The 144,179-nt window shown below is 35.4% G+C and overlaps 1 protein-coding gene and 1 long non-coding RNA gene across 2 annotated transcripts; both read right to left on the bottom strand.

The window, feature by feature from the left end:
* Positions 1-50,071: 50,071 nt before the first annotated feature.
* LOC122523279 (telomerase-binding protein EST1A) lies at positions 50,072-143,975 on the bottom strand. The gene is given in 29 exon segments (XM_043644944.1): positions 50,072-53,414; positions 53,814-53,898; positions 54,926-55,146; positions 59,111-59,273; positions 77,082-77,285; positions 77,691-77,864; positions 78,140-78,243; positions 82,821-82,933; positions 86,713-86,786; positions 88,291-88,472; positions 123,809-123,895; positions 123,898-123,953; positions 137,587-137,648; positions 137,791-138,015; positions 138,666-138,677; positions 138,762-138,872; positions 138,949-139,027; positions 139,104-139,628; positions 139,718-139,885; positions 139,956-140,297; positions 140,406-140,627; positions 140,718-140,887; positions 140,965-141,088; positions 141,168-141,353; positions 141,457-141,707; positions 141,799-142,050; positions 142,151-142,394; positions 142,652-143,090; positions 143,871-143,975. Coding segments are annotated over 29 exon segments (5,064 nt in total). The 5' UTR covers positions 143,920-143,975; the 3' UTR covers positions 50,072-53,274.
* On the bottom strand, positions 59,740-60,846 carry LOC122523286. The gene is made up of 2 exons (XR_006305271.1): positions 60,630-60,846; positions 59,740-60,512 (listed from the first exon to the last, which is right to left on the bottom strand). It is a non-coding gene; the product is annotated as an uncharacterized LOC122523286 (long non-coding RNA).
* Positions 143,976-144,179: the final 204 nt, after the last annotated feature.

The following is a 144,179-nucleotide window of genomic DNA, read 5'->3' as shown; positions in this document are numbered from 1 at the left end:
TTGAAGAAAATCGTGCCACGTTCGTAATCGACTCGCAAATTCACTGTTAAAGAGCTCGAAGATTTCTAAGAGACGATACTTTCGCGGAAGCTGTTAGTTGAAGCTGTTCATGGAAGTTAAGCTGGAGGAGTCCCGTCGAACAGCTTTTTATCGTTCGTTATTAAGCACCACGTACGAAGACGTCCGCTTATTAGAACAAAATTTGTTGCTCTTCATCCAAGGAAGCAGAGCAAACTCGTTCGTTCCTCTTCTTCGATAAGAGCTCATTATTAGTCGAAAGTATTTTTCAGCACGTGGCAGTCGTATCGACCTAGACACCTATTTGCAAAGTGATACTTTTCATCTGTATACTCATCGACACTCTCTGACTATTCATGCATAAAGATTAACATCTACATTTACATTTGATCGATGAAGAATCTATCGCATTCTTCGTAACTAATCATAAGCATTCTATTGTAATAGAAAATAAAAAATATTAAAGAAAAAGAAATTGAAAAATAAAACGAGAAGAATGTTTGTTCCCTTGCATATCTCGAAAGTTATCGTATCCGTTTGTTTATTACACTTCTTATTTTTTATTTAATTATACCCCAAAATAAACAAAATTGACCTTTTGATTTCATACAAATTTAACGGCACTAGCTTTCCTATTGTAAATTCCGATCATAGACGTTGAGTTCGATCGCTCTATATTTAGATGAGATAGGTGATGCATAAAGTGTCTAGCAGCCTCGTAGAATGCAATTGGCGTTTATCGAAGCATGACCGGCATCAGCTTATCCATCCTTACTTCTTCGTGTTTCTTTATTATCTTCCTCTTTCACTTTGGGTGGAGAATTTACAAAAGAGCTTTCAATGATAGGATCCACGCTACGCATCTAGAAGCGAGAACGTATCTTTGCTACCAGATATTTTCTTAAGAAAAAAAAAAAAGAAACAGGAAGATGTATCGTCCGATCGAGGTAAATCACGAAATCGATGGGAATCATCGTTATTACGCGAAAATAAAGTGTACCTGGAACATCAAAGTGATTTAAACTGGAGGTAGTAATATATTATATGTATGTATTATAAATTTACAAACGCCAAAGGAAGATTTCATCGATGACAAAACAATCATCTTAGTTATATACAATAACAATCGAAATATGTTTTTACGATTGAGTTATGATAATGAATCTTTAATCTTTCCAAGAATTACACAGTAACGATTAATTAATGTGTAAAAAGTTACAAAAATTGTTTTTCCTTAAATATTTATTTCCAAAGTTTTACTGATAAAGTTATAATGTTTTTTAAACAATCAGCGATCTAGTCACGTTGGATTTTCGGCCGATCATTAAAATTAAGCAATGTGGACTCGATTGGTAATATGGGTATCCAAAGAAATAAAAGACAAAAATTGTATGCTGTTAACTTCAAAAAGGCGGTAACAAGATACAACCTATTTGGTAGTATTGAATAGTATAAGAAGTTGTTAGTAGAGAAGTGACTCGAATCCGTAAAAACGAGAATAAAAAGATAAAGTTTTTCTTTTAAAGTAATTACAAAATAACTTTCAACGTTACTCCTTTCAATAGTTTTATCAGTCCTAATGATTTCGCTTACTTTCATACTATTAATAGTTTTCAAATTTAACAATCTTGAAATCGGTAGAACTAACTTAATTACGCTTCATTACGAAGATCTCTTACTTTAATTGAGATAAGAAGGACTCTCGGATTAGAACAGTTTCAAAGTACTTCGGAGAAAAAGTTCCGAAATCGTCGAAGAAATCGTGAACAGTTGTTCATGACAAAATGAAACTGTACGAAAACAAAATGATGATATAATTTGAATCGAATCACTAAACTTTTGAAAAGAAAAAAACAAAGTGCTATAATGCAAGATGATTGCAATAAAAGTCAATTAAAACGTCACTTGAGTGATTTTTTTTATGAAGAATGGAATAGATAAATATATTATAATATCTTTATAGAATTTAGAAACATTGGGGTAATATTGCCACAAAACAAATTGATCTGTTAAAGTAATCTTCGTTGTAATGCAGAAACGTATATACGCGTTAATATTATATTTCGAAATAGTCTATAACAAAGATTATTAGACACGGCTAAACAGGAAACTAGTAATAAGATAATAAAAGTTTACAGTCATCTTGATACACACATTTGGAAAATTTTTTATTAATTTATTAATCTATCTTATCAATATACTACAAAATTCTACTGGTATTTAATTATTTATCTAATCACCAGCAACTAATCCGTATAATATTTGAAATAAATGATCGGTGACACGTTCTATTGACAAAGGATCGAAGAGGAAGAACCGATCGGTGGATATTGTACGGTGGAAGAAGCTGCCAGAGAAGCAGGACCGTTTGGAATCTCACGATGGGTGTAACGAAGCTGGATGAGATCTCTCTCTCTCTCTCTTTCTCTCTAACTCACTCTCTCTTTCTCTTCCTCTTTCTCTATATCGTGTGAGCATGAGATCAGCGTATCTTCCGTTAAAACGGCTCTCCGCGGGCTCCTTATCGAAGCCGGTTTACGAGCGACGTCCGAATCGAATTTTTGTGAATGCTGTTGCGATTGTAGGATCGTTGGATCACACGCGCCGGTTTAACCAGTTTCGATAAGATCTTTCCCATGCTAAATATACCATCGATCTGGCTAAATTCGTATCGCGATTCGATGAATTAATTGCGTGGACAAGTAAACGCATTGCCGCTGGTCTTTCGTTGTAAGAAGGATTAGAATAAAAAGAAGAGAGAAAGAGAGAGAAAGGGAGAGAGAGAGAGAGAGAGAGAAAGAAATGGTTAGAATGAGAAAAAGAGAGAGAAAGGGAGAAAGAGAAAGAAGAAGAGCCGTTAGTGATAGTCTCGAACTCATAGGAGATGTACGAGAATGCAGCGTGCGCGTGAGTCTTCGTTGGTATAAGAAAACTACTCTTTTCTTTTTGCGCGACGTGTGCCGTTAGACGTCCCTGATTTGCTTGTTTTTCGTGTAGTGGTACACGCACACGCATATACACACACAGATATAAAGGAACTCTTTTCTTTCTGGTAATGATACGCGCCTCTCGATCGTTTATCCTTACCCTCCCTTCGCGTGTTTCTTTCTTAATGGGATTTTCTTATCACAACTTATCGGCCGGGTCATCGTTGTGCCTCGTTTCACTTGATTTCCGAGCAGGTGGTAGAACAACTCATTCCAATTGCATTAAATAGTTCGAGAGAGCAGGAATATTGATCGTGTTCCTTTCGACACATTCACTTGTTGATCACTTTTATTTCACTCGATCATAAATTAAATATATTTTTGATCTTGCGATAAGAAAATGATCTATCTTAATGATTAAAGATTAATTCATTTTTAAGGATAATATTTTTTTTATTTTCTATTCTTTCATATTTTTTTTTATCTCTTTAATGATGTAACTAATAATAGTTGCTTCTGATTAATAGAATCATAATGTACCTATGTGCGTTAAAACTAGCGAATTGATCAAAAAGATCAGATCGCCAGATTTTCTGCGTAAATACTTCATTGTTCTGACTTATCGAAGTTTAGTCAGTTAAAAACGTTGTTACGAGAATCGTGTTATGATTTACAAGATTATCTACATCAATGAAACCATAGATCGATGCGGTTGTATATAATTTGTCGTAGATTTTGTCAAAATTAAACGTTTTACGACTAAGTACTATATATTTCACTTGAGAGGGTAAGAAAATAATATTATACAATGGAAATCAAGAAATAATCATGGGGAAATTTTCATTATCATATAATAGTCTGTTGAAATAATTTGTATACAAGTTCATATGTCTATCTCAAAGTTTGCGAGATATTTAGGTAAGTAATAGTTATTAGCTCACCTGTTATATATATATATTTATTAAAAAAATATGCGTGTTTGGGTAAATCGATGATCACACGATTAGTTTGTAAGAGCCCGTTAGACGAGTTTAAGACTACTTTGGATACGGAAAAGAAGAAAATAGAAAATGTTACGACGAACCCGTTATATATGTCCTCTTCAGACCATTACAGAAAAAGCATACTGTAAATGCTAAACTGCTAACATTAGGTAAACTTTTCGAGGTTGCATTTATTTCTCGCAATCATCTCGACATTCTGGCCATTGAACGGTGCATTCGATCGATCGACTCGATTCGTTACGATCTGGTTTGAAAGGAGAATGTAGACATATACCAAGTATGAACATATACGTAGGACAGTAACTTCGTTGGTAATCGTTGTGAGGCTAAACTTTAAAGAAGATGAGAATAATTGGCAACGGATGAACATGGATTTTAACGACAGGATCGTCGGAAGAAACGAGCGGCTTTTTCGGTTCGTTAACCGGATGGCGTAAGAAAGCCGCAGTAGAGATCTATGGTGATAAGCGAGCTCTTAGATCAGGGGTTAGAGGTGTACGATGGAGATGTAGAAGAAGAAAAAGAAAAAGAGTAAACAAAGGCGAGTACTCTCACACGCGTGACAATGAACCTGGAAGCCCTTAGGTTAGCCTAACAGATTTCCTCAAGACACCGGCAGACATGAGCAAGACGTTTCACGCGAACGTGATCTTTTAATTATGCGGATCCCGTAGACGAACTGTCTCTCTATCACGCATCACGCTTTGCTTCTTCTCGCTTCGATTCCTTACTCTCGTGAAGTCATTATAGTAGCAGTCTATGCTTTTGCGGTAGAAAGGACGTAAACAAGGAGTCATGTTCGTACAGGCGACAAACGTCGTAATGCCGTCGGGACGCGTCGTCTATACAAGACAACGTGATTGCCAATTTATATTCGACTTTCAGAGAGCACCGAACTTCCTTGCCGACGCGTACTTACTACGTGCCTTGATTTCCTTCAATATACTCGATTAGTCTTGAAGGATGCTGCACCTCTATACTCATCTGTTATTTTATAAAGAAAAGTTGTAGTATATACTCATGGATACATCTCACCTACCTATTATATCATATATAATATTATATACTTTGTCCTATTTTCCTATACACAATATAGCACGAATTAAACATTTCCTTGAGATTTTAATGATTTTATTCATATGATGCGCTACAATATACTAATTTAAATCATATATCAATTTACGAATTAAATATTATCAATACCTATTGCACAATAATTTTAATTACTTTTTAAATGACCAATTAATCGTTCTCGGACAGATTAATCGGAAATCTACTACCTGGGAATGTTCTCCAAAAGAGAATACGTATCTAATCCGGCATTCTATTTCAGAGTCTCGGTTCAGACCGATTTCCTGACCCATACATTCAGCGTTTACTCTCCATTGTATCGACGGGGCGCATATAGCAATATGGTTATCATTTATCGACGATATAACAGTACTCCTGAGAAGGCTGCTGGAATAGTCGCCGTAGTCGTACTAGGTACACCTATATATGTAACTATGTATATATCTGCCTCCTTTCTCGATTCTATCGTCGCCATAGTGAGTAGTACCTGCTGATATTTTACTGTCAACCTATGCTTCCGAAGCGTTGTCCCAAGATCAGATTGCTTACCGACATCGACTACTGAGAATCAACGATAATATGAGGGTACCTCTCTCTTTCTTTTTCTCTCTCTTTCCTATCATCTCTTCTCATCATCTGCTCCTTCCTATTTCTCGTTGAATCTTTCATCAAGAGTCATTCTATGGTATATCATTTCCTATAAAGCTGACTGATCTTACTAAAAAATGTTTTTTACGTAGCTCACGAAGAAAAACACGTTTTGCATTGATCACATGCGACAACAATGTCGTACAGAAAGTGGCGGATTTCTCCACAGGTAGTAGAGGCGGAGATTATTTACTAAGGTATATAAAATTATGTAAAGCATAGTAAAATGGTATGCAGAGATTAAAGTTAAAGTTATTTAATGTAGTAAATAATATAGTAAATAATCTTGTATGATATTAAAATATTTTCAAATATTTTTCATTAATACAATATATTTTGAAATATTTTAAAAACACACATACACTCTAATATTTGTATATTTATAATATATAGTGGTATATAGTATCTCCGTTTCACACAATTAAAAGGAAGTTGTAGAGGGGTTGAGCAAAGGGCCTTGGATAATGAACGTTTAATGGGTTAAAGTATCCGCTTGAAAAACGGGAGCTCCAGGTTCAAATCCTCGCCAAAACTAAAGCAAGAACTAACTTTTTAAATAAATTTTACAATAGTATTTAATATCCTAAAAATGGAAAAATATAACAATATCAAATATTGCAAAGTATCGTTTTCATAGAGCTTGAATTTAACCAAGTTTTGTAAATGGCAGTAAATAAAGATTACCTGATCGATGAAGAAAATGGAAAAAAGCTTTTGTGGTTTTCTGACTCGAGACGTAGACGAATGATCCCTTTACCTTAAAAAATCCCTCCGGCGAACAGCCGTTATAACGTCTTAATGAGCACAGCTTATGAGTTAGGGTCATTATCGGTATACGCATATGATGCGATCTTACTTCTTGACTCCAGCCGTGTGCCGATCATTACCACAAGACTCGACTTGATTTAGTATCCATTTTTAATAGAAAATATTCGCTTTCTGTTTTAATATGTTATTTAAAACCAGGCTTGCATATAAAGTGTCTATTAATACTGAGAATATCTTGTTTAATGTTAAGAGTATGTTCGGCCTTGAATACTTAAATACGGTCATAGTAAATCTTTCTTGGAAAATATCGATCCAATGATTTGTTTTATTCGAAAACGATTATCGCTATTATACAAAATGGATTAATAAACTCAAGACTTGCGTAAGAATTAAATCGATTTGAAATATTTTCAAGTAATATCGAAGATATTGTGTGTGCGTGTTATGACGAGATAACGAGATTATAGACAATTTAAATTTTTCTCATTGTCAGTTTTCTTTTGCTTATTGTTGGAAATACTGTATAGACGACCTTCGTTTATAAAGTCAATTAATTTCATCTCATCGCAAAAAGATTACAAATGGAGAAAAGAAGCTGCTCATTAAGATTATCGGACTTTCTGTCTTTTTCATTCATTCATTTATTCCTGTTTGTCTTATTTTAGCGAGAACGCTAGAAGTAAGATGGTCTTCTCTCTGGTTGCTTAATGACTGCTCCCAATTGCGGCTTGTATATTAAGAAGAAACTAAATGTACAAACAGCCCAGTCTGTTACTTAACAACAATGTTATTCTTTTTTATTTCTCCCTCTGGTTTTCTCCCTTTCTCATTCAATCTCTTTTCCTTTGTCTTTGTCTCTAATTTCTTCTAAAGTGTGAAAGAAGGGAGAGAGTGAGAGAGAAGAGAGACGGCAAGAGCAGGTGGCAATGTGCGAGTTTCTTCTGCGAGACAAATGCGAGGGTCCACAGGAAATGACGTATTTCCTGTCCGCCTTATTCGATTCATTCTGCTACTACACGTTCAACGCGTTCGGCTACATTTAATTCATGTAGTAGAGGGTATTATAATACATACATGTACATTTATTTCTCACTTCATAATTTATCGACTTTATCATTTTTATGATTTTTCTTCAAGTAGTTATATGCGTGTATACGTGTATGCGTGTATGTATGTACGTGATTGAAAACCTAGAAACGACAGAACATTTAAGAAAGCATGTGGGCCATGGTCCTCTCGACCAATGTTTGCCTCAAACATTAGAGATCCTCTTTATTATCTTATTTAATCACCACTTCTTTTTCTCTTCTCCTTTTGTCGTTTCTCTATCTTTTTTATATTCCCAGCGTGAAATGAAAACGAGAGGAGGAGGAAGAAGAAGAATAAGTAAGAGGCCTGAAATACATTTTGCGAAGATAAAAATTGGATGATGAATGGTCTAATTGGATGATAAACTCGATACCTTTTGTAAATACAGAAGTTGAATCAATAAGTTGTGTTGATTTTTTGATTAGTATCGAGAATGGTATACAAATAAAGAGAAGTACTTTTTATATTGTGTAGATTTTGAGCAATATGGGAAGTTTTATTAAACGATATGCAGTCAGCCTTTTATCGTTAGTGGGAAAAAGAAAAAGATAGAAAGAGAAAAATTAGAGTTTACTCTATGACGTTAATTATTTGCGTGCTATATACGAATAAAACTGTGCAGCCGAGTTCAATCTTTGGCTTATGGGTTCACAATTGTAGACAATATCGATCTAGATCGAGTGCAATGCTTAGAATGTGCGTGTATAACACGTTGCGTACTCTAGCAAAACGTAAACTGCTCTTTACGACCTGCCAAGACCTTGCTTCACCTCAATCATCCGGTTACCGGTAATTACGTTCGCCGATCGTCCGGAACCAATTACTTCGGCATTTCTTACCGATAATTCGATCGCCACGAGGAGGATCCGTGCACAGTGCGTGACCAATAACCGTAGGTACAAAGTTACATTACAACTTTTGCGTTGTTGCTTTTCCTCGTCCATTCTCTCTTTCCACACCCACCCACCCCCCTTTTTCTTAATCTCTTTTATTCTCAACAGTCATATTTTTCGTCAATAAAACGAAAAGTCAGGGACGAAGACAAGAGAGCATGAATTTGCAATTTACCAAAGAACTTTCTTATCGCGTTTGAAAGGTTAAACGCGAATAGCGTCGAATGATGCTACAATGTTGAAGACCAGTTTAAACTTCTTTTCATCTCTTGGAGTACCACAATACTATCCTTTTACAGTTAAGGACGAAGGAGTTATTGTTCTCTTACTTGGAAGCTTTGACGAAGGCACGTCCTACGCGTGGATCTACTTTGTTCCATTCCGACGCTTCAACTTTTCCTTCTCTTTCTTTCTTTCTCATCTTCCTAGAGCCTCTTCAATACCATGAGAGTCAGCAATACCAAAGAGCATTAGGTATGATAAAACGATTCTTTGCCTGCATACGAGACCGGATGCAACCATTGGAATCTTTATTCATTTAATAGAAAAGAAAAAGAATTGTGTAGATCCGTTACTGGGAAGTGCTAACTATTAATTCTCTGCTTTGAATTTCACTTTCCTCTTGATATTTACCTGTTCAACGTTTCGTAGGAAAATGAAATCAACGAAGCGAGGAGTTGGTGGATTCGTTGAAAGGTCGAAATGAAGTGTAAGTATATACCTATTGGCAAGAGAAGGATGGATAAGATAAAGCAATGAAGAAAATAAGAGGAAAATGTGGCGCACGTGTAGGTAAGTAGGTATTTTGAAGGATAATGGGCCAACAGCGTGAGAATGGCCGGAGGACACGTGATCCTTTCGAAAGCTGCACGTTGCACCAATCTTTTCTCGATGATCCTGCTTAGAATCTCATAACTACTTTAAAGAGGGTCAATGACATTCGCACGAAATGCGGTGGCTATTTCAAGATTCGCTGACCTGCGCTGATTTGCGGGAGTCGTAGTGTAGTAACGATCGAGGTGACCTTTGGTAATCACATTAAAGACTTCTTCGTCTTCTTTCAGGGTGAAAAGTCAAGACTCTAGTACTGGCCGACGACAGATAGTACACCGTTAAACCGTTCTCGGATAATAAGTGATTATTACAGAGGGATCCTTCGATCTTCAAAGACCATTCACCTCTTCTTTGACTTTTTCTCTTTCGTTTCTACTCTATTCAGCCTCTGAAAATGTAATCCTACTGATTGATACAAGCGATCATAACTTATATGATTCTGCTTCAAATTATTAAAGAGAAAAATTCCGCTTTTGCTTTGTTAACAAAAAGGTACAGAATGTACGTAATATACATATGCCTATAAATGCAATAAATACACAATAATGCCTGGATGAACTAAATTAGTTTTATAAAATTATTTAAAATTAATACAAAAAAGCTGCATTTCCGTTTACAATTGCCAGAAAATTTTAAGAGAATATGTATGAAATATTTTAAAAACAATGTGTATAAATTTATTAAATTATCTCTATTTTCTATTTATGTGTGTGTGTGTGTATGAAATAAGTTACTTTGACAAATATACGATTCACATATCGAATCTTAATTAAAATCGCGTATTCATGATAAAAATGGTAGTGTTGGAAGATAGAAAATTTCTAAATAAACGGGATTTAGTCCATGCTTCTAGGAAATTTTCGCAATACGGCACAAATGTAGGTGCGCGCGCGCGCCCGCGCGCATAGTGCATACTCGTGAGCTTCGAAAAGAAGAAGACGCATAAACGAGCGCAAGAAACACTCCAATGACTCGTAATCGTTATGGGAAGACAACGGGGACGTCCGTTATCTTTACGACTCGATCTTCGCGTGGTGGCGGCAGTGGATAGAGGTAGAGAAAAGGTGAAGAAGGTGGAAGAGGAGGGAGGGTGCTTTGGATCGGTGAACGATAAGAGATAACGGAGTTAGGATTCGAAGCGAGCTCGAGCTTATCGAAAAGACGCTGCTCTGCAACGTGGCATCCCGGAAGAAAAGGACTTTACTTGGATTTAAAATTTCCATTTATTGCTCTTTCTTTTTCTTTTTCCCCCTTTACCATTTTTTCTTGACAAATCTGCGTTTTCGAAGAAAAAATTATAAGGAAAGAGAGCCTTTGCTGATTCACGGTCACGTTTTATCCGTTAAAAAGGAACGTTCCTTCCTTTCGATTTTCTTTTCCGCAATATTGAAATTACCATATCTTATATCCTTATATATAAGGGGATGGAATCACCCTTACTTTATCAATAATCATTTTTTCCTTTACTGATATCATTTCAACGAAAATATTTTCATTAACATTTATAATTTGTTCTATTGACAATATTCATATCCATTAATAATTGATTTTTTTTTATTATACATTATATTTCCAGACCCGTTGCATCAGGATTACGTCAGAATTTCGTCGGAATTGATGAGTAAATATTATCGGTGAAATGATTGTCGATAAAGTAAGATAAGTAACCCAAGGGGATATTTAATGGTTCATGAGGATATATAGAGAGAATGAATGTAATATTAGATCGGAGGGTAGAAAAATTGAAGAAATATAATAACAACCTAAATAAATAATAATCTGATACGAAGATTGCATTAATTTTATTTAAAATAAATAAAATAAAACATTTCTTTGTTATACATTAGTTAAAATTAATGTAAAATAACTAATAGCATAAGAAAATAATTTATTATGAGTTTAATAAAATTAATTTGTATTTCATAATTGATTATGTTATTTATTTATTCATTTATTTGATTATATAATATCATATTAGAATATTCTATTTGTTATTATAAATTATAAAATAAAATAAAAATTGAAATTTGTAATATACTTTTTAAAATCAATCATTTGCAGATGCAGTCGTTCTATATCTATTATTATCGATCGAAAGCTCACGTTCCTCTCGACTCACTCTCGACGTCCGTTCGAGAGCCAAAGCTTCAGCAGATAAATTCCTTTCATTTAACGCGTGCATTCGAGGCACGTACATATACGGCGTGTATCGATTTTTCCATGTGTACGTAAGTTTCCTGTATTGCATTCGAGAGAGAAAGAGAGAGAGAGAGAGATCAGGACTGGATTCGTGGAAAATCAAGGCGTTCTCCAAGCGTCGATGGAAGGAGAGAAGAGGCAACGTCGACATCTCGCTCTCGAGAAATATGAGATTTATGCCGCATCCATCCAAGAGTGAAAGAAGGAAAAAAGAAAGGAACTCGAACCATCCGTTTCCCTTTTCACCGAACAATCAACATTCCTAATCGTGAGTATAATTAGCAAGGAATTCCGAGATCATAGAAAAATTAAAGAGGGTAAAATACGAGCTTTTGAATTCTTTATATTTTCTCTTTGTTTTTTTTTCTTATGTTATTTGAGTCCTATTAAAAAAGCCATTTGGATCTTGAAGTGAAGGTTGACATAAATAACGAGCGTAGAAATGACGTAGTAAGCCTTGAACGATTTTACAGCTTTCATGAAAAAAAAAAAAATAACTAGGATGAGGTATAATAAATTGCAGGTACTAATGACATTAAGAGGTTTGATATTTTTTTTTTTTTTATTACCTTTTCTTCCTTTCTTCTTTTACTCGTAATAATAACCGTCGGAGAAATATATTTCAACGCAAGACAAGTTTGAGAGCAAAGTGAAATGAATAAATAGAAGGAAAAAAGGAAAAAAAAAATAACAATGAAATTTCATAAGTCTATAAAACGATCTCGTTTAAAAATCACAAATATTAAAAAGCAAATCTTGCGAGATAAGAGATTATCAAAGATATCGCGTCTCCTCGATAAAACTTGGCCTTTTTATCGATAACCCTTGGCGTGTTTTACTCATAGAAGTTTATTTATATGTTCCTATACGTCATTCGATTTTACATTGCTTTGGTGAACCTCTATCGACCTTTTCCTCTTCCTTTTCGATATCTTCTTTCTTGTTAGTCATCACTCATCGGTATGCGGGCTCGACATCGTGCAGCTTTAGAATCGATTGAAGCTCGGAGTAGAAAAGTAAGGAAACTGAGAGGGTAGGAAGGGATAGCTTTTGGATATGCACTTGTGACTGTATCCGTGTGTTTGAGAGAAAAAGAGAGAATGATTCGCAGTCTAGCAGAGTGTTTACTGTTCGGTTGGGTTGTAGATCGCCCCTATCTTCGATCTAGTCTCTCTTCTTCTGCGCGAGCCGAGAGGCTGAATGCAAAGAGAAATGAGCAAACGGTGAAGATCCTCGTGTCAACGTAGAGTAGCCGCCGCTACTCACTCGACAATTTACAAGCAATAGCTGTTCATCCTTTATTGGTGTCATTCGCCTTACATAGATCGAAAATTTCAAGTGGACGAGGAAATCGACGTCCGTCCATTACGGGAGACACGCGAGCTGTGACTCGGAGTATATGATACGAACGAAGAAAAGAAGATTTTTTACCGTTTTATATGAGTTTGTTCAAGCCGTATTTGCTCTAGATTGAAATCAAGAGTTCGATGTAAGTTATGTCAATTGGTAATCATTTTCTTTGCGGATTTTCATCGTTATACATATATCAAACGTCTCGAAAGAAGAATTATTAAAGGGTCGGTGAATAAAATTTTATTTTGTAATTTATTGGAAATTAGAAGATCTAACTGTAATGATATTGTAGTAGTTATTAAATTTATTCACGAGAAAGACAGATAGATAATTAATCGATCAATCAATTGATCGATTATTATATAATAGATTTTTTTCTCGGAGAAGGAAACGGTAATGAACGGAATGTAAAAGATCAATTCGCGAATTTTATAAGATCGATTTTCTCCGACACCTTCGGCATTCTCTCTTATCCGAATATCTACGTACGTAATAACGAGCGCTCTCGTCGAACACGCGGCATTATTCAACACACGGAACACCCACGGACGCGTGGGCGATCCGGACACCGCGCGAGATCCTCTCCTTTCTAAAAAGTCCTCTCTTTATCGGTCTTTGCTATTCAACTTGTCCGTCGTGTATCCTCAATGTTCTCGTCTTCCTTCTCTTCTTTCTCCTCTTCTCTTCTTCTTCTTCTTCTTCTTCTTCTTCTTCCTTTGACTTCGACAGACAGAGAAAAAGAATATCAGGACGAAACTGCTAGGTAGTCGGAACTCCGTTATGCACACTTCGCAAAGTGTACTTCGATCTTTATTCTTTCAAGGGGTGCCAAAGCTCATGACTTCGGGTCAACAAACCTTTTTAACCATTTCCCAGAAGCTGCTCCGTTAGTATATACCTTTGAGTTTCATACTCGTAAGTCTATCGATCGACCTAAGATGAAGACGAATTATGCAAAGACGAAATTAAATAATTTATCTTTGATAATTCACTATCTAAAAGATACGTTCCACCGAAATCGCTAAAAATTCAATGGTTCATCGCTCGCTGCGCGATCGGGGCTAACGGTACGCGTTATCGTGTAAAAATAAACCTTGTCAGCTCACACATTTTTCCTCCTAAAAACATGTGATCTAATAGATTATTTTCTTAAGAATCTAAATCTGTCTATCTTGTACGAAATTCTCTTCTTTTGACCTATAAAGAAATTTCTTAATTAATTAATTATTATTATTACGTGTTAATGACATTATTATTAAAGTGTTAATTTTCAATATTAAATCACCTGCTCATATCATAACTTTTAAAATGTAGTATTTATAATCGAACGATTAACAAATAAATAGACAGAAATTCGAAAAAGATGACAATATGATCTTTGATCTTACATTAATATTTCTCATAATTGTAAATTCATAAAATATAATAAGATGCCACCGATACTCGTTCTATGCATGTACGCATATAATACGCAGGTATATCGAAAATTTATAAAACACGGGTGGTCATTATGAGTCAAAGCGTTGCACGCTGGCGAAAAAATATTTAAAAAGCATAATCTTCGGGCAAGGGCGTAGTTTACTCGTCGAGAATATATACGAGGCGCGGCGGGCGTCGTCAAAACGGGCGATACAAGCGTTATTAATCTCTCGCCGTGATGGGACGAATTTAAAAGAAGGAGAGACGCTTCTTCGATTGGAAAGTATCGCGTGAAGAAGAATAAGAAGATAGCGAACTGGCCCAGCTGGTGGTGGTGATGCTGATGCTAAAGATGATACTGATGATAAAGCTGATGCTGATGCTGATGTTGATGCTGATGCTGATGCTGATGCTGATGTTGATGCTGGTGCTGATGCTGATGGTGATGGTGATGCTGATGGTTACGATGCTGGTGTACTAGTGTGATGTGAGTACGAGAGACTCACTCTCGAATTCTTTATTCTTCGTCCGATGTAAATGTACTCGCTGTCCTCTCGCAATGCTCTTGCTAGAACTACGAAAGAAGAAGGATCACCGGTGATCGGCTGGTTAAACGCACGCATATATGTTTGTCTTTCGTGGAAGCGAATGGAGAAAGAGAAGCGGACATGTTATGGCGCATCGGTATGTAAGGCTAAGATCGCGTGCAGGACCATTCGAGCCTGGAGGTCCTGTCTGCTCTCAGTTGGACTTGCGCTGCATGCTCTGCTTCTTAACAGCGAGCGCGAACTCATCGCGCTAAGAAGAAGAAGAACAAGAAGAAGAACAAGGACAAAAAGAAGGTGGAGAAATTCTTTGGCAAATTGAATCTCCATGCCCCTCTGGTTTTTTCCTCCTTGAGCACCCAGGGCTCAACTCGATAACTACAAGAGACTCTCAGCACAGGAAGAAAGACAGAGAAAGAAAGGGCTACTCTTGACTTAGAAACTTAAGACGTTCAATGTTTTACACGATTAGATCGTTACAAAGATCGTGCTGAGTTTTCATCTCGTATAAACGATCTTCTCTGTTTTCATCAACATTATTTTCATTATATTTACTCTCTAGTAACAAAATCGTGCACATTATTTATATCTTTAGAATCAATTTTTACAGTACGATTAGAGAATGTTCCTTTACTATTATTGTTTTTTTAGAAAATCAACTTCTTCTATGTAATGATATACATGATACATAAATTACAAAGGCTACATATTAAAAAATTCTCAATGCAAACAAGCTTCCAGCTAATTCCAGGTTTGTTTATTTTTTAAGTATTTAAAAGGAATTTTCCCTAGGTTTTGGTTACGCTATATAATTTATTGATTTTTTGAATTCTTCAAAGATGAAACAAAACGTCAGGATAAACGTCAATTGTTATACACCTCCAATTAAGTGAAAAAAAAAGATAATAAAAAGAGAGGTATTTAATGGATCGATTTTACCTACGAAATCAAATGATCATTAATGGTAACCTTTCATAGAGACGCTGTAATCCACTGGTGGTTTGTCATAACTTATTGCGTCGATGGAGTAACGATAAAAGCACAAATATTTTATCGATTGTGAGGTATGATCTATAGAAAAAACGAGGAAAAGAAAATAAAAAGAATAAGAAGAAGAAGAAGAAGCAGGGTAAGCGTTGCTACATCGAATTGACCTTAACCCTTTCTTCGAATCTTATACACGTGTAGGTACATATGATCAGCAATAAATCATTAGTCATGAGTCTGCCTCCTTTGCCGATTAACTACGGATTCGTAAGAAATAATAAGGTAAATAACTGTACGTGTAAGCTTCATTGACATTAAACGTTCTATTTATAATTTTAAACGCATCGAAGAACTATGATCCATGGGTACACATAGTTACGTATAGATAGAAAGAAGAAAATAGATAATCGCTTATATGTCTCCGTTTGATGGTTTCAATAAAGAATATCAATTATTTCGAAAAGATGATATAAACAAATTTTCGAAGAACAAGTGACTACGTCAATTTTATTAATGACTTTTGACTATAATCAAGATAAAAATTTGATTTTTCTCTTTAAACTATACTTACTTAGATTTCTATGAACACGATAAGGTGAATTTAAAAAAGATGAGAATAAAAAGAGAAGAAGAAAGAGAGGAACGGAAGAAAAAAGGGGGTACTTATAAGGAGAAAGAGAAAAAGAAAACATAAGAAATCGTATGCGCGAGCTGTAATGCTCGTCTAAATAAGTTAAATAACTTCCCCGCGCGTATTAGCGCACGAATAAACACACGTTACGTATATAACATACTTAGGCTATCATCGATACGTCATTCGTATGTGTATAGTAGATACTTAACGGATTACACGACGATTAATCGATTGGCAATCGCTACGAAGAAGACCGATGCCCTCGAGTTAGCAGAAACGTTAGCAGAAATTTCGAATTGCTTATTTTAAAATTGAAAAATCGCCTTGAAAATAATTTGGTGTTCCGTGATTTTTTAAAATTATTTAAAAACAACGTCCTTGGTTGCCTTTGGCGGTACAATCATTCGATTTTACCATTGTTGATTTGCCTTTTTTTTTATTATACGAATTTATTATTTATACGAATTGGTCTTTAATTCGCTGATATACGAGCTTACTTTTATATTTTCATGGACATCAAACGTAAACTTTACAATATGAGTCATGCAATCGATATAATCGAGCATCACCGATTTATGAAAAATCTTCGTCTTCCGACATTATTGCGTAGCCGTTGGTAAGGTACAAAAAGAAGGCAAGTACCGTAACAATGAGCCTTGATGAGAAAAATTCGTTGTCTGACGTCATCACTCGAGACTCCAAGCACCTCCGAGCGGTTATCCTGACACGGTTTTAGCTTGATTCATCGTCAACTGGGAACGTTATTTACCATCAGTAAACGATCGGATCTCTTCCGTCGTATTTCTACGCCATGCGATGTTTTATGAACTCACGAAAAGTCTTTATCTTCGGGCGAGAATGAAGAAAGATTCTTCGTCGTACTGAAAAAGATTATCTCAAGTGGATGCTACTTGTACGTTATAAAAAGAAAGAAATCAAGTTTATTTCTACGAAAAGTCGTTTTACGCAGGTTAGTTTTTTAGTGTAGTTGACTAAATCGTCCGAAACGTTGAGCTTCCAAATTATTCTAATTCTTTCACGTCCGTGTTTTTTTTCTTTTTCTAATATAAGAAAGTTCCAGTTATCTGATATATAATTTCAACAGAAAGAACGATGCGAATTAACGAGAAGTAGGTTCGTCTGAGATGCTAAAGAGCACTGTTTCTCGCAACTACTACTAAAAACAAGACAAAAAGAAGAGGAAAAAGAGCTAAAGTAGTTCTTTTTTAATTCTTCGATCAGAAGGTTCGAAAGGGATCGTAGACATAGTTCCGGGTAGATCGAAGGGACGGCCCTGACATTTTGGCGAGTAGTGCTGCTAATGAGATTCCTTTATGCTAATCGCTCGCGTGCTCGCTCGAGTCCGCTCGTCTCATGAATTTTATCGCGAGCCTTCATCATTCTCTTCTTCGGCTTGGAACTGCGATTGAGTCGTCAGCACGAGCGAGTAAACGAGAAATATATATATATATATACATAAATGAGAAAAAGATAGAGAGAGAGAGAGAGAAAGAGAGAGAGACGGAAAACGTGGAAAAAGGAAAAATGAGAAGGAAAGGTTTCTTCCTTAACGTAAGGAAGACGGAAAAGTAATAAGAATCAAGGTGGAAAAGGTATCGCAAAACTAAAAGTCAACATCTTTTGCTTACAACCCACGAACACGAAGATCCAGATTGTAAGAGTCGTGGAATATTAAGAGCGTGTACTACGTTTGATGTTACGATGATTTGCTACCACTAATTTTTCTGCAAGCTGTATCGCTTGTAAATAGAAGATCGCGCCTGAGAAAGAAAAAGATGTGCGAGTTCGGGCTGTCACAGAATTACATATCTGGCTGAGCATCATGCCATTATTAATTGCGTACGATAGTATGTTTAACGAGGCGTGTTGTTGATACTTGAAGTACTGTTAAACGGAAATTATCATGGTTAACAAGTTCTCTTAACGTTGTCTCGAAAAAAGAAAGTCGAGACACCAATTTGATCCTATTTTACGTTAATATTTTAATTATACATTTATGCGTTGATAACAAATTTGTATTATTTTCAAAAAAGATCTATTGAAAAACTCGTTTCATTTAAATTAAAACATCGAGCAGATTTCTGAAAGCTAAACGAATGAGTACAGATTATTTCAAGTAATTTTATTTAGCTTTATTATTATTCTGCAAATTTTTTATCGATATGATGATCACGATCATTTGGTAGCTGAACAAATGACTTATTTATTTTTTCACGACTACCGAAAATTGAGATGATTAAGACGGTGTTTTGCTTTCGAAGAACTTGACCTTGAAGTAACGAGCTGCAGCAAGAAGTCAAGAGTCACGACCCGCCATGAGAAAATTAATTGATATACGATTTTGCTCGTTTTTGCTCGGTGCTTGCATACGAAATAACATGAGAGAGAGAGAGAGAGAGAGAGAGAGAGAGAGAGAGAAAGAGAGATGCTATGTTATAGTGGCCGCCAAAAGAACGATATGGTATTATCAGTGTATATATTATAACGAAGGAGAGTAACGTTCGCTTCGACGAAAGAAACGATAAGAAGATGAGAAAAATTAAATGGTTAAAAGGTAAGAGATATATATATATATAGAGATAGAGAGTAGTGTAAGAAAACTGCGGGAGGTCCTATCACCGCGAAACTCGGTATAATGTCCGTAACGAATAGCGAAGCCTTATAACTGTTGTTGTAATAATAAAGTGATAGATGCTGCAATCGTCTTTACGCTCGATTAATATCGATTATGCGCGATTAAGCAGCAGCAATTATCCTTTGGTAACAGTTCGTTTTTATTTGTATGGGAATTCGTCCTTGCAAGGAGAAAAGACTTTGACGCAATGAGGTACGTTTTACACACTTACACGCTGCCACTTGTACAATAACGTCGATATAAACCTTTACACGAGACATAGAAAATCTCGAAGAATCATACAATAATTCGAAAATATCAAGACTAATTGATTGATTACTGATGGTAATTCTAATTGTAGAATTAATTTTATCCATATTAAATCAGAATTTTATTATGAATACTGGATTATCTTTCTCAATTTTCAATTTTATTTAATACCGTCGAAATAATTATAAGATCCTTCTTTATTATTTGCTAGTATGTTATAATAGGCAAAATTTGCGTTAATGATTTGAATTTAAGCAAAAATTCAAGGATTTATAGAAAAAAGAGGTAAACTTTTAGGCTACTAAGAATAAAATTTGCATAATAAAAAAGGACGAAATACAAGAGCCGCTTTTGTACGATAGAATCATCGAAGTGATGACACAAGTTTATTTTTCGTTTTCATCGAATTCTCGTGAAGGAAAGAAAAAAAAAATTCTAAAAAGAAATCCCGGAAGTTAAGGAATCAACGATCGTTCGGTAATAGCAATTTTTCTTTACGCTCAAACCGTTCTTCATCGGTCTCGATCAGCAAGTAAACGCATTACCTTGTAGGAAGCGTATTTCACATTGAAATTTGTACCCACGTGATCGATCGTTAAAAGCCAGTATAGTGCGTGTGTGTGCCTGAATAATGAGTCGTGTTGGAACACCTGTAACTGCGACACGAGTGAGTTATATATGTACATGCATATATGCCCGCGCATATGTATGTTTGGATATTTATATACGATCGTTTGATTTGCGTTCTCTGTTTGTCTGTCTGTCTGTCTCTCTCTCTTTTTTCTCTCTCTTTCTTTCTCCTAACCACGATCATCTATTTCCTCTGTCCGTTCGATTAAATCCAATGACACATCTCGCGAATAGATCGAAGACTCGCGCGTTCATCGATCACAAGCAATACAGTGATCTATCGATTTGTCCGTGGAGAACGAGCCATCGATAGAAAAGGCATCGCATGCTACGTTCTACGGAATGAAAATGTATCGTATGACTTTGTAAAATTATGGACGTAAGAAAAAATATACTTTTTGGCGTATTAGGTATAGAGAAAAGAAAACGAGGCTATAGATAAAAAAAATGTTCGTAGTGTATAATAACGCGCAGGTGTGCTCCAGATCGATCGATTGACTCTAATTATTTTTTTACTCACTAAACCAATCATGTAGAAAAAGAAATATCTTATTTAGCTCGAATTTTGTTTCCCCTTTTTTGCCGTTTATAGAATACAGTGACACTTTGATTAATCGTTTATCAATGAATGACTTTAACGAGTAAACTATTTAGCTCGTGGTAATATTAATACGACATTCACGTACAAGGAAGCTATATTTGACAACGTTTTCTGAAAACTTATCTTTTAATGACATTTTCAACATCCGTCAGATTGATTCTATTAAATGGAAAATTCTGCGGAATCGCAAAACGTTTACAATATCATTATCTGTATTACTATTTTATTCGACCACTGTATCCCTAACTATTAATAAAATGTTTATTTCTCTATCAATGGATATCTCCAAGCTTTGTAAATTTCTATCGTTCTTTCATCTTTCTCTTCTTAAATCATTATCAGTTTTTCGTTAACGAAAGTGGAAAATTAGCGCTAAACGTATACTGCGGTGATGCGATCATTAATTGCATCATTAGTAAAGGAGAGTCATTAGTGCTAGCTATAATCATATGAAATGTATATATCAAAATTTAATTAGGATAACTAATACAAGATTTTGGCTATACGTTTCCATGGAAACAAAATTAAAATATGTCCAATCATTATCAAAATGTGTTTCAACCTGTAAGTCTGACAGGCCAGGAATTACAATCGTATAACAAAATAATATCGTAGATAAGTATAATATCTACACGACATACCATGATTTGAAAATTCCGAAAGTATTAATACTCTCATCGAGGTTAAAGTTTGCAATCGAAAAACATCGGCGATCAATATGATTTCTCAACGCATATAGATACGTGATATTTTATGCACACATGTAAAAGCAATTAAATTTGCATATGAGTGAGCTTCTCTCAACGATGTTATGATATTGGAATTTTTTAGGAAAAATTCATTATAACTTTAGCAAAGATAAAAGTACGTCTTTGTCCTGTCGTACGTATACGTCGCTCCTTCTGTAGGAGCTCTTTTCATAAATTTATGACGTTGACTATGCAAGTAGTATATAAAGTTTTAATGAAATTCTCGCGACTATACGTGCGGATAGTCGGTATTCATTAACGAAGTCGCATCAATTTAATAAGTCTTTATGATCTTGTCCCTGGGAGATTATAATTATTTTTCACCGTTGAGACGATACGAAGACGATAGATCGAAGGTCTTTGGGGAAAATCAGTTAATACGAGTAGTATAACTCGTAAGCTTAAGGATTTGAAAGAAGTAAAATAAAATATTATTCAATGTATAGCGTAGGTATGTCATATTAAAATCATTTAAATATCATTGGTTACATTCAAAAAATCAAGGTAGTTTCTACATTTTGTTTCAAACCAATAATCGTTTGAAGAACCTATGTAAGTAAATACAGTTGATAATGAAAAACTTAATTGTTATTTCGAAAAACCAACATTTAACACGTTACATTATTCACTCTTTATGTTTCATTATGTTAATTATTGCAAAAGATGCCGAGCATTCCAATCTAAACATCCACAAATCTTTTTCCTCGATTGAGGAGTCTCATAAAAAGAAAAAGGTCAATGTTTGTACGAATAACCAGAGGGTGAATAAAATATGGATGAATTCATTTGATGGATGCACCATATTGTTCTTTTACCTTTCCTTGACTTTCTATCTATCTACCGATCTATCCATCTCCCTTTTTTCCCCGAAGGCCAACATTTACTCGAAATCTAAAGATCGGTAACGGCGGTTCTCGTCTGAGAATCTTCTGAGCAGATGTAAGGGGAATACAAGCTTAGCTACTGTCTACTGCAAAATCTCTGGCGTGTTGTAGGTTTTAAGGGTGAGCGGGTCAACGTTGCTGGAGAATTTTTTCCTCTTTCTCTGCCCCCTCATTCTCTTTATCTTTGAAAGAAAGAGGACAGGAAAAGGAAGAAGATCAGCGAGCGGCATCGGTTAGTTCAAATTGAGCTTAGAAGGAGGAAGAGGAAGAATAGAATAAGGAGAATGAAAAGGGTAAGAGATAAAGAGAGAGAGAGAGAGAGAGAGAAGACGAGAAGAAGAGTGTAATGTGTTCGAGGACGAAGAAAAGCAAAGGCAAGTTTATACCAGCTGCTGCAACATGGCGTGGGCGACCTGTCCTCCCTTATACGTCCCACCATACCAACTAATTCATTACGTATAAACTTGGCCTCTAACTAACTAGCTGACACCGTACTCGACCTAACCACCGTCTTATATTTTTCTTTTCTCTTTTCCATTTATGTTTCCTCTTTTTTTATTCTTTTCGAGTTTACTGAGTTTTACGCGAATCATTTTTTAATTTCTAATCGTCGAAAACATCTCATTATTGTCATTTCCTATTTTAAACATCTCTGTTTTTGACATTAGTACGTTTACATTCTTTTCCGATAAAAGAAAAATGAAAACAGGAAAAAACTTGTCAGTTGAGTTCTAACGTCCAATACAATCATATTGCTTCTTCATTTATACTTTTTCCTTATTACCATTAATTTTTGTGTATTTCTTTTGCTTTTTTTCTCTCTCGAGAAATAAGTATCTCAGGATAGAGTTCGTTTTGGTAACGTACCATGAAATCGAAGCTTGATAATACTTGCCAGTCGTTCCTGAGAGTGCCTCGGGCTTTGCAGGATAGGACTTGTGCAAATCGAAGGCAGGCGTGGAGAAAAAAAGGAAAAAAAAGGTTTTTTCGATTTCGTTAGATGAAACGAACGGGTCGAGTTAAATCGCGCGTTCGGAGATGAGTTATCGATCGGTCTATTACCGAGGACAGGTTATTGTTCTATGGCGTGGACGAGAGAGGAGGAGCGGGGGAAGGGGGAGAGGAGGAGGAAGAGAGAGAAAGTCAGTCACTTCGACCTCTGCTGTGCAAGTGCAAACGTGCGACGATGTTCTAAACGTCACGTGCCACGAGATCGTGCTCATCGAATTCGTCCTCGATGGACAAACAACGACTCGTTTGCCATTCTCCTATTTCTCATCCCTATATTCTCTAGAAGACTCGTTTAACTGCCACATTCTACAAATTTAAAATCGAAAAATATTTTTGCAAATGAATTCAGTGAAAGTAAATTAGACAACAATTTTTTAATTTTTTTGATGACAAAGTAAAGGGAATAATGAATATTCATAATTAAAGAAAAGAAATCAAATAGGTTATATCGTGATTGTTTTAATATAAATAAGAAACGTGTATCTTATTCGAGTTACGGTAAACTATGTGCGTACCGTTTTGCGCGAGCAAAGAAAGAGAGAGAGAATATTTCAGAGTTGTCTCTCCATGCTTAAGCGATGTGCCGGCAGTGTCTCTAAGGATACAGAGAAACATTTCAGATTTTCGAGGTGGCTGCAGTTGTCGCCTGCAGTGTCGCGTCTCTGCTGCATCTTGGAATCCTTTAACGGTATATATCGTGAAGGGCAAAGGTGAGCGGACACTGTGGAAGATGGAGGCCAAGGGAGGAAAATAAGCTGGATCAACGGGCTCCGGTCGTTCATGCCATAACAAAAAATTATTATCTAGTTGATCAATGAAAAACTAATTATTAATAATAATAAAATAAGATACCGGTGGAACGGGTTTTGTTTTATTTCTGCGCATTTATGACGATTAAAATGTTTGATTAACGCATTTCAACGATTCACATATTTACCAAAAATCTTTTACCTTCAAATTACATTATTTTCTTTTATTTTTAATCCTTAAATTTGCATTTAATATTATTATATAAAAAGGTTTATTTAAGATTTATATAGTATATATGTATCTCATCGTATATTTTCTTTCTTTTCTATTTTCGATGAGATCAGAAATGAAAAGATCAGCTCATCTTAGGCACTGAAAACGACCACCGACGTTGACTTGAAAGATATCTTCCTTGCTACACTTTTTTATCCTATTCTACCGTATTCTCTTCTTATCCCTTTTCTTACTTCATGTTCTTCCCTCGGCCGGTAAACGATCGAAGTATTCTTATCGAGAGCGAGTGCCATAGAAAAAGATAGAGATAGATAAAAAGAGAGAGAGAGAGAGAGCGAAAAAAGTCTGGCCGGTCAACAGCCGTGAAATCCATTAATTGTGAATTCTCGCCACGAAGTTGCTGAGAGTCTGTTGAACCCTTCGACACATAGTCGTCTTCGTTCGCAGAAAACGTTGATGCGCTCATACAAGAATTTGCAGAATTTCTAAACACGCTTAGCTAGGTATGCTTGACACGAACGCGCTGATTTACGTAGACACGCGCGTCGTTCTAATTTCGGGTTGCGTCCATTACCGGATACAAGATGGGGAATTCATCGTTTATTGAAGTAAATCGACATTCCACAAGCGAGCCCTCGTGTCCACGAAAACGTTTAACTGTGAGAAAATACTATCGTCTATTCGTTCTAATCTTTCTTAGAATGTTAATCGCCATAAAAATAATTAGCATTCGGTTTGGTCAATTTTATTTACAAAATATATATGCGTATCTGTTTTTTTATATAAACTTTTATATATATAAATGCAATCATGATTTTCAATTAAGGCTCAAGATGAACAAATCTGTTTGATGGTAAAAATTATTAAATATTTTCTCATTATAATAAATTTAACCATTTATTGTAAGTTTGTAATTTACTGGATATCGTGAAAAATTGTTGATATAATCAGAATTATTAAAATCTAAAAAAAAGGTATAGATTATAGAAGTTGAATCATAATCGGAGGGAAGACGATTAAAGGCGGCGCTTATAGAACATAAAATACAAGCACGTAAGCGTACATACTAGGTACTTGGAAAACGCCTAAAGCGATACCGGTTGCACGCAAATGTCTTGTACCTAGTAACCGGGTCATGTAACCGTCCCGATCCTCTACCTCTTGCTTTACTGCAAATTAATGGATCACGAAAATGAAATTACCGTAACAGCACGTTCGTCTTAACGTAACGCTCGAACGATAGGGGCCGTTTCACGACCCTGCAAGGATACCTTTCATCCGTGAGATCGTTCTACGTTGTAAACAGTTCGGACGAGGTTTGAAGTTTGCATATAAATATTTGAATCCCTATCGCTTCAATTGTTTATTACGCAACGACAAAGTATATCTTGTGGAGAAGGTAGGGAAATACAAATAGCGACAAATGAAGACAAATAGCGAGACGCGAACAAATTCTATTGCGTTGCTTGTTCTTTTTCAGCAAGATTTTTTTTAACAAGGACAAGATCTTTGTTTACAAGACGCTTAAATTTTTTTCATACTTTGCACACTTGTAGGAATCTATGAGAATATACATTGTACTTCTTAAAGAACCCAGATTTTCAAGCGTTTGCAAAAAAACAGGGGTAGAAATTTTACAAGAATTCTTATATTTATTTATTCTTTTCTTCTTCGATAGTGTAATATGTAGCGGTGCAATTTCGTGTCCCTGATGTCTCCAGATCGAATCCCCAACAGGGAAAATTTTCTTTTCTTTGATTTTTTGTATTTTTCTATTTTTCTAAAATATGTTATATTAATTTTATAGGAAATATAATTTAAAATAAGGGTGCATTTGTATTATAGAACGTATTAAGTTACAAACGTTTTTATACGACACATGTTTTAGGGTAATATTCTACGTACAACTATTGAACAAAATGAGATGAATATTTTCTTACTTGCAAATCAAATAAGTTTGAAACAAATTTGAGCATCTCGTAAATGGCTCTGCCCTTTTAAGATCCCTGGCACTCAAACGGTTAAGTAAAGATATTTTTAAACATTTTTTGTATATATCAAAATTGTATTTAAGAAAATTATGAAGTTGTAAAAACAATAGGTTATTGAAGTTAGCATTATTGCTAACTGCTAGCGAACTAGCACGATTCTGTTGGAAATTTTTTTAAGAGCCATTGATCTTTATAGAAAGAGTACGTGACAAATCGTCGGGAAACATCTGCGAAAGAAGTATTTTTTCCATTTTTTAAGAACACTCAGAAACACTCTTTATATTACTTTCTCTGTACTTACATATACATATACATTTAACACTTAGGCCGATTAACTTCGTCAGAGACGTCTAATGATTCAAGATATTTATTTCTGCGTCGTACAACTGCAATTACGCGAACTACGACATGTCATTCTTAAAATAGTTTCGTACTTTTCAATGTATTTCATTTTATACCTTGGCACATTTACTGGCGACTTTCTCGATATATTAGAAGAAAACGATAAGTAATCAGCGAAGATGGTAGAAATATTCTCGGTGTAAACAAAATGCCATTGGCGATAGATCATTAGACGATAATATACGTAAACGTCTCTTTCGTCGGTTAATAATTAAATTCTTTTTAGAGAAACGACCATACATGAAATACGCGTTGTAACGAGGAGAAAAATGAACATTCCACTGTTGAAGAAAAAGCGATTCAATCGCGCCCATCTATTAACTTCCTGAATAACCGAGGAAGATTTTAGTTGGCTCAACGACCGATAATCGATCGTAATTCGATCGCAGGAAGATAAGCACTGCGAGCTTCGTAAAATGGCACGTTCCGCGCGAACCACCGTAATTAAGTCTTAAAGGAAAAGCATTAATTATACGCGACAAAATAATTAATCTCCTCATGGTTTAGATCATCTTCAGGAATTCACGAAGAATGGGAGAGAGATGGAACGCGATACTTGCTACCACTTACGCGGATTTCTTAACATTAGTCTCGCGGTTAGCGTGGAAACGAAGAGGAGATTGATTTATCGAATTTATTACTGCTTTTACCCATCGATGTCCGTCATCGATGAACAGTGTAATATCTATATAAAGAAATACACGGAAATATCTGCATTTTCTGCGCTTCTTTTTATCCACATCGAGAGTTTGTTTGCTTCATTAAAAAAAAAAAATATATATATATATATAATATATTTTATTTCCAGGAAGTAATAACAATTTCATTTTATTAGGATCGAAATAATAACAAGTAAAGATCGTTTAACATTTGCAAAGCATCGAACGCTAATTAATTGTAGAAAAATGCAATAATCAATCGTGGATATGGAATGATCGTAAAATCAATCAATTAAACTAAATGTGTGAAATGAAATACCAAAGAAAAAATACGATCGAGTAGATTATAAAACTCTTTTAATTGTTTAAGGTTCACTAACCTGATCATATATTACGCTTGATTTGATGTTGCTCAACGATTATTTACAGTTACATCTTTATTCTAGCAGTTAACCTACTTGCAAAACGAGTATGTCGTGTTTGATCGCGAATAAAAAGACATTCCTGGTTTATTACTAGATTAATAGAAATCTCGTCTTCTTTTCAACGTAATGGATGGCTATCATGTCGATAAATCAGGGTTTCGAATGTGTAACATCTTTATTATTACAATACTAACGATCGAGGTGTACATTTTTCGAATTAGCAAAGACGACACCGTTATCGCATATTATCGGAGCAAAAAAAATTATAAACTATCATTATTAATATAATCTTTGTAAGTTTAACAAGGATTTAACAAATATGGTATTCTTTTAATTTATTACTCTTAGAATCTATCGTAGTTCGAAATTAAAAGTAAGAAAATGTACGCGCGATCGATTTACGTCGTTTTACGAATGGAAAGTATCTCATTCATTTACATGCTGAAAGTTTGCGAACACCTCATTGAAAGCAGATGTAACAATTAATTAATGTTTGCCAAGAATTCGAATCGAAAGTTTCACGACTTATGGCATGGAAAACTGAATGAACCGCCACTATGCAAATGCGGATTGGGTAAAGTGCTATAAGCTGATAAATACAGCCAATGAGCTGACTCATCTTGATGACTGGACGATTAATAGCGCGAAGTTGAGGTTCTGATGTAAATGTATCTCTCGCTTTCTTACACGACGGTGTGTGTGTGAGAGAGACAGACAGAGAGAAAAAGAGAGAGAGAAGGGGAGAGAGAGAGAAGGGGAGAGAGAGAGAAGGGGAGAGAGAAGAAGAAGAAAAAGAAAAAGAAAAAGAAGAAACAAAGATAATTAAAAAGTCGTTACGAAAAAAAATATTTAACGTAGTCATTACGATAAAGAAGAAAAAGCGTTTGGATTGGTGCAGATCGCTCCTCATTAAAATAAACGAGTTGCTACCTAAATATTCTCTTTTGCCGTTCTCTCCATTGAAGACACGTGCGAAAGTAGCAATTGCAATGATTACTCGTAATCGACGTTACGTTTTACGACACGCGCAACAAGAATATCCGAGTTGACTTTCTTTCTTATTTGTAGCTCTCTCTCTCTCTCTCTCTTACTCTCTCCCTCTTTTTCTCGTACACCCGACATTGATCTTGAAACATGTCGAGGACTTTTATGGCTTTATTCGAAAAGATGCAGGTTATATCGTGTGAAAGATTCGATAAGATTCGGTTTACGAGAAGAGAAAGGCCTATGAAAGAAGGGAGATAAAGTAAGAGGAGAGAGAGAGAGAGAGAGAGTGAGAAAAAAGAGAGAAAGAAAGTATACTCCCACGGTGAAACTCGTGTGCTTCAGTAACATACAAGCAAAGATATATGTATGTATATGTATGTAGAAAGAAAGAGAAAGAGAGAAAAAAGGTAAGGGAAGAAAAGAAGAATATCTCGTAAAGCCTGAGGGCTTTGCGAGAAAGGAAAGGGCAGCTAAGGTCAAATACCCAAACGGTGGAGTCCGAAGTGCAATTTTGGTAATTTCGGAGCGAGTTCATGGTTATCGAACTTTCGCAAAAGGTGGTCCATGGATATGAGTACTTGATGTTTAGGAGATACATGTTTTGCCCTACCCTCTTTCATTTTTTTTCTCTCTTTTCTCCTCTCTTTCTCTCTCTCTTTCTCTTTTTTCTTTCTCCGAGCTGTTCGAGGCTTCCTTCTCGACGTTTAAAATCGATGGGCTGCGCGCCAGCTCGAAGATCGTTCTTGATGCCAAAGCATTTTTGCTTTTCTCTCTTTCTCTTTATTCACTCACCTATAAGGAAGAAAAAGAGAGTGAGAGAGAGAGAGAGAGAGAGAGAGAGAAAAGAGGGGTTCGTCAAAAAATTCTGTGGGCTCCGCACGATAAGAAAAACGACAACCGAAGGTGAATCGTATAATTTCCGAAGGAAGAGTCGAACAGTCGAGAATGGATAAGAAAGAGAGAGAGAGGAAAGGGCTATCCGCTTCGCGAGACTAGAGCCGTTTAATACGCCGCGACGTGACTCATCGAAATATTGCAGCTATTAATTTCAGCGATTGTATTGACTTCACTTTCCTGTCGCGCGAATTCATGACCCGATGAATCGATTGAATTCGAGCTCCTCCCTTTAAAAGCACGAATCGTATATAGAATCTTCGTAGATTCTATCGAACTGTGACTGTTTTAAGTTTCCATGACTTTATCTAAACTTTGTCGAGATTTGTTCGACCGGTTTAGCATTCGTCGAATTTAAAGGAATGTCACATAGTGTTACGATTTAATGAGAACCAGCACGCGCTTGATATCCTCCGTGGCATACAAGTTGAAACGTTCTCTACAGAGCGAAGGTAACATTTTCGAAGGTTCGTCACGTAGTCTCGAAGTCGAAATTATCATGAACAAAACAACTCTGTGAGCCAGGTAGATGTAGCTTCGAAAGAGAGAGAGAGAGAGAGAGAGAGAGAGAGAGAGGAGAGAGAGAGAGAGAGAGAGTGAGAAAGAGCTTGCGAAGCACGAAGAAGGAAACGTTAAGATTGAAGTCAATTTCACCAAATATATTACCGTTATCATTTAGTAGTCTATGGACATACCTTTGATGTACGATTCAGAAATTTTTCCCCAGATACCTCGAAGCTTTTAACATCATCTTGATTTTATTTTAGAACTTTTAATAACGAGTGCTTTTATTCACGAACCATTTGTTCTTTTCATCGTCAATTGCGAGTGTAACGTCATGATCGATCACTATAAAAATAAAAAGCTTCAGCTTTTAGTACGTATGTTATTTCTCTTCAAATTTTCGTTATCGTTTTTCGGAGTAAGTCGACGATTTTGTCAAAATTTCTTCTCTTCTTTTTAAAAAATATTTCTATATAAATATTTACATTTGAAAACATATTATTCACATTGATTTTTTTATAATAACATTTACTTCCATGAAATGTTAATATCAATTATTCATCTTCCGTCGAATAATTTGACACTAAAGAGCTGGCAACGTTAAATTTATTTCACACAAAGGTAACAGAAAGTACGTATCATTATTAATACACGAACGCAGGTACGTACGTGATTTATATCGGTTGGAAAATGGTTAATGGATAGTTGTTAAGTATTATATAATGAGTTAGATTGTCCCGTTGGTTCGGCTGACTCGGTGGTAGTAATGAAGACGAGCGTAAAACACTTTGGGCATATAGTCTCTCTATTGAAAATACGAGAATTTTGTGCGACGATGTGTATCGGCTTGGACAATAATTGAATTTCAGTGAGTGGGAGATGCTGAGAGCATACCTCTCTCTCGTCCTCTTCCTCCTCCTCCACATTATTGTTTGTAAGTTGAAACACGGTTACTCGCGTGATGTGTTCTCCTCAGTGCACTTCAAATGCAATAACGAAGCGTTTTTCTCTTTCGGTAGGTGAAGTTTTTTTTTTTTCACAGAGCAAGTTCGTCCGTTGCTAGTAAAAAGTTACGAGGCGAGTAAGAGCACCTTGTTTGTTCTTTTTGTTAAAAATAATACGCTGCGTATAATTTATTTTAGCAAATTGTATTATACGAAAATCAAAGATGAAAACAAACGAAATGATTTTTTAGATGAAAAAGGAGATGAAAAAAGAGAGCGAGAGAGAGAGAGAGAGAGAGAAAGAATATGGTCGAAGATGAAGACAAAAAAAAACCGTTTGAACGTTTCATTAACGAGTGCCCATCAAATTTGTAATAGCCGGTCCTGTCCTGCTGTGAGAAAAAAAAGAAAACGAACGTAAACTCCATGAGCTTCTTTCTTTCTCCTTCTTTTCGTGAATAGATTTTGAACGGAGAGAATTTTTTCGGAGGTCAAAGAGCACTTTTTTCATTATCGAAGTAGAGATTTATCGTGCCGAACAATGTACGAGCACGTTTCTTTACCCTCTTATTCTTTTCTCTTTCTTTTATTACCTTTTCCTTCTTCTTCTTTCTTCTTGGATGATTGCACCAGGCAAAAGATATGAACCAGTTTTCATGCAAAAATGAGATACAAAAATATGATCGTTTTCTTCGTGCGACTAATGAGTGATCTGGAAATCCTATAGTTAAATTCCACATAAATATTAAATTAAATGTTAAATTAAATGTTAAACGCCTCCTTTTCTCTACTTTTCAATAAGATTACGTATCATTTTTTTCGCGTTCACTTTATTAATATAATTATAGTTATTATCGTCAGTTCGCAGAACTCGTATTTGTCCAAAAATGAGCAAATCGTTTATTTAAAAAAGAATTATCTTAACGAGAATATCGATGTAGTTAGTAGCACGAATCGGTAACGACGGCATTACGCAGCAATAAGCAATCATTTGCATGGAAATCGTGAATTCGTGAAAAATTTCTATCGTCATGACTCAACCAACGTATGATGTATGTATTTACCTTCTTTTACTGTTTTCGATTTAATACAAATTATTACTAACGCCTGATCATTATTTTTTTTTAGATAATTATATATCATCATCGATAATTAGTTAGCTATTTACTTACAATTAGATTGCAACGAAAAGTACATTCCTTTCCTATATTTAACAAATATATAATCTTAAAGAAAAAGAAATTATTTCTTGTGTAACTTATTATTAACAATTATAACAGAAAAGTATAATGATATGTTAGCTATAAAATAATATGAGAAATTAAATTATCTATTAATAATTAATACACTGTTCGTCTTTCTCGATGTTTATTGGCTTTTCGTTCCGCACATCATTTTATTTGATTGAAAACAGTTACGTGAACGTTCTTATTTCGATCGAAAGATAATCAAGCGGTTACTCATCATAGAATTTTAATCAAAATCGTTCGCTTCGTTGACCGCAAGAAAAATATTGACCTATACTAACATTTCAATTAGTTTCTAATCATTAATAAATAATGATAATTACACGTATAACATTTAACGAGGATGATAGCTCTACTTCTTATATTGAATCCGTATATCCAAATATTGTCTTATTTTTTCGAGAAATCTAGTCGCCGATGGCTTACAAGTAACGCGAATGAACAATTTCTAAAAATATCTATAGTATTATATAAATAAAAAAAAATGTGAATACGTAATTTCTATTCGATTAAAAATTAGAATGTGTCGATACAATTATACAATTACATCGACTGTATTTATGAGTAGATTGGTTTATTTTCATTCAACAATATTTTTCGAGACGTTATTCCTAACTCTAAGTTTAATAATCAATTCTTTTCTAAAAATGAGAGAGATGAACATTTTTAATATTCATAGATCGGAAATCGAATATTGGTTGAGTAATATTGGAGATAGTAATTAGAATGATTCGTTTGTATATATAGATACTTATCGATCAAACCTTTCGAATATTTTTGTTTTGACGATCGCTTCTCCTTCACAAAATGGATACGTTGCTTGTCCGAATGTTGATCGAGTTTCCACCTTCCCACCCTTCCTTCCTTCTCTTCATCTCTTTCTCAATCTGACACGTGTGTGCCAGAGATAAATCGCGATTCGTTTGGAGATCGATGCACGACGGGTCATCGAACCGGTGCTTGAAAAAGATGATGGGGAAGTAATTAAATTTTTGACGACGACGTGCTGACGAGAAATCGAGAAACGTTTCAATTCAAGTATGTATATTGAAGGGGCGAAGATGTAGAAGGAGAAGAAAAAATAAAAAGAAGAGGAGGAGGAGGAGGAAGAGAGGAGGAAGAAGAAGAAGAAGAGAAAGAGGAAGAAGAGGAAGAAGAGGAAGAAAATAAGAAAAAAGTATACATAATAAGCGAGTCCGTGGGAGAATCGAGATACCATAGTTGAGGTAACGAAGCTCTTTCACCGAAATTACAGTTATCCCGTTTAAAGGTTAACGACTTTTTCGTACGATCACGATAAATGCTACGCCGTATTTTTTTTGTTTCCGAACGAATTATTTATATCTAATTTCTTTTCGCACTTTCGACATCTTTCCTATCGTATTTCTAACGCATACTTGTAGATTTGTATCTTCGAAAATATTTGAGATGTAATGACGAAATCATAAATAATTTTTTATTATACGAAAGTGTTTTGATCCTTAGCATAAATCTCCGGAGACATCAAATATTTTAATCCTCTTATTTATTAAAAGGAGTATCGAACTATATATAAATATGTATGATAACTGTTGTTTTGTCATCGCTCATCTGGTCACTTCTTTTAAATAACAGATCGTCGAATACATATCTCATTCGTGAGAAAATGAATATATGATATCAACGTAAATGTCAACGCTGGAAGACTAATAAACAAAAGCAGATTTTCGAATGCAGACATACATTTTAAGAGCATCATTATAAAGTGAAGAATAAAAATATGCATCATGAAAAAGAAACTGTCGATGAACGTCGATGAGAAAAAAGAACAAAGAAAAAAGAAAGAAAACAAAAAACAAAGTGTCAAGGACATTTACGATTATTATGAAATCACAAACGCCCACATATTTATTCATGGCCTTGGCGGTCATCTCTTCGCGATATTTCCGTCGAGGTATTCTCTTCGCACAAGGTTAACGTCCAGTTAAATATCATGCGTGTTTGCCACTTCGCTTCTTGTCAATTTCACATTATCGAATTCAAAAAGAAAAAAAAGAGATAAAAATAAATTAGATAAGTATCTATATTTATTCACCAAAATAAGATTATATAATATTGATATTAGAAATAAAAGGTAGAGAATAAAAAAGAAATCGATATTTTTCATTGAAAGAAAATTTATAGAAAGAAAAGTTGGAAAAAAATTTGATTCGGAAAAAAGTCAACGCAAAGTAAAACTTAAACGTTAGGGGAAAATATTGAAGAAGCAAATACTCGTTAAATAAAATCGAAAGTCAATAGGTGGTTCTTAGAAAATAGGTACCAGCAGTCAAGACTGTTTGTTTCACAGAAAATAATGCGAAACGTGACCGAATCCATTTACCGAATTTACTGATAATAATACTTTCGACGTTTTACGATTTACAAAACGTAACGCGATCGTTGTGAGAGATGTAATGTAATATCGAGAGTATTTACTTTCTTCCTTTCACATCATCTAAAATATATCTCTCATTTATGTTTCATTCTAATGGAATGAGTTTTATTTATTTTCATTAGGAGAGGACGATATTTCTATCTTTCTTTCCTTCATCTTTTTCTTTTTCTTCGAGCGGTTTCAACCCCCCTGTAAGGTTTGTTAATGGTGCACGAAGTCTTGACGATCGTCTCTTTCGAGCCGAGTTCTCTTCACCCTCGAACGCCATGGCAACCGTGTATATGGTTCCCCATATTGTATTCCAGACGAGCTTCCGTCTAGACGCACCATCACTAACGCGAGAGTCCAGTTTTATCGAAAGAGATTGAGCCACAAGTACGAGCGACTTTAACACTGTCTCCACGTACGTAAATCTGTGGATCGCGAGCGCGAGCGTGCGCGCGCGCACGTGACTGGAATTTAACAAGGGGAGGAGGGAAAATGATCAGAACGCTTAACGGACTAAGATCGACGAATTTGTTCATTTATATTTTATTTTTTCGCTGTCTACCTTCTTATCCTTCGATATTTTATTATAACCCCCCTGAATGTCATTAATTTTGTTTTGTCTTATTACTTTTTCCTTTCAACAAAAAAAAAAAAGAAAGAGTTCCAAATTTCTGTAATTAAACTGTAGGTACTCTTTTAATTAACTTAAAGAGAGAAATAGGGGTTTATGCATAGGAAGAAATGGAAGGAAGAAGAGAATGAGGAAGAAGGAAGAAATAAAACAAAGAATATAAAAGAAAAGCCAAGAATGGCTGTACCCTCGCATTATAATGGCATAATATAACGCATGCGAGTGTGATGTATGGCGCAATTGGTTGCTCGATGAGGGAGCCAGTAAAGGGAGGAGAAAAACTGGCCCTCTTCGATCCCCCAAATAATTAATCGATGCATGTTCGAGCCTCTGCTGGGTTCGACAAGTAATGATAGGGCTCTAGACTCATTCATACATGTATATGCACCACTCTCTTTCCCTCTCTCTCTCTCTCTCTATCGCTTTCAATATATGTTGGATAAGAAAAACGACTTATACGCGAAAAATAAATACTCTAATAAAAAATGGTAGAACAGATACGGGTATGTTTAGTGAATTTTCTCCTACCCTCTAAATTAACATTTTTATTTATGTTCTTTACATCGTAAAGAAATTAGTTAAGATCCTGTCATTGCGTATTTTTTGGGTTTCTTCGCATCCCTAAAATCCGTTTTAATCATGGAATGTTGGGATGAAGCATCCTCATTGAAACGTCCTTTGCTAAGGAATAAGTAAAAATTCATAAAATAACCTAAAAATAGCAGGATTGAAGCAGCATCTTCGAATGGTTATGTATCGGAGTCGATCGCTCCGATGTATTTAATATTCTCTTGGCAATCCGCGTGAGGTATTTCGATAATTCGACGAAGACGTGTCGCCGATCGTGATCAGTGAGCGAATTCGCGAAACGAGGCAAGCAGTATCAAACCTATCTCTCATGAACCATTGATGTCGTCAAATCCTTCAGCATTTGCACAAGTACGTTATTCGCCTGTAGAAGATTTCAAAGACGTTGAATATTTTCAATTTTCACTCGACGAAGTCGGTTATATAAAATCACCGTCAAAGTAATAAATAAATTAACGATGTTGCAATATTTAACCTCCTTTTTTATTCTCGTTCCCGATGACGTAACGGAACGTCGATTGATTATTTTTTAGTCTTAAAAAATAAAAAAGAAATAAATAAAAAAAATGATCTAGTAAGGAAACTAAAAAAATGAAAAGTTAGAGAGAGAAAAATGTCGTAGAGAGAATTTCTTCTCGGCATTCGACGTATTCTCCGATCCCGGAGCGCGTGTTCGAGTTCGGAAGAGTAATTAGCAACGAAAACGAAGAAACGAAAATACTCTCGGATGCTTTTCCTTCCTTAAAAGATCATCGACCCTGGCTAGCAGCAGCCTCGCGGGGGTCGAAACGTATGCGTACAGGTTTTGCTATCGGTAACCGAGAACCTCAAATGGAATTGCGTCAAGATAGAAACAGACAGAGATGAAGAAAAAAAGATATCCTTTTCTCTCATGAATCTCCAGGTAGTAGGGAATATGTGTTTACCGTTTTGTGTTCGAACGTTCTCTTTCTCTTTCCTTCTACCTCTTTCCATTTATTCGTTTCTCTCTAACTATGCTTCTCTCTCTCTCTTTCTCTCTCTCTCTCTGTTTCTCTCTCGATCTATCACGTGAATGGAATGGTTGTAACCTCACGGAGAGGTTACAAACGCACTGACCCATGCGTGTCACCGTTATTTCCATTGATTTTTCTTTCCTCGAAAATCCCTTCTTCGGACAAGCAAATGAAAGAGATAAAGAAAAAGAGAGAGAGAGAGGGAGAGAGAGAAAGCCGATAACTCCCATAAGAACACAGCACGTACACGCTCACAACGACCGTGAGCCGGCTGAAAATGGATTCGAACGATGTGTACGATGGTTATTGGTTTACGATGCCACGGATACGTCATTATCTTATGTGTTACATGGGAAGCATCGGTCAGAGACTTTCCATAGAATGGAATCCTACCATTCGCGGATCAGCATGATGGATGCTACTCTCTCTCTCTCTCTCTTTCTCTCTCTTTTCTACCCAGCTCTATCAATCGAGTCAGCCAATAAGTTATTCTTTTTCCTCCTCTTGCAAATTCAAAATTAATTTTGCCTGTCAAGCAAGCCCGTTAGATACGTACAATGGAACGTTACTCTCTGCTCTTTAACACTATTTCTACCAAAGATGTCAAAATACCCCTTATAAATTTTTAATTTAAAATTATTTTCTAAGTTTAATCTTTTTCCGAAGAATTGATTTTTTGGCTTTTCTTGTTTTATAGCATTGTTAAAATTATTTAGCGATATCTTCTTTCCTCGCCTGCTGGATATAAAATACGCATTATTTGGTCGAAATAAATATGCATAAAACTGCGATAGAAAAAGTATTAAACTCACTAATTGTGGATATAATATACGTGGATATTACACTTATCGAGAATCAATTAAATTTATAACCGATCATTAAGCTCAGAACTTTTGTAACAATAATGAAAGATATTTCCAGATTTACCAAAGTTCTTTGCTAGTTTATAAATTACCCTTCTCCGATGAGAGTTTTCGTCAAATTATCAGACATAAGAAAAAAGAAACATGGAGGAAAGCGTATGAATAACGAGCTAGGAACGAGTATTGAACTTTCCGAAACGTTTTTCCAACGATATTATCAAAATATACTCGGTAGACTCTCCCGATGACATTTTATCGTATATCAAGGGGTTGTGTCTGATTTAGGGAGCTTCAAATCGATTTGACATTCTAACGTCTGCTACCCTTTTTCCGAACGACCATATAAACATCCATTTCGTTTCAGAAATAAGGTTGGATACTGGGTTTATCGTTGTATCATATTCCAATTTTCACCTTCCATCATCTCAACCTAAATTGGATCTTTATACGCTCTACTAGCTACCACTTCCTAATCTGTGATAGGAACGAGGTAAATACCTACGTTACTCGATAGATAGGAGTAAAATCATTTTCGATCAGACGTCTGATGTAACATTTATTCATTATTTTTTATTATTTACATTGCAATTGAGAGACATTGGAAAATTCTTCGTTGTTAGTTCTATTTTTTTTGTAGAAAAATTAAGCGATTGCATCGAGAATAAAATTAACATTGATCGAGATAGCTTAGGGGAATTTTCTTTTTGCAACAGATTATGTCTCTTTCTAGATCACGTATCTCGTGTATCTTTCTAGATTTTTTCAAGACTGTCGTTCCTTTACCACGACTTAAGTTACCGTTAAATTCAGCACGTTTTGCTCATCGGGTACGAAAGGTCTAGTAATTTTAATAATACGAAACGAGCCGTAGGTAGTTCTACTCTCAACGAGTTATTTACAGATTAGTTCATGAAGGAAAGGAATACTTTATACCAAAGTGTCGTCGGCGTCTAAGTATCCTATTTATCATGTTATAGCGGTTCACTAGATGTTGAGAAAGTGATCTCGTCTTGGAAGATTTACTCTGTTAATTACATGCACTTGGATATATTTTACTGCGCATTTTAATGATAAGAATATGTTTCTGACGTAAATTTCTTGAAGATTAATGTTCTTTTCATTCTCCCTCTTCTTAGAATGGCTCCCCATTACTGAAGGTCAGCAACGAGCTTACTAAATTTTCTCTTGTTCTGTGTAAGTTTGAATAATTTTTCAACTTTTCTAATGCTAAAACAAGAACATTTTTCTTTATCCAATTCCTCTTTTTTTTGCGAATTTCACCCATCTTTATAGTAGGTAACAGTTAATAACGTTCATATCTTAAGTTATATAAAATAAAAAAAGTTAACACAATTGAAATATGAGGAAAATTTATAAAAAAAATCAATTTTCATGTAAAACAGGACAATTAGATTTGAAACGCAGTTCCATATAGCAAAAATAAAGTTTCTTTTCTTTTTTCTGATTTTGTAATACAGTAAAAAAGTATTAGCTCTAGTCGGCCAAGGTATTCCCATCGTCCGTGGGCTTCTCTCTTGACCGACTCTTTCCTAATTCAACTAGCGAGCTGCAAAGAGGCACGAAACTCGACTCGTCGCCGAGATCGGCACGGTCGGGCAATCTAAATGAGTGCAGACACCGTGCGAGTTGTCATGCGGACTCCGTGGGTCCGTGCCTTCACGCGTGACTGCCCCGACTGACTCCACTTCTCTCCTCTTCTTCACTAGCACGCTCGCGAAACGATTCTTCTTCCACGGACAGACGCGCTCGCGCTCGCGCGCACTTCTCATGAGAACGGCGTTTGTACGCTCTCTCAATTCTGCAGACGCCAGCCACGCCGCGGACTTACTGATCGAGGAGTGTGAGAGGAAAAGGAAGGAGGTCGAAGACATCGCAAAAAAATTTTACTTATTCTCTTTACCCTCAGGGTTATCCAAGAATACCTGCTGACTGGGATAACAAGTCCCGTGCGATATAAGTACTTATATACTTGGATATGTATTTATTGTATAATACTTATTTATTACAGGATGTATCCGGACAAGGTATACAACCGGGCTAAGGATGATCCTACGTCTAAGTAAATAACATTTGTTCGTTTAATTCACACAAAAAATAATGGAATCATCAGTTTTTATAACACTTAACATTAAACTCAACGAAATTAACCTGCTATTCGCCAATTTCAACGTCAACGACAATTCAGCGTTAATGTATGACCAGGTATACTTGGTAAAATTGTAATCGTTTAATCTCGTTTTTCTTGATGAGAGGTTAAAAGGTCGATTTTACGTAGATTTCTCCAGAAACCAGTTGCTTGTACCAGAATATGGTACGAATAAAGCCGTTCCTGTCGCAGAACTCGTGTGCCCGGCATTCTTTACTGCTGCTAATCTTCATCTTCAAGTGGCTTTAACTCGGAAACAAAGTTAAATGAGATATACGTTTATATGATTTTTTGCACATTTTCCGCTATAATTTACGTATGCATCTATGAACATAATATAATTATACGTGTTAATCTATCAGTCTTGATAAATTATATAGTTAATAGAACATATTAGTTATAAACAAATTATTCATGTTAATGGTTACACGTTATTCGAAGAATTTGATGATTATCGATTTTCTTTAACTTCGAGGACGTCATTGTTTTTTTTTATTTGATTTCAAACAAAAGAAAAATACGTGGGAAAAGTTTTTGCTGAAAGCAGTTTACATGCAAGCGCACGAAGGGATCCTTTCTTGGAACGTCTACCTTCCGATATTGTGCAGCAGACGACGATGTCTAGTAGGTGTGAACATTTACGATAAGGAATGTCGTGTAAACCGTAGCAGAAATGGCAATTCGAATTGGCAGGATTCATCGAACAATTCAATTAAAGGAGTTCGATGAGACGTAAATATCTGAAGAGAATGGCCATCGACACGGATGAAGCCGATTTAAAGCAACGATAAGTATAGTTTTGCTATTCATGGTTAATGTACGATGACAGGATTGCAGGATTCGAATCGATAGTATGGTGCATTTGATGCGGTAGCGATCGAAGGCGTGGCAGATCGCGTTGTAGGTTAGCGATTTCCGGGCGATGCATTACGACGAAGTGTGCGTCTTGGAAATTGAGATACGAGGTGTTTGTGATGCCGCTGCCCGTGTCCAAGGCTACGCATATGTGTGTGTGAGTATGTCTCGTGAGAATTGCAAAGCAAATGGCGACGAATGTCATGGTGTATGCATTTGTGTTTACGTATATGCATGAGATATTGGAAGGACAAAAAGCAAGCGTGAAATGAAGGACCAAGAAGTTCAATTACACCCAATTCTGTTTTTACACGAACTTCTTTTCTACGCGATTTTGATTTAACACGGTCGACCAAAATTCTAAGAAGAACATTTTCAAAACTCATGGTTTATTGTATTACTTTTGCTGATTTATTAACACTGGAACTAATCTTCTATTTTTCGATAGATGCAATTTTTTTTATGCGTATTCTTCAGAAATGCACATATCCTGTAAAAACAGAATTAGGTGTACTATTTAGAATCGTAATGTCAAAATAATAAGAGCTGTTGTCTAGTCTGATATTGTTCTGAGTTTTTGCGTTGTTTCGTACTCTATTAACAAATATATGCAGCGAGTAACTCTAATATTTCTATTTTGCAGTATTATAATTTGATATATAATGAAAGAAAAAAAAAACATACATGATTTTTTTTGTGTGAATTTAAGATGACGCGATCCGAACATTATCGGACAGAGTTTACGTCAGAGTTTTTTATTGAATTGACAGAATCCGGATACGCATCGGTGACGTCTGTCAAAGCGCCAGTAAAAAACGGCGATTAATGATGCTCATATAATCACTGTGGCCTCTCTCGATCTTGCACAGAGGGTTACAAGCATGACTCACAACAATCGACTCATCGTATAGATTCGTGGATCTAATTGTAAGTGGGATTACGAAACGCCCGTTAAGAAATATTTCCTCTGCATTCAAGAGATGTAGCTCGTTTTTATAATTTGACGTTGTCTCGTCAATTCCGTTTTTACTATAATCTAACGATAATTCCAATAGGGAGAAACAAAAAAAAGAAAAAGAAAAGGAATTTATCCACAATTTCTGCGGGAGATTACAAAATAAGAATAAAAAGATAAGTATCTAGCGCCAAGAAAAAAAAAAGAAAATTATATCGTAATCTTTGAAACACGCGATATCTATAGTCAGCTTGAAAGTAGATTATCGATATCGATATTCTTACATTTTCTTACCTCTCATCTTTCGTCTCGGAGACAATTATTTTCTAAACCGAATGTTGAGGTCAGTATAGAATAGAACGAAAGAGGATAGGGATTCCCTGGCCTTTGACGCTTGATTCACTGGGGCATTGTCTCCGGACAATACGCATACAATGACTCAAAGCGATCTGAATCTAACATATGACTTATGATCGTTTCTCTTGAATCTTGAAGAAACAATGTACCGTTCCGAATTTTTGTTTCTCGCGATTAATTCGATCAAAATATATTTAAATATACTCAACTAGCATCGTTGTTACTACAAATATTCTTTAAACTATCGTTTTCTTTTATAACAATAGAATCTTCTGCTGCGGATTGATATTAAGCATTATTCGATGCAAAGCAAATAGACTGAGACCTATGTTAGATTAAAGAAACATGTTCTTAATCTCTTTCGAACACATGTTCGTTCATTATCGTTCAAATCCTAAAACAGTAACTGAATAATACTGTTTACATCCGATTCACTATCACGCTTACACAGAGTCAATCGTTTATTCCAGTTTAAAACAAGCACTTTTTTCTGTAACATTTTAGATAGGGAAAAGAAAGGAAATTAATCGATAGAAAATCGAATATTTCGATAAAACAAGGATCATGTAGTTCTTTCTGTGATCTTTAAGAGAAAAAAAAAACACAGAAAGTATTACGTAGTATCCAACAAAAGATTCGATCTCTTTACACAGAGATGATGAGATGGACTCTGCTGGATAACTTCCTACATAGATAAGAATCTGCACGGATCCGTAGCCTCTTTAAACGACGAGGTCGTTGGTTCTATTCACGCTATTATACGATTCCTTGAATTCAAGCAGGACGTTTATCGATGCTCTGCTCATCTTTCCAACAATCCATTGCTAACACGGAGAACGAGCTACCCCTACTGAGTCGAATGTGTGTTCAAATACAAAGCCAATGTATTAATCTAAGTAAGAAATTCATGAAGCATCATTTTTTAATTGCAATGAGAAAAAAGCAATACGGGGTAACAAAATAAGAAATATAATTGGTCTGAGCTACGAGCACATAATCCTGCTTCAACTTGCATGGTCATATCAATCCAAGTACTTATATCGTACATAGACAAGCACACTGATTGTAAGAGCAAATTTGTGATAGTACGTGTTTAGTAGATGGTAATCTCTGGCCTTTTGTGAGATTCGAAGCTCGACAACGAGTTAAATCGTCCTTGTTGGATGGCTCGACATTAACGCCACTTCGATTTACACTTATTGCGGCTTGGTTGCATCTGCTACACGATGTCAAGAGTTAAGTTTATATGAAAGGTTTATATAAAACGCTATTTTTATTCTCTAGCTCGCGTAGGTGCTTGAGTCGTTTTTAATGCGGATACCTACTCTGACCGATCGGATGAAGCTCCGCTTAAACTTCCATCGACCTTTGGCCCTTTACCATAGTCGCACGCTTTTTTTAGATTTATCGTGCGAATTCTACGGACACGTTTCCGAAAACAATTCATCCGCGTAAATATACAATACATCGCCTTGTGATCGTTTTTAATTTTGTTTCTTGTTCCTTTGAGATATTGTTGGAATTATTTTATAGACGAGTAATAATGCCTTCAATTATCTATTTGGATTGCTTTTGTCTTAACTTTTGAATGAAATTAAAGGAACATTTTATAGCAAGAGGAATAAAGAGAAGACAAAAGATTTTAAAGAAATGATGATAATTAGTATGAAATTAATTTTTTCTTTAGACATGGATGCCGTACTTATTGGAATTATTTTTGGATAACCATAATCTAAGTCAAACATTACCTAAATAACGTTTAACTTTTATTTAAGTAGGTTTATTTAAGCTACGTGTATATTCTTTACTATTTTGTTATTTTATATTTCAGGTTAGTTTCACCGAATATTTTCTTTAGTACGATATATTTTAAAACACAACCTCCGACATATAAATTTGGTTATCTTGAGAATGTTTTGTAGAAGTCTCCTCTTTTGATCATTTTTCTCATCGAAACATATTAAACAACTTCTACTTTAACTATTTCGAAAATGTTCGTATTTACTAGTCTTTCGCTTTCTTTTAACCATTTCGGTATAAAATTTCTAGAAACTTACAAAAATATAAATGCTAATTCTAAAAAAAATAGTAAATATCTATTGCCTGTTTAGAAAGTACCATTTGAACTGTCTGTCCCCCGATATCCTTGATGTTTTCCGGCAACGCGACCGCAACGATGAAAAATCTTATTGTTAGCAGAAATATCTCAGACTTCTATCAAAAAGAATGAATTTAACAATAAATCATTTTTAGATTTAATCGAAACAAATTTTATAACTTTCAAATAATCAATTATTTTTTGATTCGAACTTTCATTAAATCCGCGTGTCGACGCGATAAGCAATAAAAACAAATCAGATAATTAATGTAGTTTTATTTAAAAATATAGAAAAATAATAGGTACGTTTTAGCGATTTATCGCTTTTTTTCCTCGTATTCCTTGATTTATTTGATGTTTCGAACGTACCGTTCGAATTCGTTCCCCGAAGAGGAACGTAGTTCGCAAGTCGGTGTGTAAGTCGATGAAGGGAGAACGCGATTACCGCATTCGCGTTGCACGTCTCTTGCATTTCGTAACCCCGTGACGAGACAAGAAGGCTCTTAAGAATACGAAAAGACCGTCTGAGTGACCGCTGTTCTCTCCGTTCGAGATATACCTACCTTCGGGTTACTAACCTGCCCGATCGATCGTCGTAAAATCCATTCAGAGGAATTGTCTCCAAAAATATCTCTTCGTACTTTCGACGAATTTAATTCAAAGTGCTCGGTCATCCAATAAATTTTACGTGAATTGGTGTATTCGTTCTTTTTTTGGATACGTCGAACTTACGTAAATGCATCAAGAATAAGAATAAGGTTACGATAGCTGTGAATCGTTGATATAATCTCTATGTACTTTTATCTATATGTTATCTTATATAGTTTCGCTTTGATATAGAACTATTATTTGAAGCACGATGGTTATTTAATAAAAAAGTAAATTTCATTAAAATATACAATGAAAACGAGAAATATATATATATATATATATTTTGTAATTTATTAGTTTGTTTAACACCATAGAAATATTAAAGGTATTTGAAATGAAACGATAAAGAACACTAAAAATGTTTCCAATGAAAAATCTAATATTTCCGAGCAATAAAACGCTCGGTCTCGGAGAGGAAAAAAAAAGATTGTCGTGGAAGCGATGGAAGTTACGTAATTCGAGGAGAATGATAAAAAGAGATAAAAGAGGGCTGAAAGGAGGATAAAACGATAGAAAATTTCAGAGTCCCGACGGAAACAGCAAGATACTACTTCATCCCTCTTCCGACGAGATATCTGGCCCTTGGCCAAGCTGAAACGCTTACTCGGCTTGTCGGGTAGGATACATCTTCTGCCCGAGTCTACAATGCGGTACGAAGCGCTGTACGTGCAACGACCTCATGATCTTGAACTTGTAGGTATTTTGACATAGCCGTTGCAGACGTCATCATAGTCGTAGTTATCGTACTTGGTCTTCAAAATAATAAACGACATAAGACTAAATAAGAGGATTCTGCGATGATCCCTGAGGGAAACTAACTATTGAGAAAAGAGAAAGAAGGAAAAGATCAATATTAATGATAGACTTCATTTTAATCGCTGTTCGGAAATCGTACATAAGTTATTCAATACGATACCAAAATCATATAATTGTGTAAATTTATTTTGTAACATAAATAATTTTAATATAAAAAAAATCTAAAATTCATTCTTTTTTTTTAATTTCTTAACCTAGTTGTGAAAATTAATTTTGTGTTTTTTTTATCTGTATCAGAGAATCTAGTTGAAAAGAAATTCATTTAAATTGTACTTACGTAGCTCGAGCGACTAACTCGAAAGCAAGCTGGACGAAGATGAAAAGACGAGGAAAGGACGCTCTTCTAATCTCAAAACTAACCGCGGTGAGTTAAATTTTAGATTCATCGGGCAACGTAATCCTTTATGGCCGCCACATAAGCCGACTGTTTTCTCTTTTCTCTCGTTTCCATGCGTTGTCTTTATACTCTCTCAGCAGCTTCTCGCAAATGCGATTACGTGCCTCTTAGGATGTCTCTTCTAGAAACGTTATGCCGCGCCGGAGCAACTCGTTCCGTGTGCCTTCTCTCAACTTTTTTCTAATCTCATCAACGACGACCTTGAATGGAGATGTCTGATGAATGAACTTATTCCGCGTATTCTGTAAGTAGCATTTTCTGTGAAATCATATATTTGCGGTCATATGGTCAGATGGATATCAACATTGTTATTTTTATTATCCGAGATGGATAATAAAATAATTATTATCCAAAGCGTATCCATTTATCGATTAGATTCGCACCACCGATCTTCCACTTTTAAATCTAATAACAATTTCAAAAGAATGGACGAGATCTTCTTAGAAAGTAATTCTCGTAGTCGGATTTCGGAATGCAGGTCATTCCTTCCACAAATCTCGAGACATCCTGAACAACACAGAATCAGATAATATGCGAGTTTGCGTTATCTCTTGTCGGCTACCGTATATAGTCTTCCTGCTAGAGTTATCACGAAGATCCGAAGAGAGTGGAAGAAGAAAAAGAAAGGAAAGGAAGAGGAGATCGGTAGAGCCACGCCGCAGTTGTCGTCCTCCTCCTACTTTTTTTCTCGCGTGTCTGTTTATACGTCCATGTACATTTCTGGCACTTGCTCGCGAAAAGCAACAGACTTGCGTATGAACGGTATGCAAAGTTTTCTTCTCTATTTCCTTCAAATAACCTCTCTTTCTACATGTACGCGCGCGCGCACGAGTATGCACACGCTAACTCACACGCACACACATATACAGAGTATACATACACAATCAGTGGTTACGGTGCTCACTATGCTACGGCATAGACCTCATTTACGGTCTCGGACGCGACGCAACTCGATGGATTCTGTATTGCATCGTTGACGAGCGCTTCTCGAGTTTGAATGCATTGTGATTGCATTGTGCCGTAGAATAGACCTTCTTGCTCCGATACATCCGTTCCTTCCTGACAGGACACATATTGTGCGAATGAAAATCTTTTTTCCGTTTGCCCGCATATAGAGAACGGGAAAGAGATAAATAGACAAAGAAGTAGAAATTCTCGTGATCTATCCTCAGCACATACACTCCAAACTTCCTACGAATTACTTTAAACGGTTGAAATTTTAATGCCTCTCATAGCTTAGACCGTCTTCCGATAGGAATTACGATCCTAATCGCTACGGCGCTATCCTCAGGAGACTCTTCGAGCTTTTAGTACCACCAACTATTTACGGCACGTGGTAGAAGAGACTCTTTCTCTCGTTAGTCGTTAGTCGTTAGAAAATATAGCAGAATCCTTTACCTCAGTGACCGTCTTCGGTTTATCGACGGTAAAATATTTTTTATCTCAACCAGAGGTTATTGTATCTTTCATCGAAATCGAGTTAATTCGTGCTGACGACTCGCATAGATAGAGGTAGTGATAGTTAAGGGGTTCCTTTTAACCGTCTACCATCTCGTGTCTCGAGGACGACGACTACTACTACTACTACAACGACGGTGCAAGGTACCGATGTTGATTAGGTCGAAACATACGATTCGAAGTACGGCCTCGAGTACTTACCTTTAGTCGCGAGACTCGATTGCCTTTCTCAGAATTAGATAAGTCCCTTTATTGGTGATCGGATCACTGCGGGAGCGGCAGTGCCAGCAGCAAGTTCAAGGTTACCTCGTTAAAAATAGCCAAGCTTGGCGAAGTCAAGAGGAAGCCAGGATATAAAAATGTTGGTGGAGAGGCAGAATCAGAAATGTAGAAAGAGAATGACTGTGGTTGCTTACTGCTTCTATTACAACTAGAACTTATCCGGAAATGTACTGAAAAGTATAAATCTACCAACCGATCGGTCGATTCATGATGCTCAATCGAGATCGATCGATCGATTTCCGATGAATTTTGATTGGTATCGATAGATCTTGAAGGAAATCTTTGACAGAGCCGTACTTTAATAAATTTCAGTAGAGGAAATATTTCCATATAAATATAATAATAATCATTTGATGAATTAAAAATTATTAAATTAATAAAAATAAAACATGTTTATACAAAACTTCTACAAAAAAATGAAAAAAATATCGGTTTTCATAATTGACGAAAAACATAAGTGATTTCTGCAAGATATGATTGTTCGAATAAGCGAACACGAACTTGTTTCCATGAACGAACACGCTCGCGCGTGCACGCTTTTGATGTTCTTACCTGATGCTAGGTAGGTATAAGCAAATCGAGTGTGTCAACGTTTCTGCCAAGCGATCTACGCTTAGCGTCGTTCCTCGGTCGTGCTTTATGACTCCAAATATTGTAAAGTGGGTAAAGATCACGTCAGACGTGCACGAATTTCTTTACGTGACTCTGTATTCGTAGAGACAAATAATAATCGCGATAGCTCGACTTCATCATGACACGTGTACGATCGATAGATTGAATATTTATTACTACAAAAAATAGTGGATACAATAATATATTTAAAAACCTTACAAAATAAAAAGTTCGTCAGTTGATGTGTTTATGATCGTAGATTCTGGAGACAGGGCTTACAAATTTGTTAAATTTTTACTGTCATAATTCATTAAAATACTTAATTAATAATAATCTGTATTCGTTCATGTAATTCATAAAAACAGCTTGCCGCGTAACCCTTCCAATCCAGAATTCTACAAGGACAAACTGAAACGAACAAAAGGTATTTACCTACCGGCAGTTCGACGCTTTCAAAAGGATTAGTTTATATGATTTAATAACGGTGTGGTCAACGTCACTTTTTATTAGATAATCAAAGTAGTAACACTATAATTGCAACACTTCTCATGAATGATTATTTTATCGTAATAAATGATTAGTTTAAAATTTCAGTTACATGTTTCTGTCGTCGTCGTTGTCTTGTCGTCGTCATCGTTGTCGTCATCGTCATCGTTATCATCGTCATAACTGTCAACATCTTCGCCAATAAAAATTATTCATTACCAAGCAACATTTTTCGTCGATTTCACATAATGTTTATTCTCATTGCATTGGTGAAACTTTATTCCTGAGAAGCAATACAAATGAATTACTTTCTGACCTCCAACCCAACAGGAGTGTCTTTTTGTCACTTAACATACCATGATATACCGTGAACATCTTCGATAAAACCGGTGACGAGTAAAATGCATACATTTTTTATAATACGCATATTTATATTTATGTATAGGTACACTTACGGTACAAGGGTGAAAATTGGATATAAGGATTACATATAATGCAATCCGATCATCCTCGTTCCTCCCTCGGTTCTACCCACTTCTAAAAATTATAACTTCGACGAGATCGTCGTTGATATCCTAATCATATATTTATTTTTGTCTACCTACTTCGCAGGAAATGTATACCCTTCTCATTTCTGAACGTAGAATCAATCACGCAAGATACGACGTCAGAATTATTATTTTCTTCTTAAGAATAGAAAAAAACACACAGAGTGCAAAAAAAAAAAGAGATAGTAATTATGCATTATATAAGAAATTCAGTTGAAGTGATTGGGTTTCTGACGTTGTTTGACATAATAGAAAATTAATTAAAAACTAATGAATTATTATTTTCGTCGATGAAAGAAGGACGAGGATTTGTTCTCAAGGCTCAATTGATAGCGAGCAAACTTGTTCTATTGCAACTGTTAAGAGAAAGGGGAAAAAAATGTAGACTAATAATATATACATACATACATATATATATATATATATATATATTATTATTATAATTATATAATATGTATATATATTATTATAATTATATAATATATATATATAATAATAATTTTTTTATTTTATTTTTTTTTCCTCTTTCTCTTAATTGTATATATATACACAATATATATGTATATATATATATATATATACAAGAATAAAATTTGGTATTCGGATTAAACTATAAAAACCGATTATAATTATTGTGAATTCACTCTTTCTCGATATCACGTATTTCTTTCCTCTTCTCTTCCTTCTTCGCGTATCTTTCTCTTGCTATCTTACGTGGTTGATTCTTCTCGGAGTTATTTTTTCTACGATTATTTTTAATTTCAGAACATGATCATACTTATCGCGCTCTATCGTATCCTTTCTTTCCTTCACTTTTATTATAATTTTTTTTTTATTTAGTTTAAAAACTACTATAATAGATGTACTAACAATAAGAAATAAGTGAAAACAATTGTCTGCTGATGCTTCTAACACGTGCACAACAGTGAAATACATTTTCTTCTATACTCTTCGCCTTCTTTGTTGGAAGTGAAGATATATTCGCAGGGCATAGTTAAAGAGAAAATGAATAAGAAGAAGAAGAAGAAGAAGTAGAAAAAACATAAGAAGACTAGTAAAATGTGGAAAGACTGAAAGAAAAGAGAAATCACTTTCGATGAACTTTGAAGATAATTAAAATCGATTCGAATGCCACTTATATCATATACTTTTCGATCTTTTTACGTAATGCCAGAAAGTGTTTAATTAGGTAAAAATGTCTGTGCATATCTTATAATAAACATTCATTCGTATTTATTATTTTGAAATACAAAACTGATGGTAATACGAACACGTTTCTCGCGATTTCGTTTAACTACACACAAAATTATTGGTATAATTTTAATAAATCATATATTCTTCAATAATAATTAAGAAATTTTTGCTTTTTCCGTTCACTTTCTTCCTTGATAATTGATTTCTTTCATTCTAATTTTGTCTCATTATTTTTTTAAACTAATTTTCTCTCCTTCTTCTTTTTCTCTTTCTCTCTATCGTCTATTTTTTTATATTATCGCGTGCATATTTCTCTCTCTCTCTCTCTCTCTCCCCCTCTCTCATACGATTACTAAAGATCTTTAAGTAATTACAATTTCGTCAAAAAATAGGACGTTATTCTCTTTCGCTCTTTTAATCTTTCATGCTCAATCCTCTCTACAATAATCTTTTGATTCATATGATTTTTCTTGTTGTTCTCTTTTTCTATTTCCTTATCTCTTTTTTTCTCTCTCCCTCTCACTCGATCTCTTTCATTTAAAATCGTTTAAAAGCCACGAATAGAAAGAACGCTCGGTAGAAAAAGTTTATAACGACGCCGCAACCGATGAGTGTAACTTGATTTGTATATTCTATAATAATTCGTACACTTTTTTTATACCAAACATGAAAATGTTTTTCTTTTACTTATTTTTTCAAATGAATAGAAGATAATCACAACAAATTAGTATAGTCTTTGCCAATCAATTCTTACCGTTCGGAATGTTCGCAACTCTGATCGCTTCTAATAATATTCTTTCTTTCATTCTTTCTTTGCACGTAACAAATTTTGTCATTAAAGCTCACAAATAAGAAAGGTTACGATACTGATTGTAAATAATCACGATTATTGGTCCTGCTTAAATCAATGCATACTTTTCTATTATAATGACTTGTCTTATTACTAATTGCTAAATTTTACAAGAACAATTGTGGTAAATTACAAATAAAGGAAAAGCATACGGTGCGAGCAACATGTACGTTCTATTTTTTTTTGCTACGATCGATTCTCCGTCTTACAGAATTATTACCATCTAATCAGCCTTTACATCGTACAATTCGGTGCTGTTATTATTATTCATTTAAACGATTCAATAATATATCACTGATAAAATACATATAATGCATATATGTATATACATATAAGTACGAAAGTAGATAATTTTTTGCAGATACTGTGAAACATAATGAAGGCTTTCATTATTTTGTCCTAATTAATATCTAAATAATATTTAATTGAACAGGGTAAAGTTAAAAGTAAAATAGTATCTCGTATAGAATATTTCAATATCTGAAAGCTAGATTACATTCTTAATCTATTAATAAAAATACTTTTATTATTTTCTTTTATTTAAAAAGAAGAAAAAAATCGGGACTAAAAGAGAACATTGATAAATGTACCATCGCAGCAATATCAATTACTCTACGAAAACGGTAAGTGTAAACGCGACTAAAAGAATGAATAACAAGAATATTTTAATTGCGTTTAAAGTGATTTAAAAACTGGAATAAAAAAGATATTATCCAGATTATTATGAATTTTTTTATAATTGAACTACTCTATATGAGGATATATCAAACAAGAAGAGATTAAAAAAAAAAATAACGAAGATACAAAGAAAAGAAGAGACATGACTGGCGCCAATCGCACAATCCACAACGAGTGCAATATATATCTAGTGCAGACATTGTAGAATATACGCAAAGTATTCAAAACTCGTACAAATATGTATTCATACAAATACGATTTAAAAGGATGATATACAACAAATTCAGTCACAATAGATGACCCCCTTTGATAAAACGAGCCTAAGAAGAATAAAATGTGTAAAAACTGTCAAGATTCAATATACTTGCTAAACTCTTTCCATTGTGTTTTTCTTTTCTTTCCTTGTATTTTTGTTGCTACTTTTTTTTTTGCTTCTTTAACATTCCTATCTTTCGATTAACCGCTTCCATTTATTCGTATTTTTGAGCAACCATTTTTCTTGCACATGGTACTACCAAATCTTATTTTCCCTTAAAAGCCAGCCTTCATATCTCATGATCGATTCTTCCCTTATATTCGTTTCATCTAGATTTTACTTCAAATATGTTGAATCAAGGAGAATACGGAGAGGTTGAGATTCAGGAATGCAATGAAAAGTATTGCGGTCTCAGAATCTGTAAAAGGATATCATTATACTGACGATTTGAGTATATCATTTAGGTTAAATTCTCAACGCTCTGTATTCTCGGCAGCTTTTCTACTATTTTTTTTTGTTTTTTCAATTTACTGTTTAAAGCGAACGTGCAGAATCTTGTAAAAACATTGTGACGAATGTTTGAACATTTTTGCAAAGAGGAACAAAAATAATAGGAAGAGTAACGACCAAGATACGTGGGTTCGAGTTTCTTTCTTTCGTTTTGCTTTTTTTTTTCTTTCTTTTTTTCCTTTTTTAAAGGGACGAACTTACGTAAAAATAAAAAAAAAATCACGTTTTTCGTTAACGCGTTTTTCCTTTCCAAAGGATTTATTGGTTCAGCAACGTGAAGAGAAACGCTCTTCTTTTTCTATTTTCCTCTCTTCTTCGCTGTACTTTTGGTCTAAGTTTATGGTCTTAGTTTGCGCGGCGGGGAACGGGATATTTGTTTCATCAGTGGGAATATTTGGTTACGAAGTTATAGTCGTCTCAACCGAGGCCAGCCCATTCCATGAAGTCGGGTACCTCTCTCACCGGCACGTCCCTAGCGAGGGCTTTAACTCTCAGGTTTCTGTCTTCCGTCAACAGCACGACTTCTCTCTTCAGACGTCGGGGCTGGTGGTTCTCCTCTGTCGAGGCAAGATAAATTAGATTTTGTAAGCTTACGAAAAAATGGGCTCTGGCTGAACCAGGATTTGAATTCGATTTCCCGTATTTTACACTCGCAACTAAGCTACCCCCCTCCCTCCCTCCAAATACCTAGTTACCATTCTTTCGTAGCTTCTATAAAACTAATATGACTGGTGTCTTACATATATATATATATATTTTTTTTTCCCATCTTCTTTTGCAGAATTAAGTTATCTACATTTATCGACTTTTGGAGAGGTTATTGATATCGGTTAATTATTAATCTTCAGAAATTATAATCATTTGCTTATTCTAGTTTAATAAGTAATTTAAACCAAATTTTCGAAGATTAATTTAACTGATTATCAACGAATGTACAAATTTGATATTTAACATACCTGGATTATTAAGTTCTTTGATGCCTGTTCTACACAAGCTCAAGCACGTAGCCAGAATTCTGTCATCGTTTCTAGTCAATTTATCCTGTAACGAACATCAAAGAAAAAGTTTAAAATATTACATCCCGTTCTATCATTTCTTTAAACGTTCAACTATTTCTGATTCCAAACTTCAACAAATGTTCAGAAAACCGGGGTGAGAAAGAAAAGAAAACCAGACAGACAAGAGACACGACAAAAAGAAATAATAACGAAGGGATTCTCGTTATCATGTCTCTCGACAAGTCGAGTTTCGTGTTTGCAAACGTATCAAAATCGTGTATCCGATATATTACTATGAAGAAATGCTGTAGAAATCACGAATGCGTGTTTCGCACTACAATTTATTTCACATCGAGTAGAATTCATCTTTTCTGTACGGTATAGGAAAATTTCTAGGGTACTCGATCCCTTATCATAAAATTCGTGCTTCGATGAACACCGATCTGTAATCCCTTTTCCTCTCTCCTTCGGCACCCTCTTTACTTCTTTGCATGCGTGAAAGATAGAATGGCTCCCTTTTTCTTTCTATTGATTTTTCGTTCCAGACCTATCAGAATGATAGGATTCAATTCTGATCTCTCTTATGACTTTTCTTACATCCAGGAAGCCGCAATCAAAGATAATAAATAAATAAAAAAGTTAAACAAAAGGTATTTGTTCTACCGCAGGACAATGTTGCTGATATACTTTATTAGTATGTATCTGTATGTTTACGCACGCACATAAGCAAATATTCTAGTTTCCGATAACGGCAGGAAGTAATATACGATATCTACTTGGTCTTAATCATATTTAGACAGATCAAGTCTTGTTAAAAAATAGAAAGCGCATATCCGCATTGAAGTAGTGCTATTTCTATCAAGAATAAAAAGAAGTGATAATAGATGCTTGTATGTTAGTTTAAAATGCTTTTTTATTCTGTTTGAGCTAACTGTACTCATGAAAATTTATAATTGATCCAGTACAGACTGAGATATAAGTTTTAAGTCTTCGTGTTTTTTAACGAATATTCGATGATTTTTATTGATAATAAATTAGCTAATGATGAAAATAAGGGATCAATAATTTACCTTATCGACGTCTTCTTCAACGGTAAAAGTACTGGAAGTTAAGACGGTTCCTCTCGTGGTCAAACATCGAATCGCTGGGTTTCGGCTTCTAGCAAATGCCAATGCAGCCTTTGCACTTTCTGCCACTCTAGCAACATGTTCAGGATTCAAAGTCGCTCTCGATGCCGGTGGGCAATCCCTGGCATCGGCGCCTCTGGTCAAACCTTCCAATTCGTTTAAAACTGTAACAAAGTTCCATTTGTGAAAAGAATTAATTCACTTTTGATCTTCGAACACAAGTCTCTTGTTCGATGATGATCCCAAGATTTCCGCCGTATCGCATCTAATAAATTCATAAGATTGTCGATAATGTTTTTTTTACAACATCCTTTCGACGTTACGGAAAAAGAAAGAGAGAGAGAGAGAGGGATCGAGTAACGGCAAGTTTTAAACGGAAGTTAAATGAAGGAGTTCGCGTTAATACTGTTTACTGAAAACTTTCGTCGTCCACCCTTTTTGTGAAGTTCTATTTCGGATATTTACTATTATCGTAAGAACAGGTTTCTCAGACTTTCCAGAAAAAAACTCATTTTCTTTAGTACCATCAAGAAGGCTTAAAGAAGATGGAGAGAACTTCTGACAAACTTAGCAGGGGAATTTCTTTGCTTTCATATTCGTGGATATTCTCTTGATCATTTTTTAAAAGAGAAAACTTTAACAAATTTTCATAAAAAGTAAGAGGATTTGCTACCGTCTATACAAATACAAACGACTTTTTAACTTAGAATATTATCTAAACTCTTCATAATATTTTGATATAATAAAACACAATGTATAGATCATCAATCTATTATTACGAAATAAGTGCCTAAATAACAATCAATAATAGAAGAGATTGAAAAAGATGGAATGTAACTGGTGTGAAAATGTTTCAGTAGATTTTCTTTTGAAATCAAAGGTCGAGTAAATACGGTAGTCTTCGAGGAAAAGAGAGACTAGCATCGATGGTGGTGAAGTTCAAAGGAACACGACGGGCCATGGGCTTGAAACATGGGTGCTCACGCAGTCGAATGGCAGCAAGTAGAGCGTCGCGTACCGGAATGGCACCAGTACGGCCAGTCTCTTCGTCGTCGGCCAATCGTCCCTCGTTTCAGACCGCACATACATGCATTCATGTATGAGCCGTGAGAACCTAACTGTGAACGCTCAGCGTGGTCCGTTGTCGGAGCCAGACAGACCGTGGCCGGCCGGTGAGGTCAAAGGGCAGCGCGGCAGTTGATTTTGCATGAAGACGTACTTTCGTTTTTCGGTCTCCCTCTCCCTTCGCATATATACACGACAAAATATACGCATGTATGTGTGTATTAGTCTATGTATGTACGCCCAACGAACTAACGACTCGTTTCTCTTTTCTTCTTCCCACTTGGCAACGCACGTATCATATAAACCGTAGATGACAGAAAGGATGGCTGTTCGGTAGAAGGATACATTCAACGAGGCATCCCGAAGAAAAATCGAGTATTACTTTTTCGAATGTATTTTTCGGTTACCTTCTAGTGGTGGATGCGTTTAAATTTTGCCTACATGAATTACTGTATATTAGTGGAACGAATGACCGAATATAACGATCGATTAAGATCCTTATTATTAAGGGTGGAACTCTTCGGAGAAGGATCCAAAGGTTAAAAATGATTCTTAAATTTTCTTGATAGACTCGTATACACGTTGACCCATCTAAAGTTAGCCATCTAAATATTTCCTTTAGTTGTAATGTTAAATCAAATAATTTGGTACCAAACGACGATAATTTGGTACCAAAGTCATTTTTCTTTTTTACAATTTTCAAGATTTATTATCACTTACACAGACGATCTTATACAAGATACGTGCCGCAGAAGTATTGATCGAATACGCCGGTCGTAGGAATTTTGCACATTACTCGATTGATATAAACAATAGATAATCACTTTAGTTGCTTCAGAGAGAGAACGAGAAGGAAAGAAAGAAAAAGAAAGACATATCGCTTATGCTTGCTAGGCGATCGGATCGCGATACGAGATGGTACCCCACGAAAGATGCAAATGGAGTTTGGGTAAACTTTCTTCGCCCCAATAAATTAAATGTCTACCAGCCGTATCCTCTTCCCAGACAGTTCACGGCAAATCGAGGGAGGAAAAGAGAAGATGTATTCCAGGAGGATTCGATCGAAGTTACAAAGAAAGGAAGATGGAGATAGAAAGAGACATAGAAAGAGAGAGAAGACGAGGGGAAAGAAAATGTATAAACCCTTCTTGTTTTCTCGAATAAATCGTTGGCTACTAATGTTAGGGTTACTATCATCGAAAAACTTCTCGAACAAACATGTTTTTCTGTTTCGCATGTTTATTTTGTTCCTCCTCTATCTCCTCTTTTTTTATTTTTATTTTATTTTATCTCATTTATTCTTGAAATTCGATAATCGGAAATGTAATTATAATTACGGCGGCAAAATAAATTATAGAAGAAAGAAGAAAAGCAGAACGAAAATGAATATCAATGCTACTTTTTTATGTTTGTCTATAAACAACGGTTATAATACAGATAATAAATTCATGGAAATCTATGAAATTATTTTTAGAATATATTCCTGTACGGAATAAAGTTAAAAAGTATATTACGTAGATCTCGGTCAACTCTACATTAAAGTACTTATCAGATTCCTCTATCAATATCAAGACTATGCAAATCGTCACAGCAAACATACAATACGAATCGAGAAAATTGATCATTGGTATTTGGAGAATTCTGCAAACACTGTTCGATTCTATAGTATTATTTTCTTCGGTCCCTATCTCGTTCATTGTGCTGAGAATTATGCAAACACCTACAAGAGAATCCTTTCATTCTTCCCGATTAACATTAAACAGACAATGGAAAAAAATAAAATAAATAATAATTTAAAACGATAGAGAAGAAGACAAATTTCAAAAAAAAAAAAAAGAAAAATTGTGTTTCGGTTTGATTGTTTAAAAAGAAAAAGAAAAGAAAAAATTATAAAACTTCTGAAATAATGATTCTTCTTATTTCCGAATAAAAAATGATTGGACATTTATAAGGAGAAATAAAAAAATCTTTGGCAAAAACGCTGCGATTGATCCGCATTGAAACTCTTCTATTTTTATTCAACAAAAGTGTAGAGGTGGCAAGTAGCCAATGGAAAGGATCAAAGACCCTTCTTCTCTCACTTCTTCCCTTTTTTTATAGTCGATTATTTTATACGCTCCCCAGGCTCGCAGGGGATATTATTTTGGGTAGGGTTACAGCATGATTCTCCTCTCTCTCTTTTTACCATCTTCTTTTCGATCGGATAATCGATAAACTTCGGTAAAAAAAAAAATAACCGCTGAGGTCACGGGTCAATCGACCCCTACGGTTGCTCGTGGCTATCTATCTCTCTATTCTTTTATTTTTTTCAGTTCATTCGTATACCTTGTATACGAGTAGATTTCAAATTAAGCAAAGCAAAACTCGATATCCCACTGGACCTTTCATATTCAAAAAATTAACGCAATTGTCATCATAAAATTGACTACGATGAAGTATAAACTCATTTTTAATTAAAAATCAACATCAATTCTTTATCTCTCTCTCTCTCACTCTTTGTATTTTTTCTATGTTTTTTATAATGGAAAATGGAAATTTTGAATCGAGTCAAGATTGATAAAAATAGTAGGATGGTATCATTTTCAGAGAAAAGTATTATCGGATAATTTTTTTTTTTTTCATTCCTTACGTTTCATTGTGAAAGATTCTAAAATTGTGTCTTCTGTCATGCCGTTAAAAATGCTCATGTCAGACGAATTCTGAGAATTATAAAAAATTCAAATACTTTGTTTTAATATATTTATATTCCCCAAGAAGTATTTCACACGTTCTTCGTATTTCACCTTTGGTGCATTCCTATTTCAGTAATTAAAATTCTAAAAATGTTAATCTTTTAAGATAAGTCCAAACTGCTTTTTTAAAAGTGTAGTAATGCATTATTTTTTGAAATATTTAACGTAACTAATTTTAACTTATCGTTTAAACATGCAAAGATCAACGGAAATTGTTGATGAATTTTCGTAGTGGATGATATGCCGTATTGATCCATGGCGCGGAGACCGGTACGTAATTAGACACTTATAGAAGTTAATTTTAGTAAAGTTTCTCATCGATCGTACTTACCCACTAACGGTACCATCAACGTATACATGGGCTGTGCTCCTGAGGTAGCTTTCGTAATACTCTGCAATTGTGGCAAATAGTCGATGAAACAATTGGTGTCTGGTACCAATTGTTTTGGTTTCACTTCTATTTCCACTGACACCGAGGATTTCTTTAAGATTGCCTGCAAAATATATTATTATAAAAATTATAATAAGAAATTTTTCAATCAATTGTTTACAAACCGAATTGAAAGGAATTAACACAAAAATATAACTTCTTCTGTTAGAATAAATCTCGTTCGTTGGAGTATCGTGGGGAAAAAGATGGGCAGAGTTCATAGGATGCACCAGAAGACACATTACCTTCCAATTGAATCCCACGTATGCGCACGATGGATCGCGAAACAGTCGCGCACACCACGGAGAACAATGTCGGCTTGGGACGGCACAACGCGAATGCCAAGTAACCATTGTTACGACAAAGGATAAGGAAAGTAATGAGTCCCCTAATGTCGCTTTAAGTCGTGGGATGATGATCGATATAGCATACGAGATTGCTTTAAACTGTCTCTTTAAAAAGTCACTTTATGGGGCTCCCATATGTTTCCGCTTGTGGCTAAAACTACTTAGCATCTATGTCATTTTCTATTTTCTTGTAATAATTGTTAGTCATTTTCTCTTATTGTTGTATTCTTGCTTTATGATTTATCTCATTCATTATTTCATCTTCTTCGTACTTAAATATTTTCTTAACCGAAAGATTACAATTTTGTAAATCGCAGAAGAATATGTATCGCGACGTTCCCTCGGTGATAAAACGCTCGGCTTAGTGGAAAGTATGCGAACAACTCGACAAGTCTAATTGCTCGTGAAAATACACGGACGGAATGCAAAAGTAGTAATGGGTTTTACGCACCGAAATGTATCGAAGATAATACGTAAATGTCACGCACGTATCGACGATCTTCTTCTCTCTTCCTTTCTCTTTTTTGGCGAGAATTCGGGACGTCTCAAGATTCAGCTTTCGTCTCAATTCTCGACGCATCGCCACTCGAGTTATATTACTCGCAATTTCTATTCCGTGTGGCGCAATATTGGCATAACAGGGCCACTCTCGCGCTTTCTGACGAATCTCGAGTCGAGTACGAATTCGATTTCTCAGTCCTTTTACTGATAGTTCGTTGTTGTTGGTAAAACGCGATCGATAAGTTAGCTTACTTATAGCCGATATGTCGAGTTGGCAAAAATAAAGTGTAGGATTTAGAATTCAGAAGGTAGGAAAATTCACTTTAAATTTCGATTTACGTACGTATATACGTGAAATATTCTCTCAAAATATCACACAATAGCTTTCCAGATTCGTCCGGTGTTCTATGAATGTTCAAAATATATTGCACAGTGAAGAAATCTGACAAAAATCACTGTAAAGAAAATCGAATGTTAAGACTTGTATAAATTGCATGGAATAATGGTGAATGACGTTGAAAATCATTTACAAGGGATAATAAGTTATCGTTATATGTTCGAGTAAAACTTACTCGTATTCGAGAGGCACTTGAATACCTCGCTACAGACGTAACGTTCGCTCGACTAGACATCGACTCCGTGAATGAATGGGGACACCTGTTCCGATATTCAGGTGGGCACGTCGGGTTATTCATAAGCGAATATGTAAGCCGCTTGTTCTAGTTATGGGGGAACGGAGCTTTTTATCTCCAGTTGATCGGGACACGTGCATAAGTACCGAAAGGGAAAATAGACTATAATGATTTAAATCTAACGAAACTATTATATATAAACTATATTAATCTCTTCATAGATTTGAACATAAAATATATTCAAAATTGATAAGATTTATTAAAAAATTAAAAAATTTCCATTGTCAATTGAAATTTAGTTTACCGAAAATAATGAACGTATAATGAAATTATTAGGATTGTCATACCTAAAAATATTTGGACCATACAATATATAATCATTTTTACGTGAAAGTATTTTTTCGGAATCCATGATTATTAAAATTGAAAGAATTTTTCTCATCGTACGAAAAAATACACATTTTTAAAATGTGCCTCTATGGGAGCGAGCATCTCTATTTCTAATAAAGAGGCATTCGTGATAGATTTAGTCTAAGCACTTGAATAACTCAGGGTTTATAAAGCTGTATCCAGAAAAGTAAGAAATCTAGGTTGGTGTCTCGGTCCAGACCCACTTGAAAACTTAATTTTATCGTGAATCCTAAAATTCGGAAATAAGTAAAGAAACATTAACAAAATCTTATCAAAGAGAAATATTTAAGAATATTAAATAAAAATATATTAAAAGGAGTGCACATGAAAGCGCAGAATTCGATTTTAACCTAAAGTCATATTTTGTTATTTACTGAATCAGTCGATAAATATAACATTTTTTTAATCCTTTAATTAGTGCATCACGTCTGCTTTAAAAATTGTTCTTTCTTTTTCTTTTTAGTCTCAACATATTAGTCTATTAATTTGAACATAAAAAAAGCACAACTGTACAATCTTGTCGATTATCAAGAAAACATCAACCTGTTAATTACCGACATGATTTTGCTTTTTCCATGGCGCCTGCGGACACTTACGTTCTCAGACTCATTAGAGCTTATGTGGTCGATAAAAAAATCTTTTACTCCCATTTGAAGTATTCGTGGATTCCTGAAGAGCGTTAGGTGGTACCGTTGTTTCATTTCCTCCTCTTCAACAGCCTTTTTTAAACACACACCTTCGTTCTCGTTATCGTATTCGTCACTTTTTCTTCTCACATACATATAAGATTCTACAAAGAAAGAAAGAGAGAGGGAGGAAGGGAGGATGGAAGAGAGAGAGAGAAAGAGAAAAAGAGAAAAAGAGAGAAAGAGAGAAAGAAAAAGGTAGCCCTTGTCCGACGAGTGCCTGGCTGGTCTGGCTGGTCTGCCCTCCTCAGTTGCCCTCTGCAGTTACCCCTCCTCGCCTCCTCCATCGTGGCTTCTCGTGAGAACCCGCCTTGTATCACGCATCGCGGTTCTAACGCCCGCGCATATTAAGTACACACCGACGTCCTTTCCATACACCACCAAGAACGATCTCCAGCTCGTGGTAACATTGTAAATGCGCTACACTCGCAGAAACTTACTCGCACCATTAGGAGGGACGGCCAAGCATAAGAGCAAACGAGATGGAGAACACGCGTGGTTTGACACGGATGATGAGGAACCGACACGGGCCCTCTTTTTAAATTGCTTTCTTTCGTTCTTTCCTTCTTTTTTTTATTAGTCTTTTTAATTTTTTTTTCTTTCCCTCATATTTTATCATCCAGCTTGTCCAACGATTTTCACGAAGCGAATATGACTTGCCCCTTTTTTTATTCTGTCTGCCTATCTGTCTGTCTATCTGTCTGTCTCTGTCTCTATCTCTCTCTCTCTCTATCATCTTGTCTTTTTTGTTGTTTTCATTGTTTTAGTATAACGAGAAAAATTAATATTTTGCATAAAGCATTTTATTATTAAATATTTAAATATGTATACTGCGTCGTTTTATTGAAAACTTGAACGAATTGAATGTTTAAGTATTTCCTAACAGAACCTGATTATTGATTATATTTAATGTTCGTTGTCTACTAAAGGTGATAGTAATCACCTAAAATAATTCCGTTTCAATTAACTTTAGATGAACGTAATATATTTTAAAATCTTTATGGAAAACAACGATGTTCTGAGTTGTATCCATTTATAATATGTTTTAAATTAATTTTATATTACTTAAATAAGAAACCAATAATTTATATATATATACACACACACACATCAGGGGTGGACAACTTCTCACGATCAATCAATCTACTTCCTCACTACTTAAGTTTACTAGCCACTACTCCAACAGATTATCCATAAATAGACAGAAACACAAGCCGTGCATCTCACGAGGCACGGCGTGGCAGTATCGAATAATGGGGGTCGTCTCCTCCTATTTTACTGGAACAGGCAACTAGAAGAAGGAACCACATGCGGGCCGTCAGTTACCCATCACTGATCTACGTAATACGATAAAATATCAGATGTTACAATCTATGGTAAAGTCTACACTCGCAATTTAACTGTCTCGTACAGCAACAGTGTATTGACGACCAAGTTATTAGCCGCAGCGGAAAGGTTAATCATATAAATTCATACAAATTTTTAGCAGAAATTATTCTGTATAATATAAAAGTAATATTATTTAAAAAAAAATAGAAATAAAAAAATTGTCCTATTCTACTAATTTTAATAAAACATTATACGATTTATGAGAATTCGAGAAAAAGAAGAAGAGAGAGATGCGCATCAGTGCTGAATGAACAACATCAGATAACTATTAAATCAGGGGGAAAATTCGGTTGACGGCAAAGTGAATGGCCAGCATATTAAACGTAAGCGATGCGTGTGCGTTTACAAGAAACATTTTTGAAAAGTTGGCGAAGGTGGGGGATAAGGTTTTAAAAACTTAGACGCTTGCGGAAACCTTTTCGCAGCGGATGCGTGGAGAACGATGCCGATAGCTTGGAAATGTAGAGGCGGTGATGTTACATTGGTGCTGGCAATGGTATTGGTGACGGGTACGGTAGGGATACGTTCTCAGCTCGAGACTACGAGGAATGTGCCTTGACACTGGCGAAGAACCGATGGAAGGCGCATACAAATATATTTACCGGTCAGGCTCTCGCCGGTTCCTCGCAGGAGGCAGGCACTAAGCTTTTTTTTTTTTCTTATTTTATCTTACGTGTGCATGTACATGTACATAGGTATATCGAGCTGTAGTATCGTCACGGGTAACGCCCTTTTGTCATTCTATTCCGCGCGACAGCCTCTCGCGAGAAATTATCGTTCTTCCGATCGAAGCACGGAAGGAAAGTCGTGCTGCCCCTCTTGCACGCAGCTCTCGTTACCGAGTAATTTACGTACGTGATAGATAACACTTTTTAGAGAAAAAGAGAAAAAAATAGGAAGGAGGAAAAGAAAGAGATAGAAAAGGGAATAAGTTGAGTGACGAATTAAAGCAAGGGACGTATTTCTGGCGTTAATTGAAACTCCATATTTAGTCGTGTCGAAAAGAATGACGATTCGATTCAAACACCAGCAAACACCAATACTATCATTCATTCGGTTTTCCTTAACGAATAAGCTCTCCTTATTCCTAATGAATAAGCTGTCTCTGAAGATACATAAATTACGCAGGACGAGCTTGAAACGAGACTCAATTAAGGAAAGACTGCGTATAGCCTTGTCAAGAAAGAAACCGGGAGGTGTTTTGATCTTGCCTTTAATCATATATAATAATGGAAAATTATTTCAAACTCGTTTAAAGAGAAACACTCTTATTCCATCTTCCACTTTTCTTGAAATTGATAGGAACGTCGAAGAACGTTGACTCAAATTTCATCTTCTTTTTCTTCTATTTCCTTCTCTGATAAGTAGATTATAATAGACAAATTGTACATATTTCTATCACATCATATTATCGTGAATAAAATACGATAAGAATACAAGAGAAATTATCGAGCATTGATTTCAGCCGAAATCGTGTGTCGTTCTTTGATATCTTTAAATAATAAAACAAAATTTGGATAGAGTAAGAGAGACACACACAAGCAAAAAGAAAGAGAAACTATATGTTCAACGAAATGGAAGTACAATATTTCGAACATGAAATCCTCCAACGTGTTGTTACATTCATATGACAGTCCGACTGTAATATAGGTGCCTTTGATATCCTGCAAAACTTGATATGGAAATGATCATTAATGCTCGAACATTAATACAAGTGCGAATAAACAACAGAAAATGTAACGGTTAAAACGGTAAAGAGATATAACAACTACAGAAGCCAAGTAAGCTCCAAAGCATACATTCAATACAGTCAATCGAATTCTAGAAACTTTATTTTTTATATAAAACATTAATAAAAGCATAAAATGTTGCAACGCGATACAACCTGACCTTGTTCCATACGTAATTACTAATGCCATTAATTTAAATGAAAGATCTTCCGTACACAGAGAATTATTATTATATTATATAACCTATTACTGCAATTTCGTATTTAATAATGGAAACGAGAAATTAATTAACACGCAAGTAAACAGTCAAAGATCCGAAATATCAAATCGTTTATTTATTCGTTGTATTATTTTTTTTCTTCTCAAATAGAGAAATAAAAACTACGTGCGACATTGTAATGATCGAATTTACCGAAACAGATATCACTCTAACGATTTCAATGTCCTTTAAATATCTTCCGTCTCATATTTTATCGAAGAATTAAAATTTTCGGATAAAGTGAAATATGATATTGTCATAAGAAAAAAAAAAAAGAAAAAGTTGACGTGATGCTTTTACCGAGATAAAATAAATAGGAATAAAATTTAGAGCATACTGGTTGATTGTATTTCCATCCTAATTGTTCATTATCGGCTCTACCTCCGAGTAGAATTAGCAAATCGGTTTACACAAGCAATATATTAAGGATAATCGTATTCATAAATGCAACAGTTGCAGCAGCAACGATCCAACCGCTTGTAATGGTACTCGCAAATCAAATCGGCCCTCCGGTTAACCATAAAATACACCCGCGTGAAAGGAATCCTGATGACAAGAGACGAAGCACCTGAAGGCTTGCTACGACATGAGATGCCACCTGAGAGCAGAGTTCTGTTAAAAAGCAGCTACCGTTCTTGAAATTCCGATGAGAGTTTTAAAATAAAAAAGAAAAAAGAAAAAAAAGAGTGAAAAAGGTTGCCTCTACAAAGTTTCAAAGGTGAATAGAAGATCGAGAAAAATTGTTGAAGAAACGAAGTGAGGTATTAATAAGAAAGAGACAGAGACAGAGACAGAGAGAGAGAGAGAGAGAGAGAGAGAAAGAGAGAGAGGGAGAGAAAAGTAGCGAGAAAAAAAGAAGGGAAGGCTCGAGTCTAGTCTTCTATTCCTCCTCGCCTCAGCGAGGAAGGCTTGGAAATTAATGGAGGTTCATTGAGGTAGTCCCTGCAAAGAGCGACTGGTTGTACGGACCCTCGACACGAATCCGTCCTTCCTGTACAACGCGAAGACACTCAGTCTCCGGCTCTTCTGAGAGTGCTTCGGTGCAACGACGCAAACATTGACATTATCACGAGCTGTAGCATACGTCCTATCTCTCTCCTGTTTTCGTCCTTCCTACATTTTCTATTTTCTCACTTTTTCTCTATCTCTCTACGTTACGAAAGAAGAGAGAGAGAGAGAGAGAGAGAGAGAAAGTGAGAGCTTGAAGTATATCCGAGAAGAAAAAAAATAAGATAGAGAAAAAGAAGGCAAAGAACAAGAAGAAAAACAAAAAGAAAAGAAGAAGAATAAGAGGATAAAAAAGTAGAAGTTAGAGAAGACCACGAAGAGTATGTTTGCGCACTCTCAATGACTGAACTAATAGAAACGAGAAGGTACGATTCTTCGATGCCACGTTTTCTATAAAGGAATTCCAGATGCCGGTAAGAGGGGGAGCGTTCTTTTCGATTTTCAGAGATCTAGAGACGCTAGTTGTATTCTTTGTATTCTATTTGAAATTCGGTAGGATGGGAAAAGGTAAATTGGAAGGTTCCGAAAGAAAGAAAGATGCGGAAGGAAAAAGGTGGCGAAGGGAGAAACTTTAGATCGAGTTTTTGTCGATATAACGCGTGTGACTACTGGACAAGAAAGAAGAACTCAGTCTATCTTTATTTCTATTTCCCCTTTTCTTTTTCTTTAGTTTATTTCTTCAACGAGGAATTCGGCGAGTCGAAAAGAAAATCTCAGCAACGTTGAAAGCGAGTCCTTATGTAGCTCTGCCGAGGAAAGGTAAATTGTCTCTTATGTACACATCGTTCGAGAATGTAGATGGTTAGACGATTCGAAAGGTCTCTTTCTTCATGGAAAATGACACTTCGTTCGATGGATAAGAAAGAAAACGAAAAAGAAAAAAAGATACCAAAAAAAAAAAAGAATAAATAAATAAATAAAAGAAAAATACATTTCAAAAGGAAAGCAAAGTTACCCCTTCGGATACGTCAAGACCAAAATTTGAAGGGTTCTCTAGACGTTTTCGCGTTTAAAAGCTCACCTGTCAAACTCGAAACATTCATCCCTGCAAGAATGTACTTAATGTAAGAATATATCCTTTTCATTTTTCCTTCAAACGTAAAACTATAAGAAAATGTTTACATAAGTGCATACTTTTGTAGCTCTAAGCTCGTCCTTAGTGAAATAATTTTTCTATTAAGTAATAAGAAAAGTTAAATATATGTACTTAGAGCTTATAAATACGATGTCAGATAAAATAACAAATTTAGGTTTTAGCTTGCAATAGGATATACGCGGAGAAAAAAAATCGAAGGCAATTACCAAACGCAGTTATTATTGACAGGTAAGTAGATGAGCTGACAATGGAACAGAAAATATCATTTACGTAAGACGGACGTCACATGGTTATGACAGCCGAGAAGGGCTGCGAGTATGTCCTAATATTGCGAAAATGAAAGATTTCTTCTCGCAGTTGGGATAGAAGCTATTATCGGTGGCACTATGCGTGAACAATGAACACAATGTCCTCGTCGTTATTGAAGCCCCTTTTCTCGAGAGTAGACACGAAAGAAGGGGTAAACGTACACTTTATCTCGAACCTGCAGATGATGTGAGGGTGAGACCCAACCACGTACCGATCCCATGGGACCAGCCGTAATATTTCAAGCATAAAAGTTTGAATATATCGTGTCCTATGCTTTCCCTCTCTCACACTTTCTCTCTTTCTCTTTATATATATATATATATATCTCTTCTCTCTCTCTCTCTCTCTATATATATATATGTATACCAGCAAGCAGTCTATACATGTACATGCACTACGTATGACTTTAAAGCTTCGTAAGAGAACACGTATGAGTAGCGAGAAGTGAGAGAGAGAAAGAAAATATGAGAGATGGAGAGAGAATCTTTGCTTAGAAAGGGTGAAGATTTGCTGGGCTCGCGTGGAGAGACGATGACACTGGGGTGAATTATAGGATGGCAACGGCAGCACACGGCTGTAGTCAGATTTTATGGCATCTACAACATCATGGGATTTTTGAAGTACTATACTCTCTCCTCTAGGCGCACCCTTGGACTTCTACGTGACTGCCACATAAACGGCATACAAAATGTGTGGAGTATGTTGCAGCTAATGAACGCGAGAACATAGAAGACTATGTAGTACCTTGTCATGATCGTTCGTTCCCAGTTGGTATCGCTAATGTTTTCGATATCTATGAATATGTGTAAAGTATGACGTGATTTAAATTGAACTCGAATCCTTCGGATTTGCTTGAACAGAAAATAGGTCTACTCCCCTTTTAGAATGTTTCAAGAATTGAAAGTACTCTGCTTGCGTCATTAACTGCGATCGTTATCTACATTGGACGTTAACTGGCTATCTTCTAACGTCGATTAAAGTTAACAAGATTATTCTTAAAAATTCTTCCGATGCGAGATCATGGAACCGTGGAATTTCGTTTACCTTGGCTATTCGATCTCGACTATCTTTACTCTTTTTAAATTTTATGCAAGTAATTGATATTGCTTTATTTTTTTTTTTATATACATTTGCATAATTTAAATTTCACAAGCTAATTGTTTCTTTTGTAATTGATAGTAAGATAAATAAATATGGAATTAAAGAGACAAGGAAAGATTTTAAGATTTTAATACTAGCCGTAACTTGAGCTGTTCTAAGCTCCCTCTTTCGAGCGAGGTAAATTCTGTGGTACCATAACCGAGGGTTGCAATGCGATTGGGAAAAGTGGCTGATAGGAAACCACGATTCTGTACTCGGTCGTCTTTAAACGACCGAAGCCGTGTTCAAATTCAAAGCCGCTCGTTTCGTAGAATATTGAGAAGGACTTTAAAAAGCATTACCCAAAAATAAGACCCTCAGGGTCGGTCGTTATCTCAAGTATAGGACTTTATGTTTATTCTGACATGTTCTTTCTCCCCTCTTCCTTTTTATCTTTTATTTTTTCTCGGTTATGCTTACCGTTCGTATATACGACAGGTTGTTCGGCTCGGTGCTAATAAAGCAACAAAAAGAGAGAATGTCAAGGTTTGAAACGCTCATGTACGAGCGTAATCTTAAAACAATTGTTAGTGGCGTATTTTCGTTTAGATAAATGAGATATCGAATAATCGATAGGCTCACGTAATCTCGATTTAAATTAAATATTTTTAATTAATATGAATAAAAATGTAGATATATATATATATATCCTTTCATATTACATTCATACTCTATTTTAATACAATCACTATATTATTATCTACTATAGCAACGCTTCATACGCTAATAATTCGAGTGAGAACGAGATAAAAGCAATTGTCGTTAATCATAATACAGTGGATCGTTTGTACGTTGTTATTTATTAACAAACTGCTCATTTAACCACCAAACGATATAACAACGCGCGTGACAGAAACACAGTAACATGGCAACGCGCGATATTCCGAGCCTAGAGGTTGTATATGCATTTTACATGGGAATCGCGTTGGCATTTATATTCTATTCGACTCGGTTGAGTCTCGTTTCAAATGATTGTAGTACGGAATCGACGAATAAAGCGATAAATTATCTATCTCGCTGAGAGTATACACCGATGATGTGAATTTCGATCGAGTAATCTCAGAAAAACATGACACCGAGCCAACAACAACGTCAGACTTGAAGCTAATAGATACATAATTACATTACATTATTTATTTTCCCTATAATTATATTATAATTACAACAATAATTATAGTATAATGTAATGTGAAACACATTTGAAATTCACTCGTACATTGTTTTATCATATGGTTGCATGAACATAATCGTATATAATACATACAACGTTATAATTGAATTGTGCTCACAAAATTCAAGTCTACTCGTGATGAGGTATGCGTGTAAATACTCCGTCGCCATATTCGCGTCGGGAAACGATAAAGAAATAAGTTGACTGCTTTTTCAGTCGCTTTTTTTAAAGTATTCTAGACGTAATAAGTAACGCGTACTCGCTTGCGCAGGCGCGCGCTAATTGAAGTACAAACTAGAAAGCTAATTGGAAATATTCTGCTTTTTCGAATCGTCGTTGCTTGAAATATTCATCGAAGATACTTTGTAACACAACAAAGGTTGTGGAGATAAACGCACTTGTTTCTTGTTCGATAAATGGGATACTAATATAAAATAATAAGTTTAGGGTAATTATTCCTTTGAATTCTATTCGGAGATTCTTATTTGTTACATTTGTGTAGAAATTATTTTTTCTTATATACATCGAATATAACTATGCATTTTCTTCTTTAGTTATATTAAAACGATTATATTAATACGAAAACGCGTATCTATATATATGTATGTGATTATTTATGATAATTAAGAACATTACTGTAAATTTAAATGGTAATATTTCTACTCGCCGTATTAAATACGAAAACATTTTTTTTTTCGTATCTTTTTTAACGCGTTCAATGACACGTTTGTAAACGCGTTTGCAAAAATCATCAAGCTTGAAATGTTCGTAACGAATCCATTCCGTCATTTATTTATAATTAACTGCTAAAAAAAAAAAAATTCGTGGACCGTAATTTTTTGCGATGTTTTGGGGGAAAAAAGCGTAATAATTCACGAAAGATCTACGAGAGTACTCTCAACACACAAGTTTATTCGGATAATACGGATAATACGAATATAGTGAACACGTAAGCGTACGTTTAATAATTTTAAAAGTTAACGCTATTAAAAGTTTCTTGCAACGATGGCGTCAGGTAGAAAATACGTCCCATTATCGCGAGTTCAAGACAATTGAACATCGTAATCATTGTCGTCGTCGTTGACGTCGTCGTCATTGCGGCAACGTCACAATGATGGATTATTTTTAGCCACGTAGAAATAGATTTATCTATTATCTTTAAATGAGGACGATGACTTCTATGATCGTAAATATTTTAGAATAACGAGGAAGAGAATTCCCCGTTTTGCTTACGCTCGTGCGCATGTGTCGTAGTCTACGATCAGAGTTGCTCGTAACAAATACGAGTAGGAATACCAATACGAATACGAATACGAATACAAATACAAATACGAATACCAATAGAAATAGGAATAGGAATACGAATATATTTCTACGCGAATATGGTTCTAACCATATAACAAAACATCTCGAGACGGACAATAATTACAAGGAACGCGTAGCAGTGCTTTATTTTAGTTATTATTTACAATTAGCAACGGTAGGTCGTTAGCCCCACGATCACCGAACATCAGCGAGCAAAGATGACCTCGACTTTAACATCCGGTATCGTAGTTCTAAGGACATCGACGAAGAAACGCATTAACGCCAACCTGGAAATAGATTCTGTCACTTCGAAAGAAAGATGTAATGTAACCAAAATTAAATTTCACTTTATTTTGTAACATCATATTATCTCCACAAATTTTTCTTACGTGTCGCGTATAGTCAAAGATAAATAAAAAACGATTATAAATAATAATGATCTTCTGTTAAATATGAATAATTAATATAATACATATGAATAATAAATATGAATACAAATCTTCTTTCTTTGTGATATTTTACTTGCCCTACAAGAAACGTAAGATGCGAAGATCCTTTCTTTTCATCCTGTCCTGCGAATTTTCGATGACATCCGATAATCGATTTTTTTTTCAATCACGTATGCTTGTTCTCTGATAAATTCAGTTTTTCGTAGCAAGAAAACGTATACTTTCACGCCCCTCCCCCCACCCCCCTCTTTCGTTTCATAGCTTCCCCTAAGATCTTATAAGCGCCGTGAATCCCACGGGAGGATAATCTATTCCTTTTAGAAGGGAGTCGAATAATGAGAACAGAATACTCGGTAGACTGGATAAAATTTAGATTTTCCTTATTGACTCTCTTTTTCTTTTTACATTTTTGATTATGTCAAATAAGAGACTATCCCGGCGATCTCGTGATTTAAAAAATCAACGAAAGAGACGCGATTTGTATGTTCTTTCTCTTATTTAAAGTGACTTGAAAAATAAAAAAGGAATAAAATGTTACGAATAAAAGATTAAAATGAAAATTAAGTATAGCACGATAAGAGTAACATCGATAAAGAAATGTGATTAGAAGGAAATCCGTAATTAGAGGAAACGATTGAACGTACGATCGAAACGACGATCGGTCTCTCTAGATCTCACAGGAGTAAGAAGAGAGAATGAAATATCTAACGAGGTCGAGGAGAAGCTTAATTAAATTTATGCTAAGATCCGCAACATCGTCTTAATTATGGCACATAAATTCGAGAAGCCAATTAGATATCCGTTAATAGAAACCAACTCTGTCGGAAGATTAAAGAACTACTCGAGTATACTATTCAGTTATATCTCGAACTAGATGATGGGATAGAGAGAAAAGGTAGAAGAGAATCGTTTCGTTAGATCTAAACGAATAAATTACACATAGTTACGAGGTTGTCTTTAAAGAAGAACAAGGAGATTGGAAGTTATTGTACGATAATCATGGGATTATGAAAAGAAATTTGCATTGGAAGAATGTTCCACGTTTATTCTCCCTTTTTTTTTTTTAAAATATTCATAATCAGTTTTATTATCATTCTCGTATCCTTGGAGTTGTTCCTTCGAATATTTGTTAAACTCGCTATCAAAGTTCTTACTTCGGTGTGACTAATTAAATAAATTTTTAAATGAAACTGTATTATTACCATTAAATTATTTTCAATTAAATTGATAATGAAAAATTTCATGGAATCTATCATAATAAAAGTTTTGCTATTTTATGCGTACATGTATCACGTGTATCAAAGGAACAAAAAATGGCAAGACTGGTCCTTCGGCATTTTGTAATTCCACGCTGCTTTTCTTTTGGAACAGGTCCAAACGTTCGACAGTAGATAAAAAGGTGTTCTGGCAGGAGGAGGAATTGTGGAAGGTACAAAGACGACGAAATTGATCGAGGCGTGAATGTCGAAAATAATAAAAGCAATCGAAGAAATAAGTAATCGTTTCTCACATCGTGGCGTCCTTCGTATCAGAGAATTTCGATACCGTTAGCTTGGCCCTTGTGATTGTACCGGAGGAATTCATTTGATTCTTTTTTCTCATCCACTCGTGAATCACGCCGGGTCTCCTTCGCCGTTCACCCACGACGATAGGAAAACCCGTTCGATGGTTCAACTGCAAAACGCATGAGTCGGATAAACTGGATGTTTTATGACGAATAGACGGAACTAAATTTTACTTTTCCTTTTTCGAATGCGATGAGACGAGAGGAGGAACGTTGCTAAATTTGATTTACTTTGTAAACCAGTCAAGGCTATAAGTCATTGTATCGCTGGATAAAATATCGAATGAAAATTTTTATAAAGTAAAACCTCCGATACATGAATTATTACAAAGTTCCATCGAAAAGTTCGCCTGTTACGGAACAATTGACACGAAAGAACATTCGGATAATATTTAAAACACTTGGGGGATAAAGATTCTAACAGCATTATTTCTTAACTTGAAAAATACAAATTATTTCCAGTTGTTAAATCGTGTTAGATTCATGGAACAGGAAAATACAGCTTCTTAAATTGCGCGATTAAACGTTACGGTATCAAGAGAAATGATCAAATCGATATATAGTAAGATGGGAGATTAGACAAGTTACGGTCGCTGATTCTGACACGGTGCTGTCCTTTCCATTATTAATCGACACGAAGAAACCCGTAATCGACGCCACGCCTCTTCCACGTTTATCGATTCGACGTCAGTTGTTCCGAAATAGACAAACGTTCGTCCTTGTAATGATAGTGGCCGAGAAAACAGAAAAGAAAAAGAAGAAAATCAATTGATGATTGTTTATAACCGTGGATGTAGGCTCTGAGTTTGTTAGTCCGATCAATACTCGACGAAGAATCCGTTAGAGAATTACTTGGCAAGAAATCAATCTATTCCTTTTTATCGACGATGCGAGCCACATCGTTTTTTGTCTATAGGGTCGTTCATCTTAATTATTTGTTAACGGCAAATTTTGATTCTTTTATTTACTTCTTAACGGTAAGTCAGCGATTAAAGACGAAAATGAAATTACCAAAGGTTTTTAACTCAATTTCATCCACATTAAGATTTTAATATAAATTTCATTTCAGACGCGATCTCACTCTAATGTGTTTTTTATAAAAATATTATTACGTATATAATCCAACCAATATAATATAATTAATATTTATCTATAAGAGAGAGAAATTGTTTAAGAACTTAAAATAATAATCATATTTCGACGATCTTACCGTATGTTATCATCGGTAAATTTGTGCGATATTCGTATGGTCGAGACTGTACGTGTCTGGAAAAACATTTTATCCGGTCAATGACTCTGCTTTTTTCGGGGGAAGAAAAATACTATTGTAATTAACGTACGCGAAGCTATACACTTTTTTCTCTCTCAAAATTTGTCCGTTTTATCTTGCCTTCTCTTCTTTACTCATACGTAACGCATACGGTATATTAAGCGGTAACCGTTTTTCAAAATGTGAATTTGATTACTCGTCTAGTTCGTGACGTAAAAAATATAAAAAAAATTAGACAAAAAATCAGTATAGATAAAAGAGACGACGAGAGATCCTATGAGTACAAAAAAGGAAGAGGGAGAGATAATGCGCGCGCGAAAGAAAAAAAGAAAGAAAGAGAGGGAGAGAGAGTATTTAAGAGAATAATTTTAAATCAAATTAATATTAAAAAAAAGAAGAATAAAGAATAAAAAATCAGGAAATCGTTAATTTCATATATGAGCCTATTATTTTTTATATGAAACTATTTCGATCTTTTCAAAAGCTTCCTAATTTTCTAACTCGCAATTTTATCTTCGTTTCTTCAATATTAGTTAGATACTCGAAATGATAGGCTTCCACGTCTTTGAGATTTTTTTTCGAATTTTATATTAATTATTTTTAAATTAAAAAAACCGAAAAGCATGTTATATAAATCGTTTTTACACACCCGTCCTCTTGTTATATATATATATAAAAGAACCAAAATAAATCACATCTTTCGGTAATTCAGGTCAAATTTCGTACGAATTTCTTCTTGTCCTTGATAATGCTTACAAAAAATAATGAGAACGGTACATGCGAGGATGCGAAACTAGCCGTTTACGTAAATTTCGACCCTTACTGCGTTTTGACCCTCGCGTGCTCTTATTAAAGCGAAATTAACGAATCGTTCAACGGTTCCAACTAGTTGGCAATCCGGTTTCGACCTCGTCCTTGCTACGACCACGTAGAAAAGCAGAGAATTTCGTACTTCTTTCCTCCTTTTGCCGATTCCTTTCCAACCGCTAATTAACCGTATGAATAACGTACCACACCTATTCGCGTAAAAACCACTGTGTGCAGAACACAGTAATTGTCTGTATTTACTTGCTAGTATGTAAGCCAGAGTGCAGAGATCAACGTTCACGGAAACCGCTTTTAAGTCATTGTTGCAATGAAAACTGGTTAGGGAGCAGGTCATGCCGCTCCTAGCAATGATCTAGATATTATAAACAGGTTCTTTTGCAGTGCTATTACCAAAAATTGAACAATCGTTAATCCTTCGTAAAAAGATCGTTATTAGTGATTCGAATTTTGCATGTAACTAAATAAAGTACATACTTGCGTATGTAACAAGAACAATTTCACACGTCCCACCATAATCTGTATAGCACGTGAAATTTAATGTTATATACATTAGGACAATATTGTTTCAAATTTAGTTAAAGAACATGCATTACAAAATAATACAAAATATATAAAAAAAAAATCTTTTGTAATATACCTCAATGCTTAAAGAAAGTTATTAACCAAGATTTAAATCATCTACAAAAATTTAATCATAAAAATTATTCAAAACATTATTAATTTAAAAAAATAGCCTAATAATAAAATAACGTTAAAATTAGATATTGTTTCATTGAAGATGTTTTATTTAATGAATAATGTGAATTGCGAACGAATCATCTCGATCGAACACACAATACCAAATTAGTTTAATCTTGAAAAAATCTTTTAACAGAAGAATACTGGACACCATGAAAGGGGAAAGAAAAGAAAAAAGATTAATCGGACGCTACGACACAACGAAGACGCAATCCCTTCTGCCGGAGGGAGGAGACTCGATAATAAATATGCAAAAAGGAGGAGCTCATGGATGTCGTAAATAAAAACGGGAGATTCGCGTGCAGAGTCTGCGTTGACCGCCTCGAGAAAGAAGGACGAACTTCTTTGTTGAAATAAAAGTACGAGCGGAAAAAAAAGTATCTTCCTCTTTTAGTTTTGCTCGTGCGTTAAGAGAAGGAAAAAAGAAACATAAGGAAGAAAATTGCCCGTAATTTTTGTTTTAGTTAGTTTGACTTAACACAGCAAAAAGATGTATGTTCTGCTAATAAACTATAAACCCTGATTTGTCGATACCTTTAAGATAATGGGGGAAAAAAAAATAAAAGGTACAGAATAAAAGAACCACCTAGCCGCGATATCGACTTGACGTTTCTATTTCATAAAAAGTTCGACAAAATAAAACGTTTATTCCCTCGGTAACACCTTTACCAGAGTTACGAGAAAGAAAATAATAAAGAGAGAGTGACATAGAACTTTCGTTATATATAACGCAAATCAAAAGATCTACGTAAAAATATCAAATATGTCTAGACAAAAATTTGATTACCATTTGTAGAAAAATAATTACTATTTTATTATAAGATAAGATGAAGAAAAGATGAGGGAGAGAGAGAGAGAAATCGATCGACGTTTTGATAAAAGCTTTGAATCTCTCTTTCGATGGTTACAGGAATAGTGCGATAAGAGGTAGGATCAAAGTTACGATCTATCACGAAGAATCGATGGATCGTCTTTCTCGATCGCCGGAGGAGTCAGTCAGTCGATCGCGTGCTTCTGGTGGTACCTTCTTACTACTCACCTGGACTCGTTGTCGGTGACGATCCTGCTTCCGCTGCTTCCTCTCGAGCTCCTCCTTCCGTTCGATCAGTGATCTTATCTCTCCGAGAGCCACAGGCGCCCCGTTGTCGTCGAGTACGTCACTGTTCAAAGGCAATCTCTTCATTGTGGAAACTGGCTCGTTCTCGTCCTCGCTATAACTTTCCACTAATAACTCCGAATCGCTCTGCAAGAAACGCCATTTTTAACTATTATCATCCGATAATTATATCATGTGATTCTAATTGATTAATCTCTCGGTTAACGTATTTATTTGAAAACAACGAAATTTACATTTTTTGATGCTAAGAGTAATACCTAAAAACCAATAGATTTCTATTATAAATTAAAATAAATAATAATGTATACGTTAGATATTATCACAATTTAAATCACGAGTTAAATTCGTCAGCCCACATTTACAATTAGGCAAAACAAATCTAATGTACCTTAGAGATTAGTTAAAGATAACGATAAACAAATATGTAATTTCATGTATAATCCGGTTAACAAATTCACGATATTCCAAGCTTCGTAATCTCTTATTAAATATTTGATGTATTTAATTAATAAAAACATCGATCAAATTTACCTGTTCAGGTGGTGAACTCGGCGAACTGGTGCTAGATGCTTCTACCACAGATACGTATTCGCTCATACCGCTTTCGTTCTTTTGTAACTTCAACACCGGTGTCTCCAGTCCGCAGAGAAATACTTGACCGAAGAAGAGCACCTTGCTTATCCTTAGACAGACCTGAGCGATATCCTGAAAGGTATCGACAGGTTACGCTATAGCGAAGTCGAACAGTCGATCGAATATCGTACTACTAGTTTGCGATCGAGAGATCGATACGTCCGATAAATTTATAGTCTGTGTTAATCGATTGGACGTACGTACTAGCTAGTGATTTACGGATTTAATAAACTTTATGGGGTGCGTATACCCGATAGCTTACATGTAGCTATCGCAAGCATTTACATCCTCCCGATATGATGCCGAAGAGAATTAATGAAAGATTTCAATCGTGATTAGATACTCACCATGTCTTCCGTCTTTTCTACGTAACAAGGTTCTTGAGGGTTCGACATTAACGGCGTGAATCCTGCCAATGTCGTATCCTCTGGCAACTTCACCAATTCTAGTTCTAAAAAACAAAAAATTTCCAACAAATTATTAATTGTAAGATCATATGTACGCCGTCAATTCGAATATTGCTTGCCACGGGAATTTCATTAATGTTATTTCAGGGATAAAGAGAAAAATATTTTCGAAGTAACTTATTTTGATATAAAAATGAAAACAGTATGATAAATTTATCGTAAAATTTTGTCAAATATTTTCTAATTTTTAATATCGTACATATTCGAATAACGTATCACGCACAATGTATTAAAGATTAATCACTTAAACATATATTTATTTCCTTTAAGCTCGATTATTTTTTCGATTTTATCTTCGATCATTCTAGTTTCTCCACGTTTTATTAATTCTACGGAAATTCAGTGAAATTAATACGAGTAAACAATCTGCATAATTAGAAAAGATCAAAATCTTAAAGACAGTAATTACAATCGAAACTGGTGCTCTCTTTATATTCCGTGGAATTCGATCGCAAAATGATCGGCTAGTTGTAGCTTCTAGTTTTTATTATCATCCAATAAAGGTTTCAATTCGAATTCTCACTAACGAGGAACGAATCATAATTTTCTTTTATATTTCTTTCATATTACTCGGTAGATTCTCGTCCATTCTCATTCAATAGTTTACGATTTGTACAAACATGATTAAATAATTATTATTTTTATATGGTACCATACGTCACGTCGTGTCAACTACGAAACCATTTCTCTATCGTCGAGTATGTAGGTATAATTATTTTCACGAGTCTCGAAAAGGTAACAAGTGCGAAACAATTTATCGTCGATAAAGTACGTTGGAAGTGGTAAGAAAAAGAGGAAAAAAAAAAAAAGAAAAAGAAAAAAGCTCGAAAGGAGTCCCTCATATTATTGCCGTCGACGTAAAAACGCAATTACGCTGTGGAATTTATTGTTAAACGAAGACCGTTAAGTGGATAATATAGAGCCTTATTCGTCTTTCTCTCTCTCTCTTTTTTTTTCCTCTTTTCTTCTTCACTGAACTGATCGTGCAGAGTGGCCGAAGGCGAGGACGAAAAAAGTGTGGAAGAAAAGGGAAGAAGAAAGAAAGAATGAAAGAAGAGGACCCTCTTTCGATCTTCGCGATACATTCCTCTCGACTTGGTTCGTAGTCCGCCCAACGCAAAGTCCACGATGGTGTACCTTTGCTTCAATTTATCCATTGTGCCTTAGGTCTTATGTGCAGATAACAGAGAGCAGAGAAGCGAGTGGGAGACAGAGAAAAAGAAAGAAAAAGAGCGAACAAGTGGGAGAGAGAGAGAGAGGTAAGCCAACAAATTGACATTACAGCACACGTTACTGGATATACCGTTATTGTCTTGCATCTTTTTTTTCTTTACAAATTGTATCGCTTTTTGCGAGCTGTTATTTGACAAAATCGGAGACAGGAGGCGAATAATGTTCAATATAAAATGATCGCACAACGATGATAACATTGGATAATAAAACAGAAAAACAACTCGCAAAGGAAATATGTAGTAGCAAAGTGGTTACGTTTTACAGTAGTTGAACGATCGTTCTAGTCAGGCATCATCGACTAACATGCATGCAGTGGTATTACTGGAACGGCACGTGTAACGCGACATATTCACGATGACGTGCGTGTTTCGTCGTTGGCAAGGACATGCTCGACTTTGAGGTAAGTGTACCGCATGCAAGGATGCAAGATACAAAACTAGAACGCTCGTTTTCAACCATCCGGATTCATTCAGTACGTAAGACCTGCTAAGCTACATAGAACGGTAAATACGAAATAGGAAAATGTATTTCTATGTATTTCTTTTAGTAATCGACTATATTATATAATTTGAAAATATCCTTTAAATCAAATTTAAATAAAAAACTACATTATTTGTAATTAATGATCTTACATTAGATTAAGAGTAAAATAATTAATAAGGATCTCTTTGTTAAAGTAATAACAATAAAACATTGCATCGAAAAAAGATGATTGATTTAATTTTAATAAGATTAATTAAGCTTTTCATTAGTAATTAATTCATATCGGACTATAATTTATTGCTAATGAAAATAGCTATTATTCGTTTAATGATTGATTAAATGTAATTTGTTGTCATTGATATAAATACGAGAACGATACGTCGAAATAACAATTTTTATAAAAAAAAAAATATATCGAATTCAAGAAATTTCTTGAATGGTTTCTTCGAATTATTTCCAAAGAACAGAAGCAATCCAAATTCTCATTTTTCATATTATATTCCGACCAATTATTGATCACTACATGCGCTCGCGATTGGACTTATCAAGAAAAACCGATCCTTTGATTTTTGTTTTTATTTATAAATCGGATTAAAGAACTAAAAGGGCGTAGAAATAGAAAAATCGTGTATGTACCCTGTCGCATGAACCATGACAAATTGCAATCCTGTAAAATATCGCATTGTCTTGGCATAATGGATTATCATTGCACGAGTAAAATTAATCGATTCGTGTTCCGTTCGTAATTATCATCAGGTACAGGCAATTAGTTATTAAACGATAGCTTCGTGCCGTTTATCCGTCGTATAAATTATTTCCTGACTCTGAATCACACGCGACAACAAAACCATTTGACTTTTTTGCCGAAAAAATATCTGTTTTTTAATTAATCGCTGGATCGTTCGAGTAATTATTTACATATATATAAAATGTTTCTTTTGAATTTTTAAAAAGGCGTATTCTTTTTACATATTTTTAATTAAAAATTTGACAATAACTCGTAAGTAATCGTTTAATCGCAAAATTTGGTTACATACACGGGGGGAAAAAAAATGGCAGCGAGTCTGACGGCAGGACGTCGACTGTTCGTGAAGCTCTTGTGAAATCCTTGCGTAAATGGTCTCGGAGGCAATGCGATTTAAGTATTCATAAGATGCATGGAATAACGCAGAGGGTGAAGAAAAGAATAAAGAGATAAAAAGAAAGAATGGTAGACAGTAGCAATCGGGCGTGGCGCGCCTATGAGACAACGACGAAGTATCATTGGCTGCAGGCTTGTAAACGAGTAGAAGAGTATAGCATTGCAGTGGTCACATCGGATTCACCGTTACGCAACCGCCACTGCCACTGTTGCTGCTGTGGGGGTCAACAGACGACCGACGCGACTTTGCCGTTCGAGGATTCAAGTTTTTTGATTAAGCTGGTCCAGCATGTCTTAGAGTAAAAGAGCCAACAAAATGGAGAATGAGAGAGAGAGAGAAAGAGGGAGAGGGAGTCGTATGGAATGCGACGAATCCTCCGTTATGCGCTTCCTTCGTCATCGTTAACACTTCTAAGCGTTTAATAAAATAAAACATTTCGTCAATGACCATCGTGTAATAATAATATGAAAATAATAAACTTTTAATTGCTAACAAAAAATTTCTATCTATGGAAATACAATTTTATATATAAATACGAATAAATTTCGAAAAATGGACTTTGCTCTCATCGTATTCTACTTTATAGGATATTATATAAATGAAAATGTTACACCAAGTGGTAACTTATTGTGCTATGTTAAGCTTTAAATAATATACATATATAGGATGTTCCGGTAACAGTGTGTAGTAGAGAGTGATTTATTATTTAAAAAAAAAAAAAAAACCTAAATCAGTCGACAATGTAGAATTAAGTTTTTTCGTATGAGGCTTTATTTTCACTATAATGAAATAACCCGCATATATAACGTATTAAATCGCAATTCATATTAAAATCCTTAAACGGCGCGTTTCGATCCGATTTTCTTAAAACCGCAGATGCATAAGCGGTACAGTCGATTATTATGATTATCTGTCCACTTGTCCCGATCGACCGTGAAGCAGCAACTCGTCGTCCGCGTGCGTTAAAACGTGCCGTTATACTCACCGTTAAATCGAGCGAGATCGTTTGTCAATTATCGTAATCGATCGAATATCATTGTAATCTATACTGGATTTGTCTCTTTTTTCGTTTTAAATCAAATTCATGGCCAATACAAACGCGTTTGCCTTCACGTAGCAAAACGTGAAGTCGATCATGCGTGAATATATTAAATATTTTCGAGTTCTGCCAAACTAAAAGATTTTATTGGATCGTCGATAATTTTATATGGTTCCATGCAATCGAACAGTTAGAAATTTATTTTTAGCTTATAACACATGAGTAGTAATCAACGGTACTGGAAGAGGTTGAGTAAAAGAGATAAAAAGTAAGATAAAACGATTAAAAGCAACTTGTTCAATACATTCCAGATCTATAAAGAATACAAAAATAATCTTTAAATATTCATCCAACAATATGTGTAATCTGATGTTAAAGACCGTAACTTTTGTGCTGGTAATAATAGGAGCCAGCATCTTTTGTGAATGATTCTGTCGATGCGGGTTCACCTATTCAATCATCTTAAATATGTTAACTCTTCTGTTCGAAAGTTTTTTTACGTGTGATAATTTGTACAATTTCCCCATATAAAAAAAAAGAAAAAAAAAGAAAAAAAAATACGAATTCATATAAGGATCATACATTGTGTGATGTAAATTTATGATTTACGCTTAAGGCTTCATTTTGTGTCATTAAAGATTAATAAGCAGAATAATGATCTTACCGTCTTCACGACCCTCAGCGTCTTTCGCTTGGATCAAAACAGTTCTGGTGTAATTGAGCTTATCCAAAAGATTAGCCATTGTTGCTAATCTACTCCAAGCGTCTCCAGGTGGTCTGTAAAGTAAAAAGATAATTACGATTAAAATCAAAGTTTTGTCATTCGCATAGGAGACAAGACAAGGACGTTGATGAAACGCGTGCGAATAATGAGAAACCGGAAGGATCTCCGAGATCGAGCACCTGGCTTCCTCTTTTCTCGCTCTTACGAGGCCAATAAATATCCAGCGTGATTTAGTAAGCTGCCAAGTGGAATAGGCAATTTGCGTTTTTTTCCGATGCGAAAGTAAATAAAGAAGCCGGACGTACATGAGAGGTGCACGCGCGCAAACGTAAGCGCAGCTGGTGCAGAGATCGTTTTCAATAGAACGCGGATGACCTCGCGTTAGACTTTTATTTATCGATCTGTTGGTCAGCGACTTTTGCCTTCTCCTCGTCATCCAGTCACGATTTCTCACAATACACGATTGAAGAAGAAAATCGCGTGCGAATGTAAAAACAAAGTGATCAATCATTGTTCTATACTGGGCTCACGAATCCGTACGGAAAATAATGAATAAATTAATTGATTTTAAAAAATCGTACGATACAGATTATATAATAAATATATATATAAATTGTTGATAAATATAAAGTAATAGTTTAAAAATGAGATGGGGGTGTATAATTGTAATGGCTGATCTAATGTCGACGATTTTCTATGCAATTAATTGATTGTCATCGTTAAAGGTCAGCCGTTTATTATACAGGACAGCGGCCACTGTAGTTTATTTATTCGCATCTTTCTCTCTCTCTCTCTCTCTCTCTCTCTCTTTCTCTTTCTTTTCATTTTTTATCTAAAGAATTGAGAAAGGCTTAACAGAGTAGCGTCCTTACCAAGGAAACATGTCTGAGTCATAAGTAAGTAATTAATAGGTAATCGCTAGCGAACAACAATAATTAACTTATTCAGTCGGATAGGATCACTAGTAATGTTGCGTCGATGCAGCAACCTTGAGAAACTTTTAATAGATTTTTATCTTCTACTAGACTCTTGCGTGATAGACGAATTTATCATCTAATGAGTTTTCCGTTCTCCGACTTCTCCGCAATAGAATAATTTTATGTGTTCGAAGAAATTTTTTTATAATTAAATACATCATGTATTTTTATATTCTAAATGGATATAAATGAAAATAAAACTTTTTATAATAAGATATTTAAAATACTCGATAAAGTTCTAGCGACATTTTTGTGACGATCGAGAATTGACGTTGCAATGAATGCAAATAAATATTTAAAACGAAACATTTTATTATCTAAAGTATTTGAAGTCTAATCGTTAATACAAAAAGAGAGATAGAAAATCAAAGATATTTTTTTGCAAAATGATATAAAACAAATTACGCTATTTGTAGATTGGATTAAGACTCGAACCAGTATCTTCCACTTTTCTGATGACTGCTCTAACCATTAACAAGCTATATGTGACGATAACAATATTTCATATCTGTAGCACACTGATTTCTATTGAAAACCTAGCATCACATATTTATGAAAACAATTAAGGTGAAAAATTGAAAAATAAGTTATGGGTTTTGGTTGGAACCTTTCGTTTGAAATGATGACATAGTTCTCTCCTGCAATGATAAAACATAAATTCGTCGGTCGAAACCGCAATCGGTTACGCAGGACGATTGCATGCAACCTTGAGGTAACAGACACAGGTAAAATGATATGATTTTTATCAGCTACATGTGAACTCGAGTGTAGTTAATATCAATTGACAACACGAACCCGTTAAAACGTTTCTCAATTCGCGAGCATCAAAATGAAGCAGAGCGTAATCGATGGGTCGAGAAAAAATTCGTGAATACTTTCAACGTCTTCGCGATATATCTCAACGAAATATTTCAGAATATCGTTTCGAATATATTTGTGAGTATATTTTTAAAGACGTAGATGCTTGACCGCAAAGGCTCGAAAAAGAAGCGCTTTTCGAGTTCAAGAGTCGAAGGAATATAAAGGAGACGCATTTTTTATAACTTTTCTTTTTATTTCGACAAGTCAAATACGGGCCTCATCGAGTTTCAAAAACTAAACAGGTTTTCGGAGAGAAGTATCACGGTATATATCTGTCTGTCCGTTTGTCTCCATATTTTTCTTTCCATTTTACTCTTTCTTTTTTATACGGCGAAAATTAATAGTTCAGCACACGAGTCATAATTCAAAACACCCGAAGTGTCAACCTAAATTAATAGTCCAGATGCAGCTGCAAATCGGCAGAACGCAACGCGGCAACAACTTAGTCTATTCGTAGTACAAGCTTACAAGGTGTAACAATTGTCAACCTACAAATCTCAAGCTCCTATTTATTCTTTTTTATTTTTTTCATGACCATGCATACCAAAGATTAATTTTGGTTTGACAAAGGAATGATCGTGTTCGTGGAGACTCGAGACTCGAGCCTTGAAATTAAAGGACGTTCGTTGTTACGTCGACATAAGAGGCTATGTCGTGAAAGCGGAAAGAGGATCCTGTAAGAACGAGCAAAGCTCAGCTCGAGTACGGATCGAGCCTCGATGCCGTACAGTGGTTGACCGTGACCTACGCCATACAAACAAACGCACACATACACACATATGCTTATTCCTCCCGTTCTTCAGTGACTTTCTCGTAGTTATCGGTTCACAAAAAACGTAGGAAACGTGCCACGTTTATCTAACTAAAGTTGGTCTCATTAAATATTATGTATTAAGCGAATATACTATTATGCATCTTAAATTAAAATAAAAAAGGAAACGCGACGGATCGTTAAATAGTAGTCAATAACTGTAACGTTTACTCTACTTCTATATCCTTAGTGAGGACAGACTGAAACTAGAGGATTTACTAGAGTCCCGAGGTGTACCATTAATTGCGATAAAGTAGCAATAATTTCTTCCTGCGAGCAGAAAAACTTCTCTCTAGGGAGACGTAAAGGTTACGACCCCGTTGCCGTGCGCGGCGAACGCGCATCGACGATAATCTTTCGCTCTTTCCTCTCTCGAGAGCGTTTTCCCAAGGTCGGACGAGTGTAAATGCCGATCGCTCTAAGTGCTAAGTGTGGCTCCAAGCGATCTTCGCTAGAGAACAGGCCTAAGGCTACGGAAAGATCGAACGGCTATTACTCCCTTATCTTTTCGCGTTTTGTTTTTCTTCGATGAATCTTTCAACGTACGCGAGAAGAGATCCTTCAATTTTGATACATCTTAAGGATCGCAAATTAATGTTTTTCTCGATGAACGTGGCTTGTTTAAATGTTTTTAAAAACAAACAAAAAAAAAAACAAAAAAAATATCCTCATTCTTTCCGAACTTCTATATTTTTTCAAGATCAATTTTATCACCGATCTTAAAAAAAACTCGCGATTTTTATCGTGAAAGTGGAAGATTCGGCATTGTAGCGTAATCTGCTGGCGAAACTAAGTATCGCGACGGTTACCGACTGGGCTCGCCATGGTTAGAAGGCAAAGATTTCAGACCGCAAACCGCAGACCACAGGATGGGCTAGTCGAGGTATCGAACATTCTTCCCTACCTTCGAGAATCGTGCCTCTGGATTGTAATACCTATACGTGAATTCTTTTTCGACAGGGATTTTGATGAAACATGTTAAATCATAATAATTTATAATGTGCATATCTAATCTGTTTAATTTTGTTTTCTGGTCAATAAAATAGAACGCTCCATACTTTACGAATATATATATAAATATGTTCATTGGGCCAATGAAATTCGACGATAAAACGACAGAACTACGATTCTAGTAAGCAGAAGTTTTTAATCATTTTAATTTTCAGGTAAAAGAAACACTTACCCGACTCTATAATCTGTGCACGAAGGTGGTGGATTCCAGACAGTACTATGGCACAACATCCAATCGCACCAAATCTGTAATGAAAAAAGAAAAACGTGAGATACATTCCTACAGATGAGCGAATAATGCTGCTATTTATAGAAATCCACTCGACTTTTTACTCTCGTCAACAGCATTCATCAATCTTTTGGAAAATAAAATGTATTCAAACGCTCTTGTATCGCATCCGCATTATCGCCAATATTAATGGTCTCAACGTAGAAACGTTACACCTTCTTGAGAAATCATCGCTGAGAGATCAACGGACTGTTAACGAGGCAATCAATGATCATAAAGAATTCACTTTGTCAAGAATATTTTTAAAATTTATAAAAACAAGAGTAATAAAAATAATAACAAAATTTTTAATTAAATGTTAAACCTATATTGCAATTTTATTATCATTAACGTCACAATAATCATAAAGCTGCATATATTTTGAATATCACTTCAGGGTAAGAAAATGATGATCAGACGATCATTAATATAATACAGGAAACATACGGTTTTGTATAAATCAAAAGACCAAATAAGTAAGTCTATTAATATCTCTTCAAAAAATATTATTTCTTCTAAATTTTTCATAAATTTCAAATCTATCGTGGAAGATCGATTCATCATATCGAAGCGTGATTGATTGAAATGAAGAAAGGGAAAAGAAGAAGAGTGCCGATACTGTCGTTGCAATCTCGTGATCGACCGATCTTTGTCGATGTAGCTGAACGCGCGGGCATAGATTACGTGCGATTGGTGCATTAATCGTGGACACCTAGGTTGCATAATAAGTCGAGACATGAACGAACCAGGTCCAGGTCTTGACACCGGCCACCGGCGGAGGATCTTGCGTGGGTGCGAATCTCGCATCGCTTCATAAATCCTCAACCGCTTAAGCTCGTTCGTATGCAACTAACAAGGGCAGGACCATTTACAAGAGCCTCAGATTTTTTTCAAACTTTGCACACTTGTAGTAGTCCATGAGAATATACATTATACTTTTTACAAAATCCAGATCTCCAACCGTTTGCGAAAAAACGGCGGTAGAAATTTCGCAAAAATTCTTATAAAAGATAGAACAAAAATTCTTATGGCCGGTCATTCCATTTCGTATAATGCCTTTACATGCAAAATTTACTCAAAACTTGTCAGCCCATGTACATTTCTATTTGTTCCATGTAAGTATGAAAAAATCTTTACGAAACCTTTCAAATATCATTACAAAAATTTCCACCCCTCTGCATGATAGGTTCTAAACTTTTCAGCCCTCCTATACGTAGGAGAAAACTGCTCATCTTTAATATATTATAATACTTTTATGTATTCCATATATGTAATATTTATTTCACACATAGTCCGGTCAGGAGCTCTGGTCATTCTGCAGAATGCCCGGGACTCCCGCTCTCTTAAACGATTGTGTTTTTCTGTGCAATGCGATAAAGTTTTAAGTCTACATTGTCTATATTCTATTAATTATTCTGAAAATATATACAAGAGACGTGTACACCAAAAACAAAGATAATTTAAAGAATGTAGAAAATTTACCTTAATAGCAGGTAAAAGGACCTGCATATCTTCTCCGACGACCAATCGAGGTTCCTCTCCACTATCCAACTGTGTTTTCAATAAAGATACTCCACGTTCCAAAATTAAATTGAACATCTGCAAAGAGACGATAAGAGCACGTTCCTGAACCTCCGATCGATATCCCTGTTCCATTTGTGTATCTGAAACAAATTGGAAAAAGGTTAGTATAAATCTTCCGACGTTTATTAGAAGAGTAAACAAATCTAAATTCATGACAAGACCACCCTGTTCGTAATTATAAAGGGAATTGGCTCCATTGCGAAGAGCTCGTTCGTTATTCAAATTTGAGTTGGTGAGCAGTCATGTGTGAAGAGAAGTAGAAGTAGTAAACGAAACAGGACGTTGATATCCGGAAGATAATTCTATGATGATAATCGTCCTTCTTTCGAAGGAATACGAAGAGAAGAAAAGTGAATGCCGGTAGCAGTCACGTTTCGGTGATCCTCTTCCACAAGGCTCGCAATCTATTCGCTCTTTCTCGTGGAAAGAAAAAGACAGATAATGTTGTTTTCTCTCTCTTTCTTTCTCTTGTACTTTCGAAGAACTGTCATTACATGTTGTATGGAAGCTCTATGCGAGGAGACGAGATCGTCGTGGGTTCATTGCCGTGGGTTTAGAGGGAGAGAAGGTTACGTCATGACCTTCGACAATCAGCTCCGTTGAGTAAAAAGTAGGAATGATTTCCGGATCGGTGTTTCTGTGAAATTCGATGGAACAAAGCGTAGATGTATGACATTAGCGGTGGATTTTACCCTTATATTACGAGATCTTGCATCACTCGAGTAAATGAGTATCCTAAGTTATTTATTATCTCCCATTCACCGCTCGCATTTCGATCGAAAGAGATAAGGGAAGTGTAGAGAAAGGGCGTTGGGAAGAAGTTACAACCAAAGATCGTCCCCACCCTAAAAATACTTAACATTTTACTTTCGAAATCGAATGTTAGTCGATCGTTATACGCTATTAGAACTTTATCTTGAATATTTCTTCCAAATTTAAACAAATATGTATATTATTAAATAATTCTAATATTAAACCTTTTTTATGGTACAAAACGAAGTAGAATAGTGATACGATTATTATCAATATTAAACATATCAAATAAATATCGAGAACAAACATTATGTACGTCGTAAACGATTCTATCTTCAAATCAACTATTTTTCTATTTTAATTGAAAGTAAAAATTTAGTTCAATAAATAATATTTTTCCTACAACAACCAACAGTGCGATCTTCAAATTTACGTTATTTAGAGAGATACGATCCTTTTTATCTGCGTACGTCCATCTGCAAACGGATATTCATTTCCGATGAAAAAATAGATATTTAACGTCCACACGAAGGAAAGGAAAGTGCTTCGGCTCGTCTTACTACGCGCGATCAGCTTGTTCATGTTCGTACATTAGAAGAAAAAAAAGAAACGAAGAAGAAGAAGAAGAAGAAAAGAGAGGAGAGGAGAGGAGAGGTTAAGGAAAAAACGGAAGAAGAGGGGGGAGAGAGAGGGAGAGAGAGAAAGAGTTAGGACAAAGAGGAAGAGATTGCGGCTAAGAAAGAGTAAGTAACGTTTTCTCGTATCGGCAAGCAGATTGATTCCACCACGAAGATGAAGAGAAGGCGTTCTAAGAAGTCAGTCATTGAACCGCGAGCAGGTTGAATACCGAATCCCAACGACCATAGGCACGGTGAAAATCTCTGGTTTCCCTTCTTCGAGATCTCGAGATACACGAAGAAGGATGTGGAAGCGCAACGTCGCTGATACTCTAGCGAAACGAAGAAAGAAAGAGAGAAAGAGAGGGAGAATGAAAAAGAGAGAGAGAGAGAGAGAAGGAGGAAGAAAGAGAGAGAAGGATGGACGCGGAAGTAGAGGTAACAGAAGAGACGAGGCTTTTCATTATCTCGTATATCCATCGCTAGTAATCGGCATAGCCGACATTTCAGCATCGTTTCCACCGTACATTGAGGCGCTCGAACGAGAACTAGGAGGTAGTGAGATAGTATTATATCTTGCTTTTACAAGAAAAAAAGGAAAAGATAGAGATAGAGAATAGACTTGCTTTACGAGGGCGACATATACCGATCCCTTTTATCACTACTTTCTCTCTCTTTTTCCCTCTCTCTATCTCTCTCTGACTACTTCCTCTCTTTCTCAATCATGTATTTTTTATAAATGAAAAATAACGTTAATTAAGATAAGATTACAGAATCGAATCGTCTATTAAATGAAAATAGAATTTTTATATTTAACGGTAGAAATTATCGAGAATAAATACGAAATAAATCGTTTATTTTTCTACCCGTCAAGATTTATAAGCGTAATTAAGATGTCCAATTAATAGACAAATTTGATCGGTAGCTATTAAAAAAGAAACAAATATCTTTTATAACGTTTCTGCTGATTTGTACTTTACAACATCTCTCTCTCTTGTTCCTTACATATTTAAATTATAAAATATAAATACATTCATTTTTAATACTTAAAACTAAAATGTTAGTTGAGAGTCCAATTACCAGCAACTTCGACAATTGACTGACATTTCCGAGAAATACTTTTTAACGGATTGACGCAACGTATACCACAGTATTCTTGTGGTAAGGCCGTCCAAATCCGATGAATCTGTCGCATTAATTATTTTACAGTTAATACTTTCCTTCCACGAAGTTTTGACTTTATAAATTCTCTGACGTTTTCAATGAAATTAGCATCGGGCTACTATGACGGCCAATCCAATTGACTCATGCCAGATTTGTCTTTCTACTCAGTGCAGAGAGCCTGCTCTAATGTTTCGGGTCATTGCCTTCTTATAGGATCCAATCTATATTTTTCTCAATAAACCAACGGTTAGCAGATGATGAAAAAGCCTTTTTATAGATTTTGTAAAAACGGTAATTAGTTAGTAAGTCTGTGTTCTTATTGAGATTCCTGGACTTCAACCGGAAAAAGGATTAAAGTTCACACAATTAACGTGCTGCTATCTTTAAAGGTGTGCAAAGTCTTAAAATGCGAAACAAAAAACGTTTTAAAATCCGCGAAATACCGCATATGTACTTGCCTTCGTTTTACATTCACTTGCTTGTTAACACGTCCTGGCATGTCAGCAATACCTAAGAAGAGGATACGATGATCCCAAGGATTTAAGAATTGCTTCATTTGTTGTTGACATTGAAATGAAAATGAAGAAATTAATCTTTAAGTTTTACCCCTAACTTATCTTTATTTACTTTTCGACAATAAAAGCTCATCATAAAGTTCAAGCTCTTTAACGAATTACTCTTGAACAGAAATGAAGAAAAACCAAAATTCGATGATATCGTTTCATAATCTATATATCTGTTTAATTTATTACAAACAAAAATAATAATTAGCGTTTAACTGCAAGGTCAACAAAGAAAAAAAGAGAAAATCTGTGTGGTCTTCTTCTTCGAAATGCTCTTGGCGTAGGAACAGGCCAATTAGTTATGGAAACTTTATTACAAGTTCTCGGCTAATTACTAATGCGGTCATTAGCTAGAATTTTGCGTACCGCCCGTTCACTTCCTTTTCTTTATCATCTATCTTTCTTCTTTAATTTTTCCCTTTCACTGTTATTCACTCCGATCTCATCTCGTTATAAACACTGATTGATTAATCTCACCAAGATTATTTTTTGCAAATAAATTCGCTTTGAATATTCATTATTGTTATAATGTTCGTGTATTATAAAAAAATCGTAAAGGAAAGAAGAGCAAGAAATTCGACACAGAACCCTTTTGCAAATATCTTGGTTAACGAAGCTAAGGCTTAAAGGGGGACTTAACACTGAAAACAGCAATCAAGAACGTTGTATGCCGTATAATAACGATGAAAAGAGAAAAAAAAGAGAAAGAGATGAAGGGCGAAGTCTGTTCCTGTTTCCAGGACCAATATTAACGCGATTACATAGCGAGAACGAACGAAAATCGAGTTATCCAGCTGCACGAATGATTAGATTACTATCGATTTTGGCTGAGCTCAACTCGGACTCACTGAGTTTTATCTTTTTCACCTCTTTCTAACTTTAGCAAGAAAAAAATCATCTATCGTATCAATGTAGGAATAAAATAAAATGGAAGTACTGTTCATCACTGAAAGTCACTAAAATTACTAAAATCATTGCAAATAAACAGTACTCGTTAATTAACCCTTTTAATAGTGAATATTCTCAACGGAAGCAATCTGCGTGAACGGCACGCGCCTAGTGGTTGCCACCATCAAGAACGGAATACTTTTTCTGCTATTGTAAATTATGTTGATTGAATAAAAGAAAAAAAGAAAAGAATCTTAACCGTGGGGGAGATCGAAACAATTGATAAACGTGTACATACGTTATAGTACAAACTTATAATACAAACTTACAACTATATCAAAATTATAAACATTAAGAAAATATAATAAAAACCAATTGATTTTGCAATCAAAAAACTGGTGCAATTAGAAAAATTAAATAAACTGAATTATTTGCTTGGAGAGAAAATATCGAGATTTTACAAGACGTTCGCGTTATTCAAATAGAAAATTAAAATATTCGTAAAAATATATAAAAATATATAAAAAATACATGATTCGATGGAGAAAATCTGGCATATAGTATGAAGGCTGTGACGAAAATCTCAACCTTCCTGCGTTACGCTGGCTGTATCTCTATATCTCTATCTCTATCTCTTTTTTCTTCTTTTTTTCTTTCTTTCTATCTATCTTTCTCTCTCTCTCTCTCCCTCCTTCTTGCAAGTGTGAAAAAAGCTTTAAGCTGCGACCCGGGAGCAATTTACTGGATTTATGATTTAACGCTCGTCCCTCAAGACTCGCTCTGCTCTCTCCTCTCGCGTACATATAAACTCTCGGCATCTTGATTACCGCGCTTCTGCGCATGATATTTATGTTTCTTTAATACGCGAATTACTTTACGAGAACGCCTCGACGTGCCTTAAGAAGAAAAAGAAGAAGAAGAAGAAGAAACTCGCACGGTGGGGTTGGTTATCCCTACTGAAATTGGAACATTACTAGATACTAAAAATTTATTATACGAAAAAATATTTACAACATATATTATTGATATAAAAAATTTTATATTTCTTTCGATAAATCCTACAAAACCTCTGTTAAGTTTCGGATTCCTCTCCCTTTTTTTTTATCACCGATTATATACAAATATAATCACATATCGATGTTAACGTTGAATTTCTTTTGCGCATAAATAAGAATATTCTTAAAAAAATATATATATATATATATAATAGCACGAGTTCTAATCTCAAGAATAACCCTGTTCTTCGTAAATAAGCATCTAAATAGCAATCTGAAAAGGGATTAGAAAAATGAGATAGTCAGAATGTCTCGCTTATATTAAGTACCCTCCGTTCGTTCCTTTAATTATCGTCAGGATGTAATTCGTGCACGGTCGAACAAATCTCGTTCGCACGGCGGAACGGAGAAGAATCGAGCGGTGCACCAGTAACGAGAGAAAAATAAAGAGAAAGAGAAAGAGTAAGAGAAAGAGAGAGAGAGAGAGAGAGAGAGAGAAGCAAAGAAAGGAAGAAGGCAGTCTGGCGCCAGAAACCAAGTCGTTGCACATCGCGCGACTTGCCAACGAATCATCGCGGAGGATCTCGAGAAATCCACGCATACGTTGCTCCCAGGTACTCGCTGATCTTACTAGGAGTGTTGACAAATCCATGGTGATCCTTTTCTGTTTCTCTTGTCGATAAACGAAGAACGAAACGAAAGGAAGATCTCGTTTCAGTGTTCTCTTCTTCTATATGTACCTATTTATATCCTTATATGCATGAGTTAAATTATCTAAAACGAGTTTACAAGTTACCGAACGCCCCAATGAAAATAAACAAATAAAAATAAAAGGGTAAGAAAGAGAAAGAGTGGAGAAAAAGAGCTTGCTGCGAGAACAATTTAATAAAATAGCGCCATGATGGTACCGGCTGGTCGAGTATCCGATTACGATATCCATTCAATGGTGGCGGTGAAATAAATTCAGTGAAAAAACGATTTACTATTCTTGAACAGTTTTGAAATAGAGGAGAGATGAGAAGAGAAGAGCGAAAGGTATCCTCGCACAAGCGAATGACTGACAGACCGTCCTACCGGCAAACCAATCGAGTTCGTGTGTGTGGTCCCTCTCTCGAAGAATCGAGATGAATTTCTACTTCTCTCTTGCGGAAGAGTATACGGCCGTAGTTCGGCCAATCTTCTTACTTATATTTCCCTTCCTTCCTTCATGCTCACTGATGATTCCTGAGAAAGAGCGAAATTCCATCAGGTAATCTTGTCCGTAAACATAGAAAGCAAACTGAATTATACTTTCAATGATGTATCCCTTCTCTGAGCTTCGATTCCTCTGTCCTGGCCCTAACTTATGTTCTATTAACTGGACTCCAGGAAATTCTTCATTTTTTTATGAATATACAATATTAGAAAAAGATTATGATTGATATTTAAAAAAAGACCATAATTCTGTTTTCGCTTTTATAGAGATCGTACATTAATAATAAACTACTACAACAGGTAGGTAGCATCGATCAAGCTCGTTTCAACGCGGCCTCGTATAGTCACGCGATCGTGATGATATCTACTTTCGAGTCATCATTGATAATGTCTCCATTAATCTCATTGTAAAAACAAAAGGTTTTAATCGATTATAAAACACATTCCTACTGTACTATGATATATGATGAACCATGAAAGTATAAAGATTAATAACGCATGAACATGTCAACATGATATAAGAAACTTTCCAGTATTTTCTCCAAAAAAGAAAACAAAAAGAATATCGATTCAAAAAGTGTGTCTCAAAATAGGCCTAAGAACAATTGAGAAGAGGAGGGGGTGGAAAAAAATTAGGGGAAAGGTGTAATATTCATTTCTCATACTCTCTAAAACAAGATCAACAATTGTTGAAAATTCGATAAACAGCAGGTATATGCAAATATGAGAATCCGTATCATAGTTAGTTAGTCTATGATAATGAATTAATCTAAGACGGTCAGTCTGTGAGTTTTCCATAATAAAAAAACGTGTAATGATTAGTCTCTTTGTTAATTTGTTTTGTTGTTGATCATTGTAAACGTAATATAAAAAAGGCGAATTATTCAGCTATTCTGAAGAAATAAAATATTTTTTTGCGACGTTCATGTTTAAATCTCTATCTATTTCTGTACTAAATCATAAACTTTTTCTATACAAAAAATCTTGTTTATTGACGATATTCTACGGTAATTGTGAAACGTAATATGAAAACTATGTTAAAAATAGCCGTACGAATTAACATAATCAATTTACTTTTTTCATTACGCATAGATAAATTCTGTAATCTATGTTTGAAAAACATTAAATTGGTCACGGCGCTACGACTTGGATGATTAGCAACATATTCCTTGAAGATTCGAGACAAGATAATTATTGATTCTTCGGTCAATGATTAAATTCATTGCTTGCCATATCGAGATCTCTCTCATTCGTTTTAACATCAAAGTTAAAAGCAGCTTACTGAGTAGACAGATTCCTTATGATCGTTAACTCGTATGTATTCGTTTGAAAGATCGGCCAGTAAGCTCAATGTCATCTACGTCTCTAATCCTTGTCCCGCAAAAAAAAGATATGAGACGATTACGTGTTCGTAAATGAGTGAGAAGATCGATGCAAGAGAAGAAGAGCTGGTGCAAGAAACGAGAAGAAATACGATGAGGAGTATGGTGTATTCTCTAAGAGAATGCTAGTAGTAGTAGTGATGGTGGTGGTGGTTGTGATGCACACCTTCTGCTGGAAACTCTCGAGCTCAATGTATGACCTTGGCGAGACTTGGCGAGGTCATTGACATGATTCCGTCCTATCTATCGACCGAAAAGATCGCCAGGGCTTAAGCAAAAAAAACAAAACAGTAATAGAAAAATAATGGACAAGACTCGAAGTGCAAACACGACTTTCCTTATCAGTTCTATTAGACTTTTATCAACCTCCATCTTCGTTTAAGTTTAAACTAAACTGTTTGTTCTAATCTTCGAAAACAATTTAAGGATCTCGAGAATCTGTAAACTCGTGTATGAAAATCTCGTGCGAATTTAGAGACTTTACATAAAGATGCAACGATAAACGATAGTATCAAAAATCTCGACGATACCTGGGACTTTTATTTCTCGCATTCTCGCTGAGTTGACATTTTATGTCGTCTTTTATTATTACACGTGTTCAGATTCGAATACGAGAATAACTTACTGTTTGTACAACACATCGGTACGTCCTTATTGTGTTAATGCCAAACACGACAAAATCCACATCGACGCCGTCTCGTTTAGATTCTCCTTCTAGACACCTGCATCTGTCCTAGACAGATTTATCTCGTTTCTATATCCTAAGTTTTATACGCGTATATATATTTATATCTAACTAGCTATATTTATAAAATGTCCTATTCCAAAGTACATTGAAAAGGTTCTTCTCTCAGTTTACAAACAATTCCACGTCGAATTTAATTACAATCCTCCGTTGAGGTTTAATGTCTCTCAAAGGAGGAAAAAGAGGAACAGTAACGAGTATTTTGCATCACGCCATGGTATCAGGGGCACGCAAGCCTAAACCTTCTCTTCCTGTCTTTCGTTTATTTCTTTTTTTTTTCTTTTCCTCTTTCTATTTCTTATCGCATTTCGTTTTCTCTTATTTTTTCTAGGCACCAATACGAACAAGCTAATACAAAAAATATTGTTGCTATAATCATAGTATTCAGGAATGATAGAGCTGATGTGATAACGACTATAATAAACACTGCGACAAATCTCAAAAAGCTACTAATCTATCTATAAATCCTTGAACACATGTACGATTGGAAAAAGAGACATACTTCGAACATGTTTCGAAATGATGGACGAGACATCCTCGAAGTACAATATTCTTGGAATAACAAATATAGAATGAGTGACGTAAAGCGTCAGAGCCGACTGTAGGAGGGAAGATTTGTGTACAACGTTGGAGGTAACGAAGGAAAGAAGAGTCAAAGAGTCTCACAGGGAGCAAGTTCCTCATTAACATTCATAGAACTTTATATCCGTAGAAGAAGATATTATTATTCGGCGAATTTTATTCTCAGACCATGTCATAGAACGGCTGTAAAACGTAGCCCTATAAGAAGACTTCGCGTGAAATTCATTAGAATATGGAAATGAAAATACACTGGGTGTAAACGGTAAATCTTTGAGATGGCTTTACTACCGTATGACGAGAAAATAAAACTTAGAAAAAGATGCTAGTCGAAGACCCTGTAACCTTACCCCCTCCCCCTCTCTCTCTCTCTTTTTTTGTCTTTTTTCTACCTCAACTTTTTGAATCACAACGATCAGACCAATGCCAATGTCGATAACGAACGTAAGTGCGATTTCATTTGGTCAAAATGTATGTACGAGCGAGCTTAATAAAATCTTATAATGGGAATACGCCGGAAAAAAATTCAACTGGAAGATCAAGCATAAAGATGTATAAAGCTTAGGCAGAAGATAAGTTCAGAGCTGATCAGATGGATTCGTTTTCAACGAGCCCGTCTCATGTATTCGTTCATACTATCGAAAATTTAATACAGACGCTTAAAGAAACCTTGTAAAACGCATAGAATAGTTATTTCAATTGTAGGAAACCATTATTTACGTTCTCCATCAAGCGAGTACCTATTTCCTTCTTATTTCTTATTTCTTCGTTTATATTTTGGCAACTTACAATTACGTGCTATTCCATCAATAGATAATATTAATAACGAGTACGACAATCAGAACCAATTTGAAACATTCTAATAGCAACTCTACGACGCCTAAAATCTTCTGAAAAAATTCTTTCGTCTTTCCACTTTTCTTGCATAGCTTCGTTCTCGAAGAAGCGTACGGTATTGCAATAAATTTAGGAACCTAAGTTTACATTTCGAGATCGCGAAAAGATAGAATCGTCGCGATACAAAAACGAATAAGGAATAAGTGCTAAAAAAGGAAAAAGAAAAAGAGAGAAGGATAAAAAATGAAGAGATAAAAAGTAGAGAAGGAGAATAAAAGTGATTCTCGCGTGGGAATCTCATTACCCTTTCATGAGAGAAGCAAAGCCTTCTAGCTGCGTTGAATCGAAGATAGAAGCTCGGATCCTAGCAAGAGAGGGCAACGTTTCTGAGCCGGAAGAAAAGACGAGATATAAAAAATAGAGAAAGAGAGAAAAAGAAACATCTTTTCTGTACCTCTTTGTCTATTCCTGCGTCGCTCGATCTTTGTTTCGAGAAGTAGCGAACTACACACAGTTGGTATAAAACGGTGAATTCGATTCTAGGGTTTTCTGCACGAACGGAGCCCGTGATGAAAGAGCCGTGTGCTGCTAGTAGTCTCATGTAGACAAGAGGACGTGACCATCCCAAACTATCTCACGCACATGATCTGCGATTTATAACGTTGCTCTTCCGCTATCCCCTTGTCTCATCCCACTGTTTTTCATCACAGGCCAAAAAGAAGAAAGAAAGAAAAAATAGAAACCAGATACAATGAGAAGGAGAAAAGGAAAACAATAATTCATATCGTGTTTCATTTTTGATTAAAACAAAAACAAAATCCAAAAAAAAAGAATCTTAAAAAGATGTTTGTTCGTGATTAATCGTTAATGCTTGCTCGTTAGTAGAAAATAAAATGTTCAATTCTACGACGAAGAAAATATGTATAATCATTTTCTAATAGGGGGAAAAAAGAAAAAGTAGTCAATTGAATCGCATGGTAAATCCACGTGCCACAAATGGACGACTCTTGGATAAATATATATATTTATGAAACTAAAAGAGATGGTAAAATAAAGAAAAAAAGAGAATGAGAAAGACAACGACGAAGAGATATAGAAGAGACGACGCGCGATTAATACGCGCACGAGATACGAACACAGCAACGTTGTACGTGGCTAAAGTAAATTGGTGGTCTGCTGTTGATGTATGGTAGAATGATATTATGAACAGCTCGTCGACTCATGCATATTCAACCAAATCCTGCATCACGAATGCTTCCCTTAGTCGGATATAATATTTAATATTCAGGCATGTCGCGAATAGATCTAAGGAGAACCTTGTCGTCTATGATCACACTGACGATTTTTATTCATTTCATCAAATTACACAAAAAATTCATATCTTATTATTGAAATGATTTCAATTTAAAAGACTAAATTGGGAATACAATTGTACCAAACAATATACCTCAAGACAAAATTCCAAACACATATCATAAGAATTCTTTTATATAAAATAAAATATTTCGAATATAAAATTGGTTAAATTAACTCGAACCCAAAACGAATCCTATGCTAGCAACTAACATGCTTGTAAAATCAAGGACGATCGTATCTAGTACGTCTCAGAAAATTAGAAGAGCGTAGATATCACGTGTATATCGCGTGTACGTTTCGCATTTCTTTACTTTATCAGGAACGGTAGCAAACGAGTTCAATGTCCCTCGAGAGTTCTCAACGGTAGTACAGTTGCAAAACTAACACGAGTTAAATAGGTGTAATACTTGGGCACCTACGCAGCGAGCAATTGATCTATTTCTTGCTTTTATTCGTCAAGATATTTGTGCATTTGTCATCAACGCGATCGAGCATATTTACAAAATTACTATTAAATAATTTAAAGAAACGAAATGATGAGAAAGAAATAAAAATAGAGACAAAGAAAGAGAAAAATCAACTGGTTGGTGGATATGGTGGTGTAATATGAGCCACGTAAGCGACAGACAGGTAATCTGCATGCCTAATAATCCTGGAATCGTTCTCGATGCAAATATTTTCGTTCCTCCAGTGAATGTTCTGATATCCAACGCGTTACGCGTCCAACGGAAGAGGAGAAATAATAATAGTAGAAGAAAAAAATTAAGAAGAAGACAAAGGAAAAAAATGAAAGAGGGCACGAAAAGTATTCCAAGAATTTCTTCGACCACCGTGCTACTTCGTCCTCGTTGTCGTCACACATAGAGCCTTTACGTGAAAGACTCGCAAACTTAAGATTCTTCGTTCCTAGTTCTGTTGGAAGGAACGCTTGAACGATCGACAGCTTTGTAGAAAACGTACCTTTCTTCAGGAGGGTGGACAACGACGGCTAAGATGGAACGAGGAAGATTCTTCTTTTAAAAGAGGAGGAGGAGGAGGAGGAGGAGGAAGAGGAAGAGGAAGAAGAAAAGAGGTAGGAAAGAGGAAGAAACGCGAGCGCAAGAGGGTTCATAACCTTCTTTCGTGTTGGTCCACGGATGGAATGCGTCATTAATGGCTCTCAGCGGCATGGCACTACTACCACTGATCAAGTCTTTACGGCACTGAGGTATTCATAGGTATTATTCGCGTCTTTGCAGGAAGTTATATTTTAACGGTCGTAAAAAGGCCGCACGTATATACTTGCTCGCTGGGATACTAAAATAAAAAAAGTACTATTTGTACGAAGGTACCGAGCATAGTCATGCAAATACAAAGATAAAGATGTCTTTTTCTTCATTTTCCTGACTCCTACCGTTCTTGTCTAAGCATTTAGGAAGAAGTGTCATTAGATGATAGAACCGCGACATTAAGAAAAAAAAATCTAGAAGAAGAAAAACTGAAGGATGAAGAAGAAAATTGAAAGATGATCACGCATCTCTTCTGTGTTCCCCCCCACCCTATCGATGAATTTATTGGGTCATTTTCTGTCGCATTTTCAAGTTCGAATACTTTTAAATGTTTTCAAAAGGAAACATTACCTTGTAATTTCGATCAATCTTTACGATTAAATAGTTATAAATACCTTTAATCTTACGTCCAAAAGTATACAGAGAAAAATTCCACAATTTCGGATTAAAATACCAATTATCGATACTATTAAGTTGAAATAGAATCCGTGACAGTAACAAAATCAATTTAAAGAAGCAACGTATTAATATATTATAATTGTATACCGAAGTTTGTCGTAATACAAAAATGTATAGAATACTGTGGTCTATAAAACTATGTGGTTAATCACATAGCTTGGACAATCCACTCTGGACCTCCTCTTAGAACATAAACGAAAGACAAAGAATAAGTTATATGTGTGTACCGTACAAGAACGACGCTAAGGAGAATAAAGTAGGAGGCGTTTGTTTCGAAGCTGTGCCTGGCTTGTATCTATTCCCGACCAAATGAATTACGACTTATTTAAAAGCACTTGCCTCGTTTATTTTGCACGAGGTTTATTCTAGAGAGAAGGAAAAAAAGAGGAGAAAAAGGAGAAGCAGAAGAAGAGTAAAAGAAAAGCATGGGTCCGAGCTTGCGGGAGACCATACTGTGAGATGAAAGAAACGAAAGTAGATATTACGAGTCGTTGGTAGACTTCCGTTTTTCCTGGTAAGACACGACTAAAACAAAGTTTCCCCTTTCTTAGCATATTTTAACACGAATACTGACACATGTACAAAATTTTCGCATAATACATTTCTCTGTCGAAAAATATTACCGGTCAACGATCTTCTCTTGAAAATAAACATTTTCTTCTATTTCAAAAGCCTCAAATTCTTGGCAAAGACAAAAAGTAATAATGATCGATAGTTCGAAGAAAACTATAATTAACTTATCGAATCGGGAGAGCTAAAAAATTAACTCAAGATATTGATTAAATTCGATAACACTTCAAATACTCAATGAATTTACTTATAATTGATATTTTTTTGTATTTCTAATCTATAATAATTTTTTTCAGTAGAAACTTATGTAAGAAAGGGTCAAGAAATCATCAAGTAAATAAGACACGGGCTCCTCCGTAAAATAATCCGAGGAATCTTTAATGGGAAGGTAAACAGAATGAATGACCATGGAAAAACGATCGGCATAGTCGGCGAATGCCGATCTACGAAGGTGGTACAATGCACACGCTGATCCCAAGAAATGAATTCCTTAGAAAGAACGTTCGCTTTAGGAACCTCGAGAGGTGTACACACGGTAACAGCCTTTTGATCCTGCAGAACCAAACGTTCGTTTTCTCTCTCTCTTTCTCTCTCTCCCCCCTCTCCTTCTCTCTCTCTCTCTCTCCCTCTCCCTCTCTCTCTCTCTCTTTCTCTCTCTTACTCTCAATGCATCGTACGAGCGTTTATCATCATCGTTACACGATTCCTCGTGCTTAAAACCCCGTGAGTTAGCGATTTATATACGCTCGCTGTCGCTTCGTTCGGTTAAAAGATCGTAGAGTGTATCAACTTGGGTGCGTAATGACACGCATGCCTGAATTCTAATGACGTGCAAGTTAACAAATGGAGGTTAAATCGACGTCGTTCGAAGGTACCTTCCGCCATTTCGAAAGACTCGTAATACTCACCGGCATATCTCGATCAGAGTATACTTATATGCAAGTATGTATCGGAGAATCACTTATCGTCTCGGAAACTCGTGTTCTTTTTCGAAAATTAAACAACGCCAGTAAGAAAGAATTACTTTCAAGAATTTTAATACCATCTATATTGTAATTTCTTACAAGCAAACAAGCTAATATGAATAATTGTGTAAAGACACAATAAATTCGCAGTACACGCTAAAGTGTACAGCGCTGACTGGCACCTAAAGTTTGCGATTTACCCAGCGATTGGGTAACAACAGTCTCGTCATTAATTTATAAATTATTCCTTTATTTCGTGTCCCAACCAAGATTATACATCGTAACTCGTTATTTCGAAGGGCAGTATTGGTGAGAATTAAACGAATGATCCTTACAATTCTTCACCCTCACGTACTTCGATAAGAAAAGAAAATTCTTTAAGTTGTGCTCTAACCCCGTTGTTGAAAATATTCTACAATTTTTATAATTAATCCGTGAAAATTAGAATCATACCGAAATTTTAGGTTTAGAAATTAATTAGGTGCTATTTTTTTTAAACTATCATTACTTTCGTTCAAATTTCTTACTACCCTTGATTCCATTTAAAAGAGTGTTCTTTCGGTTATAAAAAATACCATTTAGCGTCCTCCGTAGAAATTGCCAGTCTATCAAAACAATCGAAAACGTCATAGCGTGTCAGAAAGATCACTCGCATCACTGAATGCTTTTCGTATTTCAAACGAAAAAATCAGCTGTTGAAACTACCGACATGATTTGTGCAGCATTAGGAAAAAGGACGTTCTAACTTATAGAACGTATAAAATATAGTACCAACGATTTAAAAGTGGAAATTTCCGAACATTCATTCGAAAAAAGGTTTGTTCTCTGTGCAGTGGAATTTCCGAGGAATCATCCATTACGAGCTGCTTCCACCTGGTCAAACAATAACTACAGACTACTACCAACAGCAGTTAGCCACTTTATACAATGAACTGGAACGAAAATGGCTGTTTACCGGACCACGGAACAAGGCACGTTATTTTGCAACATGACAACGCTCCGCAACGCGTTGCTTTAGGTACGTAGAACATCATTTATACCTTAAGATGGGAAGTTCTCCCTTATGCGGCTTACTCTCCGGACCTGGTCTCGTCGGATTACCATCTTTTTAGAAGCTTACAACATTATTTGTCGGGGGAGTGCTTCAAATCGGTCAAAGAGGCCCAAAAATGCATAAAAAATTTCATAGCCAGGAAACCACGGTTATTCAACGGGAATGGCATTGACATAAGTTACCCAATAGATGGTAAAAGGACTATAGAAAATAACAATGAATATTTCAAAACATAATCCTGTACCTAGTATTCGTAATAAAATCTCCAAGTTAAGACGAAAAGGCATCGAATGAATTTTTACATCTAATAATTTGGATTTAAAAGTCGTGAATTATTGTAACATAATCTCTAAAAAAAATAAAAGCGGATCTCTTAAAACGAATGAAATCTTTTCCTAATTCGATTAATGTTTTGTCCGTTAAAGAAATATCCATGAACTCGCGCGGATCATAAAAACATCCGATATCCGAAGATGAGTAGGTGACATTCGCTAGAAGAGACGAGTTTTAAGGAGAACGCGTCCAACCTGAAGGATCATCGAGCATACTCGCCGTGGACATCATCCTGCCTTCGCTGGAAATTCCTGCTACCGTATATCGATGCGAGGATACATCAACCGCACACAAACATCGAAGGATATGTCCACGAGGCCGTCGCTGCTGTTCGTTCACCCGACCTTCGCAAGGTCATGCGGCCTGGATAAAAAGAAGGGAGATAGAAGCATAGAGAAACCAATGAGAAAGAGTGAAAAAGAGATAGGAGAAAGGAGTAAAACGAGAGGAAAGAGGATCTAATCAACGCCCAACGTCATGCTCCAAGGAGCATCGTACGAGAAAAGGAAGAGAGAGAGAGAGAGAGAGATTCCACATAACAGCAAGGAAAAGAGAAAGGAAGATCGAAAGGATGCGAGAAAGGTAAAATAAGAATGAAAAATAGAGTAAGACTGGTATAAGAGCTAGAGGAGTGTAAAATTTATCGTGTCGATGCTCGGTGCTGTACAAGTTACTTCTACAATGTCGAGCATTAAACTTTGATGGAATTTTCGGCTTCATTTTCTATTTATAAGCAACATCTTTCTTATCTTCTTTTATCTGTTTCTTTTTCCAGTACTTTTAGTGTACCTTCATTCGAAGTTTCTATTTTATAAACTAAAAATAAGAAAAAAGAAGAGTAAAATCAACCCATAAGATACTAAAATAAATTCTAATATAGCTTCATGTTAGTGATAAATATCTATAGTTTTTCATTTTAATAATCGATGTTTTTTGTCAAATATGTGAGTTTACGAAGTAATTTTAAATAACGTTATATATGTCTTACAAACAACGATTTCATACATTTCTAGAAAGCAAATGATAATTTCTAAGAATCTTAATAAACGAAATAAATTAAGAATGTATCTTCTCGACTATTATTTCGAATATCATAGTGAACGAGGGTAAGGTAAATTAAATAATACACGTAATAACTTTATTAGCGATAGCGATTACGTTAATTTGAATTACGTATGCAATATTACTACAAGTAGTAATTTTGTATAATTCGTAAATAGAAGAAATTTAGCTCGGAAGACTATTGCACGATCCCAAAGAAATAAGATCTCGTTCCGCGGAAACAAAATAGATGAGGAAAAAGCGCACAGCTCGAAAGGACGTAATCGCGGACAAAGATGTAATCGCGAAAAGGATGTGGGTTGTACGGAGAAGGTCGAGAAAAGGTTGCAATTCGAATACTACTCGGAGGATGCGGAGCTTACGAGATTACGTGTGGTTCGGACAAACCCGTTTTTACCCATCTTACAACGATCCGTATATATACCACTCTCCGTCTCCTCTCGAATACTCTTCGAGTTCCTCCTGCGTGTGTCGTTTATGCGTGCAGTCCAGACGGCGAGTTAAAAATAACAGCAGCCGTGGTATTTATAGCAAACTACTAGTGGCGCCACTTTCTCCCCTTTCCTTCCTTCTCTTTTTCTCTCTCTTTCCCTCCTGCCCCCTCTCACGTTGATAATGAAACGTAATAACGAAGACCGTGCGAGCATCTTACCTCCGATCTTGGAAACTCTTAAGGTACGAACGTGTTTATGCTTGACAATTATAAATGTATACTAGTGTATAGACGTGAGGAATACGTGCATATAAATATGTATATATAGGTACGATCACTTTAAGACCGACAACGAGTATTAAATAAATCTAAAGATCGCTCCATTCATTAATTCTATAACCATGCTACGACCATTTCGTATCGCTTAAAAATCACGTCGTTATAAGGGGATTTAGAAGGAGGAAGAAAGAAAAAGATAAGATTAAGAACATGGAAGAGGGAGGGATAGGGTTGGAAGAGAGAATCGAGACTCCCATATTATCTCGGAAGATCAGGATTACGTGCCCACCGAAACCCGTTCTCCGTCCATCCTCGTGAGCTACCGAACCTTTTCTCCGGGCACCCTGCAGTTTCATATCCCTTCTCTCGCTCGCAGTTTTAACCACCCTTCATTTACTTTTAACGTTGCACAATTCATAGTTAATCATGTATCTCCAAAATACAATGTCTGCGTAGTAAGAAACTTTCGTACATTTTTCTTCGAAGATTCTTACAAAAGAGAAGCTTTTTTACTTCGAAAAACAATTTTTTTTTCTAAGTATCTCGTATAAACTTAATGATTGTATTTTGAAAGAAGGACAAAAATCTGAAAAAAAAAGAAAAAGAGATAAAAAAGTATAAGCGAAACAGATTGAACAGACGTCCGTTACTGTGCAACCTGCGATGCATGCGAGCACAGGTTAGCTGAAATGGAGCGATGCGATGCGTTAGACGAAGAAAGAGAGAGACGAAGGAAGAAGCGGGTGCATTGCGCTCGGGCAAGTGGCCTTGACGTGGGCCGAGTGGCGAGGGCAAGGACGACTGCTCGAGGGAGATCTCCTCTCTTTTTATTCTCTCTCTCTCTCCCGCTCTCTCGAGCGCCAGCCACACGGCAGCATCAAGCACGACAACGCGGTAAGCAACCGCGCCCGACACACTCATGTTCAGTCTTCTATTTCTCCTCTCTTCCTTTATATACATAGACGCATACATGATATATATGAGTTTGTGTACGTCCTATGATGCTTCTTATAAATTCTTATCCCTTTCGAAGGACTCATGTGGATTCTCTTCGAGCATAGCGTATGATCGACATAGAAAAAAATCCCTTATTGACCTGTTTGTATTTTTCCTCTTCCCAGCATGTTGCTGATAAACACCTGAACCGAGATCATCTTATATTTTTTACTGGAAAAATTGTTTTTCGTATAAACATGTATATTCGCTAAATCACATGTAGTATATGAAGACCGACAGTTCTAAGTAGATCCTGGAATTTCCAAATTTCTTCAACGATATTTTAATTTTCCCCAAAAATCTCTTATCTCTTCGTTTATATCGATTCTAAACAAAATTCCTACTAGCTGAACATATCGTATTTGGAAAAATGAAACGTTATTTTTGAACTATGGGGATTAAAGAATCATTGAGCAGGTCATCATGCTAAACTGGGTGTTAGTTGGTGTGCGATACGGAATCACGGAGGACGATGCAGGATCGTAACTCAATAAAGGAAGAAAAGAATTGCAAAGGGACAATTCTCCGCAGCATATTCTCCATTCTTCCTCCAGCGGGACAACGAGATCGTCGTCCCTGAGAGCAAGAGTTGGCTCCTGGAGTCGTTCGAATAATTCATGACGTCGCGATCTTACACGCGAAAATAGTTTATCGAGAGGGCTTCTGAGGTGGAAAGGAGGAGAAAAGGAAAAAGGCTCGATCGAAAATCGATACACGTGCCGATAATACATATACGCGTACAAACGAGCCAAGAGGAAGAGAAAGAGAGAAAAAGAGAAAGAAAATAGGGTGAGAGGAAGGGATTGGATCTTCTCATGGGGGTGGGAATAGGTGGAAGTTGATTGAAAAGAATGAGAGAGAGAGAGACAGACAGAGAAGAGAATGGAATCCATACGACATCAACCACCGTGAATGCTTGCACGCTGACAAGGTACAAAAGCCATCTTTTTTACTCTAACCACACCTAAACGTCGACTGCGTGCAACCGTCAGGTTCGAGGACGTTTCAAATGTCAGCCCAATGATGCATGGGCAAGTCCAAAGCGACGTTCCTTCGTCTTGGTCTTCTTCATCTTCTTCTTCTTCTTCTTCTTCTATTTCCCCTTCTTGAAAACGTTTGACTGGCAATGCCACCGACAGATACAACAATAAAGGGATATAGCTTTCTGGAAATGCCCGAAAAATGGCGTTCAGAATTGGGGGGAAAAAAAGAAGAGAAAAAAAGAAGATGAACAAGGGAGAATGGCTTTAAATTACACATAGTGGCCTTGAGTGTTATACAGTAGCAATCATGCATCATCACTCAGCTTTGAGTCACTGCATTCTTAAAGACACGTTTTGTTCGATAAATAAAAATTCAAAAGAAATTGAATAATCGAAGCAGAGAATAATAGAATTATCGAGCTCGATCATCGATACAGAAGAAACCACAAGAATAAATGTTTTATTTAAATTGGACAATTTTAGCATGTCGATAAATAAAGATAAGTTCGTACGCGTCAATGAAACATCTGCCGAATGACAAAAGTATACACTTTTGTTATAAGAACATATTATATATGTACGAAAATGACTGAAAATAAAGAAGCAACAGAGAGTGCGTGCATGCATATACGTGCGTGCAGGTGAGAACGCAAAGACGATATATTTGTTTTGATACATATTTGCAGAGGAGGATTATAATTCGCGCCTCGATAGGAGCAAACAGAGGAATACGTTTTGGTTTTACGAGGATCGCGTGCCCATCTTTCCCAAGGGCAATCCGTTTTCTCTCGAAGTGCGAGCGTGTGTGAAGAGAAATCGAACTTCGCGGACTGACCGCGTAAAAACTCCCTCTTGCTTGCATGCAGCCTGTTTATTCTTCGTCGATCGATACTCGTCAGGTCGAACAAAAAACTTGATCGAGTCCGACTAATGAACTGGATTCACTTTTGTTGTCCTTTTTGAAATCAATTTGAAAAAAAAGGAAAACTGGACCTATCGAGTCTTGATAATAAAACATTTTTCTACGAAATTTTTACTCATTCAATCGTAATAATTACTTTTAATTTAGCATGATTATTGGCTTTACGATTGGAAATTTTTCTCTAGCAAGTTTTTAATGTACCGAGTCATCTTCTGAAATAAGACTATCTACAAGAATAAAGCGAAAAAGAGTGTGAGATTCCCTTCGTCATTTCGAGTCATTTCGAATGCGAGTCATTTCGACGAACGAAAAATAATCATAAAAATAGTTTTAACGATGCGTGGGATATCAGAAATGTAAACGTTAAGTATAAAACCGAGCTTAGGCATAAAGAATACTCAATGATAACGATAATGTTGGAAAGGAAAAGAGAGACATCAAGATAAAGATTAGCGGAAAAAGCTCTCTAAGAGTCGTTTGAGATCCATGGTAAAAGTCAAAATGGCTAATTAGCTTAAAACCATTAATAGAAACTTTGAGAATTAATTGTACGATCGTATGCGAAATAAAGTAAAGCAATATTGCACGCAACAGTGCATTACAACCGTGTCGTGAGACGGTAATAATAGTAATTAAGATTAGAAAATGAAAAGGTATTCCTAAGAACATATTATTGCTAACGTTTAAAACAACATTAGCACGTTCCTTTTAGAACGGAAAAGAGAAAAATAAGACAACGGAGAAAAAGAAAGAGAGAGAGAAAGATTTCCAAGCAAGCAAGCATAACTGGCGCTTGCATTTAAATCGCCTGGATATTTTAACTTCATTAATTTATTATGTACGTACACTCGTTGCATAGCGAATGCGCGCCACTCTTGATTTATTGTCCGTGCTAAAACACTGTCCGGCTCGCGCCTCAATAAATCTTCAACCCTTTGGACAGGAAGAGGAGCAGAAAAGAACTACTACTTGGGTGCCCCCTGCGTGGAAAAAAAGTAGTAACGTTCTTTTACATCACTTAACTTATGAGGGACTCCTCGAGTAGATGAGGAAGATCGAAAGACGTTTTCTAACGTGGATAACTTGAGCTTTCGATCTCGTAGCAGCGATAGTGTATCTACAATATATATATATGTACCTATACACACATATATAAGGACGAATGGAAAAACGGAAGAAACATGTTCCAAGGGAAAACGTTGGATATATTAAAGATTAGAAAAAGCAAGAAAGATGAAAAACACAAAAAAAATCGAAATTAGAAATAATCTATCAGACGAGGCACGGTCGAATATTAATTTCAAACTCTGACGCACTTTCTTAAGCCTGGTATACAAAATCGTTGGCTCTTTTCCGCGATGGATATTACAAGCCGCGCCTTCGAGTGTGATCGTCTCCTCCTTCTTCTCGTCTTTCACCAGCTCTCACCCACCTATCTCCTCGCACCTCGCGTCCAACCTCTCTGACATTAAAATAATTTAATTTAATACCCGGCAATTCCGCTTATTGCCATTGCAACATCAATTTTAATAATAGCCATCTCAGTGAGATCCTCCCGACACCCTCTGGGTTTGCATCTGGACGATCAACCATCGCCGAACGCTTCCTGCCATCTTATTCTTGGGAACTTGATCGAGCATGTTCATGCGTGCTCGTACATTCGTCTTTCTGATCCAACAATACTCTTCTTCCCTAGTGAAACTGCTTTCGGCGTTAATAAGAAATCCATACAGTATTTATAAAAATCGATATAATCCTTTAACGTTTAATAAATTTGATTAGCAAATGGAAAACCTATCAGTTGATCGCGTCCATTTCATCTCTATCGATTTCTTCGCTAGAATCTTAACCGGAAACGGAGCAAAGGCCCTTCATTAAGCCTGCGCACCGCCGGCTTTTCTGGGATAGCGATATCGACAGTATCCCGCGAGTACAGGACGTTAAATTACGCGATGTCCGAGGCAAGGAGAAAACGAGAGCAAAGAGAACCAGATACCGGACGCGCATTTATATCGGTGCATTAAGCCTGCGCATTGCGATGCGACGTGCTGCACCGCAGTCCACCTCTATACTTCTCCAGCCGGTTCGCCAATTGTACGATTACGCGTGTATTTACGGACAGATATAAATCGGACTGATATTTTAGAAAGAACTTCCCTTCCTTCTTTTTCTTTTTATTTTTCTTCTTCTTCTTCTTCTTCTGTTTCTCTTCCTCTCTTTCATTCTTCTCCAACTCTTTCCTTCACTTTTTCTGTTAGAAACCTCAATAAAAAACCATTTTTTCTGTCGATTCTCGAATACAGATTCTCTAAAATTTTAAAAACTACAGTGTAGTTCATTCTACTCTTGGATAATTTTTAAATTATTTTTCATCCTAAGAAATGAACTCGAGTATTCTTACTGAAACATAATTGGTCGACATGCAGAAATAACAATAGCAGCATCGACAAAAACAACAAAGATCAATAATGGCAACGCAGCAGCAGCACCAAACCAGCCTGTAGCTATTTTTGTTGTTTCTTTTCGCGGACAGATGGTAGCCGGATCGCGTTACAGAAATTACCAATTACCTATAACATGCAATTTCTACCTGCCCTCGCTCGCTCTGCTATTGTATTAATACGCGGGAACTACGTGGCACGACTGAACTTTCCTCTTCACCTCGGCATTTCTTCATATCGTGATACGCACCTAAGAATTTTCAATATATCTTGCAAAGTTTTCGCCTTTCGCGAATCCTTTAGAAAATAAATTCCTCAATATGCGAGGTCTGTGGATAGTAGTAAATAAAAAATGGTTGGAAGATAGATCGCGAAATCATTAATTGTCGTCTTTATTATTCTCCCTTCTCTAGGTTTGAAAAACTTATTTACACCTTCCCACACAACCCACCTTTTCACATCTCTATAATCAATAGCACATGGTGTTTAGAAGCGGTCACCCATTCAAGTATTGACTCACCCATTGTTGTTTAACTTTATTGATCGTACGGGAACTAATTTTATTTACGAAGCAAAGCCTTTGACTGAAATCGTTAATTATCTTTTTTTTTATCCATTGCTATTAGATAAGTGTACAGTAGTATTGGTGACCATTGGAAATCATTAGAATGCGATCGATAATCACTACTCTATATTCATGACAAGATTTATTTAAAACCAATTTAAATCCCAATCCTCGTTTTCGAGTTCCCAAAAATTAACATCACCTTTGTATTTTTTATTCTATCCACGGATAGCGAAAAAAAAAACATTGAAAAAGTTTATAATTCATTGTCAAATTATTATTGACGTATATATATCAGGTTCTTAATTCTTTTGTAACTTCGTTATTTGTTCGCGAGTTTTATTTAAATATTTGAAGAAGTATTTTTGAGATTTCTGAAATATTTAAAAATTGCCACACACAAAGATTCCATTTTTTCAAATTGTCACAGTAGTTTCCTCTTTTGAACGACCAACGAGGAAATGATCGACAAGTCCAACTGACTTGTCAAACAGCATGCACATGAATTTTTCTTCAACGTTCTATTTCAAATGAGCTAATATTGTATTTACCAAAGATGTCAAATTCATTATCCAAGTGTCGAAAAGAAAAATGAAAGATAAAAGGACGTTCTTATTTTATCAATTTCCTTCACTTTTAAAAGTTCAATACTAAAGAAGATATTCTGTGTTCTCCCGAGTCAACGTTAATACCGCTTTTGAAGCGTCGAGAAAATTTAATTAAAGAGCTACTTCTGACAGGACGGTAGAACGTCTAATTGAAAATCTCTCAAATACGTCCGTTTACGCACAAATTTATCGTGGAAGGATATTTTCATTATTTAGACAATAAAACTCGATTACAATTACTATAAATATCGTAAGCAACGGCTGATATAGCAATCTTCTTCCTTTCTTTTAAAGAATGACAACACCTATTTTCGAATATATTTTAAATATTACATAAAATATGTCGTCCAGATATATCTTGTCTACTGATATTTAATAATGTCACAGAATTATTACATATAAGACATATGCGCTATTATTTCCCATATCATCAACCCTTTGAGCGCTAAATACTCTCTGCGGAAGCAATTCGCATAGACGGCATGCGCCTAAATAAATAACTTTCGCTAGACGCATATATGCGTCCATTATCACGCAAAAGCTTAAAAGGACGCAAAAAATTTGTGTTTTTGTGTTTCCAAGTCTAAATTTTAATAATATTTAATAATAATAATTTCTTGTACAATCATTTTAATTGTAAAAATTTCAATGTAAGCTTAAAACCCAACAGTATATTAGCATATGATAAAATATATGATTTAGGTTGCGAAACGTTCATTTTTAAGCGATTTTTTTTGAATACATATCATTCACGGAAGTCAACAGAACATCTTCTCCAAGGGTTAAAAAAAAAAGAGAAAGGGAGAGAGAGAGATTATTTGCCAGGAAACGTACTTGAAAGTCAATAACTCCGATGTAGCCAATGAGTTTTGAACCATATGGAATTATTTTTCAAACACACTGGCCTGCGGCCGTGTGTACTTATGTGTAATATTTGCAGCCCCAAAATTTTATATCTCAATTCCAGAACTCTCGACTGGTACTTTACTCGAGTACCAGGAACCTCTACACGTATATCCCTACGATATAATCGATCGTAATTATTACCGTTCTTAAAAGTCAAATAACGAGAAAAAAAGAAGAAAAATTAGTGCGTACGTATAAAGTTGGAGAAAAAAAATAAAGGTTTTGTAAGCCATATTAAATGACTACTGATGATACCTTTTGTTCTCAACATCGTTTGCATTCTATTTGGCATTCTTTGCGAAGCAGCGCTAGTAGGTTAACCTCTGTCGTCAAGCATTATATCTTGTTTACGAAGGTATGCGTTAATACGCGTTTGGACAAAGCACGTGTTTGACCAGCGAATAAAAAAGGGCCACTTTCTTGAGCTCCTCTTCGAGTGACTCTTTCCTCGTAAAAGAATTTCTTCCGGGTTGAACGAAACTTGGGCCAATCGAGTTGAGTTACAATCTCAACTTCAACTTGAAGCTTCCTTGATTGGGGCGAGTTTTAAAACGAATAAAATTAATAATCGGGTATGGAAATTAATGGAAATAGTTATGACACGTCCCGTTCTCGATAATCGTTGATGAAGTCGTGCTAATCATACTTATTTCACAATGTTTAACGTATTTAAACATTTTTAAAACGATATATTTCATATATTATAGTTATAGTCTTCCCGATATAAATCATAATGTTACAAAATTTCAAATTTTTTATTCTCTTTTTTTTTAGATATTAATCAATGAAAAGTAAACTTAAGAAAGTTCGAACGATTACGATTCACGTCCGACTCTGGTTCGTATGTACGAGAAAGATGACTTCACAGGATTCAACAGAAGGATCATTGGGATTGTAACTCAAGCTCGACCTTGTTTGCATATTATTTGTTACAAGGTACTTCGTAGCAAGACAGTGACGAAAAGACTCGGGAGGTTCCTTGAGAAGTACGACGGAAGAATGAGAAGCAATTTGCCAACGCGATTTTCCAATCTTTTTTTTTTCTCTTCTTCTTTGTCTTCTTCCTCTTCCTCTTCTCCTCTTCGTCATCGTCTTCTACTTCTTCTTTTTCTTCTTCTTCTTCTTCTTTTTCTATCCACGAATACAGTTATTATTCCTACTCAAGAGTTAAGCGCTTCCGCTACCACATACATATAATATATTCCCACGAGTCTTGCTTAATTAAGAGATCGGCGGGAGGTCAGGTGAGATACGGCTCTCTTGGATTAAAACAAAAAATAACCTGCGTCTCCTTCCGCACAGAAAATGGATTAACCGCATAGGATGATTAGGATGCTTTATTTTATAAAAAAAAAAAAAAGAAAAAAAAAACGAAGAAATTTCAACAACAAAAATAATGTTTGATTCGATAAGAATAAATGATAATTAATGATCATGAAAATCATTAGCTTTCTATGATACGTTTGACTTATAGTAAAATTCGCAAGTATCTTATTAGAAACTACTTTATTTGCAGACTCGACAAGCAGAAAAATATCGGGAGGCACGTGTTCGCAAAAGATCGATGATATCTAACGAATTTTCTTTCGAGACAAGCATTCTCTCTTTTCCAGGAAGTCTGGTCGTGCATCGTATAAACCACCGTTTGCGGTTTATTATTAATAGGACGACAAGATCGCGAGGCATTACGTGAAACACACAGCTCGTCAAGTTGTAACTGGTTCCGTTCCGAAGATAGACTCCCTCATCTATCTCCAACGATGCGCCGCGTACGAGAACACGAGCAACCGCGGCGGCAGCAAGAGTACCAACAACGACGCTTCTCTCCTAAAGAGAGAGAGAGAGAGAGAGAGAGAGATAATGAGTGAGAGAGAAATAAAGAGAAACGACTCGGTACACATCACCAACTCGCGATGATGGCTAGCAAACCCATGGTGAACGGCTGTGGGAAGAAGTAGTAAGGAGCACCAGGTGGGAAAATGACAAATGTCATTACATTAAGCAAGGCGCCGTGAGTATAGGCTATAACCTATGAAAAATTATGCGATCTCGAGCGAGAGAAGAGCTACCAGAAAAAATGATGACTTCCAAAGTAGAAGGAACCTCCAATTTTTGTCAAGCTTGGCAAAAGATTCATTCGAAAGATTCATTGTAAATTTGTGGGGGGGAGAGAGAAAGAGAGAGTCAAGAACTCCTATTTGCTAGAAGTTTATTTCATATACTTATACCGCAAAAGTCATGTGAGAAATAACTTCATCAGGCATAATGGTTTACAAATTCTTGATAAAATGAGAGCGTTAATCGCAAGGGAAAACCTACAAAAATTTCTTTTGCAAATTTCACATTAATTAATTTATTAAATCGTTGAAAATATTCTCCTGAAATCGGTAGAAATTATCTACTAGGATAAAATATAATAATCCGGCTCAAGAATTCATATCAGAAAAGCGTGCATCTTTAGAGTTCCGTGCGGACTCGAATCGATAAGCCTACCAAGCGAGATAACAAGAAAATAATCGGTCCTTCGTAAGATATCAAAGCGCGATCTTGCCACCGCCATCGTCGTCGTCGTTGTTGTCGTTGTCGTTGTCGTTATCGTCCCCATACGTTCCTCTCTTTTAAGTAATCCACCTCGCACGCAATTTACTCGGCTTAAAGCAACCTATCCGTAGCCGATCTCGAAGCACCATTATTCTCTTCAAGGAGAGAGATTCTTTTTGTTCTTTTCTTTTTCCTTACAAGCACATAAACCTCCAATCAGATTCGTTTAAGCGACAAACAAAGTGTTAATGACCCGTGTCTCTCTCGGCGAAGGATCTATCGCAAAGATGTCGGCAACGCAACACCAAAGTCTCCACGGTGACTCCTACCATCCCATCTTTTTCTCCTTCCTTTTTTAGCGTTTTTACGAAATTTCCTTATGTTACATGTAAAAAAGAAAAAAAAAAAAAGAAAAAAAATAAGAAAGAAAAGAAAAGAAAAGTTACGCAAGTCTAACCCTCCGTGATACTAAGAAAGATAAGATCTCTCGAATAGCTTGCTTAGAGGACGTGGCACACGACGAGACACTCAAATATACGAAGTATCCCCGGGAAGTGAGGTTGTCTTTACGAATCTTTTTTACCGAGTCGACGACTTCACGCTCGACAAAATTCACGAACAGACTCGAGATGTTCGATTCCAGCGAGGTGAAGTCGCCTTCTCGTTTTTCGGTACGTGAGTTTCTTTCTCGATGCTCCCGAACCTGTCCCGACTTTCGTCGCGCTTCGCGCCGAACCGTATCTAATGACAAAGCAACGCCGGTCGGATATCTGTGAATAATTGAAAGTGTCACGGAATATATTACATTAATTAGCGTGAGGGACGCGTGTCGGCACATGGAGAGTCGTCTTCCAATGCCGACGGTGACCCTATGGGATTCCTTTTGAGAACGTGAATAAAACTTTGTCTAATGATTTTCAAAACCGAACAAACATTATCAATTTTTGTGAGAAATTAGACGTTTCGGGAGAATATCAAGAAACGTTATTGTTAAATTCGAATTAAAGTATCAAAAATAAATGTAGAAATCTCGAGTAAAGATACTATAAGAACGGATAGATATGATAAGATGGAAAAGGAAGATGATATCATGACGAATCTCTTGAATCACAATAAAAGAAACCCATTCGAATTGCGAAAGCCATAGCCGTAACCTGCAACGTGACGTACGACCGACAAACGCGACAGCCGTACCCCATGAAAGCGACAAGCGTGACAAGTGTTGAATCTGCCGAGCGTATTTGATCGTAGTTTGATACGTCGGCTCGCTTTTGTATCCGTTGGCGGCAAGCTTGTCCAAAAATTACACGTTTGTCTTGAAATATGTGCACCAAAATTATTATATAATATAAGACTAAAGAGTACGATTGATACGATTTATAATGAATATAATCTAGATGTATAATAAATAAATATATTTTGGAATAATGCAACTGTTGAGATTACTGGATCTCCGCAGATAGTTTAGAACTAAACCGGGTAGGGATTATAATTACAATCCCTGTTATATATGAGTAAGATTAGTAGGATTAGAACAACTATCGTAAATCGTTTACCTTACGAGCCTAAATTTTCGATTTATTACCCGGCCTAAAACAATCCGAAAAACTAAAAAATTAAGATATTGAAAACATAAATAAGAATTGAACCATTGATTCTAATTTTCATTTTGTCTATGGAATCTAATCAGCAAGCGCAATATAAAATATTCAGCTTTACCGATGTGTATGTGTCATCTCAAGGATGATGATGAAAAAGAAAAAGTGAAGATCTCCTCTGTAATACACAATACTTGAATTCTATTTTCTTTCTTATATTTCTTCCCTCTTTAATCTTCTTTCATCTTCAAAGTAAATTTCTTAAAGTCCGTACTTTTCAATAATTTATACCAACGAGTTTCTCCAATTCTCTCTCTCTCTCTCTCTCTCTCGATTTCTTAAAAGCAATTTGCCTGACACACACTTTCTTGAATCGACTCATATATGTAGATTTCTACCTCTTAAATAAATTAATAATAATAAATGTTAACTCTTATCATTCGAAGTATATTTCTCAAAGACCACCAATGTCCAACGTTATACTCCAAGTGTATCTGACTATTACCACCAACTGTCGTATTTAAAGTACAATTTAAAGATTAAGTTAGAATTGCCGGCCGACAATTTTACTAAACAATTGGAGCGATAAGGGTTAAGTATTCACATTTCCAGCCTAACTCACAACACCTCTCACTTTTTATTTGTCCTCGTCTTCTTATCCAACTACGCATATACCTTCCGCCGTAATATAAGTTTCAATCGTAAGATATGGATAGTAAAGACTCTCTCGTTCGCATATAAAAAGAAAGAAATAAAGAGATACTTCTATAAAACTATTGCATCAGTTTTGAATTGGAACAAAATCCGATAATCGAATATGGAAAAAAGTTTAGTTCTCAACAAAATCGTGTAGGAAGATATGGTGAATACGTAATGAATAAAAAGAAGAGAAGCTGTGGTAATGAAGAGATTGTAGAGTCAGATTGAATCGTTAAAGGCGAGAGTATCCAACGCTAAGAAGGAAGATATTTGATGTCGATGCTAGGCTAAAGAAAATGAAGGAACATATATGTACATCGCGAGTGCATTCTCTGCAAGCGAATAAAAAAGAAAGTCGAGTTATCCTTACTTGCTCGGTACGAGGTAAGTGTGCGGATGGTACAACACCGGGACTTGGATGCAGATGATCCGAAATTATAGACATTAGGGACATTAGCCCCAGCGTTATACGATTCTTCATCTTCTTCATCTTTCTCTCTTTTTCTTTCCTTATCTCTTTTTCTCTCCCTCTCCCACTCTTGCCCGCAGTATATCTTCCTTTCTCTTTTCCTATTTTCCATCGCGCGTCCAACATCTCTGACCACTTGATGCGCACCTTTTCAAACAGATAAGTGATTCGAAGTGCGCGTAATTTGCGGATTCGCCTCCATCGGAATACTTCGTACCCCGTAGCTTTATTAGCGAGCATCATCGAGAGTGTATCCCCGTCATTGTCCCTTATCGTGAGTTCTTATCAAGCTGAATCAACCTCGAGAGGTCCTTCGATCGAGCTTCCATCCTTCGCTGCCAGACTACGTAGGATATAATTTCTTGTCTACCGTCTGGGAATCTTTTTTCTCATTTTTATTCTTATTATTTTTCTTTTATATGCATTGAACGTATCTCTTCTTCTTCTCAATATGAAGATTCCTAACTCCACGAGAGAATCCGATAACAGCCAACGTCCTTGCATTTTCAATCAGACAAATTATACTTGATCTTATCTCGATACGATTAAGCTATTTCGTTTCGTATAGAAAACGAATCTATCTTTATTTTCATCGGATATTTTAAATTATCCCTTACGTTTATTTTAACTAATCAATAATCTAATAAGATTTATAAGATTATTCATCAGTTATGATTTTCTCGTAAATTAATGAATCAAACTCAACAAACACAAGACAAATTATTACTTCAATAAAAGCAAACATTTAAGAAAAAAAGACATTCGAGAATGTAACGAAAATTACCTGTTTTGCGTCTATTTTATTATCACCGATATACTCTATTTCTCTTAATATCACAATTATTAAAGGAAATTAAGAAATGAGCTCCTACTCCGATCTGTTTGAGCAAAGCAATATTGTTATTTATTAATTTTAATTATAAATCTTCAAATTTGTCAAGGAAACAAACATAAAAATAATTGATATAATAAAAAATTAAAAATATACTAATTCTACATAAAGATTAGGGCATTTATAAAAGTAAGCATGTTTTAGATAATACATTAGAATAAAATCAATTGAGCATCCCGAAGGTTACTATAGCGGTCGTCTCCTTTCAAAGCCGCTTCTTTCAATTACTTCCCTACACGATACTCGTTAGTTCCATCGATCTATCGATCGATTGATCGAGAAGCAACTTGTTTCAAAGAATTTGTCGTCCAATTATTCCAAATAAACGATCACACATTTATGGTATTAACCAGAACTTGTAAACGGATATTATTTTAAATGTAGCGACAGTATTTCATTTATAATACACATACAATATAACACATGTATAGTAAGATAAATGTTAAAAATAGATCCTTTAGATTGCATTAAACGTACTTTATTTTGACAAATTTTGTAAAAATGAAAGTTCATACTTGCATGCATAAGTTGATAACTCGCGCTCAGCGATTCTTTTATCGATTTATAACATTAAATATAATTCCAGATAGATTATTCTTACTTCATGATTAACTTAAGTCGAGCAAACAATATTTGTGATCTAGATATCCCATTTAACGCAAAAGATATCTTATTGTTAGTATAAATAAACTTCTTTAAATAGATCTCGAAAGCTTATTAACATACATAATACTTATAAATAATAAATGTATAAAATATCCAAGACGATATATTAAATAGTTATTTTCTAGATAATACGGAGTGAAGGACTTTGTGCAAATCCTTCATAAATTATACTGATTTGCGCGACCCAAACACGGTGATAAGACGTCAGTGAATAATTGAACGAAGTTGAAAATCGGATTATATTCAAAGAACAAAGATAGGAAGGAAGGCGACGATTAATTGTATTAGTCACTATGGTAATTCACCAAAAGACGAATTTCTTCGAGAAGGTAAGAAGAATATCGAGATCCAGTAATGACCGAATTGTCTAACGTTGGAAGAAATCGATGAGAAAAGTGAGAAAAGTGAGAAAAAGAGAGGAAATCAAGAGAAAGGTTATTTACCCCTTTTCCTAGGGAATCTCTTCATCGTGAACTAGTCAGAGAAACGTGGATTATCTTGCTTCTCTCGAGCAATATCTTCGGCTACCGCGCTTGACAGTCCCGAGTGCTTTCGATTCTATTGCCGACAAAGTGGATCTGATGGATGTCTCGAAGATGACTCGACGATTCGCCGAGGAACGTACGTACGTTCGAACGAGATAGATATTTCCCACTTGATGCGAAACGTAGCGCGAAATGAAAGACTCAGCTACGATAAAATATACTTAAAATATATATAAAATGATAGTCATCACCTCTCAGTTTAGAGTACATTCTAAAAGAAAAACTCAACCAATGATTCTCGAAAGATATTATCACAATCAACCGATCCCAATCAACATCGAGTTAACGTTCGTTCAATAAATGAGAGATTTATCCTTGTTCTGTTAATTTACAACTTGTTCGTGAAACAGTCGGGAAAACTTTTCAAGATATAAGACTAAAAGTTTTTTTCACGCGAATTAAAGATAGAATTTCTTTTTTTTTCTTGGTGTTTTTATTTAAACTTTAGGGATAAGATATCCCGTGATATTCATTATTATTTTTGAAGTACAACGGAGAGAAATAAACATATGAAATAAACCGAAGGGATGCGTCATAGCGGTTTAAAGATGATGAAGATACACGTCCTAACATTTCTCGACATCGACCGCAGACTGTATTGACATGCATGCATAAACCCAATGGACCATCACCAACAGTGTTTACGATTTCAATTATTGGTCGAATCTGATGGACGGTGATCACCATGATACCGATCGCTTCCTGGTGGCTGTTTACACTACCCAATGGTCACATTCTACGTTCGAACAGGCATACATGGAGAAGCTACGATCGGAAACGATTCGCCATGCTCGATCATCGAGCCAGTAGCGGGATAATTAAAGCTCAGCTCGAAAACAGTAAAGGTTGGGTGAACTGGTTCGTTAGCGTGGAGGACAAGAACACGATGCTGAATCGAGCGCTCGTAATTTATCAGCCTGTGATACCGCTGACGCGATGATAATTAATTATTTAACATTTTTTCCATTTCCTCTACGTGGGACAATGACGACAAGAATGACGATGACGATATTATATCCAAATATTACATCAGTATAATGGAGAAAAGTCATGTAGATAGGAAAAATTATCAACGATTAATGTATGAATGTGCAATACTATGTACTATCGTACAATTTACCGCGTAATTTGTACGTGTAGATAATGCAATTTTTTGATGTCGAAATACTAAACAATTTTATTTCCTTTTTTACTACTCGTAAGTGCTCTTTTAGTGACAATTTCAATTCCTAGAAAATTACGATATGCGTGTATTTTTACAAAAGGAAAATAAAAAAAGAAGAAGAAGAAGTAGAAGATATAATAGCTTCTAAGAAATATCATAAATGTACAAAAAAAATTTCTTCGGAAAAAGTTTGCGTTTAAACCGCTTTCAACGTCGTCAGCAAGTGAAGTACGAATAACACGCCGCAGAAAGTTTTACTTTGAAAATAGAGCAACGAAGAAGCCGCATATGACTCAGAGAGAATTCCTCCCCAGTGGAAACTACTCTCCCCCCCCTCTCTTTTCATGTAGGATTAGTATAATTATAAGGGTCCGGTGGCTGCACGCAGGTGTAAAAAGGCCATTCTCGTTGACGCGGAGAGCTGGTTTCGCGCTAAAAAGACGACGAATCCCGAAGTATATGACTCACGGCGTCTTTCAGGATGATTCAGATGGTAAAGGTAGAAGGTTCTCATGCGAATATACTGGCTTTTGATTTTCAAAACAAAAAAAAAAAAAAAAAAAACAACAAACCACACAAAAAAAAACAAAAAAAAAAAAAAAAAAAAAAAACAAACAAAAAAAAAAAAAAAAAAAAAACAAAAAAAAAAAAAAAAAAAAAAAAAAAAAAACAAAAAAAAAACAAAAAATAAACAAAAAAAACAAAAAAACAAAAAAAAAAACAAAAAAAAAAAAAAACAAAAAACAACAAAAAAAAAAAAAAAAAAACCTGAACATGTTCTTCATCACAATTTAATCATTGTGTAACAATAATTACAGGTAAAACAACGTTTTTACTTGGCTGCTAGCGATTCGATCGACGCTGAAAAACCAACAAAAGCGATAGATTTAGTGGGCGACTTAGCGCTGTACGTGACAGGTGGCGATTAGTTTTATTACCACTAAAGGATCGTATTCGTCTTACGATGCACCCCGCTTTTCAAATGATTTGCCTTTCCACGAAGTGTCTCTCGTAAAGCTAAGCAGTCCCCCACAGAATTACGGTCTACGTTCGTTCGGCCTATAAGAAGGTGGCGTTCGGTTAAAAGGGCTAAAACTTTTAACGCCCACATTATCCTTTCGACGATTTCTACCTGATTGGACAGCCATGAGCGCCTCCATAAATAATCTCAAAAAAAAGCAAGATGTGGCCCTTTAAGATATACATTATGTATGCATGACAGCACTGCAAAAAAAAGAAATCTTAAACGTTCGTACTTTCGTGAAATTTCTCAGAGAAATGATAATCAATATGATCTTGCAAGTAATTAGTCTCATTGTAAATTCTCGGATCTTTGTACACGCACAAGCATGCATAAAGTATGTAAAATATCGCAGTCTAATCAAATCAATGGGTATTCTTCTACTTAAATCCTGACAAATCATTTAATTAAAGAAATATCATTTTTGTAGGATTAATATCTACTTTATGGGCAACATCTGCAAGCATAAGATTTTATAATAAGAATTACCAAAATGTTTATTTTGTTTTTAATCGAGCATACGAACCGTAACAGCGTCAAAGGGACGTGAAACAATGAAATCTCTCAGAAACATTCTACCTTGTGCAATAATATCAAATAATGATAAGAGATTGGACATGAAAAAAGATTCAATCTAAAGTACAAGCAAAGCCGTTGTCGCGACAACTTTCTGTTCCTCTTAAAATAAATGTGGTCAGTTTACGGCTTATCTGCTTGAAAAGTCGAGTTCGCGCGCTTTTATCGATCTATCCTCGCTGGTATCTTACACTGCCTTTTTAAGAGATTCGCCGGAGAGTAAAGTAAGTTTCTTCTCCGTGAGTTCTCCGTTTCAAGACACGGAGAACACATAAAAACATTCGAAAATGATAAGAGATTCGTGCGATTGAGATAAAAGTTACTCACCCTTTAGCTGTGTCGTCTCGATCGCGAACATGTTCAGAGCCAAGAGTTGTAGCAAGCGCGTGCCAGGAAGCGGTAACGGCGAGTGTGCAACAGAGCCCTGAATTCTTTTAACATCTGTACGCCGGCCTCTTGAAAGGTTTCCATTCTGAAAAAGAAAAAAATAAAAGGCTTAATACTTTTCATATATTATTTATTTTTCTATTTCAAATAAACATACACGTTTATTCGATCTAAACGAGTCTACATCATGAGAGAAATCATGTATGTAGCCTCGATAAATAAAATACGAGTTCATATCATTCGAAGTATGACTGCGAGATATAGGATATAAATAAATACCGCTTGACAGGAAAATCGATACGACTGTGGAAGATTGTCCGGTAAATAAATGAAAACTCATCCGAAAATACAACCAGCCACGAACGTTCGATAAATTATACATCTTTTATAAGCTTCGGTCTGGTTAACAGTCGTCTTCAAAAATTATCCAAAGCTTTCATGATATTGAATATCTCTTCAAATCAGTTTAGTACTGATATTGCTAATCTTCATCGATTAAACTAATTGTCATATTAGGTACCATGTTAACCAGTGCATAAATAGTAGAGTACTGAACTGTTTCATAAGGAAGCACATCTATTCACGAGAAAAGGTCAAAGGTCTTTTAACATATTTATATTACCCGTTAGGTAAATCGTATATCAAAGACCCTAGGTCAAGTCAGCGTTACAGCCACTTAAACAAGTAGACTGCCAGTAAACAAATGAAGCCGCCACGATAATATAAAATATGACCACTTTAAATACGTGAATATATAATATATAAAATATGCATCAAAATGCAAGATATTTTACTAGAGAAGATAGAATGTAAAACTTATTACTTTATACCGAGTTGACTTTTTCAAGACAGAAGAAAAATGTAAAAACAAACTACCTTAGAGTGCTACCTTAAAAGAACAACAGAACGAAGTACGAGCACGTACAATAATAATGCTAATTGTAAAAGAATGTACCAACTAGAGAGAAAGACAAACGAGAAAGCAAGTTACTACCGATGGACTGAATAAATGCGATGAATATTAAGCAATGCTTCTCAGTTGAAGAATTCTGACCTGATATACCGATTTATCGATAGCGTATATTTTTCCTATACAATCATTTGCAATGAATATGAAAACGAGTCGTTTGTAAAAAAGAAAAAAATAAATAAAGTCAATTAAAAATCTTTCTCATATTTCTTCGCACGATAGGACAAATAATTTTTTAATTTACATCCAAGATGTTCTCAAAATATCTATATTTTCTCACGTCAGGCAAGACGATTATTATCTTATTGATTTTTAAAATCTTTTCTTTAGTTGCGAGGCGAGTGCAATGAGACTTCGCATCGGTTTATGACCTTTACTTGATATAAATTCGCTATATTTTATGTTTCCCCTTAGCATTGGCAATGAAAAAGTACGTACGCGTATTCAATCTGACAATCGGTTAATCGTTCTCTTTGTATCCTTGAATAAAGATGGAAGGATGGGCGTTCCAACGGTCAACGTTTTGATACGAGAACAATGCAGATATTGATTTCATCGTGATACGGCATGAGAGAAGGGAGAACCACGAAAGGAAATCTCAATACTAATTATCGGTATATAACCTGTAATAGTGTCGTCCGTATCTTGGAACACCAACTCGGAATATAGATCTTGCCCTAGGCAATTCCAAAACACGAGTAACATGGCGTGTAATATATTTCATAAACGCGAAGTGTGCAATACGTGTGGGCAATGATTAGTAACAGAAGCTCCTTAACGTGGGTGTGCCCTGAAATAAGATACTTCACAGTCTCTCTACCTAGTACTAACCGTACCACACCCGATCGAATGACCGGTTTGAAAATTACATTAAAAATGTTACATCCATTGTTATTCTTTTCCATTCATTTAATTTTATGACTAATCTTCTAATTATATTCATTATAATTCAAGACATCACAGAATGTATGTCTTGAAAATAGTTATAATAATTTCTTAGATCTTTTAAAAGGTTACATTCTCGCCGATGTCCGGTCTCCGAGAAAGTTTCTTATAGTACCTGCGCGTCCATTTGATTGAATGTATTTTACTGGTCACACACCGCAACCAGCTTTTATTTGCCTGGTCGCCGTGACCAAGTGTGTACGCGCTCATATATTCTAATGTATCTAATGATCGTCAAGGACTGGTCGACAGTGCGCATGAAGCCTAAAGCGTTTCAGATCCCATCACTACTTGTGGACTTAAGCCAAGATAGAATCCTCATAAAGATGAAAGAGAAACGACGGTCGGTATCGTTTCTAGACGTTCATTATCTTTCCCACAGCCTTTCCTTTTCCTTCTTGTCTCTTCATTCTCTTCATTCTCTTCATTCTCTTCTCTTCTTCATCTTCTTATTCTTCTTTCCTCTTCCTATTCAGTCGTTATATAGCACGACGCACAGTGGCAAATTTACAATACGTAACAGCTCATTCGACCGTTGTAATCCAAGGAACACGTGACGTAAGCCTTTCTTCTACACCCCTGCAGTTCTTACATTAACACGTGCACCAGGTCAAGCAATGACATTGTTTAAAGATTAGAATGATACCTGTTCGGAGTCTATCTAACCAAGATAAATCGTACAAGTTTATGTATACTTCGTATGTATGCGTTGTGTTAATGGGCAAAGAACTCCATCTTCCTTCCTCTTTTTATTTCTTTCCGTAACCCCCACCCCTTCTCTCTCTCTCTTTCTTTCTCTTTCTGACTATCGTTCTCTCTCTTGTCGTTTCGACCTCTCGGCGATCGGTCGTGCGACGTGTCGACGTACCGTTAACCGACGGAGAATTCTCGATCAGACCGTAAAGAAACGTCCCCATGCCTTTCCACAACAGATTCGTCGTCAAGCGGACCTTTCCCGTGAACCAAGAGGAGTTTGTATCGGTATCTTCTTCTTACGAAAGATCGTAAGAGTACATCGAGGACCTCCCTTCCTCGATCATGCTTGTACACGATTTTTATAGCACCTATTCTAGACGAGAAGAGAGAGTTAAAACCGGAGTCAGAGCATATAAAGACGTTTGAGGTCGACCACTGGTAATCAGCCTCCAATCGCTGAAACGAAGCTGGCGATTACTAAGTGCGCTGAGCGTGCTTAGATCGTTGCAGAAGCAGTTAACGCGGTTGCTATCCCACGAACAACGCGACTACTGAAATTAGATACTCCAGCCGGAGGAATTGATCAAGATGCATTCACACGGTTGTCCGCTTTAACGGCCATTTTATATTCGTCAAACACCGTTACTGATAGAACAGCATCCTCATGAAAAGAGAATAAACGAAACACCATGCTCGTAATAAATCCGTATCCTCTCGATTAAGCTCGCTTGTTTGCAATTAAAAAGGATAATTGCGTGCTAACGCATAAAGAATAAGCAAAAGGGTAAAAACGAGAGGACGACCTTCTATCGATATTTGATTGGAGTTCTCGGTACAGTAAAGCCTACTTCTTTATTAACGATCTGCACTTATTGTTAGATCCAAGAATATTCCAATTTCAAGATAATATCGCAACCGTACTGCAAGGCTATTCGTGTCCCGATTGCCTGGCCTTATTTATTTCATCTTCTAGTGCCCAGTCATTGGATGGAAGGAACAACCCTTTAATCGGCCTCTTCAATTCTCTTCCTAATATATCCAATTACGTATTTGCACGGTCTGTACGGTAATAAATTTATTTTACAACTATCAGTAAAAAGAACGTTTCTTGCACAATCGTTTAGTCGTTCGGTTTATTTTACCAAGCGGAGGACTTACTCGTTATATCTTCGTTTCACTTTATGAGAGGAAACGAAAACGTATTTCGATATGACCGAAGCAAACTGATATTCGAAGTAAACTCGGAAAGAGTTAATAAAAAAAAATTAAAAATACAAAAGCTTACCAACAAATCACATTCGTGGAAAAACTAGACAAAAACTAATTTTAAAAGTTATCATTGATCAAGTATGGTCAACGAAATTTACCCTTTCATAATCTCGAAACTAAAGCTTTCAAGATCCGAAATTTGGAGTAAAGACGCGTTCAATTCGATCGTATTAGTTCGTACTTTGGATACAAGATCCAGATCATAAAGATAATCGTACTATTTCCAATAAAACGTTTAATATATCGAGCATAACCGATCGAAAAAAAATAACAGGTTGATATTTAAATTATCTATCCCAATAGTAATGATCAGCCAATATCACATGTTGACGCAAATTGAAAAACATGTCTCCTCATACCCACTGCAGTCCGATTAAGTTTATGGCAGTTTTATGATCACTAAAAAAGAGATTATGATACGACCAAAGTAACTTAGGAGATCTTAATAAGGCTGCTCTTATGATAGCTCTACTATCGATTGAACCACGTGGACAAAAAGATAAATGAACGGTTCTCTTTTCAGCTTGAAGCACATATCGTTGCAATGATTCAAGATACCTTTACATAGAATAAAAAAAATATACTTCTTACGATAACGTACCAAGTTCTAATGTCCCCGTAAGCATGAAAAAATACTGGCGCCAGTCTTTACGATACCGATCCTTCCAATTAGTCGATTGTGAATAAATTGTTTTTTTTCACCTGATTTTTCTCTTTTCATCGGGATAAAAAACGTAAGACCGTTACAATGAAGAAAATCTCGAATAACCTAGGAAGCAAACGATAAATGATCACATCACTGAACGGCTCGCAATTAGAAACTCGAGACTGATCATCAGCGAAGGTTTTTATCACTGTTTCGTCGACATCATTGCGATTACCGATGTTATTAAAAACATAAGCAGCATCCCTAATCATTTTTCAACCTTGTACCGAAACCTCTTATATTCGCGAGCAATTAGTTTAATATACGAAAAAGAAAGGAACGAATTACAAGAAGGTCCGATAGCACCCAGAGCTACGGAGATGAGAGAGTGTAGGAGAAGAAGGAGGTGAAACCAGTGGAAGGAGAAAGAGAATTGCACTTTAGGGCATAACGGCATACGGCCAGGATCCACGGTCGCCATGTCACGGAGTTGCAGCGGGCAGTTGTGTGTGCACACAATTGCATACACAAGAAAAAGAGAGATAGAGATAGAGATAGAAGTAGAAGTAGATATAGAGATAGAGATAGAGATAAAGATAGAGGGAGGGAGAAAGATAGATATAAAGAGGACAGCCTGGCTCATGCATTTTCTTCAGCCAGTCACACCGCCAATGCGGACCATCGCATCAAGCAGCCCCCACGGCAGCCCCCGTAGTCCCATCGACACCGAGTAACTCTATGACTAACAAGTTTGCACTTTAGCGCATAACGGGGCATTCCGGCGTGTTCCATAGATCATGGTCCATGACCCACGGATTGCGTGGGCCGGGCACTATAACCATTCCTCGCCGATATAGCAACGGTGTGGCTGCGGTACCACGAGCATTAAGTTTCCAACTTCTTCGTTTGCTTCCTTCTTAGCCTTCTCTCTTCGTAGATACATCCCTCTACATTACTATTCAGGACAACGAAGAAGACTTCGTCACTTTTGATAGATGGATTGCAAATGCATTTACAAACTTCTATAATTTTATTCATAATCTCTGTATACACATAATCGATGGAAATTAATAAAAGAAATTTTCAATAAAAATGTACACGTAATCGACGATCTCTAAATACTATAAATATAATACTATAAATCTTTCGAGTCTACTGTCTTTCCTTCTACTGTTATTTCATCGACCATTTCTCAATAAGAAACTGAGAACATCAGAAGGAGGCAAACATCGAACATCAGGAAATCACCTTAGCACGCTAAGGTCGTCGTGTAGCTAGAATCTCAGGGTCAGAATGCCAACGCTACCGCACAGTACCCCACACCAAGAGACCCCACCGAGAATAGCAATGTTTTACGCTGATTCAATTCTCGAATATACGTGTTAAAATGATATGGAGTTAGACAAATTTTCGGTTGAAATAAAAAATGAATCATAAAAAATGTAGACTTGCAAATATTTTCTTATTTGAATGAAAATTTAAGTAGCATTGATAATATAAGCACCATTTTATACATTATCATCACTAGTTTCTCTCGAAGAAATTAAATATATCTATACTTTACATATGCATGAGTAAATGAAAATATTAAAAATTGTAATTAAATAAGTTTCATTACAAGTTAGCTCGCGTATGTGTATGTGTAAATCTCAACATGAAACACGCAGGCCTTTAAAATCTAGAACTCGTTATCCAGGATCAGACACGATTTGTACTTGGTAGTTTTATTCAGGATCCAGGACCGCCTACCGTTTGAAAGGGTGAACGATAGAGGAAAAAAGAAGATCGGCAAAGTGGAGACCAGTAACACCGTATATTTTTAGACCCAAAGAAGATTATTTTTCACGTCTGAAGACGTCGGGAAACAAGATAAAGGAGATTCCTTATGATGATCTTTCCAAAAGAATATTCTAAAAAATATTCGTTCGGACGTCGACATTGAAAATATAACGAAAGGAACGACTGCCGTCAGGATCAAGAGATGCCGAGAACGTGTAAGGATATAATTCTAAAAAATGTGCTGTTGTGAGGGGACGAAGAATACCCTTTAAAATCATCTCATGGCTATAAATAACAACGTTGATGAGATCGCTAGCCAAGATTTATAATGTTTTCAACGTTTGATTTCTCTATCATCATGTATAATGATTTATATAGCACGATCGATTTAATAGAAGGGATCGTACATCATAGTCGACTAGAAGCTGAAAGATAATTCACGCTATTTTATCTAAATTACAAAATCTAGAAAACGTGCTGCCTATCCACTGGTAAACGTCACAATCACATAGTACACAACCTCCTGTTTGCACAAGTTCCAACTATCAAACGAAAATTGTAAGCAAGACACTTTGCTAACGTTGTTATTAATATTATTACTTTTACTATAAATATCATTAATCGTAAGGCTTATATCCCGCACTAACGATATCGGAGATAAGATCAAAATTCATTGAACGCTGCAGTTAAGAATGTTAATTTGTTTACGTCTTTGAAAATTAATCGCCACTATACCAACATATCAGATAAATTTATATTACGAACATACAATGTTATATTTAATCGTTCAATAAATCGAAAGATTAAGATTAAAAAGTTACTTATTCATCTAATTAACTTTATACAAATATAATTTTAACGTCAATAGCTATTTATCACAACATTAACATTAACGAAATAAAGATAAATAAATACAGAAAGTACTCAAGAATAAAATTTTGATGGATAAGCTTGAGCGTAGCTACGAGCAACGCAAGAATGCTTCGAGAGATGACTCGGGATTCAAGATCTTCAGTCTATCTCGGACAAAGTTATGAATACCGACATGTAGAAGAGATGTGCATGATGTACAATTATTTGCTCATTATCATAACTTAATTCGCATTTACAATGTTGACGTACCTCTATCTACTCCACAAATAGCAAAGAAAGTATGCCTGAAAAAGCAATAAATGTTCAACACCGATCTATGCTCGGATCAAAGTTAACGTTTAATGCGTTATTATCAAAGCAGAGAACGTCGTTCTAGCAACATGATTTTACGATAAAGTATATAATATTCTTTTTTATCGTGTCTTGTAAAAGAAAATGAGCGAGATTAAATGTTTGCTAAGAGTAATTTGCTTTCAGTACTCTTTTGTGTGTGTGAGCAAAAATTACTTTATATTATAGAAATTTTTCAATCGAATCTTAGCATTAATTTTATTGGAGAGATCCATGAGTATCCATATTCATTATATATTCGTCAAATCGAAATTTTTTGAAATCTTAACTACCAAAAATAAAAAAGAAAATAAACATATTTGGTTAATGAAATTTTTTTGAAAAAAAACAAAAACGCGCCTATTACGAGAGAAGAATCTGTCTTTTCCTAATTCTTAATTAGGCAACTTTAAGAAACTTATAACCTTCACTTTTCACGCATAATTTTGGCTAATCATAAATCAATGAGTGATTATAGTTCGGTTATACATTGTTCTTCCTTTATTTTGCTATCATCTTTCTTATTATTATTATGGAAATTACAAATAAAAATATTCGATGTCAAAAAACACTGCATCTCTCCTTCGTCAAAATTACAAAAAAATATTCCAAATAGGTAACTTTATCTCCTTTTCTCTTCTTTAGTTACACTTTCAACTACAATATTTAAATCGGAGTTTAACCATCAAACCGCTCAACGTTCTTTGATCAAAATGCCACAACAGTTACAACGTTCTTCGCCCTCAAAGCTGTTTTACTGACGATAAAGTATCATTATCGATCGTGCATTGCCTCGTGATATTCACAGTAAATCGCGTGTAAACGTTTAGCAGAAAATCGTCGAAACGTCCTTCGTTTATATTAGCAAAGACAAACTCAATGGCAATGCTTTTCCTTTATGACGCAAAAAAAATAACAGAAATAGGCTCGTGTCGTAGCATCTCTGGAAATCAAGTTTCTCCGGTATTCCGGTACTTTTGTTTTACGCTTGACATAAGATGTGATTGTTAATTAAGATCTCAGACAGACTAAAATAACTCGGTACGTTTACGAGGATAATTCCAAAGAAAGATTGTGTGTTCTTAGTGAGTTTACAAAGGAAACTTACTAATGCCCGAATTGTCCTCCTCCCTTCCAAAAAAAAAAAAGAAAAAGAAAAAGAGAAACTTTTTGTTATCGTAAAGCGGTAATTATGATCTACTAAACAGTACATCAAAGAATTGAACAAAAAACAATAAATTTATCAATGTAAAATTAGTGTGACATGAATGAACTACCTATCTCTCGGTTTAAAGTTCGATGATTAAATGTACATTGTACATACAAGCCCTGTTAATGTTAACTATCAAAGTACGATGTAGTCCCATAATTGGTTGCATGTTAGTTCTAGGCGACACGTGTAACGTTCACGATAAAATCGGAAAGCAATGTATCAGAAATTTATTCATTCTTTCTATCACCTGCAACGCTAATTATCACCGTAGAGACTACCGATGATCCGACGTTCCTAACATTTTCTTCATGAATCAAAAAATTTCGTATAGCTATGTTCTCAAGAAAAGGAAGTGGTAATAGAAAATCGGCTTGACAATATAAGTATACTTAATATAATATGAAACTCTTCTACATAAAGGATCCTGAAAACGAAAAAATATTTCAACATGATAACTTAAGTAGATTCGAAAAAAAATACAGATGCATCTGTATCAGCGTCGATATCAAATGTCAACAGGAAAGTCAGTTCGAAAGGTAAAGTAGTTCAATGAAGTCGATCAAAGTCCATCAAATGGTCAAGAGAAATCCAGATAGTCTTATAGGAAGATGCATACACGCGGTCGTTCGTTGAAGACGCTCGGGTTCTGATCCGAAGCTGCGGTATCTGAGGGTGTCCTTGAAGCGGGCGGGGTCGTCACACGAGGGCCGCAGGTAAACGACCATCAGAAAGCTATGTATGTTACCAGCCGAGGCCTTACGCTGTACCTTACACTCGTACTCTTCAACTTCCTGCGTCTGTATATGTAACGCACGCGCACTGTCTCTATCGTTCGCTTCTTCACTTTTCCGTTCTTCTTACCATTTTATTTCCCTATTTTTTGTTCTCTTTTTTCTCTCTTCGGTTCCTTTCGCTTTTTTTCGAATAGAGTGAATAAGAAAATTCAACTCGTACGTATTTGCAACAGCGAACAACGGATATGTTACGCAATAATTTCAACCATGTTATTTTCATCCTTCCCGAGTATACGCATTTAATACAAGAAAATATTAGAAATTTTGATTTTTTTTTAATAAATCAAATAGACGTTCGTAAAAATGTCTAGCTATAATAAAATGTTTTTGAACAATATACGAAAAAGATGTTTTGCTAAATGAATTTTGTTAAAACAATCGAGCAAAGAGATTCTAACTACTATGAAATACAATCTCGGAAAAGCTAGGTAACGCGCGAAGTCGTACCGAAGAGCATATAACTCAAGAGAATCGGACGTTGGCCGATTGGTAATGAGCCAAATCTATTACGATAACAGCAGCAATAACAGCAGCAATAACAGCAGCAATAATAGCAGCAACGAATGGACACGGCAAAAGCGGGCGAAGTGAGAGCGAAAAGCATGCGATCGAGCGTCGAGAGCCACCCGCTTCTTCTTCCCACCTTTCCACTTGCACATACATATATGTTCTTTCTTCCCCTCCCTCCCTCTCTCTCTCTTTCTCTCTCTCTCTCTCTCTCTGTTTCTCGACCGCAAAGAAACCTGTAGGTAAGTCCATACGATGCACGTACAACGCGGTAACAACCGCCTAACCAATGGCACCAGTTCAGTAACAATTCCAATTATAGATCGTAAGTGTATTCTACAGGTCGCGGGAGCAAACCTCCTCCTCCTCCTCCTCCTCCTCCTCCTCCTTATCCTCCTCCTTATCCTCCTCCTTATCCTCCTCCTTATCCTCCTCTCTTCCTCCTCTCTTCCTCCTCTCTTCTTCCTCTTTCTTCACTTCCTGATCGCAGAACCAATTATGTTGCGCGCGAGCGTGCGGAGCCCTCCGAGTAAATTGAAAACTTCGTCTACGTTCCTCCGCTTGTTCGTTCCAGTTGCTGATCATACCTTGAGTAAGGTTACTAACGAGAAAGAAAACGCCGCCCAGGATGTTACGCTGGAGCTGACCAACCCTTATTCTCTTGCTAATGGAACCCTGAGATTCGGACAATCTCGCTAAGGAGCGCTTCATTCCTTGTTTATTCAAAAATATATATCAAGCGTAATTCGATATTATTAATATATCGATCAATACCGAAATATTGTAGATACGTCAAATGTATATCTTAAAATTACTGTTTAAACAAAGCATAAATACTTAAATATAGATGCATCTCCACGAAAGAACAAGTGTCCGGTAATTTATTGATAAGTAATGTATATGTTACTGTGAAAAACCAAAGTTGAAGAATATCAAGATTTACATGGTCGCTTTGTGTATGTGCGAAATATTAATGTATAAGAATAAACCTAAATATTTAGTCTTTCACCGACGTATTTGGTATGTGCTGACAAGCAACCATGTGAATCTTGACATTCTCCAATTTCGGTCTTTCACGGTAACATATATAGATGATGTTTGTCAGTTAGTAGAAGATAATCGTTATTATATCTCGATACATCACGAAATATCGGTTATTCCAAGAGATAACGAAACGAGTAAGATTCTCAAGTTTAGTATCCTTTAATATCGTATAAAATACGACGATACCCTTTAATTTATATGTTCATCCTATATTACTCGACGAATAAGCTAAACATAATCTTGTCTATACCTACCCAATAGAATTCGCCTTAAATATAATTACCATCGAATAAAAGAGTTGAGAGTGTTTCACTTTGTAAATAATACAAAACGCTACCCTATTGACGAGAATGACGTCGCTCTATCTAAGGTAAAAAAAGATATAGTCTTCGGATACAAGGTTAGACTACACGATTATCCGACAACCTTGGCAAAAACGTTTTTGCCGGGATAATCGAGTCCTGGCGCCAGGAGATCATCAATTAACACTTTCCTGACGAGTCCGCCGTTATTAACAATTTTCAGACGGTTGAATTGCGCTTGGGTATATATATGTATGTAAGTACTTATATTCTTCGATTACCGATATAACGATGATTATCATTCTCGCTAGGACATGTCGACGATATTCCTCTCTTCGATACAAATTAATACGAACTGGTCGATTCGAAGCAATAGGCCAAAGAATCAACGAGATGTTTGTCCGTACGCGTATTCAAACGGTTTCCAATTTCACGCCGACAGAGAGAAACATCTTTATCAAAACGTCAAATGCATCTGAATGCTCGTCGATGAGATGACGGTTCAACCGATTGTAATGTCGGCAAGGTAGCCACTGAACAAAGGGTACCGAGTATAGCCTATTGCGAACGTCACATCCAGTAAACACGAGGAACAGTCAAAGAGAGAAAGAGAAAGAGGAAAGCGAGATGGAAGCAAGAAGCTGATTTTTCGATATTTTGTTATCCGATATGTCTTGAATGAAAAAAGGGAATAGAGAAGGATTAACTATACATTCTTTACGAGATGCAAATGTCGGGCAGTCGGGCAAGCGTTCAACCGCACCATCAAACCACCACCAAGGGGAAAGCTCACACGCCAGCCCTCCATCTTTGGCTTACACGATCACTACGACCCTTCAACCACAACTGAAACATACTCCTTGAACATAACTTGTCCAGTTACTGCTCCTAACTTGCTCGTAAATATCATGAACTTGAAGAAAGCCTTCTATTAATCTAAATTGTCACTTTTACTAATACGATGATTAAAAAATTAAGATACGAGATGATGTTTATCTGACAAAAATTAAAAAATAATATACCAGTTAACCCAAAATTTAAAAAAATAAAACATAATAAATTGACAAGTTAAATTTAATAATTTTAGTAAGATGAGATCGGTTCAACGAAGAATGAAGTATGTAAGTGTACAAGAAAAATATTCTTATGCACATGCGAGATTTCCTGAGAGGGAACTCATTTTCGAGCGCAAGGTCGTAACAAAAATTCAACATGTTACAAGATGAAAAGAAAGTAAATTTAAAAGACCAAAGTCAATGTTTGATTACTAAAAGACAACAATTTTTCCCAAGACGAATTTTACTAGAAATTCAACGAAAATTTTCTTCCATATTTCGTAGATTACATCCTATCAATTTTATCCTATCTACAACACTAATTTTTACTTCTTTTGCATTAATACTAAATATACCATGACTGGTTGTAAAATTTTTGGCAGAATTTCTTACAAGTTATAGTGCTATTTGGTGAGTCAAGAATTCTTATTACATAAATGGTATATTTCTTGCTATACATACATCATAAAATATATGATTTTTTGAAGATAGGTCATTTGATCCGCTGTCGTAGAAATAGATATACTTAAAGCATTGCTATATTTAGTGTTAATTTCATGATTTTTTTTTTAAACGTAATTACTCAAAACAAGTAGTTGTTTCCATTATTTACCCAGCCTAAATATACACACATCCTTTTTCGCATAGACGAGCTCACAAAACCGTACCCGAAAACTCAGAATCCTTTCTCTGATATACTGCTACTGAACTCTACACTAGTATGCATCTTATAATTTATACTCTTATCCAAAATATGTCTACAAACACTAGTATTGAAAACGACCAAGTGTATGACTTTTTAAACTTAACAATAACAGAAAACATACCTTTCGACATTTCTTCGAACAGTAATAAAAGATTCCTTAGATCTTTCTACGAATATTATCGTTCTAACACCTAACTGTTATATTTCGAAATAATTCATTCATCTATTTGAAAAAATATTTTAAAATAAAAGATGTATGCAATAGATTACGCATCACATATGCTGACACGTATTAGCTGTTAATTAAACGACCTACTTCCTTTCAAATCACGTGCATTTCGTCTGCATAGATTTACAAATATGTCTTTAAATCATTCAACATTTTTTCCTGCTAATTTTATGAGCACTTTTGTGTTCAATTATTTCATTACATGTTTTTGAGAGAAACAATGAAAAATTGAGAGAAGAGAGAAACAGAGAAAAATTGAGAGAAACAAAATTAAAACACAAATAATAGATACTTTTAAAGTATCTTTTTCGTATTTAAATAAACAAAATATGACTTAGATGTACAGATGTTAGTACTTACCCTATTTTGGTGATCAACTTTCCGTGTACGTGAAGATAGGATGTGACAAAACGTTTATTCACCTGTTAATAGAATAAAAATTTTCACTATAGATTATTATTTCTTTTTAATTATAAAACTAAATGTTATTAAATTCTAAAATTATTTAAATACCATATAAACAATTACGTAAATGTAATAATTTAATAAATTTGATTAATCTACCTCAACACTCGTCAATTGTGCTAATTCTTCTAAATCACTTTGTGCCAATCTTGGATCTGTCGTACTAGCTGCAGTAGTTGTACGCCTAACTCTTCTACCACCTGGATGAAACCAGATTTCTCGTCGTAATCCTCCTCCAACGTTATTTGCTCCTTCTTTTTCTTTCATCCTGGCTCTTTCCTTCCATTCTCTTTCTTCCTTACGTTTACGTTCCGTAGATTCGTACTGTTAAAATTGCATGTGTCATAAGTACATACATTTTATATCGTTACTAGTTTAAATTATAAATAATGCTATGCATCTTGTAATTGAGAGAGAGAGAGATAATTAATGAGAAGTAGTACCAAATGATTGTCCTTGATCTTAATAAGGATTCAGATTCTGATACAAGATCATATTCTCTCAACTACACTTTTAAAAGATACAAATATTTAAAAATTTCCTAATTGAAACTTAAACAGTCTTAATGTATATTATTTGTATCTTTTAATTAAATAATAGCTTCCTACGACTAGAAGAAGAATGCATGCCAATATGTTTTTTTCATACTGCAGCAGCAACTAAAAAAAGATACATGAACTGTTTTGTGAAAAAAGATGAAGAAAGTGCATTAGACCATTGCACCTCGAATCTACTGCAAGTTTAATTACTCCAAATACTTTTGCGAATATACTTTTTATAACTGCATCATTTCTTTCTGAATAAATGATTATGCTACAAATGAAAGTTATATCGGTAGTGCATAGAAATATTCGCATAAAAACTGAAAAGTGTACAGAGAACAGAAATTATAGAATGAAAATATCTACTAAAGCTCTGGCCGTGGTAATGTATGATATCTAAAGGACTCACACCAAGTATCGAAATTTACTTACATAATGTAGATACTGGGAGCAAAACAAAATTAAAATGTTGACGTTAGTATCATAACAAAAAATGTTTAATATGTTTTAAATATCTTGTGACCATACCTTTTTTCTATTTTCATCAAAAAGTGCTAGCAAACTTTCCCTAGCTGAGTGAAAAGGATTCGATGCCATAAGAGATCGCATATAATAATATACTGCATCCAATTTTCGTTTCTGTAAAAACATATGAAATTAGCTATGACCAAAGCAGTAGTTCTTTTTCTACAATATGGTATAATGCTATACATACAGCATAATGTGCCAATAAAGCAAGTTGGTTATAAGGTCTTCCATTCTTTGGATTAATTTGTTGTGCTTTTGAATACCACCTTTAAATAAATAAATTCCAACAAAATTAAACATTCCACTTGTATAATAAGTATTAAATAATATGTATATACATACTGTCTTGATTTCCCGTAATTTGTAGTTTCATTTGCTTGTTCTCTGTACCTTGCTAAGTCACCCAGAAACAGGAATATTTTTTGTGCGCTCACTAAGGCTAGACCTAAGATTCCAAGACCTTTAGGTAACGTGGATGATGCGAGAAATGCTTGTACCTTGAAGTCATACGTATTTTCAAGTACTGTAATTAAATTTTCCAAATATGTAGTGCCCTCATCAATTATACTCAGCATCGTCTTTTTGTAATATTCTTTGCTTTCTGGACTATCTTTAGACATTCCTTTCCTCAACATTTCAATCATATTATAAAACAATATTTTCCAAAAATGTTGTTCAGCATTTTCAGCTTGACAGAACTTGATATCAGTCTTAAGCAATGTTAGCAAACTATCCTGAAGAAAGTGTCTAATATAGGACACCCTTTCCCAATTTGTTATGAAACCACCAGAACTTAGCATCCACTGTAATTCTAAGTCAGCTCTGCCTATATCCAGCAGAAGGCAAGGATTTTTTGCAGATCGGAAACTGTTAACCACATTAAAATATTATCATAGAAATATTAAAAACTATTTAAAGTAAAAATATATCGATTAGTGTTTACTCCAATAACTTACCTTTCTGAATATGGGTCGTACCAAGAAGGTTTCATATTGCCGAACTGATCTATCATAAGTGGTGAAGATATTCCGTCTAATGATGCTGCATGAAAATTATTATAAGGCGCTATACCCGTATGAGATTGAAAAACAGGAATACTCGTTTGAGATGATGTTTGATTCTCTCTGGAAATAATTATAATGAATTTTTTAACAATCATTTAAATATAGAAACACAAAATTATAACGTAATTACCTCTGTGAGACAGCTCTACTACCAGGAGAAGTAACAACTATAGGCTTATTAGGATTATTCGGATCAAACAACGTTCGTTGCTGTTGAGACCCTTGTTGCCGAGAAACAGTATGGTTAGGTGGTGATTGATTGGTTTCTGGTAAAACTAAAACCCCTGGTGGTTGGGTATTGGTATACCCTGTAGGAGAAGCTTGGCGTATTGTTGAATTTGAATTTGTATTTGATGAAGGAGTAGGGATCGTATGAGAAGATACTTTTGGAGTTTGTTTTCCCTCATCTGAATCGCATATTGACATTTTCCGTCCAGTTCTCCAATTTTCATCTAAATGTCGATCTGCTGGTCTAGATTAGACAGATTTAAAAAAAATGTTGCATATATTCACTGCATGCGTGAGTGCGTTCGTGCGCGTATGTGTGTAAAGAGAACATTATAAAATAATTATCATTCACCTTGGTCTATGCAATTCTTCGTAATGTCGACTGCTACTACGATAATTTCTGTCTTTACTAGATTCACGACTACGTTGAATTATACTGCGATGTCTTCTATGATCATATCTTTTGTAATTATGACTATTTTTTTGATTATTGTTATAACTGTCATTCTCTCTATTCTGTTCATTATTTTGACAATCACGACTATTCGCTCGTGTTTTATCCGAACTATTGTTGCTTAAAAGAAAAAATGTAAAATAGTAAAAAAGAGATCATTTACTAATGCACAAAGAGTCAAATAGTAAGTCTGCATTAATATCTAATTACCAATCAACTGTAGATTTCTTATCGTGCTTTCTTCTTCCTCGTCTGTTGCCCTCTCTTTTTGATTGAAATCCAGATAAACTTACACTTTCGCGTAAACTTTGCATAGATGAACTACGGCTCAGATGTTGTGCTTCTAATTTCTCATTTAATTCAACCTCTTCACTCCAATCCTACAAACAGAGATAAAAATAATATCTATATAACATAAATTATTTAAACTAGATGACTTGTTTAGCTAGATACTTACAAGAGTGCGTTCTGATGACCTATCAGGTAATGGACTAAACGGTTCACTTTTTGATGGACTTAGCATTTGCTGACTACGATATTTTTCCATGGATTTGCGTTCATTGGAATTGTTTACTCTTTGTCTTTATAAATAAAAAGATTTATATTTAACCTGTGAAAAACTAAATTTACTTATTCTAATTGATTAGACTTGAATCTTACATATTATAAGTACGGTGCTGTGAAGGAATTGGAGATGATGCACTATGACGTTCTTCAGATGAAATCTGACTTCTATTTGAATTAGATAATGTAGACATTGATGGTGGCATCATTACACTATCAGCACGACTTAAACTTTCCATACTTGTGTACATAGTACTATTACTACCACGACGATCATAAGACCTATTAATTATTATCATTCATACATATATACCGTTTTATATGAAAAAAGAATGTTACAAAATTATGTTGACATACTATCAGTATTTCATAAATAATAATTTACCGATTCGTATATTCCTGACTGGGAGTATGAGATCTGGAACTCGGAGCAGAGCTTTGATCCGGAGTAACGGGTCTAAACGTATTGGTTGGACCTTCTATTTCTTCTGGTCTAAGTCTACCTCTACCCCTACTTCGTACAGGTACAGTATTAGACCAACTAGGTTGAGGAGGTAATGGACCAGAGGTTGGCAAGTTTTGCATAGTTTGAGAATGTTGAATTTCAGGTGGATAATAAACTGATGATGATGATCCCTATTATGGTATGTCATAGAATATTAAGTAATATTAATAATTAAAAACAATTATCTAGAGATGAAAATATTAAGATTATTTGATACATTACAGTAGTGCCATTCCAAGACTCTTCGACTGTAGAACCAAGAGAAGTGTTAGGCAGTGCTAAACCGTTGTCAATCAAATATTTCTTTTGGAAACGTGGTGGTAGATACTCTAGCTTATTAGTAACACATTTTTTGCCTGAAGGTGGTTTTCCCTGAAACTTGTCAGGATATCCAGCGGGTTCTACACTACGTGTATCTCGAGTACGAGAAAAATCACTTGGGTTGTTCGGTGTTACAAAAAGCGGTTCTGAACCCTAATCATAACAAATATATAGACTACAATTAAGTAAAATCTAATATGGTAATTCTAAGTAGCTAGAATAAAACGAGTGTGCAAATTATACATTTCCTAACCTGTCTAACTTCTCTAAGATTATCTCTTCTGTTACCATAATTTTTAGCAGATAATGGAGACTCCGATCTCCAACTCTCTTCATTTTCATTGGTATGATTCCTGCGGTTACCCAAAAATCGTTTATTGTGTTCATCTCTTCCACTACGACCATCTGAACGATTACGATGTTTATGAACTTTAAAACTACGATTGGAATGAGAATCACGATCTTCACTTTCTTCTCTTTCATGATCACGATCAAACCTAATAAACCCAAAAAACTTTAGCACAAAGTAAAAAAGATAATGTCGCTTTTCTAAAGCAATAAAAAAAACCTCACATCTAGAATTATACCTAAATTTATATTATGTTTGATTCATGTTCTGTTTTATGAACAAATTATAAATGTTGGTATATAGATATCAAAACCAATGCTATCTTTTTCTATATACTTATAAATTTAATTAATTACCCTTTTCCTAAACAAGCGTTAACTTTATACTGATAATAATAAAGATCACCTATTCGCTACATCCTGTTCTGCCAATGCTTCCTTCACTTTCTTAGGTACGTACAATTGCTGTTCTGGCTTCCTGCTTTTCCTTCTTGGATCTCCACCATAGTTACTTTTAAAACCTTCCAACACATGATCACTGTTATCATTTTTAAAATTAATATGCATATCATTCAATTTCTCATTTAGATTTTCTGCATGAGGAGGTGATGGACTATGGTGCAGCTGATTGCATCTATTAGACTGCGATTGCTTTAAACGATGTTGGACGGATGTTGACTTTGCTTTTACTTGTGAATTATTTTCATGATCAAAGTCATCGGCAAATTTCTCAGATTTTCGAAGTGGACCACTCCCTGGTCTGTACAAAGCTTGCGGTGCTCTATTGCATCCACCACGCATTCCTACTGATTTTTCTTTTTCCAACTTAAAGCTTTGTATACTATCTGAAAGTATACAGTACATTACCAAGAAAGATTTCCAAAAATATTTACTAATGATTATAATCCTACTAGTAAGCAACCAATTTTTAACTGTACAATACAATTATAAAGTATTATTTCTTATAATTTAATATTATATATCTGTAATAATTCAATATTTTATTAGATATATGTAATAAATAGCGAAACTATTGACTGACACTGCTAATAAATTTACTTAGAAAGATTATTGTAATCAAATATATTAGCTCTTAGTATAAACATTCCGTTTATTATAGAAGATAAACTAGATTCTTTGTCATTGCATTATCACTTTTAAAAATCATAGATCTTTTTACTAAATTGAACTACACATTGTGTACAAGTTTTAAGATAAAAGAAAAAACGTTTGAAAAAACGATAACATAAAGATACGGAAAACGTATTATGGCCTGTTTACATTCTTGGCAGTAATTAAATATTAAAGTGTAAATATTAGAAAATTGTTACATAATTCACGTTAACTTAAAGCACTTATATAGCATTAGAGTATGTTTCATAAATAATTAAGAATATTAGCGCGTTTCGATCTAGCAGAAACAAATGTTTGTAAACTACTACATATTACAATGCTTTCTATACTTTTAGGTTAGCTTGTTTGGTTGAGGTTAGCTTTATGGGTTTATCCAACGGAAATTGCTGGAGACTTGCAGGCCCTATAACTATTTACTTATGAATTTGGCTCACAAAATCACCATAAAATTTTGACACAATCCCGTGAAAATGTTATTTCTCTTAAAGTACCTTGTGAAAATCCACCCCACTTTTTGCGTCCTTTGTCGCGGTTCGCCATATTGAAGTACAATCGAATCTAAATTTTTATGAAACCAACGACCGCCAGGTGAAGTTACAACCATCGTTGAATAAGCATAAGATAGGCACTTGATTAACTATCAACTAATAGAACTATTTTATCTAGTTATAAATATGATAACAACCAACAAATATATTTCCTACTTACAATATATGTTAGAAATTGCAAAATAATACAAATTAAAGCAAAATTTAACTTTACAATCGACTAAAGCAATTTTATTAATCGAAATCAAATCC

Source organism: Polistes fuscatus, unplaced genomic scaffold, assembly GCF_010416935.1.
Source record: "Polistes fuscatus isolate 324 unplaced genomic scaffold, CU_Pfus_HIC Scaffold1, whole genome shotgun sequence".
Taxonomy (NCBI): domain Eukaryota; kingdom Metazoa; phylum Arthropoda; class Insecta; order Hymenoptera; family Vespidae; genus Polistes; species Polistes fuscatus.
The sequence above is the reverse complement of the archived record's forward strand: the minus strand, read 5'-3'. Positions and strand labels throughout refer to the sequence as shown.